Source organism: Saccostrea cucullata, unplaced genomic scaffold, assembly GCF_032062105.1.
Source record: "Saccostrea cucullata isolate Sc308-1 unplaced genomic scaffold, CSIRO_AGI_Scuc_v1 ctg3404, whole genome shotgun sequence".
NCBI lineage: Eukaryota > Metazoa > Mollusca > Bivalvia > Ostreida > Ostreidae > Saccostrea > Saccostrea cuccullata.
Window position 1 is genome coordinate 1 of NW_026925996.1, and position 106,848 is coordinate 106,848.

The window sequence follows — 106,848 nt, forward strand, 5'->3', positions numbered from 1 at the left end:
GTGCTTGAAAGAGCGCGCACGTGGAATATGAGAAATGTCCAATATAATTGATATAGACGTAACTATTTAATTTTTTTATGAAATGCTTTGAAACTCATAATATAAGGATACATTAGAAGCTTAAACAAGAGGACATGGACAAAATGGCAAGATCTCATGCGCATGCACGTGCGCTTCGCTCTGATTGTTTGAAACTAAAGTCTCAATATCTTTCTTGTTTTTCTACAAAATCCTTTGAAATTTTGCACATGGTTATAAATTATAAAGATCTACAGCATGGTATATAAGAATTATCATGAAAAGCATGCGCATGCATGTGTGCTGCAATCTGATTGGCTGAAACTTTACATGTCTATAACTTTCTTAGTTTTCAACGACACGGGATAAAATTTAGAATACGAATAGCTATAATGGATTCCTTCTTTATGAAACTATTATAATAAATGCACGAACATGCATGCATGCATGTGCGTGCACGAAAGACGCAAAATGACCAATTTCTCTAAAATAAATGGTAACATTAATTTTTTTATGATTTTTTATTGATTCTCACGATATAAAGTTATGTTAATGGTTAAGACAACGTGCCTTTATCATCTTGCATGTTCATACACGTGCGTGCGTGTACAATGCGTTAAATGACATATAGTTGATAGCATTGTAGTTTTATAATTCTTTGATGAAATCCTTCGATACTGATCGTATTTTTAAAAATGTCTTACAGGAATAAGGCATAAAAAGCGATTTGGGCATCGTTTGGGTACATCTGTAACGGTCCCCGTTACAATTAGCACTAGTTTATTCATGAAATATCATTGGGAGAAATTTTGAATTGAATTGGAGGGTATATGACTGTTTTATGGCCATGTATAAATGAATAACGTGTAAAAACACAACCAAAAATCGGAACGTCATTGAGCGTCATGGAGCACTGCACTACGTAAAAGTTATGTATGCAGACAGTAAAATGTCTAAAAAGAGATTAAAATGTTCAAGATGCTGCCGGGAAATTCTTACACATACAAAGGACAAAAGTGTTCAAATGTTTGAAGCTTTATATAAATGGAAGGATTGACATTTTGAATCGTTAATTCCATCGATACTTCAATACCCCCTCATCGCATGAACGTTGTGCCTAATATGGATTTGCATAGTATCCATACCTAATCAATTTACTGTATAGGCATTTTTAAAGATCTCAATAATATCCAAATCCGAACAGTTCTAATTAGTACAAAGGACATTTTAGAAGAAAAGTAACATGTCTTGATATAAATATTCAATTTTAAAGTAGAAAAAAAGATAAGAAAAAATCTGATGAAAGGAAATATTTATAGAACTGCAACAAAGTTTAGTAGGTTGAAATCTGGTTGTCACGTCACCTTACGTCAAATAAGTCCTCCATGAATCTTATTACCTCATAGTAAAAGTCGTTGTTAATTTTCAAGATTTTAGAAATGGACCTGATTTTTAACATAAAAATAATAAAAAAAAAATGTAGGAATTTATCCAGACAAAGGTCATATTTCACAGTACACAATAGATTTTCCGTAATTCAATGTATCCGCGAACTTTTCTAACAACCCATCTGTTTTTTTCTTTTCTGCAAAAATAAAATGTGATATTTTCTGGCATTGAAAAGAAAAATAAGAAAATAATTTCAATTCACAATATTTTTTTCTGAAGGAGATAGGTCAAAGTTGTCTTAATTACTCAAAAAAGAACATCAACAGAAGGGGTATATGGTCCATTTTTTTTAAATATATATATTACTAAAAAAGGTGTAAATCTTAATTTTAAAATGGTTCACCTTTTTTCCCTGGATTTTCAAAATATATTTACAATATGTGTCATACTTTGTTGAAAGAATGCATGAAAAAAGTTAAATACGAAAAATTTTAGAACTTGCTTGTCAATAATTTAAGTGTTTTAGAAATTGTTCATACGTAAAGCTAGCTCTTGCGTATCAAATCAGCTGAGATGAATACACTCCATATGCAGGTGGAGAGGATATTTTTGTTGAAAGTATGCAATCAAATACCTGAATGTATTCTTATGTTTTTCTCATCTGATGACGAAACAAGATGCTTAGACAAAAACAAGAATTTTTATACCTCTTCTGTAATTACTCTATATAAAATTAATGCCATAAAACTGTCTATTTCCCCGTGAAGAGAAAATTTTCCTCATCTGAGGACTACTCCCTGAGAAAGGGCTACTCACTGGAACTCCTCCCTCATGAATATCTTTTAGTAATTTTAACCAATCAAAGTGTTCAGTGGGCGGAGTGTTCAAGGAATCTCGAATCTGTGACGTCATGTTATTAGCAATGTAACTATGACGTCAAAACATTTCGACATGCGATGTCAAAATCATACTTTAATTCTAGCAAATTGAAGACAACGAAATGTCTGTGAAAACACTTTTTTAAAAAAATTAATTGTTTTAGGACACAATGCATTACTAGTCATACAATCTGTAAAACCGCAGGTATTTGTGATTATGCCTCTATAGTGTTTTTTTAATGTCGGGTTAAAAAAAATATTTGCCTATGATTGTTTCGGTATAATAAAACAGTTATGGAATGTGAACTCGGGAAATAGCAAATTTATGGTTCCCCTCGACAGTTTCCTTCCTCGGGGAACCATAAATTCGCTATTTCCCTTGTACCCATTCCATAACTGTATACCATGTATGTTTAAATTGAAAATATATGATTAAGTTTGTCCTCTATGATATTTCTTCTCGTTTATTTCATTATTATATGATTCATATTTGTTTGGGTATTCTTTTTTCTTCCTCTTCCTTTTCATATTCTGATTACGTTAACTTTATCATATACTTGTTCCTCTGACCTGAATTTTTATGTTGTAAATATTCTTCATTGCCCTCATGTATAATGAATTTAAAATGGTTTTGAGTGAGTAAATAAACTTGAACTTGAACGAGTCCAGTGTCTTTAACAAAATATCAAATGTATATTTTGCAAAAAAAAATCTGTCATTCTTGATAAATAAAAAAATGGTAATATTTTAAGAATTAATGATTAATTGATTGATAAATTAAAAAAAAAGGTAATATTTTAAGAATTAATGATTGATTGATTTATTGTATATTGTTTAACGTCCCGCTCGAGAATTTTCACTCATATAGAGACGCCACCATTTGCCGGTGGAGGGCTGCAAATTTTGTCCTTTACTCGGCACTGAGGGCCATTGAGCAAAGAGGGATCTTTTTCGTGCCAGCACCTACTGCGACACAAGGCCTCAGTTTAAACGGTCTCATCCAAAGGACCGGTCTCTACGTCCCGCAGTGGGATTCGGACCCGAAACGTAAGGATTGCCACCTAACTTTGCGACTCCAGAGCAGACGCTCTAACCACTGCGCCACGCAAGAATTAATGAGACATCACTCAATTCTGATCATATCCAATCACTTCTTGATTAATATCTAAGTTCCCAAAAGGTTTTTTCATTGCTTCTCGTCTAATGAAACCGTCTTTCTATCCGTTCATTATAACGCATACTTTTACCTTGTCTTAATACAGAAACAGATCAGTTCATGTAACATCTGTATTTTCTGAACATTAATATAACACTTAGGCGTAAGAGGAGAGATGTATTTCTCATCTGTTCGAGTGCGTTTCATGTAAAAAGAGGTGGCGTTTCAGGTTAACTTCCTGAACTCTAGAAACCATGAAATACCTTCAATAGCAAAATTTCAGAGTTTCACGCCATAGTTGTAAATGAATTTTCTTTTTGATATTAAGAACTTACTTGAAAGATAAACAATACTTTATTATCCTATTCTTTATGTGCTTTTGTCATTTTTCGGCACCGAATTTCGACAGAACCAAGACAAGTATGGAAGATGTACAAACTACCTCGGAAATACTAATCTTTATCAAGTTAATTTGAACATTTCACCAAAAAAGTGTCAAAGAATGTTCCATAATAATTTTGTAAAAAACCTATGATAGAAACATACACATTTAATATCGTACCATTTACATGTATAAACAAATTTCCTTTTAGAACGTTGACTGTTAAAACTCAACATAATGATTTTAGGGAATATGCACCTGTAACAAGAAACAATTTAATAGACACATTGTACACACAAGTACTCTGAAGTTGACATCATAGAGATGCTTGAATTTCTGATTGACAATATCTATGTGGTGTAATTACTTATGTATCTATTATGTATTGCAATTATCTATTGGTATTCCCATGGGTACAAATTGCACTCCGTTATTTTCAGACATATTTTTATATTGATCTAAAGAAGAGAATTTGTGAAAAATCTTATCGTTAAAAGAAGACTACATTTGCTATGGCCCTCAACACGACATTTAGATCCATCTTTTACGTGAAAAGAAGAAAACACTTGCTGTGGCCTTCAACTCGACATTTAGATATATCGTCGACGTATTGTCAATTAACAATGGTGATTCCCATTCCTACGTCGAAACGATATATCCTAGTGAGCTTGAAAAAAAAGATACCACAGAGTCTGACACATATGACTTGAAAGATACGTTAATGGTAATGTAACCACAAGCTTTATGATAAACTTTTCAATTGTCAACTGTTCTTATTTATGCAGCAATACATCATCATCACCTTCTTGCGGAGTATATATATCAGTTGATTCTTTACGCAAAGGCATGCTCTTCGTATGAATCTTTTCTAAAACGAGGTAAATTATTGACAAGAAAGTTGATGAAACAAGAATACAATCAGTCTCGTATAAAGTCAGCATTTCGTGAGTACTATGGTCGTTAGAATGAACTTGTCAGCAAATACAATTTATCATTTCGTCAACGTAATTCATACCAATTGGTAAACCATTATTTATACACTAAATTGACGACCGATTTTTTTTTTGTTATTTACCGATCAAGACAAGGAGCACATGTCGGGTGTGACCGGTCAGCAGGGGAAGCTCACTGCTTCATGGCACAAGACCCCACCTCTGATGTTTCGGAGGTCCACGTTTGCTCTGCTCCTATATTGTATTGTTTTATGGACTTCGAGATTGAACATTGTTTGCTATATCCACATCCTTAACACTATTTATATTTAACGGGTTAGGTGTCGTACTGAAACTCGATATTTTTAATCTTTATCACAAGAAATATGTGACGTTTAATTTGTGAGAAAAACCATATGAGATTAAATGTATATTAAGCTGTACATGGCATGTATACTTTTTATAAGTAATAAATATATAAATTAGAACTCTAATTTCTTGAATCTGAAAGTGTTTAATTATAAAACTTATATTACATTGCATTTTTTTTATTGATTGAATGTTTAGAAAAGCTAAACCAACACATTCTACGACAATAGTAACCCGAGGTGGTAGTACCCCTTTGTGGAACAACGTTTTATTGATCGGCGCTGGGATAGTCGTTCTTGTTATCCTTGTTGGAGTAATAATCTTTCTTATGAAAAAAAATTCAGGTAGGGAAATGTCCTCTCTCTCTTTCTCTCTCTCTCTCTCTCCCTGAAAATATATATTACAATAAAATAATAATATGCGTTATATATGTAAGTTTTTTCTTATAACGTTTCTTCTTTTTATTTACAGTTTGTTGTTTTTCTGCGGGAGGCAAATATGAGCAGCAAGACTTGTGTTTGGGTAACTAGCTCTTCTTCAACTCATTAACATTATACTTATTTATTAATTAAATCCAATAATACCATGACAATACATGGAACTTTGTACTTAAAATGTCCTGTTAAAAACGCAGCACTGTTAAAGTTTACTGTGAGGAAATCAACACGTGATACGTGGACAAAAAACTTATTTCATTTTTAAAAAGGTGTTTTATCATCACATATCAAATCTCTTTAAAACACTTCAAGATGAAATTATTTATAATTTCAAACTATGTTAGAGAATAAAACAACTGTAAAACATTTAATAACATTATGTTTTGTCGTTAGTTGAATATTTCCATTCTATTTTTTTTCTCTGTGATAATTCTTTGAAAGAGGAGTTGATTTTTTATTAATCTACCGGAATGTAAACTAGGCAAGTCGATAGGTCAGGAGCTAAGAAGGTCTGATATGCATGTGAATCTCATATGCACCTGTCTCTGTCGATAAGGAGGCCAATTATGCATGTAAATCTCGGCGACTGTCTTTGTGTTCGATGTCAATAGGCGAGGACTATTGAAATTAACACGGGAGTCTTCGTGTAATGTTAACCTATGTTTACATTTTGAACAGTAGGAGATATCGCTGTCATACTTCACATAATGGTATACTTGTGAGAAGACCCTTCATTAGATATTCGGAACTATGACCCTTTAACCTTGACTTTAGAGCTTGACCTACTTTAAAAAAAATAAGACCTTTCGTTTGATAGCAAAATCTTTGACCCTATGACCTTGACCTTGAAGTTTGATCCACTTCTTATTTTTTTAGCCATAACTTCTTAATGATTGTGCTTAGGTTTCCATACTTAAAATACGTAATCCTATACGTAATACCTAAACCTTAGATATTTCTCTCTGCATCTTCTGACGTCCAATTAACATTTTCCCCGTCAATTTTTACATTATCTTTTCTGAGTTACAATATATGTGTTTGACGCTAATGTGACGTCTGTTGACGTCTGTTATCAGACTCCTGTTCAATAAATAAATGTGAACAACATATTATTTTGGCATGCGAAAGGGGCTTATAATTTAAATGTGTCCTGGTAGGATACGTAAAATGGGTATATTAACAAAGTATTGTTTGGGTAAGCAGTATAACATTTTAAAATGCCAGGTGTGTTTCCTTTCTGTTCCTCAAAGATACATTTTTTTCCAATAATTTGACGTTAAACAAATGTCTTCAAAAATGTTCGGCACTACCGATGGGTGAAATACATGTACGTTTTTCATCGGAAATTACTACTCTCCTTTTTATTGGGTAAACCGAACCACGAAAACCACGATCAACCTGAAGTTTCCTGAGTATCCATATAGTTTTCCGTCATGAAGATTCTACTTGTTTCTATAATTAAGAAACATGGAATGAAGGCGTAGTTAGTTTTCCTATAAATAGAATGTTAGAGAAACCACCTGATTCCTAGGGGTTTTTAATTCGCAAAATTTTATTGAATTATATGCTGTCCCATGAAGGGGATTTTCGGGAAACATCAAGTTACCCTTCCTTTTCCAAGGAAAGCAATGTATATTTCTAATGCAAATTTCCATATCATGGAACGTACAATGTGAGTCAAGCTACTCAATTTTGGGAAATGATTGAGAAGCAACTGGAAACTTGAGGATCCCTGTAATTTTTATCGATTGGTAAATCTTTCATTCTAAGATTGAGAAAAAAAAAACCGCAGTTTAAATGAAAACAAATATACATTTTATATCTTCTTCATTTACTTATAAAATTTGGGATTCTTTTCAAAATTCCTCAATTATGTATAAAGCGGAAATAAATACTATATAATATGTTTTATAATTCTTTGATTTACAAAATAGTATTTGTATATCAAAATAAAATAAATTCATAAAGTCACATACATGTATTTCAGATAAACAACGGAGCAGTCTTTCACACCTTAAGTTCGTTTAAAAAGTCATTATGGGCAGATGATACAAATATTTTTATACATGATGCTCTAAAAGGGGATATACTGTTTTACACTTGTGTGTCTAGCTGTCCGTGTATCTGTGTGTCTGTCCGTAACAAAATAAAAATGGAATAAAAACCTATTTTACAATTTCGCTTTGTCCTTGCACTTTTTTGATTAAAGATTGAAATCTTTGAAGAGCTCGGGTCAATCTAATTATAATTTTCAAACGCATCATTGACAGAGCATAGGAGATATAACACATAAGTACCTAAAGATTTTACAATGACTTTCAATCAAATCTCCTACTATTAAAGGATTTAAACTAAGTTATAAGTTTTAGGAACGAATTGGAAAGGATTGGAGTACAAATGAAATGAACACTAACTGATTTAAGAACTTTATTAAACGCATTCCAAAATCAAAACAGAAAATCTTTTTTTCTGTTTTAAGCATTTTGCCCTTAGGTATAGACAAAACTCAACAAATAACAAAGTATACAAGATATTTATTGGTGCATATACTAAAAGTTAAAAGAACGCAAGTCATCGTTTACATAGCTAGTTTTATGGAGTAAATTTCCTCCCAAAAACTATCACTGAAACAGTTTTCACTACCACATTACAATTTGAAAAAGACAAACATCTACAGGGTAAATTTCCTCTCAAAAATGACTGTGATCCAGTTAACATTCAGTAGTCAATTCAAAAGCGACTATCCATGATTGAACAAAATTTTACGGAGTAAATTTCCTCCCAAAGAATATCACTGATAAAGTATTCACTACAACAATTACAATTTTAAAATAGCAAAAATTTACAGAGTAAATTTCCTCTCTAAATGCACATTGGTGCATTGTACATTCAGTATGTCAATGCCAAATTAACTTTCGTTTACATTGCTAGATTTTACGGAGTACATTTCCTCCCAAAGCTTTTCACTGATACAGTGTTCACTACTTTCATTACAGTTTGTTATAAACAAAAATTTAGAGAGTAAATTTCCTCTCTAAATTCACGTCGGTGTATTGTACATTCAGTATTTCAATGCCAAATCAACCAAAGTTTACACAGCTAGATTTTACAGAGTAAATTTCCTCCCAAAGAATTTCACTGATACAGTGTTCACTACTAAAATTGCAAATTAATTCTAACAAAAATCTACAGAGTAAATTTCCTCTCTAAATTCACGTCGGTGCATTGTACATTCAGTATTTCAAAGCCAAAGAAACCATCGTTTACATAGCTACACTTTACGGAGTAAATTTCCTCCCAAAGAATATCACTGATACATTGTTCACCACTACATTTCAAAAAAGAAAAAAAAGTCTACGGAGTAAATTTCCTCTCAAAATGCACGTCGCTGCATTGTACATTCAGTATTTCAAATCAACCATCGTTTACACAGCTAGATTTTACGGAGTAAATTTCCTCCCGAAGACTAGCAATGATATGGTGTACACAACTACATTACAATTTGAAAATAGCAAAAATCTAGAGAGGAAATTTCCTCTCAAAAAGACTTTCATACAGTAAACATACAGTAGTCAATTCAAAAGCGACAATCATTTATAAAACAAGACTTTACGGAGTAAATTTCCTCCCAAAGAATTTCACTGATACAGTGTTCACTACTATCATTATAGTGTGTTTATAACAAAAATCTACAGAGTAAATTTCCTCTCTAAATTCATGTCGGTACGTTGTACATACTGTATTTCAAAGTCAAAGAACCCATCGTTTACACAGCTAGATTTTACGGAGTAAATTTCCTCCCAAAGAATATAACTGATATAGTGTACACAACTACATTAAAATTTTGAAATAGCAATAATCTAGAGAGAAAATTTCCTCTCAAAAAGACATTCATACAGTAAACATACAGTAGTCAATTCAGATGCGACTATCCTTTATATAACAAGACTTTACGGAGTAAATTTCCTCCCCAAGAATTTCACTGATTGAGTGTTATCTACTTATATTACAGTTTGTTATTAACAAAAATCCAGAGAGTAAATTTCCTCTGTAAATTCACGTCAGTGCATTGTACATTCAGTATTGAAAAGCCAAATCAACCATCGTTTATGCAGCCAGATTTTACGGAGTAAATTTCTTCCCAAAGACTGTCACTGATATAATGTTCACTACCACATTACAATTTGAAAAAAGGCAAAAATATACAGGGTAAATTTCCTCTCAAAATGACACTGATACAGTTAGCATACAGTAGTCAATTCAAAAGCGACTATCTTTGATATAACAATATTTTACGGAGTAAATTTCCTCCCAAAGAATATCACTGATACAGTATTCACCACAACAATTACAATTTGAAAATAGCAAAAATTTACAGAGTAAATTTCCTCTCTAAACTCACATTGGTGCATTGTACGTTCAGTATTTCAAAGCCAAAGCAACCATCATTAACATTCTAGATTTTACATTCATTATTCGCCGATAGAAAATAAACATTTTATATAGAAAACAGCAGAATATCAGAGGGTTAATTTCCTCTAAAAAACTTTTTACAGGAAAAAAAACATACATTTTACATCTTATTCAAAAAAAGACTTTCAAGGGACATTTTTATCTCAATAATCTAATGATGAAATACATTATTATTTAATCTATAAATAAACAACAAATAATCTATACAAACACATACAGTTTTTTTGACTGATTTCAAGGCGTATTCAACGAGGGAAGGGGGTTCAGTGCGCATGCAGTAGCATGGTGATGTCACAAATAATATCTCAAAGTACGTTGAAAACTGTATTGTCCAGTCTATATCCGCGAAGAAAAAAAGGTGAGGTAGGCAAGTCCCTCTCTTGATTATTGTCGAACAGTTTGATTTCAAACACATCTATCACATTTACTTTCTTTGACCGAAGCGATACTTCTATGCCTTCCTTATGGCTGATGCCATTGAACACTTGCAGAGTGCATTCCCAACATGTCCAAAGGAAATATGGCCGCCATATTTTGAACAAATCCATAGTTGACCTATTGATAAAATTTTTAAACTCGTAAATCATCTCATATAATTGTTTTCAAACTTTCAATTTTTCAAAACTCATGGGCATTTATTTCTTCAGGCATGCCGGATAACATTATGTGCACCACAGTCGAGTAGTGTTGCTTGCACAATTTTTGTAAAATCGAAAAATAGTTTTTCCGTTGGTTTTCCGTATTAAAATTTCATTCATCTAAAGAACGCGTACATATACCCTCAGTCTACACACACGTTTAGACAAACTAAGACAAGATAGATTTTATTTGAGAATGATGTGCCTTTATCATATAAATCCAGATCATATACATGTACTATTGCATGAAACACGATTTTGTATTCAGATGAGTTCAGACAGGACATATGCAATTAAAACACGTATTACTACCGCCATTATTTTTAAAAGGTTCAGAGAGGTTAATGATAACATGTACATGTATGCGGGTAGTTTTACTCCAAATAAAATGATAGCTAAAGTGTTTAGCATTGCACACAATAAAGAAAGCAACCACCTTGACCAAGGATCGAAATCCTCATGAACTGTAGTTAAGGGTAGAATTCATCTGAAGACACTACCTTAATTACACTTTATCGTAACATACACATAATTATATAATTGCAAATTTACCTTTATTGTTCAATGTTTGGTCTTGGTTTCCTTATTTCTCCATTCATCAGAAAACAGTCACTTTTACACCCAGTCGTCACTTAAACCACTCCTGAAATAATTGTGTTCACAAAATGTGGGGCAGTGTAACTTGGATTTCTTTCTCTAACTTGTTTCGTGTTCTCTGTGACTTTGAAGTAGATGAACCACTGGGCAGAATGCAAATATCCGATGCCGCCAATTTCAAAACTGCCATACACACAAATCTAATATATGTAGGATATGAAACGGGAAACGGAAAAATAAGCCGTTTTAACACAGAACTTAAAAACAAATCCATCGTTTTCAAGATAAATGAATTTGGTTGTTGTGAGAGAAAATTGTGATAGTCTAATGGCTTCTCATCACTTAACCATTTTCATTTCCGCTGTGAATCCCCGCTGTTACACTTGTAATCAACCTTTTGTATTGGATAGAGCTGCGGCCATGTCATAATAAACTGGCCTAAATTAAACTGGAATTTCAACATTTTCTCACCTCCAAAATCTAAGCCTGTGAAACGCACTAGTTGCCACATTATTACTTACAATTTGTTGATATTTAACATTATACTCTGCTGTGAGTACATTAACCTTATCTACTCGTGTCGTAGTATTTATTATTTTTTGTAAATACATATGAGATATGCCATTCCATAGATCATGAAGATGTGAAAAAAATCACGGACAATTATTCCTTTTTGATGATATATCTACACTTACACAATGAGATTAAAAAAGAGTAAATAAGCTTATAAAAACACTTATTTTTGACAATAGAACTCTAACATTGTAAATGATTTGCTATCTTTATGCCTGTGTCTTTCGATCCTATTGTAATTTATTATTTACAGTTAATTGGATGTCAGACTGCAAAAATTGTAAAGAATAATTGTAAAGATTTAATAAGATATATATTATTTTATGTAGCGTAATTACAGTTACACAATCTGTCTATTTCATGTATTTCTTCTTTTTAAATTTAAACGTGCCTTTTTTAAACTTTTAACACTAACACTGTACATTTTGTATATTCACAAATTTAAAGAAATAAAAATGTATTATGTAATCACTTCACCATGTAATCCCTACACTATGTAATCACAGGGGAACCTGAATAAGGCCGAGATTATCTTTTCTTTTTCACAGGCTGAAATCGATTATTTTTATTTCCCGAGTGTTTAAGAATTACTCTCTTTGAAATATTTAATAATTAAAAAATGTACAGATAGACTAAATTATTTTTGAAAAATTTGAAAGAAAAAACTGTTCTTAGCAAAACTTTTCGACAACAGATCTTGCATGTCTTGTCGAAAGGGTTCTAGAGAATTGCTATTATTAGGTACATGAAGTTGCCCCAAAAATGGACATTCTGTCTTAGTTCAAAATATAGTGTCTACAAAATTACTTTCTTTATTCCATGTTATGCAAAACAATCCCACACAGTTAAGTACATATGGTTATCAGATCCTCCATCCATTAATTCTCGATTAGGAGCAATATGTGCTCAGCATGTATTCTTTAGGTCTAATGAGGTATCACATTGCCTATCCTGCCGAAGTCACAATTACTTTCAGTCACTCAATTAAGTGAAAAAAAACTTTATTGCCTAGATATCAAGAAAAATGATGCTTAAATAAAAGAATGCATTTTTTCTAATTCTAAAAATGATGTACATATAAATTTGAATTTTTAAGTCAGCAACAAAATTTTATCAGTATTGCTTTTTCCTTATTAATTTTTTTATTATATATTTTTAAAAGTTGTTTTTAGAAGTATAGATAGATATCCTTTCAAAGAAAGGAAACATGCCAAGAAAACATATTTGGAGAGCGAACTCAATAAAAGCTGAATTAACGTTAATCTGTAAAACTTCCCCGAGAGATTTTTGCACGGCAATTAATGTCTACAGTTAATTGGGTTTAAAACAAAGGTACAAAACTAATTATTTAGAATCCTTTGTACCCATTCTTTTTTTTTTTTTTTTTTTTTTTGGGGGGGGGGTTCATATTAATCAATTACTGTAAAAAAAAGTAAATTAAAGAAAAAAACAGTTATAAAAATTATTAATTTTACAATGCTGTGGGAAACTAAATCGTTAGTAGAAATAAGCTATCTTTCAATTTTTGTTTTACGTATTTCCATATTATTCTATTTCCCTTTGTATGAATTAATTTCGGGTACGATATAACTTGGTAAATCTGGAAGTTCTGCGAGTTGAATTATTGGGAAAAGGGTACGAAATTCCCGGAAGTTGGTATCATTTCCTGGTTAAACAAGAGGGAGGAGGAGTACTAAATGGGTAGAGGTATCACACAGGTAATTGACCGATCAAAATAAACTTAGTCAAATATCAAATTGATTTTCCTTTCTTTTGAAAGGTTTTTCTATTCTCTTCCAATCCTTTTTTACAACTTTTGTACCTGTGCCTAGTAAATTTTATGTACTTTTTGAACATTAATAAAGGTTTTTTTAATGAGCTTTATTCGGGCATGGGGGGGGGGGGGGCTACAACCTGTGATGCACTAGGAATGTTTATAAAGACATTAAAAAACGCGTGAATTTGAAGTAGCCCTGTTTGCAAATGGAAAAAGTCAGAAAATGCCGCGTAGGTACCGTTTTGTGTGTGAGGATGTTTTAGCTAGTGTGACAGGTAATGTTTAACATCTCCTGTTAAATATTTTTTTTTCAAGTAAACAATTACCAGGTTCTTTTTTTACGATTTCTTTGGTGTAAACATTTACCGTTGTGATACCTAGACACATCCTGATTGGCTATGTTAATATTTTCATTTTAATGTAAAAATTTCAATGATAGAAATAAATGAAAGAATGTATCAAGTATTTTTCTTTAACCAAAAAAAGCTGAAAACCTAGGATCCACCCTCCTGAAATCAAAATCTACTGCCGTAAACTGTCTTGCTAGCGTTTGGGGAATACGGGTGATTTGCATCAATTACACTTTTATTGACTTCATTGGGCGCGTCAATTGCACAAGATTTCTTTTAATGTACATGTTTACTGTTCATATTTTTGTTACATCTTGAAAAATAAATATTTTTATTAATGTATTAATTAATATACTGTCACTCCAAATAAATATACATATGCGATACATGTAGTAGTAGAGTATACCGGTATGTTAAACTTGTAACTTAGTAAAATGCAATAAACTTCAATGGATTTTCTTAATTAACAATTTCTCAGATGTAAGTTTGCGCTTTCAGGTTTGAAAGATAATATATTAAGATGCTTACAAAATTTTGATATAACGGTTTTATAGTAATTAAGATCAGATGTTATAACACCAAAAACACCATTATCGAATACAAGTCGTAAATAATAAATTACAGTTAGGATTATAGAAAATATAGGCATATAAAAAGGAAGGCGATATACTAGTAAATATTTTTTGTAATTTAATTTTTAAATGATTATATTATTTGAGTTTATAAAATTAAAAGCTTAAAACAAGTTTTAGAAGTTTTGCTTTTGCGTTAGCTTTTTCTAAAGTCTATTTTTCTCTTTTTTGACCCCATGATGTTAGTGTCGATAGGTCAACTAAAACGAATAACAGTCAATGATTTTCAATCACATTTTTGAAACCTAAATAGCGGTAATTGCTGCATGAAAGATAATGTCTATGCAATTGCAGCAGAGTACACATATCAACAAAATGTAAATAGCTAAGGCGACTTATGATTTTTTAGGGCTTAGATTTTGATGGTGAAAAAGTATGGAACTTACAGCTTGATTTAGGTCAGAATATTATGATATGGCCGCAGCTCTATCCAATACAAGGGTTTGATTACAAATGTAACAGCGGGGATTCACGCAACGGAAAAGAAAATGATGAAATGATAAGAAACAGACCATCTCAATTTTCTCTTACTACAACCTATTAACGCTAAATCATTCATTTATCTTGAAAACAATGAATTTGTTTCCAGGTTCTGTGTGAAAACAGTTTATTTTTCCGTTTCCGGTTACATGTGTATTATCCCCACATGAGGATTTGTGTGTAAGGCAGTTTTGAAATTGGCGGTATCGGATATTTGCATTGTGCCCAGTGGCTTCTCCACTTAAAAGTTGCAAGGAACACGAAGCAAGTTAGAGAAAGAAAACCAAGTTAGACCGCCCTTCAATAGGTGAATAAAATTATTTCAGGAGTGGTTTAAGTGACGACTGGATATATAAAAGTGACTGTTTTCTGATGAATGGAGAAATAAGGAAACCATGCAAGACCAAACTTTGAATAATAAAGGTAAATTTATAATTATATATGTATATATGTTACGAAAAATGTAATTGAGGTAGTGTCTGGCATATGAATTCTATCCTTAACTACAGTACTAGTTCCATGAGGATTTCGATCCTTGGTCAAGGTGGATGTTTTCTTTATTGTGTGAAATACTAAACACTTTAGCGATCAATTATTTGCAGTAAAACTACCTGCATGTACATATTATCATTTAACTCTCTGAACTCCCCTTTTGGCGTTAGTAATTAGTGTTTTAGTAGCAAATGTCCTGTCTGAACTAATCTGCATTCAAAATCGTGTTTCATGCAAACTTATATGATCTGATTTATATGAGAAAATTTACATCATCCTCGAAAAAAATTAATCTTGTCTTAGTTTGTCTAAATGTGTGTGTAGACGGGGGGTATATATACGTGTTCTTTAGATGAATGAATTTTCCATACGAAAGACCAACGGAAAAATTATTTTTTGATTTTACAAAAATTGTACAAGCAATACTGCTCGACTGTGGTGCGCAACATGTATTCTGGCGTGCCTGAAGAAATAAATGCCCATGGGATTTGAAAAATTGAGAGTTTAAAAATAATTTTATGAGATGATTTACGAGTTTAAAAATTTTATCAATAGGTCAACAATGGATTTGTTAAAAATATGGCGGCCAAATTTCCTTTGGACATGTTTGAAATGCATTCAGCAAGTGTTCAATGGCATCAGCCTTAAGGAAAGCAAAGAAGTGGAGCTTCGGTCAAAGAAAGTAAATGTGATAGATGTGTTTGAAATCAAACTGTTCGACAATAATCAAGAGAGGGACTTGCCTCCTTCACCTTTTTTCTTCGCGGATATAGACTGGTCAATACAGTTTTCAACGTACCTTGAGATATTGTTTGTGACGTCACCATGCTACTGTATGCGCATTGAACCCCCTCCCCTCGTTGAATACGCCTTGAAATCAGTAAAAAAAACTGCATGTGTTTGTATAGATTCTTCGTTGTTTATTTATAGATTAAATAATAATGTATTTCATCATTAGAATATTGAGATAAAAATGTCCCTTGAAAGTCTTTTTTTAATAAGATGTAAAATGTATGTTTTTTTTCCCTGTAAAAAGTGATCAATTTATTTTTAGATGTTTATTTTCTATCTGCGAATAATGAATGTAAAATCTAGTATGTTAAAGATGGTTGCTTTGGCTTTGAAATACTAAATGTACAAAGCACCAATGTGAGTTTAGAGAGGAAATTTACTCTGTAAATTTTTGCTATTTTCAAATTGTAATTGTTGTGGTGAAAACTGTATCAGTGATATCTTTGGGAGGAAATTTACTCCGTAAAATATTGTTATATCAAGGATAGTCGCTTTGGAATTGACTACTGTATGTTAACTGTATCAGTGTCATTTTTGAGAGGAAATTTACCCTGTAGATTTTTTTCCTTTTTCAATTTGTAATATGGTAGTGAACACTATATCTGTGAAATTCTTTGGGAGGAAATTTACTCTGTAAAATCTAGCTGCGTAAAAGATGGTTGATTTGGCATTGAAATACTGAATGTACAATGCACCGACGTGAATTTAGAAAGGAAATTTACTCTCTAGATTTTTGTTAATAACAAACTGTAATGTAAGTAGTGAACACTCTATCAGTGAAATTCTTCGGGAGGAAATTTACTCCGTAAAGCCTTGTTATCTAAAGGATAGTCGCTTCTGAATTGACTACTGTATTTTTACTGTGTGAATGTCATTTTGAGAGGAAATTTCCTCTCCAGATTTTTGCTATTTTCAAATTGTAATGTAGTTGTGTACACTATATCAGTGATATTTTTGGGAGGAAATTTACTCCGTAAAATCTAGCTGTGTAAACGATGGTTGATTTGGCTTTGAAATACTGAATGTACAATGCACCGACGCGCATTTTGAGAGGAAATTTACTCCGTAGACTTTTTTTCTATGTTGAAATGTAGAAGTGAACAATGTATCAGTGATATTATTTGGGAGAAAATTTACTCCGTAAAATCCAGCTATGTTAACGATAGTTGATTTGGCATTGAAATACCGAATGTACAATACACCGACGTGAATTTAGAGAGGAAATTTACTCTCTAGATTTTTGTTAATAACAAACTGTAATGTAAGTATTGAACACTCTATCAGTGAAATCTTTGGGGGGAAATTTACTCCGTAAAGTCTTGTCATATAAAGGATAGTCGCTTCTGAATTTACTACTGTATGTTTACCGTATATGTCATTTTGAGAGGAAGTTTCCTCTCTAGATGAAATGTAGTTGTGTACACTATATCAGTGATCGTCTTTGGGAGGTAATTTACTCCGTAAAATCTAGCTGTGAAAAGATGGTTGATTTGGCTTTGAAATACTGAATGTACAATGCACCAAGTGCATTTTGAGAGGAAATTTACTCTGTAGAGTTTTTTTTTCTATTTTGAAATATAGTGGTGAACAATGTATCAGTGATATTCTTTGGGAGGAAATTTACTCCGTAAAATGTAGCTATGTAAACGATGGTTTCTTTGGCTTTGAAATACTGAATTTACAATGCACCGACGTGAATTTAGAGAGGAAATTTACTCTGTAGATTTTTGTTAGTACTAATTTGTAATGTTAGTAGAGAAAACTGTATCAGTGAAATTCTTTGGGAGGAAATTTACTCCGTAAAATCTAGCAATGTAAACGATGGTTGATTTGGCATTGAAAAACTGAATGTATAATCCACCGACGTGAAATTAGAGAGGAAATTTACTCTCTGGATTTTTGTTAGTAACAAACTGTTATTAAAGTAGCGAACACTGTATCGGTATAATTCTATTGGAGGAAATTTACTCCGTAAAATCTAGCTATGTAAACGGTGGTTGATTTGGCATTGACATACTGAATGTAGAATGCACCAATGTGAATTTAGAGAGGAAATTTACTCTCTAGATTTTTGCTATTTTCAATTTGTAATTGTTTGTAGTGAATACTGTATCAGTGATAATTTTCGGGAGGAAATTTACTCCGTAAAATCTTTTTATATCATGGATAGTTTTGAATTGACTACTGTATGTTAACTGTATAGTGTCATTTTTGAGAGGAAATTTACTCTGTAGATTTTTGCCTTTTTCAAATTGTAATGTGGTAGTGAAAACTGTTTCAGTGATAGGTTTTGGGAGGAAATTTAAAATCTAGCTATGTAAACGATGGTTTCTGTTCTTTAAACTTTTAAGATTCGCACCAATAAATATCTTGTAAACTGTGTTATTTGTTGAGTTTTGTCAATACCTAAGGGCAATATGCTTAAAACAGAAAAAAAGATTTTCTGTTTTGATTTTGGAATGCGTTATTAATTTAACAGGTATAATTTTATGACAACGTGGTGTATTTTGCATGTTTTATATTGGTACAGCGTTATAAATATATACGGTACTTTTGATAGTCAAAACACGCTAACTTATTTATTGTATTGATTGCGACGTCATAGGTATTTGATAGACTCTTACGTCATCATAACAACTTTTGTCTATATAATCTGTTTTGGGCTTAGACTTCCGTCGGCTGTGGGGAGCGACTCGGAGCTCACAACCTTCCCCGGTAAGGATAAAGTTACTTGGGGGACGACTTTGTATACTTCGGTTACAATCTGATTGCGAAATTCGATGAAAATTTATGAGACGAGAAATATTGATAACGGCAAATATCAGGAATTAGGCTTGGTGTCCATCAGCAAAATGTCTTTAATGTATTTGATAACTGTGTACATTTTATTTTGAAACTTTGGAACATGTCTAATTTCACTAATTTGATTTGCAAAAATCTCCGCTAGGGCCCCCGGGTGTTTTCACAATTATCTAATCATATCCCAGACCTGCAGCAATAGCTTGTGACTGTATATAGCCACCGTCTAAAAGCAATTTTAGGATGACCAAATGATAGAGTAAAGAGCCTTGAAGCAAGGCATTGACCTACCAAAAAAATGGCACGTTTTTTCCTTGCTAAAACAGCAAAGTAACAATCAATCTCAATTCTACCAAGATTATTGCAAATATCAAAGAAAAGCCGCAGACTTTTTTTCCAATAAATCACAACCATCATCAAGAAATATCATATTAAGAACACCTATCAAACCCGTATATTTGAAATACATATTTGACTCTAAAACGAAATACTTGTTTACACCACATCGATGTGTCGTCGTTTGCAGTCTGAATAGTGTAATTTGCATCAAATTGCTGATGAATGTCGGTTTTTATATCCATGCGTTATTCCACGGACCTACCTATTTAAACAATATGATTTTAGTAAAAGCAGGATGATTTTGTTATTGTATCTTCATTAAAATTAATCAATGAATGTATAAATTTCAAATTTAAAAAGGCGATTATTAATGAAACGAAAGCTCAAACTGTGTGCATTACATACAGAGGAAAGCAAACAAATTTTCCCTCTGGTGCTGAATGGAACAGCGAAATCAAGACATGGTGACCTAATTCGTTTCTCCATAAAGGGGACGATCAGCCGTAATTTAGCGATCTCTCATGAACTTTGTAGAATAGAAATGAAGTCTTTGTTGTCGTGAATGCTGCAGGATAACCTCCTCGTTAGCGAAATGCTGTTTGGAATATATAACACCTCTTCTTTTATCTTTCAAACAACATTTCTCGACCTCGGAGGTTATCCTTCAATATTCACTTAAATGCAGACTTCATTTCTTAATTTATCATTTTGTGATGGTGTTTGAATGTCCCAGTGATGCATATTTTCCTGTTTTTCCTTTTTTGCTTGGTTACACTGTGTTTTGATCATAAGATTTTTTGAAAGAATAATATTGACTATACATATGTATACGTACTAATGTATATGATTGATAAAAAAATTTTCAGTGCTTTTTAGGGGGTTTGAACATTTGGACTTATCTTGAATACTGTTCTTTATTTCCAAATGTTTCATCACTAGGGCTTAAATGAAGATACTTTAATTCGAAATTGGCCAAGTTCAAATTACCAAAATTTTAAGCTTATTCATGTTTTTTTTCAGTCTCATTGAAATATGTATGACAAAAAATTCAAGGCATAAATATAGATAGCATATACTTTCATAATAATCATAAATTAATGTAACGATATATTGTAATGTAAGGCTAAAATGGATAGCCAAAACGATTTTAAATTATGTACTTAATGCAGTCATTCTTTATTTGATATATCATTCCGTTGTCGAGTTCTGAGAATAACAAAGTATTAATGATAACAGACAATTGCTCTTAATAATATATGTCACACGTGGTGCAAAGTCAAGTCTCAAGCGGGACTCGAACCCAAGGCCTCTGGCATGCTTTGCCAACTAAGCTATTGAGACCCGATATATTGACCGACTTTCATGCACCTGTGAACCCGGTGACATATACCATAAAGGGTTTTTTACGAGTTTTTTTAAATCCGATAAATTTAAATGCTTAAATATCACAAAAATTGAAAAGGTCTCGCCTTAATTTTAAATTGATGAGAAAATTGCAGTGTTATCACTGTCATTCAGCTACTATGTGAGTACCTGTAGGGTATAGAATAAGTACTGACAATCCTTGGTATTTTGGAAACTTTTTCATTGATTATCAATTAGGATCAAACAAGTAAATCTTAATTAATACAAAAATTATACAAACATCGTCAATTACCTGGTTCCTCTGAAGGGACCTATTTTCTGTTAATAGCTTAATCATTACAGACTGAAGTCTTCAAATTATATCAGCTTTTTTTTTAGACTTTTAACTTTTTTTCATTTTAATTTGCTTGCAGTAAAAACGTCGATATTTTAATATGCTGCAATCTGGACCCGTTGTAACTATGTTAACTTCAGTCTAATCATGATGGCTTGAGTTGTCTCTTTTTGTTTCCATTGAAATGAAGACGGACATTAGGGGCCCGACAATAATGATTCGTGGACATGTGTATAAATTGTAAAATGGCAATCAATTCAGGGCATGTGATATATAAAGGTACTTACCGGGTAGATGTATAAACATGTCATCGTTTAATGAATCGACTCTGGATATCACGGTCATTGTTATTTTTGAAACAGTTTGTTCAGACATGAAATTGTGTGTTAACCCATTAAAAAAAACTAAAAACAATGATCGAGGAATTCACCATTGTAATATTGTAATTTTTACAGACATGCTCATTTCGTAAAAAATTGACGCGTTAAAAATTAAATCAAATTATTTCAACCGAAACTCGTAAACATTCACAGCAGTGAAAAATTACCGTTTATATGGTAGAATTGCCAATAAATATTTTTCTATAAAATTTGAAGAGAAGTTTTCCTCATTAAAATAATATCATTGTTAAAAGTATTGCAAACTCTACTTTCCTTAAAAAAATATCTGTACATAAAGCATCTTAGATAATAAGTTTTTGTTTTATTTTATAGATGAAATACAGAACAATTCAAAGGAAATCCGGAGTTTCTTGCTCTGTTGTCTGCTTCTAGATGATTTCCGATTCGAAAGGAATAAACAAATTGATTGGGAAGAAAAACTTAAACTTTCCTGGAATTATTGTAATGGAAAGTTTCAAAAAAACACCATAGAGAATATCCTCAAAACTCTTAACAATGGACAATCTGATTGCATTCTAACTGAATCTCAAGGCTATCAATTAAAATTCCCTGATAAAGTTTTTGAGTCTTTTCAACAGGAAGATGGCTTTTTAGCTTTCTTCCTCGAACATGCTTGTTCTCAAAACATAAGCATTTATTGCCGATCTCCGGGATACAGAAAAGACAAAGATGAAGTATGCTGCACTGTCAATTCCGAGCAATTTAAAGTTGTGGTGCAACGACTACAATTCGACATCATGACCAATAAGTCAATCGAAGACAAAACGTGTCACAAAATCATCGAAGACGTTTGTAAGTTTTATCCCACATAAGTAAGAAACTGTGTTGCTTAAACTGTATATCTTTAGAAAAATATATTTAAATCTTTGTGTGCTTAGGTAATAAAATAAATCGTGTTTATTTAACCATATGTTTACATTGCATAGAAATCTCAATTCATAAAAAATACTATTTTGACTAACCAAGCTGAGCTAATGTTCTGCCTCAAGTGTTTTATCATGAACCTCTTCATTCTTTACTTGTTGAAATAGAAACACGAATAATTCGGTTTGCAAGCAAAACTGTATCGAAAACCAATGATGTGTTTTCCTGTTTTTTCTACCAAAAATTAAACAGTTGTATTTAAATTACTTTTTAAAGAGAAGGGTTTAAATCTCAGGCATTTGAATCATTTAGAGACGTTCAAGGTCACTGGAAGAAAATTGTCTTAATTTCTCTCTGGTCCATATCTTTCTTATGGATAAACATGGTAGGTTCTCATTTCACACAAAGATTTTCCATGGCCAAGGAGTGTGTCATGACCTTGACCCAAGGTCATTTACTGAAGTTCAAGGTCACTGAAAGAAACATTTCATTATTCATGTGTGATACATTTCTTTATTATGCAAAAACTTAATTCTGAAAAACCCAGAGGGGGGTATTTTGTCCCGTTTGGACAGCTCTATTTTTTTTATTTCTAAAATTTCCAATTCCGTTTCCCATAGAGTATAGAATGCTAAACGTTTTTTATACATCTTATTGATGGTTATACATATACGACTAGTACAGACAAATTTTAAATTTGCTAAGCAAAGATGATGTAGATTTTTACCTAATTCTAAAATGTATTATTTTCAGTGGAAATTCCTAAAGGTATTCTCAGTTTAGGAAGAAATGGTATTTCCCAATTTCTCAAAGATCTTAAGCAGGGCCAGCATCTTGTCTACATTGCACGGGGGATGCTTGTTGGGTATGAGGGAGCTGGAAAATCAAGCCTTCTCTGTAGACTTCGGGGGGAAAGAATGCCAAATCCTCCATCAACACGAGGAATAGATGTTAATGTCAATATGTTTACAATGAATGAGGAAGGACTTGAGGGTCAGTTGAAATTAAAGATTTGTTTCTTAAACGAGTTAAATTTTTGACAAATAAGTTGTACAAACGAATACCAAGATATCAGCAGTCTCGTTTAAAGTCATCATTTCGTAAGTTTTATGGTCGATACAATGACCTTGTCAGCAAATACACTTTATCATTGAGTAAAATGTTGATCGACGCTTATCAACCTTAGTGTTAGGTTATTATTTGCATACTGAACCATTGACGGAATGTTTCGTTATATATCATTCATGAAAAGGAGAACAATGAGGGTGTGACTGGTCGGTAACGGATGCTAAATACTCCATGGCACCTTATCCAATTTCTTATGTTTCAGAGGTCCGCCCTGGTCCTATTTTGAATTGTTAAATGGACTTTCAAGGTTAGGGATAGAGTTAGGGTTAGGTTTCAATTTACTTTTTTTCCATTATATTCAGATATAATATGAATATACTAATAAAAGAAAAAAATCTATCATTTGACTTTTTTCTTACATTTTTTAGTCACAGCTAACCAAAACAAAGCATGCCTTCGTTCAAATATAAAGAAGCAAACTGATCCAACTGCTGTCAAAATTCAAATTGAAGAGGATCCTAAAAGCCAGCAATCTGAGGATTGTTATGTCAGGGATGGAAACATTAGGGATGTTCACAATTCAACTCAAATTACTCCAGAAACCAATACTTCTCAAGTCACAGAACTAACCTATCCAAATGAAATTACACCAAATGAAAATGCTAACACGGAAGAAACAAATCTAAACGAGACCTTGACGAAGGAACCGACTGAGGATATGTTTCAAATGAATATCAATAGCACAAGGTCTGATGACAAAGATGACTCAACAAAAGTTTCAATAACGCAGGCAGTATTAGAATCTTTTTCCGAAAAGGGTGAAAAAATAATAACATTCTTTGACTTTGCTGGACAATTTGCTTACTATGCCTGTCATCACATTTACTTTTCCTCAAGTGATTTTTACTTGTTGGTTTTTGACATGTCAAAAGATTTGAGTGATGTTGTAGCTTATGACAAAACGAATGCAATGTTCAACCAAGGGCATACCCATGATGATATAAGTGATGGACGGAAGAAGATGGAAAGATCTATTTATGACAATTGGACTTACCTAGGTAATATATTTCGATATTCATATTTTTAAAAGAACAAAACATCAAATGCATCCATTGATAAGTGCATGTAATCTAAGGTAAGGCAATTATGCATGTCTTAGAGTCTCAACTGGATTGAAATGAAAGACATAGGTTCACTTTTGTTTAACATTTAAATATCATGTCTTTGTGTCCTATATAGTTCTATACCTAAAAAAATCAAACTTTCCCACGGTTAACTTAGCAGACATAAAAAAACGATGTTTCACCGCAGAGTATGTTTTGTCGATGAGTTGTTGGACAGCCAAGGCCTTACGGTGGGGGTCATTATATGCATTCATGCAGCAGTTCCACAGAACTGTAATGAGGGTAAGAGAAATATACATCAAGATATATATACAGTGAAAAGTATAACAAAACATTTTGGACCGTGTATTCGGGCAAAACACATTTTTCGACGCTCGAAACAAGCTGTTTTCCTTCAAGCTTACAACCTCAGGTAAATAGTTTCGTTCTTGTGTCCGTTAAACCTGCCCTCAAACCCAGTCAATAAATGTATATCAAAGTGGTCTTCAATTTCATTTCGTTTTGAAATGTTATCTTCTACATATTGTTAATTTTAGAATATATAGAGTATTGGCTTCAATCAATTCTCACTCATTCTGCCGGGGCTAAGGCTGCAGAGAAGAAAGGTGACAAGATATCTCCTAGTGCTGCTCCAGTAATTCTCATAGGCACTCATGCAGAAGGAAAAACTAAACAGGTATACCAAATGTGTTTCAAAGACACATCACAAAAAAACACAACAAGATGATTATTTAAAAAAAAGTCTAAATAATTGTATGGGTAGAGTCCTCTAATTGTTTTCCATAGGTAACAATGTTAACATTTCTTTTCATAGCGATGTCCCTAATTTTCGTTCAGAAAAGAGTGACCCCTCAAATCAAAGCACACCATCTTGTCTTTCCCTGGTTCAACTTTCGAGGTGGCAGGTCAGATTTGTTTTCCGTCAAAATGCGTCTGTCAGCGGGAACCTGTAAAAATGAAAGTGAAAGTAGGGGAATTTCAGAATTCTCACTGGCGTTATAATACACGAAATAATTCAGCCTATCTTCTTGATAAATTACATTTGGCAAGCTTTTGGTAGGAAAGATACTCCTCATCAACAAATGTGAGGCTCAGTTTAGTACATCTGCCCAATTTTTTTATGCAAGTCTGCAAATTTGGGAATTGTAATTTTTTCTGCACTACTTTCTTGTCCTTCCAATTCTAAAAATAATTAGTGGGATGTACCCAATATAAAAAAGCATTTTTTGGATTTGACAATATTTCAGACTGTTTTTCAATCTAGAGCAAAAGTAGAGACATCATGCCAAGTTTCATGAAAATTCAACCATTAATTAAAATTTAACAGCATTTACAGTTCTATGTGTAATATGCTTAAAAAGAGCTCCTATGTAGCCAAAACTGCATCCAAGTTTTAAGTCAAATTATAGCCTATTTACATATTTATACCATTGTTATTCACCTTCATAACTTTAAATACACATAGTCAAATCATAATAAAGCATTTAATTGGATCAAGTTCACTTATTTTTAAAAAGTAATCTACTTCCGCATAAAATATGACCATTTTTCACCCTATAATTCATAGTTTTTCCAGAAATGACAACAAAAAATAAATAAATTACCAAATACCCCAAAAGTAGTAAAATAAGAAAGTGCTGATTATTTCCTGTCCACTGATGTATCACTCATGAATTTGGTCTATGAATAAAAAAAAAATATAAGCCTTTATACTCCTATATACAATCATTTGTTTCAAAGCAATTTTTAGGCCAATGCAAATTTACTCATCTATGGCATCACAATTACATCATAATAATGGATAGCTTAATACATGTGTATCATCACTTTTCCCTTACTTTTCATTTAAGACAAAAACAGTGCTAAGATATTTATATTAAGGACAGATGATACAAATTTGTTCTTTGAAAAAGGTTTAATATCATGTCACAAGTTTAGAAATTTGGATGGTTCTTAGATTTTTTTCTTCTAGGAACTGGAATACGAAAAAAGAATTGGAAAATATTAGTAATATTTGAATTAAAAAAAAAATATAGACAAATCACATTCAGTAAAGGTTTACAGGTGAAGATAAATTCCAGAATATGTTATCTTGGCGCTAAAAGTGTAATATAAACTTAAGAAAAATATACCGAGCCAAGTCAATTTTATTAGGAAAAGCCAAATGACAAAAATCAGCCTCTGTGATATTGCCAGTTTTTTGTCATTTCTATCTTCCTCTTAAAATTCACCTGGCTTGGTATATTTTTCTAAGGTTTATATTACACTTTTAGCGCCAAGATAACATATTCTGAAATTTATTTTCACCTGTAAACCTTTACTGAATGTGATTTGTCTATATTCGTTTTTTTTTATTGAAATATTACTAATGTTTTCCAAATGTACTTCATTTTCCAGTTCTTCGGAGAAAAAATTCTAAGAACCATCCACTTTTCTAAACTTGTGAAATGAAATTTCTTTATTCTGATAAAAGTCATTCTCGCTCCAAAATTTTGACCGTGAAAAAGCTCATATATACAGTGTATTTTTTTTTTTTAGAAAATGTCCGGTAAATATTTATCACGACCTTTTAATGTGTAACTACCGTACTATAAATGAAATCTAAATATATCAGATGTACAAAAGGTTACATGTAATTTATAGATGCGATATCATAATTCGCTTGTTTAGTGAACATTCAAACTACGATTTAGCAAAACGTAAGGAATAACAAATGTATTTTTAAACTATATAAAGCATGAATTTTAAAGGTATTTAGTTTAAATTTCTTTCGTCAGTTTCACTTGTACACGATACACTGAAAATCAATTAGACACTCTTTTCTTCCTCTTATTTTTTGTTTTCTCGTTATAACTTAAGAAAAAAATAATTAAATGCCTTAAAACTCGCTGTTAAATTAGTTTGAATTTCTCGGGATAGAGAAATCAATGAAATGAATTATTAATGTACGTGTAAATCTACGTCGAATAAATAGTTTAATTTAAAAAAATTATCAATGTTCTCCATAATGTCACTGTTTACATGTACAGTGTACATGTCCGCATCGTCGCATAAACAACAATGATCGATCCACAATACCATTACTGTATTGGAATATACAAGGGGCGGGGCTTACTGGCGGTGAGATTAGAGCGGGGTCTGCTTCACGCATCAGTGCGTAAAGCGGTCCCAGGAAGCGAACACCTGGTTCGCTCTAGCGGACCCAGAGCTGACCCTGAGCGAACGCGGAGTGAACCCGGAGCGCACCCAAAGCGCACCCGGAGCGGTCCCAAAATTTCTGAAAGCGAACCCGAAGCGGACCCCGCGCGAACCCGTGAAGCCAACCCGGGGTCTGCTCCGGTTCGCTCTGGTGTTAGTTTGTGTCCGGTCGGTACTGTATTTGAGCTGTAAAATGTATATAGCACTGCATGTACAGTAAGTTATAGATAAATACTTTTACATTCTTATCACCTATTTAATACGTAAATTTACTCACCCCGAACCCAACCCCCACCCATCCCCTACTTCAATGAATTTTTTTTAGAAAAAAAATTTAATTTACACATTTTGCCAACTGTCTCATTTTGCTTGTGATGTTTCAAGATGTATTCAAATGGGTGTGCATTTGCTGGCAAATAATTTAAAACACCATCTGGATGAACCTCATGGTTTTCCTGTACTAATCACCATGAATCTAAAAAAAAAAATTAATACAATAAAGCCAATACAATAAATGACACAATATAACATTTGCAGACAGACAGACACATAGACATACAGACATTCAACACATACTATTTTACCCTATTTCTTTTTTGCCCATAACTTGAAATTAAGTAAAAATGATGAATTTGCTCTCACTCGAAATCACACTGTTAACATTGGTATTTAAGTTAATTCAACAGAATAGGTAAAAAGCATGTTTTACTAGTACTGACAATAATGGTGCATTCAACAAATTCATGTAATGCAATAGCTAAAAAATGAGAAATAATCAGTTAATGTGCATGTTAACACAATCAATTTAACTACCAGACAGCTTTTCCCAGCTTGATCGCGAAACTGATCTGAAATGATGTATGACACATATGTGACGTGTTGATCATCATGTTCCAAAAACATTAAATTGCTTACTTAAAAATACTAAGGTATACCTCTTGCCTCATGTGTATAAATACAAATGCCCTACACTTATGTACTGCTAAACACTGCACTGAACAGTTTTGATAACTTTCTGCTAAATTTACTTTCACTTTGACCTTGACTTTGATCGAATACCGATCCCGACCTCATTTGTGAATTTTTGTGTATTGAAAATAAACCACAGTGGATCATGTACGTCTACATAATTGCTTTTTTATCAATTTATATAATTATGATTCTGAAAATAAATGATATAAATCGATACATCTAATCTACATGACACATGTGTAAACAATGGATGATACATTATGAGCATGTTGACTGTTGGGGGGGGGGGGGGGCTATAGACACTTTATTACTGTATCAAATTGTTTGAAAATGTGTATCAACAATATCAGAATTGTTTTGTCAATAAATATGAAGAATTGAAAATAATGGAAAGCACCAAATTTGTAATAAATTTAAGATCCATGACATCTTTCACTTAGTTAAAGGCTTCCAAATATGGGTACAGTCCACAAATTCCTTTCCTACGGCGACAATGTTAACGTTTCTTCTCATAGCGATGTCCCTTATTTTCGTTCAGAAATGAGTGATCCCTTAAATCATAGCACATCAACTTGTCTTTCCTTGGTTTAGCTTTCGAGGTGGCATCTCAGATTCGTTCACGGCAAAATGCATTTGTCTGCGGAAACCTGTAAAAATGAAAATGAAATTGGGGAAATTCAGAGTTCTCACTGGCGTTATAATACACAAAATAATTCGGCCGATCTTCTTGATAAATTGCATTTGCCAAGGTGTTTGGTAGAAAAAATACTCCTTATCAACAAGTGTGAGGCTCAGTTTACATGTTGTACATCTGCCCAATTTTTTTCATGCAAGTCAAATTAAAATGTAAAATTCTAGCATATCATCTAGGACTCCATGTGTTACCTCTCGTAAACTCAACTTCAGAAGTACTTTCCTGTGTACATAACAGTTTTTATTTTCATTTTATTTTGACTTGTCTACGTTAACCAATTTCATCTTACTACCATGTTTTATTTAAGGTCCTTTTTGTTTTATCGATTATTACTTTCCATAATAGATTTATAGGTTTTATTGATATATTGTTTTTAAATGTTAGCAAAACCATTGTACAGCGCATAGAAACTATGTGTGATTTTGCGCTTTGTAAATTGATAATAATAATAATAATGATAATAAAGTGTGCAAATTAAGGGACATGTAATTTTTTCCGTACTACTTTCTTCTACCGATTCTAAAATTATTCAGTGGGATGTACCCAATATAATTACATTCAAGGTTTTATGCTTAACCTGTTAATAACCTGTTAATTAAGTGTTATTTAAAAAAGACTCTTGCTATTCAGTTTTAATTAACAATATTTTTTTATTTTTGACTTTAAAGTGCAATTTTTTGGCAGAAATATTATGTGTTCAATTTGTTCTAAAAACGTACATTTAAAATCCTATAATAATTTATCGAAGCTTTTCCATAAGAAACTATGGGAAATAAAATTTCTAGCATTATAAATGATAAATGGAGTATGGATTCTGAACAAATTTACTAAAGTCCTTTTCATACCAAGATATATTTCCTCAATAAACTTATTCCTTGTCAATTCTTTTAGCAAAACGTTTATAACTTTTTTCAAATGCTTTTATTTCTAATTCAACTATATTTATGTAACGAATGCTCAGGTGTAATTCGTAATTGTCGAGCCGAGCTATTGACTATAATTAAGAAATAAGGTATAATTCATAAATTATACTTTATTTCTTTATTATAAACATATATTGGGATATAAATACGGGTTGGTCACGAGATTAAATTCCGAAGGGCTTTATGATAAATTTAATCTCGTACCTACCTGTATTTATAGCCCGATAGATGCTTAAAAACGATACTTTATTATTTATATTTACATTTGTGACTTATTCATACTTTTGCCTGATTGTGACTTTCAACGTATGATATGCGTAACTTTTCAAACCAAACGGAATGCATGTATCCAATGAACGCGCGTCGACCCTTTATGACGTCACAGAGAAATTACGTCAAAAGTTTATAGATACGCACATATATGACCTCTTGACCCTGTACCTGTATTTATACAGTTATAGATACGCATTGCTTTCAGTAGTGTTATATAAAGGAAAAAAATTGCAAATGTAAATATTTTATCATAGAGCTGAAGGATGACATGATTTTATATCGTTTTAATTATTAATGTTTACTTATTTGTCTTGTTATATAAAAAAAATCCACGGAAATTTGGAAACTCTGATAACAAAATTTATCAATGTACTATATGTAATCAAATTATTTTTTTCAGGAAGCTGAAGCCTATTGGAAGGACCTCCGCGAGAAGTTAAACATGTTTAATAAAAACATAGATTATTCAAATGCATTTTGCACTGGATTTGGGGGACCAAATGAAAACCTTCAAGAAATTAAGAACTGCATAATGAAAGTTGTGAAGACACTACCGAACTGGGGAAAGACAATTCCATTGTCCTGGTTCCATATTGAAAATCAGATAAGAAAGCTCAAGAGTTCGAAAATAATCATGTTAGATGAATTACTACAGAAGTGTATTAAAAGTAGAGTTGGCGTTCGAAACAAAAATGATCTAATATCACCACTGCGTTTTTTGCATAATATAGGGGTCATTCTATTCTTTGACGAGGAACGTCTCAGAAACTTCGTAATTTTAGATGTTCAATGGTTTGTTGACGCATTTAAACATGTAATCACAGATGAGTATCACGCAAAACTGGATATACCCCAAGACCTTTATGAAGATTGGAAATCGTTTAATAACAATGGACTGTTATCCAGTTCTCTTTTATTTTCAATCTGGAAAAGGTGTGAACAAGATAACCGTTACAATGCAATGAAAACAGAAATAATTTCTTTAATGGTAAAACTAAATCTTCTCACGACGATTACTCCCCATGTGGATACTACAGGGCACGGTATTTGGTACTGTCCTTGTATGAACAAACAAAAATTTCCAACAACAGAGTTTGAAAATTTGCAGAATTCCTCCCTTCTGTGTTTCAAGTTTCGTTACGTACCAAAAGATCTCTTTCATCGCTTAATTGCTGCTTGTGGCAATCAGTTGAAATGGAGAATTGTTGATATGAAATTTTTGTGCATTTACCAAACTGCAACTGTTTTCTTTGTTGAACAAAGCAAGGTTCTAGTAGGAATGCACAGTACAGATATGATACTTGTCCAGTACCTTGACCTACACAATTCAAAAATGCCTGATTATTTAGGTATTCGTGGAAAAATTGCTAAGCTATTAGATGAACTGACCGAAAAGTTCGTGCATTGTAATTACGAGGTTGGATATTTGTGTCAGAAAACAGTTTTTGGAAAATCAAACATCTCTCTCTCCCATTTCATACCAGAGTCCAAAATGGAAGAAGAAGTCATTAATTGTGCTGAGTGCGGCTTTAACAGAAAACTTGCTGTTAAAGATATTATCTGGGATACACTTAAAAAGGTGACGAAGTCACTATGGGAAATGTTTACTTTTTTAAAAAAATGTATTCAGCTCTAACATAAACGTCATATGTAAATGCATACAATGTAATAAACATATACCTTTACAATTATTACAGAATTTCAATGAAGACGATGATATAATGTGTGCTGTACCAAACACAGGTAACTGTATATATAAAACTGAATAGATTGATTTTTATTATATTTTTGACATAATTTGATAATTTGATTATTTGATTGATTGTTGTTTCGGCACGTTCAAAAAATTTCAATTATATAGAAAGGGGCACCATATACCGATAAATTGTTTACAAGTTTAGAAATTTATCTAGTACTCCGGACATTGGCGCAGTAAGTGTTTTTATCGTTCCAAAGTCCCCAGTGACAAGTGCCCTCAGTTTTTAAAAAGCAGTCTTCCAAAAATCCACATATTTCACTTAAAATGCCGATAGTTTCGAAAAAGTGATGGCACTCTTCAGTTTATTTTCCTGAAAGCGAAAAAAGATATTTATACAAGCTAAAAACAGACGTTGTAATCGTACCCGCCCAGTTCATCTTCTATCTTTGTATGTTTTGTTTGTAACAGACAGAAACGATGTAATCTGCATATTTAGAATCTTGCCAATTACTTTTCTGCGGTCTTAAACATATCAAATAAGATTTAACAAAAAACACCCATATTCTGTTTATATTTATAAAACAACGTTACCAAAACATGGAATTCGCGTTACGATGATCAATATGCTCATTCTAGAAACGGATATTCTTGTCAACCCATTATTTGGTCGAGATTTCGCCATTTCTGACAAATGGGCTGTTTTTAGTATTAAAAAAATAACCGTGCAAAATACCAGAGTCCGAAAAATCATTTAGCTTCTGTATCAAAAAGCTACGGATCATATTAGGTGACAGCCTACATCACGTGATTTGCACAACGGCATAACGATAGCAATTGTCCGTTGAAATCGGAGAGGACTTTCAAGCAAAATCTCCCTTAACGAAGAATTTTGACATTTTCAGTTTTTAGCTTACCTGAGCCGAAGGCTCGAATGAGCTTTTCTGATCACATTTTGTCTGTATTCCGTCTGTCCGTCTGTCCGTCCGTCTGTATGTCTGTCTGTAAACTTTTCAAATTTTCGACTTTTTTTCAAGAACCGTTGGGCCAATTTCAACCAAACTTGCTAAAAAGCATCCTTGGGTAAAGGGGATTCAAGTTTGTTCAAGGGAAGGGCCAAATCCTCATTCAAGTGGAGATAATTGGGAATTGATAAAAATTTAGTGGCATTCTTTAAAAATCTTCTTCTCAAGAACCACTGTGCCAGGAAAGATGAAACTTATGGGAAAACATTCTCAGCTAGATTAAATTCAAGTTTGTTCAAATCATGACCCACAGGGTAAGGGTGGGGGCACTAGGGCCGACCAAAATTTTATATAGAATTATATGGGACAATTCTTTAAAAATCTCCTTCTCAAGAACCACTGTGCAAGGAAAGATGAAACTTATATGGAAGCATCCCTAGGTTGTTTAAATTCAAGTTTGTTCAAATCAGGACCCCCGGGGGTAGGGCGGTGCCAATATGGCCGACCAAAATTTTACATAGAAATAATATAGGATTTTAAAAAAAATCTTCTCAAAACTTGCAAAGCCATAGTTGATCATATTTATTTGGAAGTATCCCTGGGTTATGTACATTCAAGTTTGTTCAAATCACGACCCCAAGGGGTAGGGGTGGGTCAAAAATGGCTGATTAAAGTTTAACATAGATATATATAGGAAAATTCTTCTCTCAAGAATAGTAAAGCCATAATTGATCATATTTATATAGAAGGATCTTCAGGTTTTGTGATTCGTGTTTAATCAAATCATGACCCCTTGGGGTAGGGCGAGGTCAAAATGGCCATCAAAGTTTGACATATAAATATATAGAAAATTCTTTAAAAATCTTCTTCTCAAGAATAGTAAAGTCATGATTGATCACATTTATATGGAAGCATCCTCAGGTAGTGTATATTCAAATTTGTTCAAATTATTGCCGCCAGGAGTAGGGCGGGGCCAAAATGGACGACCAAAGTTTTACATAGTAATATATATATATATATAACATTCTTTAAAGATCTTCTTCTCAAAAATAACAAAGCCATGATTGGTCATGGGACTTCTTTAAGATTTAAAGTTTTCAATTACAAAACAATTTCTACATTTTCCTAAATGTAACCACAGTGATCAGATGATCGATGTGGTCAATGGGCCTCTTGTTTATTGATTCTTATAGAGTTGTTCCTTGTCTCTCATTTGACGTATAACGTGACATATGTTTCTGTGAATAAATGTTTAACATATAGTATTTTCTTTGGACTGGACTGGACTGGAAAGCCAGAGGTCTTGGGTCAGCCCCAATTAAGCAATGGCACTTACCTGTCTCTGTTACACTATCAAAGTAGTTATCTTATAAAAAGGTTTGAAACAGCTCGCTTTGATAATTTTTTTCTTCATATTTTGTGCAGATTTGAACCGTACTAGTACTAGTTTTTATAATTTTGCACAAAACTCCCCATAGATGTACATGTAAGTACATGTAGGCATGTACAATGCGACTTTGGAGGAAAAAAAATATAGAAATGGTTTTTGTTTGTAACATGTATATATATAATTACGTGTAATTGGTAGCAAACTTTAATAATTTGAAATATATGAACATATTTATTTTATATTGCAATTCAACAGATGGAAACAAGATTACTTTCCAAGGAAGATGTAAAATCATAAAATGTTGGCAGTAATTTTTTTTTGGGGGGGGAAATAACCATTATAGCTGAAATAATTCCTTAATATTGAAGGTTAAAATAAAATCATTTAAATGAAAATTTATAGCTATAAAATGTTTAATGTAAACTTACATTCTGTTCTCAGTTCAAAGGGCTGAAGAAGCTCCGGAAACTGCGTAACAGCATGCGACTGCCCAATTCAAAGATTTTATAACTAGCCGACAATATGTTGTTTCAGGAATCCAAAACTTTAAATTCACCTCTTTTCCTTATTTTCTCTTCTCTTGTAGAAAAATCATTCACAAAATAATGGTTTGAATGTTTTTAAAGTGTTCAAACATTATAATAAGTTTTATTACTTATAACATTTTTATCGATGTATCATGATTGCCAGTTTCACCTTTCCCCCGAAAATGTCCATAATCATATGTCCAATATGTTTTATTCTCAATCATAAAATATCTTAGAAAGTGGGACTGTAACGTACAATGAATGCAAACATCCGTTCTGTATATATTAACGACAAAATGTGCACTAAGTATCCAAAGAGCAGACACAGGGAAAGTATGGCGGGGGGGGGGGGGGCAATATTTCCTACATTTTTTAGTGCAACATGAGAAGGTGTTAAACAATAACAAATGATCTGAGAAGCTCAAAAGCCCTTCCTTGAAATATTCATTTTAAATCAACAGCTAAAACCAAATTCCGGAAGAAGTGGCAAAGTCAAATATTCTGTGTCGTAACTATAGATAATTTACTTTTTTTTAATTAAACTTCTCTATTTATCAATATCCTTCGCAAGCTATCAAATATTATGCTTTTACATCTTGCACAGAAAAGTGCAACAAAGAGCAATTAATTTTTTTAACTTACATCATCTACGCAAGTGAAAAAAAATGAATTATATTCTACGGAAGGAAAAAGATTGCATTATATACTTATTTTATTTAATTATGGTTATAATGTGGTATTTTATTGGATAAAGAACTTACTTTTTATTGCATAGAAAATTGGGTTACGTATGTCACAATCACTTGCATAAAAACACATTGATCCGCCTGACGTAACATTTCAATATTGTACAATTGGAACCGTTGAAGTGATTTTTAATGAAGATCAATTTTGTTCATAAATTAAATGAATCAAAACATTTAAATTATAAGGACTGAATAAAGCTATCCAATTTATATGTTCGGTGTAAACTGGGTCTGGACAACGTACATTTTTTTTTAAATATACTCAACACAAAAAGAAATGCATATTCAGATTAAGGATTTCAATCCCTAATGGGACCAAATTCTCTACCCTTAAATATCCGTCAAGTATACAATACTCTGATATTTTATTAAAGCTTCTGTTATTATGTTCCCCAAACGAAGATATAAATATCTTGCAATCTTGGTACAGTTTACGGAAGTTTCGTGGGGTCTAATTTTCGAATTGCCTATTTATGACAACAACGAGTAACTAAGCAGTTTCTTAAAAAATTCCCCCCTTAAAACTTGTAATCTGTTATGCATAACTATACATGTATCACTTGTCAGTGTTGTATCAGGAATATTTTACACTATAAGTTGTGAAGGATGTATAAAAAGCTTTTGCATGCACTGGGCAATGATCTTTTAAACACCATTTACATAAATATGCTGAAAATTGAAAATATTGTATTTTTTTCAGGACTAGATGTTACTGAAAGAAAGGAAGACGACAAAGAAAAGACATACAAGTAAATTCTTGAAATTTAAAATGTAACATAATAGCTAGTAATTAAAAATCCCCCTACATATCATAGTTATTTAGTAGCATGGACTCCGTTATCTTGATATTCTGAAAGAGGAACAAAATCAATAAAAGACGGAGAAGCAAGCATTTCCTGTACACTGTTCACTTCCGCAATTTGCGCCTTGAACTAAAAAATCCGTTGAAATTTCAGAATGTAAATAATGTCCTAACAAGTAATTTAAAAATTGTAATTCAGCATCTTACCTATTAAAATATTGCATTTGCTTATAAAGCCTGAATAGATAATACAACCTGCCACATGGAATCTTTTAAAAGGAGACTGTTGATATCCTTGTTTTATCATTTTTTTTGGTTAATAACCTGGGTAGAGCAATATACCCTTATTTCTACATATGGGATTTATATCTCTAAGTTGATTCGATACGCAAGAGTATGTTCTACGTTCGATCAATTTTTAAATTCACTGGCAGGCAAGCTTTGGGTGTGTCTCAGATGTTCCTGAGCACACGGCAGGTGTGACCGGTCGGCATGGGATGCTCACTCATCAATGGCACCTGATCCCACCTCTGATGTTTCGGAGGTCCGTGTTTGCTCTGGTCTTATTTTGTATATTGTTTAATGTACTTTGAGATTGAATAGTGTTCGTTATCTCCATAACCTTATATTAAAACGCCGCAGTCGCAACCTTTAATGATTAAAAAAATCACCCACACCCAAACCGGGATTTTGACGTCATATCCAGTTAATTTGACTTTTTTTCTGTATAATATTCAATATTTGTTAATCATTCTTTTTATTCATATTTTTTTTTAATCTAGCATATTTGTTTTCTAGGAGATCTTAATTGGTGAGATATTTTGCCGGTGTTATATGAGAGCTGTTCAATAAATAATGTCATCAGCTCGATGGCATACAACATAGAAATCATATAACATTAAACTAGATTTTCTCTTATTATTGAATCTTTAATGAATTCATTACACCTTATGTGACCAGTTTTCATAAAAAATAGTTTCAAAGTGGGTGGGAAGCTGGAAAACAAGGTCTATTCAAGACATTGCATTAAAATGAATAGTAAAGAATAAGTTAGCTGGGGTGAAATTTAAGAATCAAAACTTGACCTTATCAACGTTTGTATGAAATTAAAACAGATACTGAGACTTGAATCCTTTGTTTTAAACCCTCAAATCATATTAACAATAATTTTATAGATGCAATTGACAATAGAGCAAAGACATAAGAAGAACAAAGAATAGCAAGAGCATAAATCCTCTTATAACACAGGTTCAGAATCTCTAATTGTTCCCATTACGCATCATTGTGCTAGGGTTTTAAGAATTACATGCTTTCTTTTGCTTTTTGCATGTGCTTAATTTTTTGATAGAAATTTGAACAAATGTTTTCGTTGCAAATGAGAATTAAAAGAACTTCAAATTTGATGTCAATTAAGGGTTAAATACAAATAAGTATAAAAAGATCAAGAGAGGAAAAGTCAAAATGAGTCAATTTGTTATTTTTACCTAAAATAATTACTAAAGTGTACCAACAGTCTAAAATCTTATTGTAAAGGAGGGAGGGCTGCGGGTAGGGTAGGCAAACTTCTTAAAGTTTTTATATACATATGCATTCCTTCCTTTTTTTAGTACTTATTTGACTATGCTAGAACTAAAAGGTTCGGGGGCCAGCCTTTCAATGAACGTTTCTTTTGTAGAAAGTTATCTGTGCTGAAGAAAGGGCACGCATGCACATTCCTCTCCTTGTGCTACTTATCCATAAGTACATAAAACAGCGTTAGCCGTTTAATTTCTTTTAAGTTTCATATTTTGTGAATAATGCACGAATTAAAAATTATATTAATGGAATACTTCATTGGGGAATAAAGACAAAGAAATTGTACCTATTTGTTTTTAGAAAATATATTGAGAAATAAAAACGCCACCGTGTGTCCTTTGTCACCCCAGCAGTGTCTGTCGTGTGATTTTAAACTCTTTTGACAACCATATAAATTAGGTTTCATGAAAATAAGTCCCCGTGATACTGATAAATAAGTAACTTTAACTGGCATAATGCACCGATGCTTTATTTAGTATTATTATTTTTTTATATAGAGAGTTGCACGGATTACCCGATTTCATGGATACAAATATACCCTTATATCGTGTATTATACGCGATTTCACGTGTACATATAATATCCGATTTCCAGTATTCTCTCCAACCTGATTAATGCAATAATGTATGACATTAAGGGTTGTAATTGCACTATTTAATTTTTTAAATTAGAGAAATGCAGACTGATTTGGGATATTTAAATTTAATAAGAGGGGTTGTCAAAACGTTCGTGGACTGGGGCTATAAAATTAATACTATGTAGTCCGAGCTTACAGGATTTTTAAGGAACATAAAACAACAAAAACAAGAAAACTTTGATGTATTCATCAATTGTCGCCCGGGAAATATATATAAAGTAAACAATGAAATTGAGTCTTGATCATCAAACTGCTTCCATGTGTGTAAAAAGGCATGCGTCTTATTGATGGAGACGATGGTCGAGAATATTTAAAAAAACTTATATAGTCAGATAGAAATCAAACAAAAACGATTCCATTTTAAACGTGATCAAATCCTCAAGTAAATGTTGGCTGCATGAAATAAAAATTGAAGTTAGACACATGCATCACCTATATTCAAAAATGTATTAATTTTCAATTTTACAATATAAAACACGAACTGTGCAGAATACGTTTTTATGCGAGAAGTAAAATTCGATTTTCTAAAAAAAGGACCTGTCGTTTTTTTTTCGAAAGTAAATGATAAGCAATTTATTTATTAAATATGAAAGCATATAAATTTTTACAGATTCACTTTTTGACAGTAAATATATTGAGTATCTATTACTTTATTAACAGAAAAAAACTTCTGATTAACGATCTTTTCAATGTTCAGAAAACCTTTAATTCTAAATAACTACTCCCACCCAAATTCCCATACTACACAAAGACTTAAACTTATATGTATAGAGCAGCCCGGTCCTCCGGGCGGCAATAAAGAAATGCTGAAAATTATAGCTTGATATGTTCATTATTTCCCAAATCCTAATAAAATAAAAAAGACATTATAAAATCTCCCGGCGCCGTCGCTGTTTTGTTTTATGAAGTCCGACAACGACTCAGCTTTTTCTACCTCATACACTTATTTTGATGAGATTCCCTGGAGCTGACGGGGACTTCAGTCCGTCTTGTTTATATGACTTTATAATGTCATGAACAGCGGCTTTCAATGCATACACTATTGCAAATAGATTCATACAATAGTAGAGATTCTCGCTTGATGGGCCAGCATATTTTGGTTTTTGGAGTTCAATATCTACATTACATGATCAACGTCATTTTTTAACGTGATTGATTTTTCACACCTTGACTACAAATCGACATTAACTGTACATTACTTTTCTCTCTTAATCTTTTTTGGCATTAAAAACAAGCAATCTGCATGCATATAATTTCTCCGTAGCCAGTTTAAACATTTTCTAGGTGTTTACCAGTTTTTCTAGGAGCACAACTTTATAGAATGTTGGAAAAGGAAACCCCTCTCACTTTTGTCGTCATTTTCAAGGCAATATTTGTTTGGAAACTCCATGTGAAATGTACGATAAAATTTCTTAGAACTTCCTAAATAGGGTAAAAATTTATTATTTTATGGAACAATAGTGTCCCATCAAATGCATGTACCTGAATAAACGGGATATTTGGATATCAAATGTTCATATCAGAATAGTTTTCTTAAATACACTTAGGTCGAAAAAACGTCGTTTTCTGGGTTGCGCCGTATGGACATACCATTGCTTACAAAAACATTGCTAATTTATTAAAACATAAAATTAATGATTTGTGATTTATTCTATAGATAGAAAAGACGATGATTACTATATATTTTAGAATTCATTCATGTACCTAAAGGTTTTAATTTTATGGCGCTAGTCCACAAACTTTTGATAGCCCCTCGTACCTTACAAAAATCGAAAGTTTGAAAGTTCTGAACAGATTGAATTTTCCAAAATACAATTTTTGTATTTTAAACTTTTCAGATTTAAAAATACCATTTGTTAATAAAGATTACACGAAACAATTCATAGTTCAGAAACATTTTTCGTCCTTTGATTATCTAAAATTAATTTTAAAACGTTTTAGATTCTTCAATCTTGATTGATTAGTATGTGGAAAACAAAAAGACATGGTTATTCATAGAAAAAAAAATTATGAAATTAAATTTTAAAAAAATCATCAATTTGTTCCACAATTAAAGTGTATTGAAACAGTGCATTATAAATTGTTTAAATGCAATTAAGAAAGGAAGATTCATGAGGAAATAAACTGCGAAGCTTCAGGGCGGCATATTTCATGAAGCTGTAACGCGCTTCATGATAAATATGTCGGCTAGAAGCATTGTAGTTCATGCATCTCATGAATTATCCGTTATTTATCTTAACATTGTAATCTGAGGAGCTACTACATATAAGGTCATTCAACTGTCATTTTTAAAGCAAACAGTTTGCACTGTAATTTTACGCCAAATACGGTATTATGACCTAACTCATGCTCATCCATGTTAGTTCATAGGAAAATGAACACTATACTTATTTGTAGAGATTTCAAAGACAAAAAAATATGGAAACGTTAATTTGCTTTTATGAAAAAAAAATATCGAAATCAACGTTCACATTACACATTATTTATGCATATCACTGTGCAATTTGCAAATTAATCCTATAAGAACAACTACTGAAAAAAAATTATTTAGCAATTATGACATGTAGAGGTAACTAATCAAATACGTCATTTAAAATATTTAAATTTTAAATAAAATGTCAATGGAGTATACTATACCAACATGATTTCTCTCAAACGTATTTTTAGAATCAGTGCTGATAATGATGGCAAACAGATGGATGTTATGAATGGAAATACAGAACGACTTGTACGGGAGGAGTGTGATGAAATTACCTCCCAATCTGGAAAAAATGATACATGGAGAATGAGTTGCAACCACTTTATAGGTAATCATTCATTTTGAGTCATTCATTATTTAACATTGAATTTAATATAAAAAAAAATTCTCTCATATTTATTAATTATCATTGAATTTCATATCAAAAACAAAATTCTCTCATACGAAATACTATGGACATTTCATACTACTAAGCATTAGTTTCTAAGGCTCTATTAAAAAAAATCATACTTTCTTTTAAACTGTATTTATTTTTTTCATCCTTTTATGGAGTACCGTTCACGGTAGCCTAGTCGTAGAGCGTTCGCTTCGCGATTGGGAGGCCAAAATTCGATTCTCGTTCGCGGCACCGCGTCAAACCTAAGATGTTAAAAATAGGTAGTGACTGTTCCTTCGCCAAGCGCTCGGTATCAGAAGTGAACATCACGGGTCTTTCGGATATGACCTTAAAAACGTATGTCCCGTGTAACGGTAGGCGCTGGCACGAAGAAGAACATTCACTGCTCAATGGACCTGAGTGCCGAGCATAGGTCTAAATTTTAAGCCCTTCACCGCATACGGTGACGTCTCCTTATGAGTTAAAAATTCTCGAGAGGGGACGTTAAACAATATACAATCAATCAATCATTGGAATACAATTGTCATCTTTTTCTAAGACTTCCGTTAACCTCGAATCATATGAAGATGAATAAGATGAACATTACAGCATGGAAAGTTTTCATTTTCTGGCCTCATATTCATGCTTTTATATCCTTCCAAGTTGAAGGTCGGGTATCCTTAATGTACGAATTAGGGCTACCAAACGTTTATCTTAAGAAGTTTTTCATAGAAAATTTGCATGGAGTGAGAGTAAATCTCAAAAACCGATATCTATTATATAACTCCTCACTGACTTTCCCATGCATTGGTACGACATCCATTTTGAAATACACATGTACCGGTATTTATCATATGTCAGCTTTTTTCCTTAAAAAAACCCTCTAAATCTTCACTGAAAATACAAGCTATTGATATCTGATATCTAGAAATTAACACCCTTCCCCGCAGTCACGCATTTTAACGCATATACCATTTCCTATTTCTAACGCAAAATCACGCATTTACCGTTTCCCCGCAATCACGCATTTTCACGCACTTTAAAAAGTTCATTTAATCTTCAATTTATTACCAAATTCCAACTATTTTATACTTGCTTGAATCTAAAAAAATAAGAAAAGTTTTTTTGTCTAATTAAAATATTATTTCAGAATATTATTTATGCTAAACTTTAGAGAAATTCGTACCCCGCTATAAAGTGCTTGCGGGGAAATGGTAAAGTTATATTTCTATGACGCGAGGATTCAATGTATGTTGCATAGCAATTCTGTAAGTTGTAAAGAGTTAACTCAACTTATTTCTGCACAATAGATTATATTAGCAATTACGGCAAAAGCAAAAGGTGGGATCAGGTGCCATGGAGGAGTAAAAAAAAATCGTTTCACTAGCATTGTGAAAGCATTTCTATGGCAACTTAATGCAACTGCAATCCCTTCACACTTGTTGATCAATACGAGGGCCGTTCAAAAATTACGCGGACTGTGCTATTATTTACTCTTACAGACGTCATATAGTTATGAAATGTCTCAGAAATATGTATCTTAAAGATTCTAATAAATTTTTGGCAAAATTTATGTATTTTAAAAAGATTTTGCGAAAATTATCGGTATGTTGATATCTCCGCTGGAGAGGTACGGCGCACGACAGAAAAATTGAAGCACAAGCATGCGGAATCCAAAATTTAACTCATTAATTTTCTATAATTCGCGATATTTTTCGACAATTTTCTCAAATGTATCTTTAAATTGTTCTATTATTATCCATTTAGATTTCTGACGTGATATCTGAAGTACTAACAGAGATACAATGATTTTTCTCTGATGCGATTCCCGTGAAAACGACTGTGAAAATGATGTCTACTGAATGGACGGCGCACCACACTTTTGTTAAAATATGTGTAATGCTCGAGATATCGGCAACATAGATCCAAAATATGCATTATAAAACATGTAGTAAAATATGGTATTCGTGACATTCGTCCACAAATAGTAAAATGAAATTCTAGACCGTTAGACCTCTGTAAAAAGGCTATACGGGAGGACAGGAAGAAGATTATTGACGAAAACTTGACCCGGACTGTAAAGAACGTGATTGAGAGTCACCAATATCACACTATATCTCATAAATACCTGCAATTTTTGTTTCTAAAACAAAAAAAAAGAATATTCTTTACTTGTTAAATAGATTTTTAGCTCGACAAGAAACGGTGTTTGGATGTAAAATAGGTAAGGTTACTCAAACTGTACAGGTTTTCTTGGGAAAATGTTGAGAAAATGAAAGCTAAATCACATATTTTTTTATAATGCCTGTGACGTCGAAGATTTTGCTGCTCCGTAACTCAATGATATGTCCTGATAAATCACTCAAAATTGATACTAATTCACAACATTTTGATCTGAAATTTTGAAGATCATATAAGTAAAGATTCTTTTATATTATGTGCGACATTTTGGTCGATTATGTCGTCAAATATTTTTTCTGTGCAACAAGTCCGCGTAATTTTTGAACGGCCCTCGTACATTTAATTTGATTTATTTACTAAGTTCTTTATCAAATTAAACATAAAAAGAAATATTTGCAAATCACTGAATTTAAAGCACTGGGATAAAGATATGAATTTTTTTGGGTCAAATAACGTTTGTCTTATGCATAATAAATATTGTCCGATCCGTGATAAACTCTGATTTTTTTCACCAAAAACAATTTTAGCGATAACTTATCCGTGAATATAAAAAAAATTGTACCGAGTTTTAATCACAAATTACATAGTGAGCTTTATTTTGATAATTTTTGGTCGGTAGCCATATTGCTTGAACTTGTTGAAGTACATTTGTGAGGTTGTCTGAATATGAATTGATACTGTTGATTAGAATTAAACAAGTGTTATTAAATGCAAATTATTTTTTCAGATCTAGATAATCGTTTTGAATACACCAACGATAAAATCTGTAAAGGAAGTGCGGAGATCAAATGTCCTCAATGTGGTACATCGTGTGACAAAAGCGAACTTGTTCAGAAATTTTCTATCTCAAATAGTGAAAAGAAAGCAAAGCCCAACATGAACAAGGAATCCCGGTTTAAAGAGAAAGAGGACTTTAAAAACGAAAGAAAAAGTAATACCTGGAAAAAACAGTCACACTCGGAACTGGGACAGGTGTATCCTTATAAGCAAGAAACGTGCAGCTTCTAACGGAGGCGACTGGTGGTATAACTCCTGTACCAACGCTTTTCTTAACGGTCGCTGGTCCCCGGGATTCTGCAATGACTAATAGTAAAAAGATGAAAGAGACTCTTACGATGATCAAATCTTATATCCTATATCCATAGTTGTTCACACATGTACAAGCAAAGTTAATCATAATAATAATTATCATGAATTATAATAAATGATAATTACTTTATCTTGACATAATGATGGTTTGATGTTTTTTTCTATTAACTTATACATTTGTAGATATGATATTATTATGTGTAATGAATTTATTGTTAATTCGAACTACTGTAGATTCCTTATTTTTCGCGAGTACTCATTATCGCGAATGGTTTCTTCAGCGTCAAATCGCGAGAATAATAATTTTCGAATGGAAGGTTGGTCAAGAGATTTTACATAAATTTCAGCACCATAAAAATAAAGGCGAGTAATTTTAATTCGCGTGTGGTGCTTTTCGCGAAATTACGCGATAATTTTTTCCACGCGTATAATTAGGAATTTACAGCATGTATTGTATGTTCTAAAAATAGTGTTATACATGTTACCTTACATCCAAAAACTAGAAAATCCCATTTAACCTTTCTACGTAATCAAATGTTTGTTTTTATTTTATTAATCGTCTTTTTGTTGATAATCATATGATATAATAAAGTATATAAATAACAATATTATTTTAAATCATCCCAGCGAAAGGTCAGATAACTGGAGAGAAGTAGTACAGAATTCTATCAGTCTCTCATCTCTGTACACGTGTGTAATCTAAGGTTTATTTTATATACAAATACTTCTCTCTACTTACACGTGTAATGTTTTTTTTGAATTGTGTGAAAATGCTGCATTTAAACGACAAATCAATGGATGGGAGAACAAAGGATTATACGAGTTATTTTGATGACATTTAGGTTGACAGAGCAACGTCATAAGCGAAAATTAAATTTCACGCTCTTCTTGAGCAGTTTGAAGTTTCATAAGCTTGCTTCAGAAACCTTAACTTTATACATGTATTGATAAATACGTTTGTCTTTTAGTCAAAAATGCTACATTTCACATTATGCAAATGCAAATGTTGGAATTTACGACCCACAATTACGGATATATTACTCTACACTTTTGCATTGGTCTAGAAACCAATTGTCCATTGCTGATTTGAGAAATACTCTTTAACCAACATGTATATATTATCCGCCACCTGCTTCTTTATAATCGTCCATTAAACCTAATCAAATCTTTTTTTTTTTTAATTTGATAAAACTATTGTTGGGGGGGGGGGGGTGGTCACAAGAGAAGCCTATAACGGGAAAGGGAGGCTGATCAAATATACAGGCTGATAAAAGAATATATTTCACATTAGGGAATAAAAGGTATTTCATATATCAATGCTGAAATGAAGAAAAATATACACCCAAAGATTGCCAAAAATAAAATTTGTGAACTGCTCATTATTTACTTTACGAGACCGGTTTCGTTTTCCTCAATGATTAAAATATAAAGCCATAACGCTGGAGTTTCTGTAGTTAGAAGTTGATACCTGTTGCAAAGGCTATTAAATCATAAATGTATCGTAGACAAAAATGTTAAGAGGGATCTCGAAAGAAAAAAGCACATCTGTACATAAGATGGGGGGGGGGGGGGGTTATAAAAATAAAAATATTTGCATTTGATTTATTTTTTCATGAAAACTATAAATTCATAACTTTACCTTATCTTGATGGCAAAAATTGTTTGGTTGTATATTGTTTAACGTCCCTCACGAGAATTTGTCGATAAAGAAACCGAGCATATATCGTTGCAGTTATGAGACAATATATTTCAAAAAAATTGCTTAATTATAAACCATCATAAACTATTTAATGCCCACACAACCCCTCCAAAGGAAATATTATCTTTAAAGAGCGTGGATATTTGCAAACAGTTTCTTGTGTTCAATGGACTGGTTCTATTTAAGTGAATTCTAGTCATGTCATATCTAAAGTCTATTAGTTCTAGTCAATTGATAAGTAAAACCAAGCTCGTGTATTAAGGAATACCATTTCACATGTATGTTCTTATCTTTCTGAAATAAACGTTAGTTTGGGTTGGAATTTTATAAGGCTTTATTCATGGCCTGTGTATGTCGTGTTTATCATGAAGTTGGCATGATTATATGTTCGAAGAATTTTTAAAAGTTTGCCATTTCAACATGTTAGTAATTTTCTCCTTTCAATTCTACAGGTAATACTTTAACAGATAAGATATATTAAGTTACTGTATATCACTTTTTTCGCGAGAACTTATTTTCGCATAATACGCGAGAAGGTATGCTCGCGAAAATTTCATTCTTGCGTATAATAGAATTCCTTAAGATTATATAGAGCAATGACCACGATTCGTGAAAATTTTGTCTCTCGTATAAAGAGTCAATGACTATCTCGCGAAAATAAGGTGTCGCGAAAATTAAGTGATCTACAGTATTAGTACACAATACAATCACGATTTCAAAAAAAATAATAAATTTATACTGCTTTCCCCCAAAATTAAAAATTAACCCCTTCTGATTCGTACATTTATATTGTAACTCTAATCAATAAAATTAAATCTAAAAAAAATGCTGAAGCAATTGTAAAAAGACACGTTCAATTATTTTTTTTCCAGAAGTTAGATATATGAAGCAGAAAATATTATTTTTAAGTTTTTGTAGGCTAAAGACAATTAACAGAATCCATTGACAACATCACTCATATCTTATTATAAAATAATATTTTTTTTACTATTTAAAGCTATAAAATTATAAATGAATGTATCCAAAGAAAATTGTTTTGTTTAAAAAAAAAAACCTATGATACTGTTTATTTTGCACCAAACGTGTTTTTCTGTTCAAATTGACAAAGATGCATATTTTCGATAATGACCCAGAGACCAAGAAATATGCATGAAGTAGAAAACAGGAAGTTTCCCCTTTAACAGAATAATGTACTTACTTATTATTATTATAGTCTATGATTTTAGAACAGAAAAGGGGAAACAGATTTACAAATTTAATATCGTTTTCGTGTAAAAGTATAATGTTATCCATTTGTGAAAAAAAGTACGAAAATTATATTGTCTTGCTTCTTATCACATCAAGAGTGGAAAGTTGTTAAGGTATGCTTTTCGTATTGTAAGTGAGTTATTGCTGTCTGTAATTGAAGTGCGGATCAGATAATGCTATTGTGTGATCTCTTGATACGTACGTATGAAATATTTTGTGTATTTAAGTATTTATACATATATTTTAAGTGAGTGAAAAATCGTGTCTTGTGTTATAAAAATAAGAACATAGCATTTGTATATTGAAAAGTGTTTTGTAGAAAATTATATTTGTATGACTCCAAAGACATATGATGAGGCAAAAGTTTGAAGGTCTTGCCAACCCCGATGGTTTTAAATGTTCTTGGAAATTTAATTTAATATTACAGCTCAAGTAAAATAAACATTTGAAATTTCAAACAAAATTTTAGGAATGTTCATGCTATATTTATGAAGAAAGAAAAGGAAAAATCCACATTTTTTGTAATATAAAATTTACAGTTACCCCAGAAAGTTTCAAAGTAATGATTTTTTGAGTGATTTTATATTGTTTAAAGCCAAATCGGCAATATTGCAGCCATATTTTGGCGGGTCCAGGTAATGTTCGTTCAAAATTACATGTCGGATAAACTAATGTAACCAGTTTTCAAAGGATATAAAAATACAAATGGTGAACTTTATTTATAATATGGCTCCTTGCAGGATAAACACTAAATACAAATAAGTGTCAGCACATGGCAATACTAATAAAAGAAAAACAAATTAACATGCAACAAAATCAACTTTTATTGTGACAATAGTATAGAACCGTAGTAACTATTTTAAGTAATGTTCTTAATAAATCACTAGTGATATCGAGGAAAGTAGAGTCTGGTGATGACAGTTATTTTATCACTGTCCTGTTTTCATTATATGTTTTATTTGTCAAAGACTGATGCTTAAGAAGAAAAGGTGGAATGTTGTAAGTTGGAATATGTAACAAACCTATCAATGTAGTGAATACCGGGGTATACATTAAACGTCGATATTAGACCTAAGCGTGGCATCGAAGATCCTTATGGGAGACCTTCTTTTGAGTAGCAATTTCAATCTATGTTTTATGTGGGTTTAAGGGTGATATTTTACCTTTCCTGAACGTTTTGTGTGTCTCGATGTATACTACTATTCCATGTGGTCAGGAGTAGGTTACATGAATAACAATATCGTATGTTGTTTTTGATTATTTCCACAGATTAGTTATATCTCAGGATTTGATTTTTGATTCTCTGATTTATGAACAAGTGACAAAAATAATGTAAAAAATAAAGTGGCATTTCAGGTTTTAAATCAAAAAAATAAACTCATCTAATATTTCCGAGAGTAAAAATAATAAAATACCCAATTGAAGAGATAATATTTGTTATCTATTAAAATATATCATTTCTAATTGAGAGTGAAACTAGCAAGTTTAATTTTCTATGTAAAGATTTCATATACATGGGATCATATTTAAAATTGTGAATACTAATGTAACATAGATTTATGGATTAGAATTTTTAAAATTCTACCTTTTATCGACAAAAAAAAATGGGATGTCTGGGTAATGGACTTAAATAGCAAATCTAATTAGATGCGTTTATGATAATTGTATCTTACTACGTATTTTTTTCAATAATGATTATGCTTTGTCTTTTATTTTCCACGGTTTTTCCATATAGTAGACTCTCATCATGACAAAACTTCACTCATACTGATGTACGATGTTTTGAAGTGTATCCTTTTTCTCATAATTGGTAATGTTAAGGGGATATAGGAAACACATGATAATAAAGTGTGTTCAAGGGTGCTTGTAATCTGTTATGATTGCTCATCTCAAAGAGGAGAATCCTCGTGATTGTCATGTCTTAGGAATGAGGAGTTTTTTTAACAATGTGAAATGCGATATATTATGAAACAGAATGTTATTTACAGGTGTTAAATAGGCTTTTGATACCAAGGTAAATAATTTTGTCGTGTTTTCATGTTCAGGTTAGGCATATTTTACATCGAGGTGCTTCATTAAATCGTTCTTTTGCAAGGATATATACTAAGTAAATCTTAACCATTGTTGATGACCTACATTCAGTACACGTACTATGCATTCATCACCTGACTGTCCATCGATGGGACCAAACTTCATACAGTACAGAGTGGGTTATACTATGCTTTTTACATAAGTATTTAAGTTCTGTGAGAATAAGGCAGCTGAATAAAAATAAATTCAGTTTGAAAACAGTACCCATTTCTGCATTTTCCGTTGATTGCTCATTGTAAGCATTAACAGTGCTGCAGAAACACTTATGATGATAGACTGTGTTAAAGGGTGCTTGTGATTAGCAATAATAAACCAATATATACAAAATAATGTTTTATGATGCTATCCACTACCAGCATTACTATGAATTTGACCTATGACCCAAGTATCCTGAATATTTTATTATTTTCTGACTGTTCGTTAAAGTTCACTGCTGAGCGGTAAGTGTTGCGGTCGGGAAATATTTAGGGCTATTTTTAACTTCCCATTTAAGGATATATAAACTGCGGATCTTTAAAGAGACGCTTATTTTCAGAGAGTGCGCAAGTAAAAACCATGGCAGGAGTTTTGGCGGCTTCCTTCGTGTACGTCTTGTTCGTTTGTACGGCTAGTTGTCAGCAAATTTATTTAAATGACAAAAATGACTGCGTCTGTAATGATCAGATGATAAAGACATTGAATGAAAAGATTGACTACTTAAAACAAGAAAACGTGAGAAAAATTGAATCCTTAAAACGAGAAAACACGAAAAAGATTGATTCCTTAATAGGAGAAAACGCAAGACAAAATGAGTCCTTCAGACATGAGATTGCTAGACAAATTGATTCCTTAAGACGAGAAAACGCGAGACAAAATGATTCCTTGAGACGAGAAAACGCTAGACAAATTGATTCCTTAAGAAACGCGAGACAAAATGATTCCTTGAGACGACAAAACGCTAGACAAATTGATTCCTTAAGATGAGAAAACGCGAAACAAATTAATTCCTTAAGACGAGAAAATAGGCGGATTACCGCTAATCAAAAGAAAATTCAAGAAGAATTAGATGAGATGGTTAATATTCTAAAGAAAAATGAAAGCAACATCCACGGTTTGAAGAGTAGTATACTGCAAACCATCAAGTCAGGTAACTCTCTTTCTCCCTCTATCTCTCTCTCTCTCACTCTTTCTCTCAGAGTATATTTTACATTACGATTATTATCATATTATGCATTTAAGTTGTTTTTTTTCTTTCAGAGTTCAACATATATAAAGATTGCAAGGACCTCTATAATAATATTAATACAGAATCTGGTGTGTATGAGATCTATCCATTTGGTAATAACAGCAAGGTCAGCGTCTTCTGTGACATGGTGACAGAAGGGGGAGGGTGGACAGTAAGATCTCTCTCTCTCTCTCTCTCTCTCTGTCTCTCTCTCTCTCTCTCTCAACGATCAATTTTAGGTTCTATTTCTTGTAAGTGGAGAGTGGACAGTAAGATTTCTCTCTCTCTCTTTTCTCTTTCTAAATTTCAGTCTATCTCTTTTTCTTTATTCTCTTTCTCTCTCCCCTCTCTCAGTCTCTCTTTTCCCCTCTTTTTCATTCTCTCTCACCATCCCACTTTCTCTTTTTCTATATAATGCCCAACGATAAATTTAAGCTTATATTTCTTTAAAGAATTATAAATGTTTGATTTTAAAATTGATATTAAATCTCTTTTGTGAAGACAGCAAAAAATGGCAATGAATGAACATTGAATAATTCTTTTCTAATCTAATTTACATGAAGGTAATAAAAATCTGACAGTAAATATTATTATATACAAAGTAGAATAACATGTTTAAAATATCATAAATATGAAAACAATATTGAGCAGTTAAAAAATTATAGGAATTTAATATAATTTACGTATATTTTTGTATGTTTATTTTTCATAGTGAAACGTCGCCAAAAAAAAAAAAAAAACTCCACTGCTTTCTTTGATAACCCCCTCATAATTTCTAAATCCTTAGGTTATCCAGAAACGTGTGAGTGGTTCAGTGAGATTCAACTGAACGTTGGCGGAATATAAGGATGGATTTGGTATTACTAACGGATCCTACTGGATCGGTAAACTATAAACAGTTATGGAATGACTCCTACTGGATAGGTAAATTATATACAGTTATGGAATGACTACATAGGACAAGCAAATTATGGTTCCCCGAGGGTTAGGGTTCCAGATGCAGAAAATATTTTCCTACCTCGGGGAACTATGAATTAGCTATTTACATTGTACCCATTCTATAACTGTGTAATACAATACTGTGTGTACAAAACGTTATCTTGTTTTAAGGGATGATAGTTCTTCTTATTATTAACTATTTCAATTAGTATTTTATTTATATCAGTTTAAATGAAATATTTAATTAATGTTGTATACACTAAAATGATTTTCTGTACTTTAATTTTGAAACAGGTACATTTATTGCTGCAAATTTCTGCATACATATACAACTGTGGTTTGCATTCTATGACAACAATCCTGATCATATTTTGCTTTATAAATGCTTATATATAACACGAAAATATCATATTTAAGGGAATGACGTGATACATCAACTTACCAAGGGAGGGAACTCCTCCCTCTACGTCTCCATCACACTGACCAATGGGACAAAGCTCTATGAATTATACAACCAGTTCTCTGTTGCTGACGAAATCAACAAATACATACTTTTTCTTGGCGGACCAGCTGCCGGGGCACTGGGTAGGTAATAGAAAAAGAATGTACGAATGGCGACCGATAAGGAGAGAGTTTAATTTCTTGTGATAGATAGACTAATGCCAACTAATTCGCTGAGAATCAGTCCTACTGTTACGTAATTCATGTAGGGGGTAATGTGTGGATATCAATAATTCGAAAGTATATTTTTCATTGTACATAGAAAATCAAGAGTCCATACTAGGAGAATGTTAGCCAATCAGTAATGAATTGCTAAAAGATTGAACATTTTCACGTCATAAACACTACATGCGTACTTGTACGTAATGTTGTCAGATACATAACTCATACAGAGAAATCAATGAAGGTGTTAAACGATTATTGAATTAAAAAAAAACAACTTGCATTGGAAATGTAAGTACTTAAAGTCGATAACGAGAACTTGTTGTAATTATCCCGATTTTGTGTTGAAGATATGCATAGTAGACTTAACAAAAGCAATACAACAATAAAGAAGAAGTTAATTACGCAAATTCTATCTACGTGTAGTCGTACAAATTTGAAGAATTCTAATGATTAATGTGTTGATAAAATGGAAGAAAAGCTATTGTTTCCTGTACTGTTAACTTAAAGAGATGCAACCCCCCCCCCCAAAAAAAAAAAAAATCAAACCGTTATTTTCTATTGTTATATCAATTTATTGGTTCATGAAATAATTGTTTTGAATATCCCTTCTTTATATGTACGTATACAGGCTTACCAATTTCAAAGTTTAAAAAAGGCTTCACTTGAATGAAATAATAATTAGATTTATTGACGTCACCCGCGTGGCGCGGTGGTTAGAGCCGTGAAGTAAGGAATCTTTACGTCGCGGGTTCCAATCCCACTGTAGGGCGTGCAGACTGGTCCTTCGGATGAGACCGTATAAATCAAGGTCCAGTGTCGTAGTAGATGCTGGCACAAAAAACATAGCGAACTGCTCAATTGCCGTGTAGAACATGTATTATAAAACAAAATTTCTAGTTCTCAACTGGCAAGTGATAGCGTCACCATATGAGTGAAAAATACTCGAGAAGGACGCTTAACTACATACATTCAATCAATCAATCAATCAATCAATCTTTTATTTCTGTTGAGACTCATCATCATGTTTGTATACAGTCAAAAAAGAAATCAAATGACAACTGAAAAACAACGTGAAATATTAAATGAAAACAGTGTTCATCTAATGTAATTGAAAGCAAAGCAATTTAAAGTAATTCAAAAAAAAGTTTTTATTGCTGAATACTATAGATGCTTTAAGCTTTAAATGTTTAGTAAATAATAATGATCTAATCCGAAATAGGTGTTCATGCTATATATTTCTTTGATAATTTTACAGGTGACAGTATGTTAAACAGCGGTTCTTCTTCCAAAGATCTGTCTGGGATGTCCTTCTCCAGACAGAGATAACGACAGGTCTAGTTTTAAAATTCTGCCACTGCCACATGTGTATCATCTTCTCCCTTCAGTTCTTCCGGTAATACTTCAACCGGATAAGACATATTGACTTATTGCGACACAACACAATCAAGATTGATGACTTAGATATGGTTTTCCCTACGATGAAATTATAATAAATGGGTATAAACATAGATCATCAATGCTGTAGTTATTCTTTCTAACTAAAAGGTTTAATTCTGCTCGACAGATATTGAATTGCATAGCAAAATAACCTAACTTGACCCTAACTCACGTGTACACAATAGGTGCAGCCATTATGCTTGAGGCATGCTGGGATGCACAAATCAGGTCAAAATTACTCAGTACTCAAATAGATATCAACATGTTCTTATCTCTAAATCACTTAATACTATCAATTAAAACTATATTCTCTTTAGCATTATAGCTAAAGAAATATTCGTCCTAAGACAATATATACATGTAAAATTACATATGCATCTATAGAACATGACAAAATGTTAGCAACCACATGTTAATTACTGTTAACCTGCTTACTTTGCAGCCTTTTCCACTTATTCATACATTTAGTATTCTTATATCGAGTCACAACATATTCCTTACATAAACTTCATTTTTTTTTCTTGGATAACAGACATAATAAACTGAGAAGTATAGAATATCATCTGAAGAAGAAAGAAGAAGACACACATGTGGCAAAGAAGATTTATCAAAATTGGGGATTCACCGCTTCTGGTCAGAGGAGTCGAAAAATATTAACAGAGTTATCCCGCTTTCTCCAAAAATTAAAATACAACTCCTACTAATTTGTACATATACTGCACTTAACCTGTTATGCAAATTAACACATGTTTCCCACTCTTGCTGATGCCCTGGCATAGTCTCCTACCCAGACAGTGATTCCTTAAATAATGGAAACCAAGGAACACACAGGCAGTAGAAAACCGAAACTTTGCTCTTTAATGAATTATGTATTCACCATGATTTTAGAGCAGATGAAAACGAAAAATTGCACATTTATATATTTTCAATATAAAAATGAAATATAAACCCTTTGGGGAAAAATTGTAGGGAAATGATATTGTGTCTTTTTGTTTAGTTTCCTTTCAGATCAAAAGTGGGAAGTTTTCAGATACGTTTTTCGTAATATGAGTCACTGCTACATTTGTATCTGGATTTATAGTACAGAATCTATAATGCTGTTGTGTGATCTCTTGATAATATCAATTTATTCTATGTAATTACTTTTTTGTACAATTTGTAAGAAACAATGAGAAATATTTAAATATGGGATCAGGTGCAATGGAGGAGTAAGCATCGCCTGTCAACCACTCACATCATCAGTGCTCCTTGTCATGTTTGGGAAAAATCCCGGAAAATCCGTCGACAACTCAGTGCGTAAATGATGACCTAAATATTAAGACATTGTGGCTTTCGGTTTATTTCTGTTTTCATGTGGAAATTAAGTTCATAAAGTACGTGTATATTATCAATATTCTATAACTTTTCAATATCCAAAACATATTTATGTATTCCGACGCAGAGTAAATAGGGAGAGCCAGTTTTAGTTCACATCATTTCCCATACGAAAAAAAAACACTATTATAATTCAATTGGAGTATAAACTGACCCTCAATTTCAATTAACCACTAGTTGAATTTTTGCCATGCAAATGAGGGAGATTTCAGCTCATTTGCATAGAGTGGACTACTTTTGAATGCTCCTGTATATTCGTTGCAGTTGACTGCTAGTGGAATACTCCTCTATTTTCTTTGCCGTTGATCAATAGTTGAATACTCCTTTATTTCTTATTTCTGTGATTGACAGGGGAAGCCCTCCCTCTTGGCACCTGATCCTACCTCTGATGTCCGTGATTGACAGGGGAAGCTCACTCTCTTTTGGCACCTGATCCTACCTCTGATGTCTGAGATTGACAGGGGAAGCCCTCCCTCTTGGCACCTGATCCTACCTCTGATGTCCGAGATTGACAGGGGATACTCACTCCCTCTTGGCACCTGATCTAATCTCTGATGTCCGAGATTGACAGGGGATGCTCTCACCCTCTGCACCTGATTCTACCTCTGATGTCTGAGATAGACAGGGGAAGCTCACTCCCTCTTGGCACTTGATCCTACCTCTGATGTCTGAGATTGACAGGGGATGCTCACTTCCTCTTGGCACTTGATCCTACCTCTGATGTCCGTGATTGACAAGGGATGCTCACTCCCTATTGGCACCTGATCCTACCTCTGATGTTTGTTTAGGTCCGCGTTTGTCCTGTTTCCTGTGTCCTGATTGGTGTTGCGTTTAAATAGATTTTTTGAGCATTATTACTACAGAGGAATATTGATGCTCTCAACATGCAAGAAATATTTTTGGTGGCGTTTAACATAATGATGTAGACGTGCGACTTTTTTTTTATATAAACATGCAATATGATTATTGTGTTGACGAGCGGGTTATCAATATTTTTTCAAGAAAATAAATTGGATTCTAAAATTACTGACAAACGCCTTTATGTGATATTATAAAAGAAATATCTAGCAAATTATGGTGACATTCAACGTATTGATTGTACCATGCAAGATACATTTGAAGATATGCAACCTATTCCCGTAAACAAGCTATATAATTATATGATATGCGAATTGATCTTGATGACATGAGAGATATGTATTTTAACATTCTTATCTTGCATGTCTACGTGAATATCATTAATGTCAAAAAATTAACTGGCATATAGACATAAAAGTTGCATGTTGATAAATATAAGTTGCAGGTTTACATAATTTCTTGCATGCTAATTTAAATATGTCACATGTCAACAAAATGTGATATCTCTTGCATGTATGATGTCAGATACTGGGGTGAGTAAGAAAATAAAAATTCCATTGGTAATTTGCATTTTTACATACCGGTAATTCTCTTACACGCAGAAAAAAATATTGCTTAGTGGCCAATATTTCTTGCATATTTACGTATTTGGTATCTTCATTATCTAAAATCAGTTGAGAAAAGTTTATTCATTAAGTCAATGTACGTGAAAATTAGCTAAACGAAAATAGTGCGTTTGCCTGCTCAGCAACTTAAGCATGTTAAGTGCCCTCAATATTCACACTAAACATTAGAAAACTGATCGTTAGCACAGATGTACAGTTTCCTGTCCAAGTTGATTATATACATCTCTATTAAAACCACTTAAATGTCGTACTTATTTAATGCACATATTATTCACATTTTCTAATATAAAGTAATATAATGTAAAAGCATAAAATTAAAATAGACGACAAGGAAGAAGAAATATGAATGGACTTCCTGTTCTCTACATCTTTATCATAAATAAGTGTATATACACTTATTTATGATAAAGATGTAGAGAACAGGAAGTCCATTCTTCAGTAGATCAAAGAATGATTACTAAGGGTGAAGTAGATTTCCGAAACAAAATTTGAAAGATAATTTTTACACATGTAATGTATTTCCAAGTAAAAGATAATGCAACCCGTCAGTGATTAAACAAACTAATTATATTAATTATTAAATATTAAATGAAAACAGTGTTCATCTACTGTAATTGAAAGCAATGCAATTTTAAGTAATTAAAAAAAAACATTTTTTTGTTGTTGAATACTATAGATGCTTTAAGCTTTAAATGTTTAGTAAATAATAATGATCTAATCTGAAATAGGTATTCATGTTATATTTGTCTTTGATAATTTTACAGGAGACTCTATGTTACACACTGGTAATTATGACTTCGATCTGTCTGGGATGTCATTCAGTACCCCGGACAGAGATAACGACGGGTCTAGAGGTGGTAACTGTGCTGCTGCCAGTAACCATAGAGGAGGCTGGTGGTTCAATGCCTGTCACCGAGCCTTCCTTAACGGTCCATGGTCCCCGGAGTTCTGGAACTACCCATGGTATCCTACAGTGACTGATGGTAACAAGATAAAAGAAACCCTCATGATGATCAAACATAACTGACTTTTTACATCTTTATAGCCATACTTGTTCACGCATGATATGAAAAGTTATATACTTTTATTATAGATGATAAAAACTTTATTTTTAGACATAATAGTGGTCTCTACAGTATATACAATGTAATGAATATATAATGTTATTATGCGTAATGAATTTATTGAAAAGTCCTTATGTGTATTATGTTTAAGTTAGTGTTGTACATGTAACATTCATTACTAAAAACAAGAAAATCGCATTTAGTATTGTTACATAATAAAAGTTTTGTTTTTATTTTATCAATTGTAGTTTTATAATTAATAGTCTAATGATATAAAGTATGTTAACAACAAAGACAATGTTTTTTTTTAAATACATTCCTTGAATTTCAACTGATCCCCGTGAAAGGTCACATAACTGGGTAGAAGTAGTATCCATCAGTCTATCATCTCTGTACATGTGTGTTGATAATTAGAATTTCATTCTGTTACAGTTTATAAATGATGTAGAGATTATAATTACGTAAATTTTATTTTCAAACACCAATATTTCTCGTTACTTGTACTGTATTCTGTATAAACACCAATATTACTCGTTACTTGTTCGTGTATTTTATATATACAGTGTGTGGAAATGGCTGCATGTAATGCCAAACCAATGAATGGGAAAACAAAGTATTATATGATGACTTTTTATGACATTAAAGTTGAAGGCCTTCACAGAGTAACGTCATAAGCGAAAATCAAATTTCCCGCTCTTCTTGAGCAGTTTGAAGTTTTATAAGCCACCTTTAGAAACCTTAACGTCACACTGAAATATATTTGAGTCTTTTAGACAAAAATGCTACAGATCCCTTGAAGCAAATGTTGTTCATTTTACGGCGCTAAATTTTGCGCACGGATAGGGATATATAAAATGCATTATTACTGTCTTGAAATGTAGGCGATATTTGGGCGAGGGTAAGAAAACGTGATAGAGGGCGAGGCTTGCGTTTTCGACACTAATCCCAAATATCGCTTATATTTCAAGACAGTTATCATGTATTTTGTTTATCCTGCAACAAAATTTTACATTTGAACGTCCAAAACAAGCTTTTTCCGACTGATTTAGGCACATCTCTGCAGTTGAAACTACGAAGCCATGGCGTAAACATTGCAATAAATGTAACATAACAATGCTTTTAGAACGTCGGAAAACATGCGCGATGCTTTATTAGGGCAGTGACCGGATAAAGCTTTGGTTTATTAGGATAGCTTTATTAGGTCAGTGCAAGGGGTAGTTGCAGGATAGTTTTTTTTTCTACTTCCCTGCATTATTTTGTTAACCACCTGTCCTTTCCTTATTTGAGAAATACTCTTTAACAACCTGTATGTTATATCTACCCTCTGACCCTTTATAATCGTCCATTAAACCTTATTAAATTGTTTTTTATTGATAAAAACATTTTTTTGGGGGGGGGGGATGGGGGTCACAAGAGAAGCCTATAAAGGGGTTGGAGGCGGATACAAAATACAGGTTGATAAAAGAATATAGCTTACATTTGGGAATGAAAGGTAATTGATCGTTTAATGCTGAAATGAAGAAAAATATGTCCCTAAAGTTGGCAAAAAACGTCGTTAAATGCTCAATACTTACTTTAGGAGATCGGTTGCGTTTTCATCAATAGCTACATTGTAAAATATAAAACTTAACGCTACGGTTTCTGTAGCTAGAAGTAGATACATGTTGCAAGGCTCTTAAATTATAAATGTATTGTAGACAAAATTGATCAGAGAATTCAGAAAGAAAAAAAGGTACAGTTTGAATGCTGGAGGTATAAAAATAGAAATATTAGCATTTATTTTTTTTTATATCTTTCAAAAATATCCTTAATTATAACTGATCTTATAAATTTTTAATGCCCCCACCCCCATCCTCCCAAGGATTTTTTTTTAAAGCGTAAATATTTACAAACTGTTACCTGCGTTCAATGGAATGGCTGTATTGTACTGAATTCTAGTCATGTCATATCTAATGTCTATTAGTTGTAGTCAACTGATAAGTAAAACAAGCTCGTGTATTAAGGAAATAATGCCATTTTGTGTTCTAATGTTACTGATATAAATGTTAATATTGGAGTATTATAAGACTTTATTCATAGTCTGAGTACGTCTTGCTTAACATTAAGTTAGCATGATTACAAAAAAAAGTATATGTCTGACGAAGTGTTAACATACTGCCATTGCCACATGTGTATCATCTTCTCCCTTCAGTTCTTCAGGTAATACTTTAACCGGATAATACATATTGACTTATTGCGACACAATGCAATTAAGATTGATGAATTAGATATGGTTTTCCTTAGAACGAAATTATTATACATGGACATACACATAGATCATCAATGCTGTAGTTATTCTTTCTAACTAATAGGTTTAATCTTGCTTGACAGAAATTGAATGACATACCGGTAATAAAATAACCTAACTTGACCCGAACTCACGTGTAAACATTGGGTGCAACCATTACGCGTGAGGCATGCTGGGATGCACAAATTAGGTCAAAATTACTCAGTAATCAAATAAATATCAACATGTTCTTGTCTCTAAATCACTTTATACTATTAAATAAAACTATATTCTCTATAGCATTATAACTAAAGAAATATTCGTCCTAAGACAATATATACATGTAAAAACACATGCATCTTCTATAAAGCATGACAGCACCTGAGCACCCACATGGTAGCTACTGTTGACCTGCTCACTATACACACACATGTAAGCAACTGTTTATTTGCTCACTTTACAGCCTGTAACATTAATTTATACATTTAACATTCTCATATCGAGTCACAACATATTCCTAACATAAACTTTAATCTCGTTCCATAGATAAAATAATCTGTAAGGAAGAATGTGGAGATAACGAACGTATTCAATATCAAAGTCCATAAAACAAAACAAAAGAAGTGCAGATCAAATACAGAAACATCAGAGTCGATATAGGTTTAATCTTGCTCAAAAAAAAAAAATGAATTACATCATAAAATAACCTAATTGTAATACTTTTCTTATGTAAATACTGGGCGCAGCCATTGCGCTTGAGGTTAGGGTGCACAATTAAGGTCAAAATTACTCAGTTATCAAATAAATATCAACACTTTTTTTAAATTCCAAATCACTTAATACAATCAATTAAATCTATATTCTCTGTCACTTTATACCTAAAGAGCTATTCGTCCTAAGAGAATATATACATGTAAATACATATGAATCTATAAAAAATGACAATACTTGTTTACCCACATGTTAGCAACTGTTTATTTGCTCACTTTACAGCCTGTAACACTAATTCACACATTTAGCATTCTCATATCGAGTCAAAACATGTTCCTAACATAAAGAATTCAATCCACAAAATGCCTTATTTGGCCTAGCACATATGTAAATTTTGAAAAGGGCATTAGAAAATATGTTTTGGGTTATTATCAACCTAAAACATTGACAAATTTCACATGTGCAACAATTTCGTCAAAACCAGATGTTTCGATGTCAAACTAAATTCCAAAACGCAGCATGGTTCGAGGTTTTGCGGAAAATGGCTCAAATTTTACACAATAAATCGTGAATTTCACATACAGCACTGTCGTTACCGCAAAATATTGAAACAGAAAAATAATCATAACTGTTCGACAAATAATTTCCAATGAAAATATTTTGCGGTAACGAGTGTGCTCATGTTGAAAAAAAATAAAATAAAATGTCAACGCGTGTAAAAAAGCTATGATCAAGAACCACCACATTTGTCTTTGTCTATTAGGCAAACTTTAAAGGATCAATTAGAAAGGTGTATAATATTGATTATGTAAGTGGATTGACACTCATATCACACAAATAAGAAAATGTCTGGAATATGATGGCTTCAGTCTAAAAACATATCCGTTTAAAATGCCGATTTATCGACAATTCTTTTTCCGAAATTAGATTGATTTACAGACACGTACATCTTTCAACTTACTATATGTATGACTATAGCAAATATAAACTTTCATGTCAATTATTATGCTTGTTTATGACTGTGACGAGTATAAGAAATTATAGTTAAATCTAAACTTTGTTATCAAGAAGCGGTAATTTTTTAGAGTGATTCATTGGTAGGTCAAAGGACATCAAATAAATGGATAACACAAATGGTGATAGAAAAAAGCAGTCAATTGTTCATTGAAGGCAATAAATGTGGTAAAGAATCTAAAAATTACATTTCCGAAATCAAAGAAAAACAAACTTATGAGTTCACAGTTGTACATGACGTTACTAGGTGTACGTCATTTGTGACGTCATAATAGATGCAGTCATTGGAAATCAGTGGCAGTAGCTTTCTGTCGCTTTGTTAAATTCATTTAATTGAAACGGGAAATTATCTATTATTAAAAAATTTAACAACTCTGTAAACTGGATTCAACGTATCTTCTAATTCGTGTGTGTGTTAACATAAAATGCACATGTTCGCTTTAACAAATCCGCACGTCGATGCATACAATACGTATAAGAATCACATGTAGCAGCAATATATATTAATCAGGGTTTTTTTTATTTCAAATACTAAAACATTTATTTCACTACATAAAACCCGCATATATAATTTTTTATGCACTTGTATAAAGTGAAAAATAATTTTTAGCTTTCTTCAAAAGTATTATGAAGAAGTGGTTTCAATTTTGTTTTTAGAAACAAGAGCTGAACTTAAAATATATGCCCCTAGATAGTGTTTATCATTATATATAAAAGAACATCAAATCAAAAATCCTTCTTTGACCACTATATAGTGTTTCTCATATCAAATATTGATTATTCTGTATTTTATTTTTTTTGCATGTAGATTAACATTCAAAATTGCCCCTGCATTGTTATTTATGGCTTAAGATGGGGGGGGGGGGGAGGTGGAGTAGGGGGACTATGTCTTCCTGTGCATTTAATATCTGAAAATCGCTGGATCCGCTACTACGAAGATTAGTAGTTTATCACTATACTATTAGAAAAGATCACGGGGGGGGGGGGTTTCATGTTTTGACATAAATTATACGTTAATTACATACAATTATATGAGCATTATTGTGAACTACAGGACTTGTCTAAAATATACTTCAAAATTATATAATTTACTGTAACATTTTCTTAAAAAAATTATTTTTAAAAGATAGAACTTTGTATATGTTCGTCCTTTGTATAACACCCCCCCCCCCTTTCTTTTCTGAAATTGCTTTCTACGACCATAAATGTGTTTTCTATTTCAAGAAAAACTAAGACCATTTTACACTTTCCTCTTATAAATGCTGTCTATAATAACGTCTTATTAAGGAGCCTTTTTCGGGTAAAATCAATCTTTCCCTGTAAGTAATAAATGTAGTAAAATTAATGTTATTGTCTGTACTTGTATTTCACATTTTATTTTGACACGTATTTATAAGAATTACATACGCATGGAAATCATAATGTGAAAATGAAATGGAAAGTTATAAACGATAAGCTAGCAATGCATAATTAAAAAAAAAAAACAAGAGGCCCAGGGGCCACAGCGCTCACTTGAGCACATCAGACTTGAATTTACTCCCACCCCCAACCCCCCTCCAGGCGTTCATCATTTGAACAAACTAGAATCTACACTACCCGAGAATGATTCCATATAAATATCACTAATCATAGCTTTGAAGTACTTGTAAAGAAGATTTTAAAAGGTTTCCCTATATATCCCTAAGTAAAATTTGGGTCGGCCATTTTGGCCCCACCCTAGCCCCAGGGGTCATGATTTGAACAAACTTAAATCTGCACTACCTGAGGGTGATTCCACATGAGTTTTATCTTTCCTGGCCCAGTGGTTCTGGAGAAGATAATTTTTAAAGATTTTTACGATATATTCCTATGTAAAACTTGGGTCGGCCATTTTGGCCCCACCCTTGCCCCGGGGGTCATGATTTGAACAAACTTGAATCTACACTACCTGAGGATGATTCCACATTAGTTTCATCTTTCCTGGCCCAGCGGTTCTGGAGAAGAAGATTTTTTAAAAATGCCATTTATTTTTAACAAATTCAACAACAACAACGACAACGACGACAGACAACGGACAAATTTGGATCAGAAAAGCTCACTTGAGCCTTCGGCTCAGGTGAGCTAAAAAACATAATAAAATTATTACATGTAAGTCAATCTATAACAATGTATTAACAACACACTACAAGTATCGTACTCCATACATAATTTTTTTTTACTGGATTAAACATGACCCAGCGATTGGCTGGTTCGCGAAGATGAGAAAAAATATCTGTGAGATTGAGGTGTGCGCGAATCTCGCGGATATTTCTCGCTTGCCTGTGAAAATTTATTAACAGCTGAGGCCTAATATTCGCGAGTGCTCGCCAAGTTATTAAAAATGTATGGAAAAAAGGTCCTTTCAACTGTTGTGTACATGCACTTCTTTTCAAGTAATGTACTGGTATTTAGATATAGATTTTTATCGCAAATCTCGCTTCAAATTATACACTCCGGCCGAAATAGCGTTGCGTCGTGTGATGATACTGTTGGATCTGACAATTGAACAATTTGAATCATGGATTTCGTTTTGTAAAACAAGCGTTTTAATTGGTTGATTAGGACCCGCCCACTCTCGCGCCGAAAGCGTTGTTGACTTTCTGAAAAAAAAAAAAAAAAAAAACTATAAAATTTTTTTTTAGCATGTGATACATGTATATTCCTTACGCAGACGATACATGGATATCATTCGATGGCAAACACTATTTCATTTCATCCTAAATGTATTTCTGCCGATTTCCTATTGACGACATTTTACACATTAGGTGTTTTTTCTGTGCGACTTTTCAGTGCATTAAAAATATTTTCTCTATGTTTTAGTCATAAGTGAGCTATTTCATTGCGTTGGCAAACACAAATTTAAAACGGGGTATTATTGGAAATCATGTAATTACCCAGCTGATAGCGGACAACTTGTTATTCAGTGGACAAAAAATAAATTCATAATCATAGGTGGTAAAACGCGTAAAACATCGGATTTATTCAAAAGTTTACTGTTTTATTGTCAATACTGTCAAAAATACCATGATATGTTTTAAATGCATCTGTGCTACTACGTTCCCTTTTCAACGGTCGCCATGGCAATAAACAAGCGACCAGAAAAATCTAGATCTTTGTTCTTTTTTGCGGGAAGTGAAATTTTTACTGTTATTCATTAAAAATATGAAATATTACTTATAATTTATGTTAAAAATAATCAATGTAACAACATTTACCAAATCTAAGTACGTTTTGTTTACATTGGTGCACTGAAGAAAAAACAAGAGGCCCGTGGGCCTTATAGGTCACCTGAGCATTATGCAACAACTTTCCAGTGGTTGAATTTAATTAATGTTTTAAGCCAGATGCTATAGCATTTACAATTTTGATCATCATAACTATACACTTAGCAGTTGCTTAGGTTGGTTAATTAATACCCATAGGAAAAGTAAGGGAACAAAATATGCATTTCAACAAATCAATAATATTTAAGAAATGAATTTAATTTTTTTAAGATTCATGAGGTTATGAACAACGACGCTTCACGCCGGCATATTTCATGAAGCGCGTTAGTTAAAAAAATATTTTTTTTTTCTAATTCTATTCATTCAGAATTATCATCTCTATTCAGTATGAAGTTGATAAGATAAATATAACATTGATTCTAATTATTGCATTTTAAAAGTCCTATATTCCTTTATATCTGTGCATTGTAATAGCAAGGTCATTCTATCGCTAATTGACGTGACGTTACATTACAAAAAATGACGTTCGTATTGCATTTTTCTTTTCAAACATTGCCATATTGCAAGACCTCGTTTTTAAAAAGTATAATAGATATTGAAAAAAGAAAAACGGTTATGAAAAGCTTTAAGTCTATACTATCTATGATAAAAATCGCGTTAATATCTTGCAAGAGGCATTTTTTAATGGTTCGTGGACTTTCCTCTTTCACTCTCGTTCCAAAGATAAAAGACTATCACCTGAAGAAAATGACATATATATGACAATTGGAGATTTATTTAACTTGGGGATTCACCGTTTCTGGTCAGAGGAGTCGAAAAATATTAATAGAGTTATCCCACTTTCTCCAAGTATTAAAACCAGTCCCCTTCTAATTCGTACATTAAACTCTAATCAAATAAAAGGAGTTTTCTCTGAAAACTGGCTAAATAAATTAGTATAGAGAAATGATAACAGGCTAAATAAAGTTGTAGAGCGAAATGAAGAAAAATTTTACTGAAACAATTGTAGAAAGACACATTCTATTATATATTCTAAAAGTAAGATATATGAATTAGAAAATATTATTTCTAATATTATTTTTAAGTCGTTGTAGGGTAATTAAGAAATAAGATATCATTTTAGAGTTTCATTGGGATGTGACATGAAGTCGGTCACGTGATGAAATTCTATAACGCCCGAAGGGCGTTATAGTAAATTTGATCACGTACCGACTTCATGCCACATCCCAATGAAACTCTAAAAAAATGATATTTTATTTCTTATATTTATATTTTATTTTTATTCGTGTTACAAGGAAAAATAGGCGCTATTTGGACATTGTTATAGAAATGCAACATAACGTAACTACGGCGTCATATGACGTCACAGTCCAGACTTTCCAATAGACTCGTGCGGTTTGCCCAACTGAATGTCATTGAAAATTGAACGTCAATTTAATTTATATTGTCATGTAAGGGAAGACATTAGCAAATGTAAATATAGACAATTGACATAATCCATTGACAGCATGAAGTCAGTTATATCTTATTATAAAATAATATTTTTTTTTACTTTTAGCAATAACATTATAAGTTAATGTATTCAGAGAATAAAGTTTTGATTTTTTAAAGCCTTATGAGATATATTTTTGCCTCAAACATGTTTTTCTGGTTAAATTGACACAGATGCGAAAGAGTGCATATTTTCGATAATGACCCAGAAACCAAGAAATAGAATGTAATCCATTCGTGAAAAAAAGTACGAAAATAATATTGTGTTTTGTTTCCAATAACATCAAGAGTGAAAAGTTTTCAAGGTACGTCTTTCGTATTGTAAGTGAGTTATTCCTATCTGGATTTGTAGTACTGATCAGATAATGCTATTGTATGATCTCTTGATACTTTGGTATGAAATATTAATGTATTCTGTGTTATTAAGTATTTATACAATTTGTAAGAAACAATGAAAAGATTAGTATATAAATATATGTATATTTTTCTTTGATTCTTTTTATGTTTTTTATCAATGATTTAAAAAGAAGATTTTAATTTTGCAGACGTAATTATTATTTATTTGTTATCTGTAAATTATGTTAATTTTAAAGAAAGCCATTATAAACATGTAACACATTTACTTCAGTTCTTGTACTTTATAATAGAACATTCTTGAGAATGTTTAAGTAATGAGTGATTCACGCAATGGAGCACGTTGATTGATTAATTGATCGTATACTGTTTAACGTCCAGAAAAATTCACTGATATGGAGACGTCACCATTGCCGGTGAAGAGCTGCAAAATTAGGCCATGCTCAACACTTACGGCCTTTGAGCAGGGAGGGATTTTTATCGTGCCACATCTGCTGTGAAACGGAGCCTCGGTTTATACGGTCTCATCCGAAGGAACGCCCCATTTAGTCGCCTTTTAAGACATCCAAGGGAGTACTGAGGATCTATTCTAACCCGTATCCCCACGGGACTGGAGCATGTGGAGAATTATAAAATAGAGGAAAATCGGCGACAAATAATATATGTAAAAAGTGGAACGTTTAAGATAAAAAAGTAGAGAAAGCAAAATGACAGTTATATCAAACTTTTACCCCTGGTTATATTATTTTCCTTTTTCAATGCATGCTATCAGCAAGTTTTCATAGACCATGCAGTTAAATAAATGAGACATTGATGGGATGTCGGTGTTTTTGCGTCTGTAAACCATTTATAAGTTTTATTCATTTTTTACTCATTCGCCCGCGTGCCGCAGTGGTTAGAGTCTAGCGTCGCGAAGTAAAAAGTCCCACTGTGTGACATGGAGACCGGTCCTTCGGACGAGACTGTATAAACCGAGGTCCCGTGTCGCCGTAGGTGCTTGCACGAAAAAGATCCCTCCCTGCATAATTGCCCTTAGTACCGAGTTTAGGACAAAATTTGCAGCTCTCAACCGGCCAGTTGTGGCGTCTCCATATGAGTGGAAAATTCTAAAGAGGGACGTTAAACAATTTGAAATCAATCATATTTAAATAAAACGTTTATACAGGCAAAATCAATTCTGTATATCAATTTTATAATGCTGCCATGGTTACTCTATAGTTTTTTATTCCTTCAAATTGTTTCTACAGTCTTGGGATTTTGTTATCTAGTACTTTGTAACGAAAATACAATCCTTTTCTATCATGTTCATTCTTATTTAGAGAAAAGTAGAGTCTCGTGATGATAGAGGTTTTACAATTGTCCCGTTTCCTGTTTATCAAATAAAAGTAATATGTTTGATTTTAAAGCAACAGGACATCAGCGATAGGGCATTGTATAAAAAGCATTGAACATTGCTCTATTTTATCTCGAAAACCTGCAAAAAAATAAATTCTTATGAATCAATGCCTCTGCTTTTTAGACATAATTTGTTTTCCCGAATTTTGCCGTAAACTTCTGGCTCTTCCTCTCAATTCATAACACTTGGAAGAAGTGGATTACCAATAAGGTTCCTTTTGTTATCAATTTTATAATTTCTAATTTGACATTAATAAATCTAAAGGATAAAGAATGTTGAAAAAAAGCATACTAGGGTTGATCAAAAATGTTTTTAAAGTAGATTTTTTAAATCGTCGTTGGAGGAAAAAAAATTTATTAAAAAGTAAAACGTCGATATTGTATCTAATTTAAGGAGATTACAATAAGAGACCTCTTTTTGAGTAGTAATTTTAATATCTGTTTTATGTGGTTTTGAGGGTGATGTTTTACCTTTCCTGTACGTTTTGTGTGTTGATTTATACAACTCTTCCATGTGGTCGGGAGTAAGACACATGTGTGACAATAGTGTATTCAATTCAGAGTTTTAAACAATAACTATTTGTTGTTTTTTATTATTTCCGCAGATTGGTGATATCTCCGGGTTTGATGTTTCATTCTTTGATTTATGAAACAGTTCACAAAACTAATGTTTAAATAATAATGTGGCGTTTCAGGTTTTAAATAAAAAACTTAAATCATCCCATACTTCCGACAGTAAAAATAATAAAATGCTCCATTAAAAAGATAATATTTGTTATCTGTTAAAAAGATTTCATTTCCATTTGAGAGTGGAGATAGAAAATTTTATTTTCATATACATGTGATCAGAATTAAAGTTGCAAATTTTAAGTAAAATTGATTTATGAATTACAAATTTATAAAATCCTGCTTTCAATTGACAGATAACTGGGGATGTTTGGGTAATAAACTTTAATAGCAAATCTAATTAAATGCATTTATGATTATTGTATCTCACTGCGTATTTTATATTAATTATTATGCTTAGTCCTTGATATTCCACGGTTTTTCCATATAGTAGACTGATTATGACAAAGCTTCACTCATAATTATGTAAGATATTTTGAAGTGTTTTATTCTTCCTCATTATTAGAAAAGGGAGAAGTTAAACACTTATGATGATAAAGTGTGTTAAAGGGTGCTTGTATTTTGTTATGATGACTCATCTCAAAGAGGAGACTCCTCGTGATTGGCACGTCTTCTTAAGAGTGTTTTATGTCCTTTATTTTTTGTTCAACAATTTATAAAACGTTTGTAGCTTATTAACTATATCTTAGCGTTTATTTCAAATTCTTATGATTTATATAATAATATCAAAAACAAGTAAAATAATGTGACATTTTGGTTTAAACTTTAGAAAAAGGCACATCAATCATGCAGAATATATACCGACAGGAAAAATAATGCCCTGTGCTATAAAAATAAAACATGTCATTTGTATATTGAAAGTTTTTTCGAAGCAAATTATATTTGTATGACTCCAAGGTCCAGTGACGCAAAAATTTGATTGTCTCGCCAAACCCCGATGAAATACAGGAAAATTTGTGGATATAAATTATATTTGTATGACGTTTAAATAAGAAATTTAATTTGATATTATAGCTGAAGTGAAATAATTCTTAGATTTTTTTTTATTTGTAAGATAAAATTCACATTTATACCAGGAAGTTTCGTAAAATGTACATTAAGAATTACATTTCGGATAAACTGATTTAGCCAGTTTTCAAAGGATAAAATTCGTGTACACCATTGAAAAAATAATAGAAAGGCCGGACATTGCACTTCAAGTTTTCATTTCTAATGAAGTAGACATCACTGCAATATGTCCTTGAACGCTTTATATAGAGGGTTTAATAGGAGACAGGAAAATTTTCTTACTTTCAAAAGGAAAGAGGGAGAGAGAAACTATTAGAACATGGTATGCATCAGCTTTTGTGATTCATTCTCATGAAGTGTCTTTAAGGTGGGATGTGGTGGAAAATCTGTCTTTATATAATGTGTCTCTACTTATTACAATAATCTTTTGTTCTCAGACTTAGGGAAATACTAAAGACCTGATCTACTAAAGACCTGACTGGGGCAGATTCACTTGTTGAGGCACCGCAGGCAGCCCACCGACCTGACCAACATATATTTCGTCAAAAATCACTATTTTAAGACCAATTATCATATTTTTAAGAATATTTTCTTGATAATAATATAAAATTCAGTTAAATAAATATTTATATACACAATTTTACGAAATTTATTGTTATTTATTTATTCCTTTCATGGAAATGTAATGACCTGACCAAATTTGAATTGACCTGACCAAAACCAAAATCATCAATAATAGTTATGTATTTTTTTTAAATATTTGATATGTTTAAAAATTTTCTTTATTATAATGTTTAATACTTTAGATTAAATTGTTTTAGAAACATTTTTTACCTCAATTGTCACTTTAGATCATGGAATTTTAATGACCTGACCTAATATGAAATGACCTGACTGAATAAAAATCACTTAAAATCTTTATCTTTTTTTAAAATCTTTCATACTTTATGTTCTATCACAATCAATAGTATGATAAATGATATTATATTAGGCATAATACTTAATAAATTAAACACTTCAGACATGAAAACACACATTTATGAACTGTAATATGAACTTGTACATAAAAAATTGCATTGACCTGACCAAGCAAATTGTCTAATTTTATATAAATCTGTGAATTTTCACAAACTATAATTTCAAGAATTTATTGCTCATACAATTGAAAAATTATATTAAATCTTTTTTTAATCATTTGAAAAAATATTGATGACATAAACAATATATTTTAATGACCTGACTGCATGGCCATGTCCAATACTTAAGAAGGGACCGACTCTACCTACTAAAGACCCGACCAACCATGTGTCTATATGAATGACCTGAATTCGGCGAATTACGACTTTTTTATAATTATGTATCACTAAAACATCGGAAAAGTCAAGCATAAAACTTTTGTTATAATTATGCATTCTATACACTTCAATAGGACTTATACTACATGAAGCACATCACCACGACGTCACCACGTGACGTCTATAATTAGAAAATATGCCTTAATTAAAAAGTGAAAAGTTCAACACTACCCCGGGTATAATTAATTTCAATTTGTAATAATAATTATGTAAAAACATCTCTGTACCATGAAAAATGCTGCTAGAATCCTACTGTCCTATTACAGAAATAATTATTTAGCACTTTCTGACGAAACCTTCCCAAAAGTTTTACATTTTGTTCATACATGTAACATTGAAAAAAATGCATTAATTCCCGTAAACCATACGATTCTAGCAGCACTTTCCAAAAACAAAAGAATAAGAACTTTAGATAGAAACAAAAATTAAGTTTCAAAGTGTGCGGCGTAGTGTTGAACTTTTGCATATTATTTGTTACGAACGACAGAGGAAAGGCTGATCGGCAAGTTAACACCCTCCCAGCTTTAATTTTACAAAGAAATTGTTGAAGTATATTACCATACCTTATTCATAAGCTTTATTCCCACATGAATCACACATGATATATTCAAACTCCGATTTCTTGTGTTTGTTTACATGAATTCTCGTTACGTTTTACTTTCACTCTGCTACTGCATGATCAACAGTTATGACGTCACGGGTTTGGTATTTAACCCCTGTGATAACTTCAGAGACCCAGAAACGACAAAATTTTGTTTGCATTATGCCTCTGCATATTTTGATTAATTTTTACGACCTCAAATCAATCTTAGATATCGATTATAAGAAATTGTTATCTCTAAACTTCACGTCATTCAGCTTACTATGACGTCATATCATATGGGCAAGTAGAATTTTTGGTTGTAACCTTAACCTACCTGCGAAGATCTGTCCAACCATATACATGTACTGAAGACCTGACACTAAAACTTTATTCAAATAATATATATTTAAATTTTAGTTTTGCATTTATGGGTGCAATAATCGAGGTTTTTTAGTAAAAGATTCAGTATATGTATAATATAATATAATTAAAGCAGCTACATGTATTTAATATTTAGATACATGTATTTTATATACTAGACTTTACTTGTAAACATTATGTTCATTTTTGTTCACATGTTCCAATGTTTTAAATATTTGATTATTAAGATTAAATCTATCACATCTAAAGATTAATTGGATACAACTGTACTTGTAACACTTGTGCAGACAAACGTATTAATTATAAAAAAATGATTATTTAATTTAAACATGTTACATGTAATAGTCCGTGATACCTGTGTATTAATGTTTTTTTTATAATTTCTGAAAGAAACAAAAATAATATTTTTTTTTTTTTCAAAATTCAGTTTAAAAATGATAAACTTGAAATTGTTAGATTTTAATATTTCTATGGTAAATGTATTTTAATTTAATCCTTCTTTCTCTAACAATTCTTGGGTATTTTATTTTAATTCAATTACATTTAAATATAATATCCATGCAAAAATCTGTTTTTTTCTTAAATTGAAATGGATTAACTACTGTTTCCTGATTACATTGTTGATTCCAATGTTACTGTGATAGAAGTGTCAAAAGGGGCACTGACTTATGTTGTTTGTTTAACCATTACCTTTTAATATCCCTTGTGTATACTGCTTGTATAATACCAGTTAACATTAAACTTCATTATACTGATTAAAATAGGGTCATTAAAATTCAATTATCTTTCGAAATATATATATTTTTTTCGTAAAAGTATGTCTAATGATGGATTTCTGATCTGAACATCTTATGATTTTTTTTTTAGTTAAACAAAGATATGATTTTTTTTAAGATCAATTTTTTAAATCAATATTCTTTAATCTACTATTATATAGATCTCTGATCATGAAATTTTTATTTTAATAAGCTTTTTAAAAGCTTGATCTATAATCATGATAATTGTTTAACATGTATACATTTAACACTTTTAACAATGAAGACTTGTTTAAATCCACAATTTCTTTATAAACTTAGTCAAGTTTTATTTTTTTATTCTGTTTTATCTGTTTGATTTAATTAATAACTTTGCTTATTTTTTCCTCAAGCCATGTGGCTTTTCAAATCACATTATCTACATTGATCAGGTCTTTATGTTGCCCCCAATAAAAAATAATCAATCAATAAATTTCGGCACAACTGGTTAAGCTAATGAATTTTTTCCTTAGGCTAGTTTGTTACATCAGTCAGATCAAGATCTTTGTTAAATATTCAATATTTAAAGATTCTTGTTAAACTGGTCAGGACTTACCGCCGTTCAGGCCATGCTTTATAGACTAGAATTTAAAATATAATTATAAATTTATACATTTTTATTAATATAACCTTTTAAATATCTTATCATAAATGTACTGATTCAAATATGAAACATGATCAGTCAGGACATCAAACAGTAAATCTACGTTAATTCAGGAAAATTGGTTTTAACACCTCTATAAAAAAGACTAAGTTCATTTCAGGTGATAACAATTTACGCTTTTAGTTTAGAGAAAAATATAAAGCTATTTTAAAAAATAGTTGAGCCTTTAGCTGTTTAGTAGAAATAATCGGTCGAGTCTGAAGTATAGACATGGTTGGTCAGGTCTTTAGTATAGAAATGATAGGCGAGGTCTTTGGTAGAAATGGTCAGTCAGGTCAATGAGGTCATTCACATCAAGACAATCATATGGTTGGTCAGGTTTATAGTAGCGATATAGACAGTCAGGTCTCAATATACAATTTTTGTAAGATCATTTATATTTTATAAATGCTATAACATATTAGATTAATCATAATTTTATATTTTGTGTCATAGACATACTTTTAATTATGATTTATCAATTAAATATTTCTGTTTTTAAAAGCATTTTTATCTCAAATATGAAATATTCCAATGAAAAATATCTTCTATACTGTATCTAATATTCAGAAGAAGATAGCTATCATTAATGATTTGTATTTGGTCAGTTCATTTCATATTTGGTCAGGTCATTTCTTTAGTTATATATGGTTAGCTGGTCATTAAATTAAAATTTCATGATCATGATGATCGATATACTGATAACATTTGTAAAACTGTTTCTAAAAGCATTTAAATTTTACCAAAAGTATTAAACATCATAATGAAGAATATTTTCTAAAATGTATCGAATATCTGAAAAAAGATAGCTACTATCAATGATTTTTCATTGATCGGTCAGGTCATTTCATTTTGGTCAGATCATTTCATATTAGGTCAGGTCATTAGAATTCTATGATATAAACTAAATTCAAACAATTGAGGTAAAAAAAATGTTTCTAAACCATTTTATCTAAGTTATTAACCATTATAATGAAGAATTTTTTTTTAAAACATAACAGATATTTAAAAAATATAACTTTTGTTGATGATTTTGGTTTTGGTCAGGTCAATTCATATTTGGTCAGGTCATTACATTTCTACGAAATGAATAGATAAATAACAATAAATTTGGTAAAAATGTAAATATAAATAATTATATAACTTAGTTTCATATTATTATCAAGAAAATATCCTAAAAAATATGATATGATGAAATTTATGTTGGTCAGGTCAGCCAGGTCTTTAGTAGGTCAGGGTTTTACTATCTCCCTCAGACTACTGTTTTAGTCCTTCTGCTAATACAGATGATTCTGGAAGCTATGCATTTATATTTTGATATAACCTCACTTTATACGGTACATAATATTTTTGGCGTTTCTCTGATATCCTTAGAATTCTGATGAAAGAGAGAAAAAGAAGTGTTGGAATCTGCCTGTTTTTATTATGTTTATTATGCTTATTTTTCACACAAGAATTCGAAATGATTATGATATTAAGAAGGCCCTCAAAATGAAAAGGTCTGTGTCTGGTGGGGGGTAATTATGTCTTGTCTCCGATTTAATACAGACAATGAAGTTTAGAATACAGAAACCATGTATGTGTTTCAAGTGATGTACTTAATGAATCACCACAGTACTGTTATCGAGAAAAGTAGTCTTCTGATGATAGAGGCTTTATAAATGTAATGTTTTTATAAATTGTTTATCGTAAATTAAGAGAGAGAAGAAAACTTTTTACGGATTTTTGACTCAAATCTCTACTAAAACTAGAAGCTTATGAACGCTTACATGCGAGGGTTGACCAAAAAAGTCATAGACAATGTTTATAACTTTTTAAACATGCACCAAAAACTAACCAAATTTTGCATAGGCATAATATATTCAATTTTATTTTAACATTGTGAATTCTTTAATAGATAACTTTCATATTTACAAAATTCGGAATGTTTTAATAATATAACTACCTTATAAGTAGTATTTTAGCGAGTATATAATTTTTGCATTATTAGCGAAGTTTCTGACATCGCTAAAATTGAATATCGCTAAAAATTAATTGCGTATTATTTGTAAATAACTTCTTAAATTAGCATTTTAAAATTGTTAAAATTACTTCTAGCTAAAAATAAAATACCAGATTTTAAGTAGAAATCGCTAAATTTGCGTCTCGCTAAAATGTCCACTTATGCAGTATTACATTTGCCTTTGTTTCTTTAGTACTGCGTGAAACATTGAACACAAATTTAAATCAGTGAAACCTAGATCAGTGAAATTCAAATCAAGATCTGAATAATATGTCAAAATTTCATATAAACAGCATCAGAAACAGAAGATTGGTGTTATGATTTCCAAAGTGTTGTTGGAATAGAGTTTGATGAAAAAGACGTCGTCAAACGCGTAACCGGCGCACGGAGAAGTAACAAATTGTTTTGGATAAGGTTTAGATACATCAAAGACGGGAAAAAAGAGTACATAAATGACATTACACACTACATTTTAATAGAGTAGATATTTTTAAATGGCATGAAATTCATTAACATTTATACCGAAAGTAGTTTCAGCATGTATGAAGTAGAGTACTTTTGTTAAACGCAGACGACGGGGAACAATCTGTGCCACGAACGACGTCAAACAGTCTGCTTTTTCTGCCGCCTATAGTATAAGACGTTCTTTCGACTGAAGTTCCAATGAAATTTGAAACTGCTTTTAAAACAACAAACAATTACAAGAAACGGATCATAGTATATTCAAATAAGTCCCTTATTCAAGAGTGGTCTTTCACTTAAAATAAATATGGAATATTAACAGATGTGTGTGAAGCTGAAAAAAGAAATAATGACGACATACAAGTTATAAGGGGTCTAAATTATGTTTGCTTGCAAGTGCCAATGCACACTTACATGTTTTCTTTATTTTTTCATAATTTTTTCATTAAAGATGATATCATTATATCATTTGAAATGCATGATCATAAAATGTTACTTTTTGCGGGAAATTAAATGTAGCAAAGAGAAACAAAAATGTTTTCCATGTCTACGTCTTTTTGGGATAACCCTCGTAGTTCTAATTTGTTTGAAAAATAATACTTATCTGATATATTTAGGAACTGTAGTTTTCAAACGCGATTGATAATGTGAAAACTGAACTCAAGGTGTGATAGATTCTTTAAATTTGTCTTTAATAACGAAAACAAATAATATTTTGGAAGACTTTCTGTTTACCAAGAAACAACAGGATTGATAAAATGTTAACAATTGATCTATCTACAAATGTACAATGAACATCAAAATGGCCAAAAGTTCAATCATGGTTATCATTGAATATTTTAACACCACGTCCGAACTTCACCCACGGTCCATCATATTGTACATATTGTCCCCGCCGGTTCACCATATCGCTAGATTAAGCCTGTTCGCAATACAGTTAAGGTGCGCAATGGAAATATCGACTAAACTTTGTATTTAAAAATGTGTTCGTAATCGGGATGGCGATTATTTTTAGTAAATCATTTATATCGGATAATTGTAATTATGATTAATAACTACATATCGAGGACGATTATATTTTATATTTAGACTAGTCACGTGATGCGGCAGTCACGCGATTTTGGCATATTAACTTGAAGTATTGATGTTACATATAAATATCACTAGTGAAAGGGCATAACCAAGTTAAATTTCAAAGTTTAGTATATAAATATTTTTAACACGCACTGTAGTTTATAAAAAGTGCTGCGATCCTGTCTAAATTCTACAATTTCATTGCTAAAATTATACTTGTATGACCGAATGCAATATTTTTTGCTGGTCAGCGGCATCAAATATTGATAAAAAAAATTGTTTTTAAGATTTCATCAGGATCGCAGCACTTTTCAGATACCTTAATGGTTCTTTAGTTGAAATGTAAAAGCTTACTTTGATCCATAGAGTGTATGTCCTTGCACTAGTTCGATTTATTAAGACCCGCCACATTACCCTCCCATGTACTTGCATACAATTATACGGCAGTGTCAATTAAATATTACGTAATGTACAGAAAATATATTAATAAAATAGTGAAGAAGACATTAAATTAAAGTTATTGGCCCATAGAAAATATGTTAACAATATTTTATTTAATAAGAGAATACATATTTTGTTGAGAAAATATTACTCTATCTGTCTTTCACTGCATACAAACTACGTCACGTTGTAAGAAATGACGTCATATTGACAAGTGTATTGCGATCAGTGACTTGTTTATAACTTGTTATGTGGGATTTAACTAACGACGAAACAACACGCTGTAGTAAGTTTTTATGTAGTTTGATGATTTCTTACTAGTTAAATTAGCAGATAAACTCATTTTCTGGTATTTTAAAGAAATGTTGTATGACGTATATTGTGATTGATGTCATAGTCAAGTTTTCCCGTACAAATTAGGTTCCGCCTCCTTTCTGTAACCTTAACTGTGCTGCGTTTCAACTACGCAAATACTCCTGTCTAAATCAAAAGATTTATTTACAATTTTGGTCACATACTTTTTTATAGATTTTTCTATAAACTGTCAAAATACTAGATATGACAAACAAATTACAAAAGAAAACATATAATTTACGTTTAAAAAGTAAATGAAATAGAGCGTAAATTTAAGCGGGTTATGTAATTGTTTTCTGCAATAGCTGCTTCCATTAATTCCAGTAATAACTAACGAAGAAAGACATTTTATTGTTTATATTTATATCTGTTAAAATAATCATTTAATGTAGGATTAAAAAGATTAATTATTGTATTAATGATGAGAACGTCTTTATACGTTTCATTGATTGAACAGCCACTGATGAAAAAATCTGTACCGGCAACATGCCAATTGTCGTTCATGCAGTGATTAACGCAATGGGTTTTCTAAAGAAATAAAGGAGAAAATATTCAGTGGATGTAAATATATATACATTCTCGCTAAATTGCTATCAGTTTTACATAGAATATACATACATCCTTGCTAAATTGCTAACAGTTGAACATGCACGGAAGAATATTGCTCTTTAAAGCTAAAAACAAAAATATTGTATATTGCTGCATAAGAAAGGGAAGATGACACTTAGAAAAGTTTAATTTCATCATGTATATATTTATGTTCAGCTATTAAGGAATTAATTTACATCAACGTGATTCTTTCAATGTGTTTAAATATCCTTGTAATATATACAGAAGTAAATATGTATTTAATTTTTAGTATGCTGACTTCATTTAAAAAAGGAAAAAAAAATGAAATATTTTCTTTTAAAATGTTGTATAATTTTAATATATTTTATATACTTGTCTTTACATTTTACATATACAATTATTGTTTTGATTTTTTTTGACTATTCCTGTTCTCTTCTAATTAGATAGGAGTTTCTTCAGAAGAGAAAATGCTTACAAAAATCACAAGACACACTTAATACACGATGACAAGTATTTATGTTTTCAAGATCCTTAAAGTGTATTAAGTAATTATTTTTAAAGTTTTTATTTATTTTATTAAGTAATTACCCGAGACAACGAGAGAGAGAGAAGAGAGATTTAATTCTTTGTGTATAAAACAAAAAAATATTCTCATTCTACGTTTTATTTAGAGAGTCACAATTAATGAGTCTAATGCTATTTAATCAACCCATTTACCCGTTGTGCAATTAACGTTTGTACCTGCATGCTGCCGCATGTTACACCAATAACAAAAAAGTATTGTTATACGCACATATGTTTAACAAAGCGGTTTCTGACCACATAAAAAAAATCCAGCAAAACAGGTTTCACCACAACACTGATTACAAATTTACTTCCCCCTTTTCAGACAAAAATAAATAAGCGCTGTCCCTGAATTGAATTATAATTTTCTTTTTGTTATACGTAAATATAAATAAGTTGAAATAAGCATTTTTTTTTATTCCTTCAGACACTTATAAAAATAATTTGATTTCAGTGCAAACAATGAGACAATGTTTTCCTAAGAATAAGACTTCCCATTTGATTAAATCTGCTTTTTTTAAATGTAACTTCAAGCGAATGAGAAATAGTTAGTTTTTTGCAACGTAACTCATTGTGATTTTAGGCAAGTTATGTAATGTAAAATGGATAAAATCTTTAAGCAATCAAATTGTTAAGTAAGTAAAATTAAATTAATTGAGAATAATACGATCTTTCTTAATGACAGTTTATATATGTTTTAAAATTCTTACAAAATAATTCATAAGTAAAATCACGCATCTGATATGTACTACGTATTTATGCATACAAAAACGATCTTGTATCCGAAAAAAATTAAATTAATAATTTATGACAAATATATTAATCAAAAATAGAATTAATTCATGTGTTTATCTTACTTATTATTGTATTGAATTTTTTTTATGTCAAATACAAAAATATTAATGTACATATTTTACCATTTTCGGGCACGAGCACAATTTTTGAATTTGTGATCTTATAAAATTAGTTTAAATATCTGTATTGTAAAATTACGAATATTTAAATACAGATAATATTTCAACAAAAAAAATGATTTAATTTGCTAAAACTTGTAGTATGAAAATGAGACTTCAAAGAAACATTGTTCGAGGTCCAATTGTACGTGTTCTGCGGGAAAAATTCTGTTTGACCACAAACACAACCAGTTTTTAATTAGCAAATACCAATCGTCTCACATTTTGTCTTTGTTTTGCATTGTATTTGTTCTGAGTAGTTTATTATTTTTACATAAATCCAGACGCATATATTGATACATGTAATGGTGTTTTAAACAATTTAAATATACAACGCCGTATTAAATAAACCAAAATGAATTGGTCATTATAAGATTCAAAAATCATTGGGGGCGTGGACATAAACCAAAGAACGGTACGGTTCGTTTCATGCACGTAACGGTACTCTTTGTGGACGGTATTTAATATAAATAATTTTTGTGCACGGAACGGTACGCTTACGGTACGCTTTGTGCACGGTACGGTACGCTTTCTGCACGGAACGGTACGGTTCGTTTCTGAGGTGTAGTAGCACGGTTTAGGGTCTGTACATACATCCTTGCTAAATTGCTAACAGTTGAACATAGAATATTGCTCTTTAAAGCTAAAAACAAAAATATTGTATATTGCTGCATAAGAAAGGGAAGATGACACTAGAAAAGTTTAATTCATCATGATTATCATAGCGCTTGGTTGTTAGATTTACATCAACGTCTTCTTTCAAGTAAATATCCTTGTAGGAAACTGTACAGATGAGTCAGACTCTGGTGTCTTTTCCTGGTATAAGTTAAATTCTTTTTCACTTGTCTCATTTTACAACCGATTGTTTTCATTTTTTTTCTTTGTTCTCTTCTACGATAGGAGTTTCTTAGAAAATGCTTTAAATCAGAATGACTTTGACACGATGACTTCGCAATACTTAAATTTTCGAGTAATTACCCGAGACAACGAGCTTGCAAAAATTTAATTCTCGTGTATAAAAGTATTCCTTACGATTATAGAGAAACCCCCACCCGTTTGTTTACTTTGTTACACCAATAACAAAAAAGTATTGTTATATGCACATATACAAAGCGGTTTATAAAAAAAAAAACGTAAACTGACCTAAGTTTAGTTATACCGTATAAAATAAGTTAAAATAAGCATTATTCCTTATAATTTGATTTCAGTGCAAACAATGAGACAATGTTTTCCCAAGAATAAGACTTCCCATTGATTAAATCTTAAATGTAACTTCAAGCGGAGAAATAGGTTTTTTGACGTAACTCATTGTGACGTAGGCAAGTTATGTAATGTAAAATGGATAAAATCTTTTAGCCAATTTGTTACAAGTAAAATTAAATTATTTCAGAATAATATCTCGATATCGGATATCCTTAATTCAGAACTACGTATTAATATCGATTCTCCTTAATTAACAAAATATTAATTTTATTAGTACTGTGTTATTACTTATCTATTGTATAAGATGATGTTCATAGCAAAAATATAATCAACTGTTATCACCAACCATTTTCACTTTTTTCATTTGTGATTTATTATGACATAAATTGTATGTGCGTCTTCAGAATTGACGTGAATGGGGGGGGGGGGGGTTCAGGGAATTGGATTCTGTTTTTCTTGGACATGGTAATCGTTTTATTTGAACTATAATAATTATTGGTAAATTTAAGCTTTTTTTTTTTATTTAAAAATACAAGCCAATTAAATAAGAAAGATTCATTCAAAATCAAACGAAAAAAAAAACTGCATAACGGACCTATAGATTTAATATAAATAATTTTAATTCATCATTTATATATAGTAAACGATTAGAATTTCTCAATCCTGATGAAATTTTTTCTTAGTTCTAACATGTTCAATTCATCCGGGTTCCCTTCTAGGATGTGACCTTACTCGTCTCTTATCTCAGTTTAAAACCCACTGTTTTTTCATTTTTTTCAGTTCACAAACAACTGAATTTCATAGTTATATTACCCACTGTTTTCATATTTATCTCAGTTTACAACCCACTGTTTTCATAATTTTCTCAGATAATAACCAAATGTTTTTATATCTATGTCAGTAAACAACCCAATGTTTTCAAATTTATCTCAGATTACAACCCCCTGTTACATATTTATTTAACAACCAATGATTTCATATTTATCTCAGTTTACAACCCACTGTTTCCATATCGATCTCATTTTATAACCCACTGTTATCATATTTATCTCAGTTTCAATCCATTCGTTTCATATTAATCTTAGTTTACAACCCACTAATTTCATTTATATCTCAGTTTACAACCAACTGTTTTTATAATTATATCAGTTCAAAATATTTATTTCAGTTCACAACCCACTGTTTTTATTTTAATCTCAGTTTACATCGCACTGTTTTCATATTTATCTCAGTTTACAACCCACTGTTTTCATATTAATCTCAGTTTACAACCCACTGTTTTCATATTTATCTCAGTTTACAACCCATTGTTTTCATATCTATCTCAGTTAACAACCCACTGTTTTTTTTTTCATATTTATCTCAGTTTACAACCCTCTGTTTTCCTACTAGTATTTATCTATATTGGATTTTTTCAACGATGGGACTGCAAAAACTAACGCAAAAAATGAAGATATTGGCCAATTGACTACGAAAATTTTTTCTTTTTTTCTCTATTTTTTTTTTTTTTTTTTTTTTTTGCAATTTTCTCTGTCGTTTTAATTTAAAGCTTTAATTTTTAACATTTCTTAGGTCTTTTTCTGAGCATCTGTAACCCCTGTTTTGAAGTAACCATCCCTTTAAGTTGTTTTTTTTTCTATTAATGAAGTTGTTCTTTTTTTCGTTATGGAATTTCTTCCTTATTCCTTTAAACAATATAAATCCTATATTACGTTACTGCTACTTATTTATAATTATTACAATTGAAAGTACAACCATTACTTAACAAAAATAGATTTAACAACTATTTCTTTCTTTTTTTTTTTGCAGGACTAAATGCAAAGAATTTAATATTAAATATTAAACAACATATTTTTCTTGTAATTTTTACTTTCTCCTCTTTCTAATCTATTTATAAGAAATATGGTCACCTTTGCATCTCGTTTTTGAAATAAAATCTTCGATAGTGTGACCAAACACTCAACAGAAAATATAATATGCTTTGACAATGGTATTTTTAAAAAATGCCTTTTTAAAACAATAAGAACGATAAGAGACTTTGCAAACATTTATGCAAGCATGCATCCAAACCCTTCAAAAATAAACAAGACGAATTGTAATTTAGATATTCGTGCAAGTAAAGTACATTGTATTTTTTTCACTTAAAATATCTTCTTTCACTTTTTATATTAAAATAAAAATTTCACTTGTCAATAAGATAAAACATGCCTAATAGACATATTTTTGCGTCATTTGATGTCATAAAGCAATTTAAATTAATTGGGACACTTAACACCTCTCAAAACTATCAAAAATTAAAAAAAGAATTTTCATATCCAATACCTTATGAAAATTAATCTCAACGCAAAGATAGATTTGTTCTCTAAAGAGAATTGATTGACGTAGAATAGTGTCTGTACCTTTTCTTTTGATAAAAGCTCTATTAAGATAAATTGAATTAAGTTGCTGTTTCAAAAACACATATAAGAGAAAGAGAGAGAGAGACTGGGTTTGAAATGTTATTTTTGAAACGATTGTCGATTATTGAATAATAAGGAGCAAACGTTAATGTGACCAGGCGGATAGAGATTCTAACTTCTTCATGGTACCTGGTCCCATCGCTGATGTTTTTCCGGTCCTTGTTTGTCTTGCTCTTTTTGTTTTGTTTAATGGATTTTTAAGCTCCAATACTATTCGTTATCTCCATATATCCCATACCTTATAGAGTTGAGGTTGGTATTCTATACAAAAAGTGGCATTGATACCTTTTGAATAAATATCAATTATCAATTCACAACGTAATTTATTTGTGAACCTCATACACAAATTGCTTTTGGGAATTAAAAAAAAACGCTTTTGATTTCTAAAGAAGAACTAATATTGAGAAAGTATTAGAAATTTTAAACGTGTGATAATTGTACATTCAACAGATTAATGTAAAGAATATAAATAAATTTGAAAGTCTCATTATACATATTATATACTGGGCAAAATAAGTTAGGAATCATATTTTTACACAGAAATTATTTTTTCATACCCATGAATTTATAGGACAACTAGGCTTAAGTAGTTTTAAAAACATGTCATGAACATGATTCGATACTTAAATCACACGTGTTTACTGAGTTTTGGGAAATATTAATCAAGAAAGTACGTGGCGTTAAAAAAGTAAGTTGAACGATGATGATTTGGGCAGGCATAAGTATTGACTACAAAACCGATCTGCACATTATTGAACGCAACCTGACAGGTTTAAAATACCGAAATGATATTCTTCAATCTATAGGTTGACGTATTACATGCATAATCGGGGATGATTTCATCTTAATGGACGATAATGATAGATCTCATAGTACAGCATTGCAGGAGGAATGGTAACAGATCCCTCAGGCTAGCCTTGGATGGCTGACAGGCATCATGAGTCTGCGCTGCAGGGTTTTGCGGGGAGGTCATACAAAATACTGGCAATCGCTCTAGTGAAGAAATTTGACTCTTCGGAAAAAATTTAATTTTCAGGTCTACCCCCAACATGCCGAATTCTAAAGTGACCTTAATGAACAGTTCGTATCGTGTGTTCAAACAAATTTATCACATCTAATGTTTAATTTTCACTTTTTAAATATGAAATCTGATACTTAAATTAAAAATGCATTCTGTTTTCTATGATCCAGTAATTGTAAAACATATTTAATTTGATGATCCTTAACTTTTTTTGTCCAGTATATTTTGATTTATATATCTATTGAAAACTAAATATCTGTTTGTTAAAGATGTATTGCTTTTCATGGTTAAAAACAATATGTCCAATAAGTTTTAAAACTGGTATATACAATGTATATAATGCCATCCATAAATTTACCAGCATTTCTGAACTTCTCTCTATGATCATGCATCCTGAATATTTTATTTTTTTCTTGACTGACGTATAAAATTCGCTGCTGAACGTTTAAGTGTTTCGGTAGAGTAATATTTTAGGGAAACTTTTAACTTCCCAATTTTAGGGTATAAAAACTACGGATTGTTTTAGGGAAGCTTATTTTCAGACAGCGCGCAAGTAAAACCATGACAGGAGTTTATGTAGCTATCTTCGTGTACGTCTTGTTCGTTTGTACGGCTAGTTGTCAGCAGATTTATTCCGATAGCAAAAAAAATAAACACGATTTTTTCATACCCATGAATGATCAACGATTAAAATATTAAAAACATGAAAAGATTGATACTTACGACAGGTGAACTGGGTTTTGCGAAACAGATAGATTCCTTAAAAAAGAAAACGATGGAATTAAAGAAAAATGAAACTAACATCCACGAGGATTTGAAGAATATACTGGAAACCATCAAGTCAGGTTAAAATCTCTCACATTCTCTCCCTTCTTCTCTCTCTCTCTCTCTCTCTCTCTCTCTCTCTCTCTTAGAGTATATTACGGGTATTACCATGTCAAGTTTCTATGTTGTTTTTTCTTTCAGAGTTGTATAAAGATTGTAAGGACTTGCCGAACTCTATATCCGTGCCGCAGAAATAATAGTGGGTAACAGAACACAAAAATTTGGCAATAATCTGGTGTGTGTATATAGTATCAACTTTGTTTTGACTTCCATGATGAATAAAGACTTGATTGAAGCAATTGTGGCGATATTCTGATTGACATCATTTCTGAGCAATACAGAGTAAATGGAGGTTTGATGATGATTTGGGCAGGCATAAGTATTGACTACAAAACCAATGTGCACATTATTGAACGCAACCTGACAGGTTTAAAATACCGAAATGATATTCTTCATCCTATAGGTTGACGTATTACATGCATAATCTCTCTCTGGACGATAATGATTGATCTCATAGTACAGCATTGCAGGAGGAATGGTAACAGATCCCTCAGGCTAGCTTTGAACAGCTCTCTGCGCTGCAGGGTCTTGCGGGGAGGTCATACAAAATAACAATCGCTCTAGTGAAGTAATATTGACTTTCGGAAAAAATTTATTTTCAGGTCTGATGCTGAATTCTAAAGTGACCTTAATGAACAATTTGTATCGTGTGTTCAAACAAATTTATCACATCTAATGTTTAATTTTCACTTTTGAAATATAAAATATGATCTTAAATTAAAAATGCATTCTGTTTTCTATGATCCAGTAATTGTAAAACATATTTAATTTGATGATCCTTAACTTTTTTTGTCCAGTATATATTGATTTATATATTATTTCTGTTTGTTAAAGATGTAGTGGTTAAAAACAATATGTCCATTTTAAGTTTTAAAACTGGTATATACAATGTATATAATGCCATCCACTACCAGCATTAGTCTGAACTTGACCTATGATCATGCATCCTGAATATTTTATTTTTTTCTTGACTGTCGTATATAATTCGCTGCTGAACGTTAAGTGTTTCGGTAGAGTAATATTTTAGGGAAACTTTTAACTTCCCAATTTTAGGGTATATAAACTACAGATTGTTTTAGGGAAGCTTATTTTCAGACATAAAGTAAAACCCAGGAGTTTGGATGGCTATCTTCGTGTACGTGGTTCAGATTTGTTCTTTTGTGCGGCTAGTTGTCAGCAAATTTATTCCGATGACAAAAATTACTGCGACCGTAATGATCAGACGATTGAAATATTGAACGAAAAGATTGAGTACTTACGACAGGAGAACGCGAAACAAATAGATTCCTTAAAACAAGAAATCGCGCGGATTAAGAAAAATGAAACTAACATCCACGAAGATTTGAAGAGTAGTATACTGGAAACCATCAAGTCAGGTAACTTTCTCTCTCTCTCTCTCTCTCTCTCTCTCTCTCTCTCTCTCAGAGTATATTACGGTTATTACCATATCATGTATTTATGTTGTTGTTTTTTTCTTTCAGAGTTATATAAAGATTGTAAGAACCTCTATATCCATGGTAATACAGAATCTGGTGTGTATGAGATATATCCATTTGGTAATAACAGCAAGGTCAGCGTCTTCTGTGACATGATGACAGAAGGTGGAGGGTGGACAGTAAGATCTCTCTATCCTTCTATCCCTCCTCAATTTCTCTCTCTCTAATCTCTCTCATCTCTAATCTCTCTTTTAGCTCAACCATAAATTTAAACTACTATTTCTTTAATAAATTAAACTTTGATTTTAAAACTGCAATCATTTTTTTAGCTGAATTAACATTGATTTATTTTAAGCCTTGTTTACAGGGGGATGATACAATTCCGAAATAAATATATCAATTACAAAGTAGAAAAAAAAATATATATCATAATTTTGATAACAAAGTTTTTTTTTCAACTTTAAATAGTTGTTGGTATTAATATATTTAAAGAAGACTTATATATGAATCTTTTGTGTTTAAATCATAACTTTAAAAAATTTAACTTCACGCTTTCGTTCAGTAAACCCGACATAAATCATAAATCCTTAGGCTATCCAGAAACGTGTGAGTGGTTCGGTGTCATTCGACAGAACCTGGACAGACTACAAGACGGGATTCGGGAATCCTAACGGATCCTACTGGATAGGTAAACTATATACAGTTATGGAATGACTACAGAGGACATAGCAAATTTATAGCTCCCCAAAGGGTTAGGTTCCAGAAGAAATATTCCCCTCCCTCGGGGAACCAATTTGCTATTGTAATTGTACCCATTCTATAACTGTGTAATATTTTATATTGTTTTAGGGGATGATAATGCTTCTGATTATTAACAGTTTAAATTAGCATTTAATTTTTTAGCATTTAAAATGAAGTTGATAACAATTTATGTAAAATACAATATATAACGATTTCCCTACTTTGATTTCAAAACATGTATGTTCATTGCTGCATGCACTACAAAATTAGAAATTTCTGCATACCTTCATAATCATATGTTGAATTATATGACAACTTGAAATAAATATTTTTTGCTTTTTTAATTCTTTATATATTACACGACGATAAAATATTTAAGGAAATGACGTTATACATCAACTTACTAAAAGAAGGAACTCCTCCCTCTACGTATCTATCACACTGACTAATGGGACAAGGCTCTATGAATTATACAACCAGTTCTCTGTTGCTGACGAAACCAACAACTACCGACTTTTTCTTGGCGGACCAGCTACCGGGACCCTGGGTAGGTAAACGGAAAAAAGAATGTACGAATGACGACCTATATTATGGAGAGAGAGGGAGAAAGAGTTTAATTTCTTGTGACAGATAGACAAATACCAATTCTTTCTGTGAGAATCAACCCTAGAGTTACGTAATTAATGGAGGGGGATGCGTTGATATCAATATTTTGAAAGTAAAATTATCCTTGTATATTGAAAATGAAGAGTCCATACTATATGAGCCAATCAGTAATAAATTGCTAAAAGATTGAACATTTCCACGTCATAACACTACATGCATACTTGTACGTAATGTTGTCAGATACATAACTCATACAGAAAAATCAATTAAGGTGTTAAACGATTATTGAATTAAAAAAAAACAACTTGCATTGGAAATGTAATTATTACATTCGATAACGAGGACTTAATTATCCCGCTTTTGTGTTGAAGATAAACATAGCAGACTTAACAAAAGGTATACAACACTAAAGAAAGAAGTTAACTACACAAATTTTATCAACTTGTAGTCGCACAAATTTGAAGAATTCTAATGATTAATGTGTTGATAAAATAAATAAGAAAAGCTATTGTTTCCTGTACTGTTAACTTAAAGAGATGCACCCCCCCCCCCTCCAAAAAAAGGAAAAAATCATACCGTTATTTTCTAATGTTATATCAATTTATTGGTTCATGAAATAATTATTTTGAATATCCCTTCTTTATATGTACGTATATAGGCTTACCAATTTCAATGTTTAAAAAAAGGCTTCACACGCATGAAATAATAATTAAATTTGTTGATGTCACCCGCGTTGCGCAGTGGTTAGAGCCGTGAAGTAAGGAATCTTTACGTCGCGAGTTCCAATCCCAATATAGGGCGGGCAGACTGATCCTTCGGATGAGATCGTATAAATCAAGTCCAGTGTCGTAGTAGATGCTGGCACAAAAAACATAGCGAACTGCTCAATTGCCGTGAATAACATGTATTATAAAACAAAACTCCTAGTTCTCAACCGGCAAATGATATAGTCACCATATGAGTGAAAAATTCTCGAGAGGGACGCTAAACTACAATCAATCAATCAATCAATCAATCAGTCTTTTATTTCTGTTGAGACTTATCAACATGTTCGTATACAGTCAAAAAAGAAATCAAATGACAACAGAAAAACAACGTTAAATATTAAATGAAAACAGTGTTCATCTATTGTAATTGAAAGCAATGCAATTTAAAGTAATTCAAAAAAAGTTTTTATTGTTGAATACTATAGATGCTTTAAGCTTTAAATGTTTAGTAAATAATAATGATCTAATCTGAAATAGGTGTTCATGTTATATTTTTCTCTGATAATTTTATAGGAGACGCTATGCTAGACACTGGTTATTCTTACGGTAATCTGTATGGGGTTTCATTCTCTACCCCGGACAGAGACAATGACAGAGTGACTGGAGATGACTGTTGTGTCTATTTATATTGTTATAATATTGTACTTCAGGAGACGGCATGAATAGCGGCCATGATCTGTCTGGGATGTCCTTCAGTACCCCAGACAGAGATAACGACGGGTATAGTAGAGGTAACTGTGCTGGTTTCAGTAACACTAGAGGAGGCTGGTGGTTTAACTATTGTCACCGAGCCTTCCTTAACGGTCAATGGTCCCCGGGGTCCTGGGTCTGGCCATGGTATCCTACAGTGACTGATAGTACACAGATAAAAGAGACTCTCATGATGCTGAAACCTACCTGACTTTTTATATCTTTATATCCATACTTGTTCACGCATGATATGGAAAGTTATATATTTCTATTATAGATGATGAAAACTTTATTGTTAGACATAAATGTTGGTATAGATGTTATATTACATAACAAATTTATAAATATTATATCATTTTGTGTAATGAATTTAATGAAAAATCCCAATATGCATTATGTTTAAAAATAGTTTTATACATGTAACATTAATTCCTAAAAACAAGAAAATTGCATTCAAGTATTGTTACATAATAAAAGTTTTGTTTTTATATAAGTGTTTTATTATCAATAGTCTAATGATATAAAGTATATGAACAACAAAGAAATGTTTTTTTTACATTCCATGAATTTTAACTGATCCCCGTGAAAGGTCATATGACTGGGTGAGAAGTAGTATCCATAACTCTATCATGTGTGTTGATAATTAGAATTTCATTCTGTTGCAATTTATAAACGTGTGTAGAGATGTTAAGATTTATTTTCATATACAAACACTTTTCTTTATTAGCAGGTGCAATGTGTTTATAAAGTGTTTATAAAGTGTGCAGAAAAAGCTGCATTTAAACGTCAAATCAATGAGTGGGAGAACAAAAGATTATATGATTTAATTTGATGATATTTAGGCTGAAGGCCTTGACAGAACAACGTCATACGAAAAAATTAAATTTTGCGCTCTTTTTGAGCAGTTTGAAATTTAAAAGTTTCCTTCAGAATCCTTAACTTTATATTGATATATACGTTTGTCTTTTAGACATAAATGCTACAGATTCCATTATGCAAATGCAAATGTTGCAGAAGTTAAGGCGCACGATTAGGGATATATTGCTCTACTTTCCTGCATTGATCAATAAACCACTTGTTCTTTTCTGATTTGAGAAATACTTTTAACAACCTGTATATATTATCTGCCACCTGATCCTTTCTAATCGTCCATTAAACCTAATCAAATCTATTTTCTTTTAATTTGATAAAGCTATTCTTAAGATGGGGGAGAGAATAGAAGCCTATATAGGGTAAGGGATGCGGATAAAATATACAGGTTAATAAAAAACATATCTAACATTTAAGAATTAAAGGGTCATAAAAAATTCAATGCTCAAATGAAGAAAAAAATACACCCTAAGTTGGCAAAAAAAAAAACGTCGTGAACTGCTCAATATTTACTGGACGAGATCGGTTCGTTTTCAAAATTGAATTACATGTGCACAATAGAACAGCAATTGCGCTTATGCATTCGGGTGCAAAATTAAGATCAAAATTACTTAGTAATTAAAAAATATCAACAGAGTTATCCCGCTTTCCCTAAAAATTAAAATCCACTCCTTCTAATTTGTACATTAAACACTTGTCTGAAAACAGGCTAAATAAATATGAAAACTTTTTTTTATCTCCAAATCACTTAATACTATCAATTAAATCTATATTTTCTGTCTCGTTATAACTAAAGAAATATTCGTCATAAGGTATTGGATACATGTAAATACACATGCATCTATAAAAAATAACAACATGTGCGTACCCACATCTAAGCTACTGTTAACCTGCTCACTTTACAGCCTGCAACACAAATTCACAACATGTTACCTAACATAAACATCAGTCTCGTTATAACATAAGTCCATTAAACAATTCAAAATACGAGCAGAGCAAACAGATAAAAGACGTTATAAACAGTTAAATAATAAAATATCACCTGAAGAAGAAGAACATATATGTGGCAATGGCAATTTGAATAACTCGGGGATTCACCGCTTCTGGTCAGAGGAGTCGAAAAATATTAATAGAGTTATCCCGCTTTCTCCAAATATTAAAACCAGTCTCCCCTTCTAATTCGTACATTAAACTCTAATCAAATAAACGGAGTCCTCTATGAAAACTGGCTTGATAAATTAGTAGAGAGAACTGATAACAGGCTAAATAAGTTGTAGAGGGAAATGAAAAAAAAATATTGCTGAAACATTTGTAGAAAGACACATTCTATTTTTTTCCAGAAGTTAGATATCTGAATCAGAAAATATCCTTTTTAAGTTGTTGTAGGCTAAAGTCAATTGAAAGAATCCAGTGACAACATGAAGTCATTCATATATTATTTTTAAATAATGTATCCTTTTATTACTTAAAGCAATAAAATTATAAATGAATGTATTCAAAGAAAATTGTTTTGTTTTGAAAAACCCTATGATACTGTTTATTTTGCATCAAACATGGTTCCGTTCAAATTGACACAGATGCGAAAGTGTGCATATTTTCGAAAATGACCCAGAGACCAAGAATTATACAGGAAGAAGAAAACCGGAAGTTTCCTCTTTAATAGATTAATGTTTTCACCGTTATTTGAGAGCAGGAAAGAAGATTTACACATTTAATATCTTTTTCGTGTAAAAATAGAATGTAATCCATTTGTGAGAAAAAAAAGATAGTGTGTCTTGTTTCTTATCACATCAAGAGTAGACAGTTTCAATGTACGCTTTAAGTGAGTGATTGCTATCTGGATTTGTAGTACAGATTATGTATATGCTATTGTGTGATATCTTGATAAGTAGGTATAAAATATTAATTTATTCTACGTTATCAAGTGTTTATACAATTTGTAAGAAACAATGAGAAATAATTGAATATATTTTACTTTGATTCTTTTTTTTATGTTTTATCAATGATTTAAAAAGAAAGTTTTGATTTTTTAGACGTATTCCAATTTATCTTTTTCCTGTTTTTTATAATTTTTAATTTTTTACTATAATTAGTATGCAACACACTTACTTCAGTACAGTGGAGCCTCATTTATTCGGACGCTTTGGTTCCTAATCAATTTTTCCGGATATGTGAAGCGTCCGGATATCTGAATCACCATTTAAAGAAGAAAAAATTATATTTAAAGAATTAAAAATTCTGTTCCGATGAAAAGGCTTCTGGATACTGAAGCATCCGGATATCTGAAGGTCCACTGTACTTGTACTTTAGAATAGAATTTTTAAGTAAAGATTAAACCGCATGAATGAACAATGTATCGTAAGGCTGTGATACATACTTCAGTATAATTTGCAATACCGTATTTGAGCTCAAAAGTCGAAAACTCAAAATTAGATAATATAAAATAGAAGCAGAGAAAATATACTGACCTCCAAAACATCGGAGGTGGGATTGGGTGCCATTGAGGAGTATGCGTCGCCTGCTCAGCGCTCCTTGTCATGTTCGGGAAAACACCTGGAAAATCCGACGACAACTCAGTGCGTACATGATGACCTACCTATATTTGGACATTGTGGCTTTCGGTTTATTTCTGTTTTCTTGTGGAAATGAAATTAACAAAGTGCTTGTATTTTATTGATATTCCATAACTCTATATCCCAAACATATGATCATAGAAGAGCCAAAAGATGATGTCACATTGACAATTGTTAAAAGAAATGAAAACGTAGAACAAGAAGAATACGACGTTTTGAGACAACAAAGACAGACAACTCATAACGATGATCTCTATGTCTACGCAAAGAGACAGAGCAGTGGAATTTATGACGTCACAATCAGGGACCAGTCATTAATACATGATAACACGATAACGGACATTCTCAATGATAGTAGTATAAAGACAGCAGTAAAACAGGATATAAATTTATATGACCATCCAAAAAGGGCAGGACAGGACACCTATGATAATCCGACAAAACTTTCTACTGTAACAAAACTCACCGACAATGTGTATGGACACGTGAATGAGAATTAAAATACGATGTAATGATGGTCCGATCCTGAAAAATCTTTTATATTCATTTTGCAAAATGTCAGTCTCTTACCGGAAACAACAAAGCGTAAGTTTCTTTGTCAAAATAAAGTGCCGGATTGATTGCAAAAAAAAATAAGCATACCTTGTACCCATCTTCAAAGGATCATATCCCTGATAGGGTTTATAGCAATGATGTTTTTGAGAAATGAAAAAAACCTACTCATATAACCTAACTATAAAAAAAATAGGAACGAGTATTCATTTTTCTTGTGAAAAGTACATGTAACTTTACTGTTTTGAAGTTAAGTCATAACTTTAATGTTAAGACTTAAACCTTATTCATATTTATTAAGAATTTATCAATCTGGAAATGATTTCATTTATTTATTTATTTATTTTCTTTTTTTTAAAGCACTTAAAAAAATAAAATTCATTTTTGAATGAAATAACTTTAAATTACTGTGTAATTATCATTGAGAAATTGTTTTGCAAACATATAATCTTATATCCAGTAAAACGAACGGATATTGTCTTATATAAAAGATGGTCATGGGAGAAGATGCTTAGGAGGAGTACTCTGTGTTAATTTTATCTTAAACTCATTGATTTTAATCTAGTCTATATAAAATTGGAAGTAATAAATGTCTATTTGACAATATATCCTCTAAATATTCAAATATCGAGTTGAATGAAAAGATATGGAGATAACGAACATTACTCAAGATCAAAAGTCAATTAAACATTACGAAATAGGAGCAGAGCAAACATTGACCTCCAAAACATCAAAGGTGGTCCATAGAACATAACGAAATAGGAACAGAGTAAACACTGACCTCCAAAACATCAGAAGTAGTGGTGAATGGTGTCAAAATTTAATTAATCTTTTTTATTACATGTTGATGAATGTAAACCTATTGAGTTTGAGAAAATTATTTAAATCAAGAAAAAATAAAGATAGGTAAATTAAAATGTGCCCAAGATAGAGCACACTGTTGAAATATGTTACTCACCTTAATACTGTATGTACATCATAAAGATCCGGTAACTGTCAGATTTCGTGACAAGAGTCTGAATGGATTTATTCATTCTCAAAATGGAGTTAATATAAGTAAATTCCTCAAAAGAAAAGCCATCCTAAAATTGAATACCCCTGTACATATTTATTTAATAAAGTTTGCAGGTGGATATAACTGTAAATATCACATATAAATAAACAAAATAACTGTTGATATGATGTTTTCAAATTAATTACTTATGCAGCAATATATATTGTACCTTCGTCACCTGCTTACGGGGATTATATTTTCTAGCTATATTCCTTTTCTCCATATATTTTATTTCAATAAATACAACACAATATCATCAATATCTTTTTCATCGTCTATTCTTATCTGATGCAATATTTATTCTGAAAATTAAATGAAAGTTTCTAAGTGCCAAACACTCAATGATACATAATTGCGTACGTGTATCATAGCTATGTTTAATAGAAAACGTATATATTGCATTCCATTATTATACAGGAAGCTTAGATCATTAAGATAGGAATAAAACCAGACGTACAAAAATTTAACCATCACTGAACAAAATGGACGTTGAAATTTGGACGTTTGTGATCTTGGTGATAGTTTCTGTTTGGTCTATCCCGATCCAGAATCCCAGAAAGACGTATCAACTGTAATTAAACCTTAATATGAAATAAATGAACAAATAAAAAACGCCACTATCTGTAACTGAAAATAGATTCAAAATAAGTGCAATATATTCAAAAGAGTTTCCATCTGCAAGCAAACACGAAGTATAGATATGTAATTTCATGGGTCGGTCGGGTTACAGGAAACAAACATAATTTGTTTAAGATCTTTAAATATTATGAAGCAAATAATTTGTGAAGGACTCATTTAATATCATTTGGTTGTAATAGGGGAGATGCGGATATAGAGACGACGAACAGTATTCAATATCAAAGCCCAAATACAAATTTGGAGCAGAGCAAACACAAACACAAACACGGACCCCAGATACATCAGAGGTGGAATCAGGTGCCATGGAGGATTTTTTTTTTACATTTTTGTTATAAATTGTAATTCATAATCAAGTAATTGAAGTATGCACGTTCATATGCATAATATTTCTATAAATGTAATGACAATAAGATAGCTATAATCAACAATAAAATTTTAAAATATGTCGATCCTTATGAAAGTTAAATTCTTTTTCTCTTATTTGCTGACAAGGTCATTGTATCGTACGACCACAGAACTTACGAAATGATGACTTTAAACGAGACTGTTGATGTTCTTGTTTCATCAACTTGCCTGTCAATATTTTACCATGTTTTTGAAATTATTCATACGTAAATTTCATAGTAATTGTTAGTCCAACTGAAATTCCGTTATTTCCCAGTTATGATAAGGCATGTGTGACCGGTCGACAGGAGATGCACACTCCTCCAAGGCACCTGATCCCATCTTTGATGTTTTTGAGGTCAGTGTTTGCTCTGCTCCCAATTTTGTATTGTTTTAAGGACTTGATTTTGAATATTGTTCGTTATCTTCATAAACATTGTGAAAATAAATAAAGTATCTTTTGAAAAATTAATTCAGTTTTCAAAAATTATTTTGTTTGCGCATGTATACTCTGTTGTTTTTCTCATAGTAAGCTGATCCATTTTAGTGAATAGATTTTTATTGTAAAAACAAATACATTAGAGATGGAAATGTTTTTTTTTAATTACTGAAAGATAATTTAGCTATAATTTTGCAAACTTGTTTAGAATATTTTGATTTTTTACTGCATAATGTTATATGTATATATGTGTATCAATGGTGTAACGATATTAGTTTGTCACACCACTGACCGTTACACCACTGATGTATATGTAGTAAATATGGCAATATGAGCCAAGCATGTACACAATTCCTCATGACCGATATTAGATGTGAAAAAAAAACATTCATCAATTTTGATAAGATTTTATTTTTTCTTCTATAATAGAAAACCTTTAGTAGCATATTATCTGATCGACACATATCATTGCTTTTATTTCGCTAACCAAAAGATTATATTTTTCTCACAATAATGTCATCATATAATCAAGAATTGAAGTCACTCTAGTCTTGGGAATTCCAACTTTAATATATCATTTATATGATGTAATTTTAAAAAGTTTGTTTTGCTACATCCATGTCCATTTTTTATTTGCAAATATATCTCATCATTTTTATTTTATTATTATTATCTTTTTTTGGAAACGGCTGTTTGTTAGAAAGTATGTTAAAACGTTAAATATGAATGTTGATTTGAATATTATTTTTATGTTTTGTCATTAAAACATCAATAATAAACTAGTATTTAGGTAGTCTCTTCAATTCAGAATTATATCTCTTTACCCCGTATTCTTAATTCAGAATTACGTATATATGGTCTATTCTCCTATATTAAGTATGCATTAATTCAAATAGTACCGTTTTGTTGCCTTTTATATATTATATAGCATGATGTTCATAGCAATAGCATAAAAAATTAACCAAATATTTTGCACTTTTTTCATTTGAATATATAATACATTGTCATTTATTATCACATAAATGGAATATGCGTCACTTAACGCGAAGAGAAGCTCAAGATTCTGTTTTTATTTAGACATATGAATCATTTTATGTTAAGTGTCAAAGTTCTGGGTATATTTTGTCTGCCTAAAAAATGTTTGCTTATTAAGTAAAAGAATCATTCAAATTAAAAAAAAAAAACATTGATGCATTATGTTTCTATAAATTCAATAAGGATATGTTAAATTTAGTAATGATCAATTGTAAAAGTTTAAAATATGTCGATACTTTTCCTTATCTTAGCTTACAATCGATTGTTTGTATTGTTATCTATCTCTGTTATCTATTACGATGGGACTGACTTAGGATAATAAAGATATTGTCGATGTTTTTCCCTATTTTTCTATCTTTGCAATTTTTTTCCCGTTATATATATTTTGAATTGAATTTATCTTAAGTATTTTTATGCGCCTCTTCAATCCTTCTTTTTCGAGAAATCAATCCTTAAAGATAACGTTTTATTTTTCTATTTATGTAGTTTTTTTTTTTTTTTTTGAATTTCTTCCTTATTACGTAAAACAGCATTAATTTAAAACAAAATAACTTACTGCAACTTATATATGATAATAAAAAATTAAAGTACTGCCATAACCTTAGAATGAAATATGATTGCAGGAATGGAATTTTGTATCAGGATTCAATGCAAAAACTTCAATATTCAATAAAAAAACAAAGAACCCACAGAATTCTCTAAGTTATTGTTTTTTGTCTTCTTTCTAATTTTATTGTACCTCAATAGCGTCTTCAATGATGCGTTCAATCATTTGGATCAAGGTAATGATGTCACTCTAATCTACACAGGGAAGAGTTGCTTACGTAAAATTCATGTGATTATCTTTCTATTTGAAAAATACGTGAAAACCATATGAAAATTATATAAATATATTTTCATGTGGAAATTTAGGTTTATATAATGTTCACACACTTTTTTGAAACGTACATGTGAAGTTTTCTTTGAATGATATTTATGCCTTGTGTTCTTTATGTAAAATACTTGTGAATTTTTGTCAAAATCACATGAAGTTATCAAATAAATTTCACAGGTCTTGTTTTTCTTGTCTTTTTCATATAAAGAATCCACATGAAATTTAAGTGAGCCTCCTTTGCCTGCGTATAATAGAGAAATGGGAGAGAGAGGGGCGGGGGGTAGATAGAGAAAAGAGAGAGCTTTAAACCTTTGACCCCTTTCTATGTTATAATGTTTTGAGGTCATAGAATTCAAATACGAAATATATGTGTCTTGAGGATGTCTATACCAAGTCCTCTTGGTTCAGAATTACGAATCTATGAAGATTCTCCTTAAATAAGACAATATTAATTAAGGAATGTTTTTAAGTTTTGTGCGAGTTATTGGTGTGTGAATCACACAGACTTGTCACGTAGGCATATTTCATGAAGCGCGCTAGCGTGCCTACGTGCAAGTCTGTGTGATTCTCACACAAATAATTCACACTTAACTTAAAAACATTCCTTATATTAACATTTTACATGTTTGGAATCATCGAAAATATACTCAATATTTGAATTTCTCGCTGCCCTATATTGTTATACTTTTACTAACGTCGCTGTAGCTCTATTGTGAAGTCACAGTAACGCACGTTTCTCCGTGTATTTTTCTACGCGTGAGTATACACGAAAATGATTTTCAAATCAATTTCACAGTTGGCTTAGTAGAAAAACACAGCGAATGTAAGTATTCAAAATTGAACTGTTTTATTGCATATAGATATTCTATACAATTATGTTAATAGCAAAAGAAAAATCACCAAATATTTTGCTTTTTTACATTTGTGCTATAAATTGTCATTTATTATCAAGTAATTGAAATATGCACGTTCAGAATTAAACGCATAAGAGAGTTTGGGATTCTGTTTTTGGTGGACAAAGTTATTATTTATGTTAAATATCAGAGTTCTGGGTATAATTTAGCTGCCTCAAAAATGGAAGCTAATTAAAAAAAAACAAACTTAAAGGTAATGAAAATAAGATAGCTAATAGCTACTATAAGATAGTATAATCAAAGTAAAAGTTTTAAAATATGTCGATCTTTATGATCTTCTTTTTCTCTTATTCACTTTACAATCGACTGTTATCATTTTTATCTCTCTTAGTTCTCTTCCACGATGGGACTGACTTAGATTGATTGTTTTATTGATTGTATACTGTTTAACGTCCCTCTCCAGAATATTTCACTGATAAGGAGACGTCACCATTGCCGGTGATGGGCTGCAGATTTAGGCCAATACTCGGCACTTACGACCTTTAACAGGGAGGGATCTTTATCGTGCCACACCTGCTGTGACACGGGGCTTCGGTTTATACCGTTTCATCCGAAGGTCCGCCCCATTTAGTCGCCTTTTACGACAAGCAAGGGGCTACTGAGGACCTACTCTAACCTGGATTCCCACAGGGCTGGACTGACTAAGAAAATAAAGATATTATAGTTATTTTTTTTTTCTATTTTTGCAACTATCACTTCCCTTTTTAAATATTTTCAATTTTTTTTATTGCTAATTATTTTCCTGTAGATATTAAACACTTATTTCAAAGATACTAATCCTTTAACATGCATTTTTGTTAAATGCATTTTTTTTCGTTTTTGACTTTCTTTCTTCTTCTTTAAAACAATATTAATTTATAATTAATCCTAGTATTGCTATTTATCTATGATAATTGCAAATTCAAATACAATCCAAACTTAAGAAAGAGAACAAGTGCAAGAAAAGAAATCTTTTGCATAACTAAATGCATAAAATTTAAGATTTATTGTAAGAAACACAACTTATTCTCCAATTTTTTGCCATTTCCCCAATATATCTGTACTAAATATAGTTACCTTTGCATTATTATGCATTCATTTAAATCAAAACTTCGTTAGTGTAATCAAACACAGTACAAAAAATATAATATACTCTGCCAAAAGTATAGAATATGTATTTTTTTTTTCATTCTCTACTCATATTATTGTTTTATATTGCTTCATAAACCTCTGTCAAGACTGAATTGCGATAAACTCGTATATTATACTAATAAAATCAATTAGATCAAAACAATAAAAAAGAGATTAAATTAAAGAATAGTTACATTAATTATACACTATATTTTACATCAAGTAACATAAGTTAATATGTCATTGAATAATGTTTTAATCGATATTTTAATCAAATAACGCTATATTTTTAGTTATTCCCCAGCCATGGACTCAAATTGGCCACCATAACAGGTTGACGAGGAACTCAAAAACTTCCAAAATGTTGAAAATTCAATTTTGACCACGTTCAGGTAACATTATTATTTAATATTCTTTATCATTAACATGTTTTAATTAGAAAAAGGGAAAATTAACTTTAAAAAAATTAAATATCATAACATTTTAAAACTATATATATATATATATATATATATATATATATATATATATATATATATATATATATATATATATATATATATATATATATATATATATATATATATATATATATATATAAGCATCATCTCTAATTTTGGAAATCTGTTTATTGTAGAAGAAAATATCCCCAGAAATATCAAAAATTAGAAAAAAGGATTAAGGAGCCATCAGTGGTTCAAAACTTCGAAGAACAATTCAAACTCGTGAGAAACTTGGGAGAACGAATGGCGAATGATGTGAAGCAAATGACAATCATTATAAATTATTTGGAAGATAAGCTGGCTCCGGAGCCACCCCCAAAAAAAAGTCAGGTTTACGACTTTGTAATTTACTACTTGATCAGTGTAAATATACATGTACAGTACAAATATAATGTCAACGTGAATTGCTGTGAATAACATTTACACAACTTGTATTCTATTATTCAGAATGTTTTAGCTATTTGCATATTGAATTCACATGTGTTCCTTTTAAATGAGTTTTATAGACAGAATGTTTTTTTTTTACTCTTTGCAATATTCAATCCTTAGAAAAAAGGATTAAGGAGCCATCAGTGGTTTCAAACTTTGAAGAACAATTCAAACTCCTGAGAAACTTGGGAGAACGAATGGCGAATGATGTGAAGCAAATGACAATCATTATAAATTATTTGGAAGATAAGCTGGCTCCGGAGCCACCCCAAAAAAAGTCAGGTTTACGACTTTGTAATTTACTACTTGATCAGTGTACATATACATGTACAGTATAAATATAATGTCAACGTGAATTGCTGTGAGTAACATTTACACAACTTGTATTCTCTTATTCAGAATGTTTTAGCTCTTTGCATATTGAATTCACATGTGTTCCTTTTAAATGAATTTTATAGACAGAATGTTTTTTTTTTTTTGCTCTTTGCAATATTCAATTCACATGTGTTCCTTTTTAATTAGTTTTAATTATGTCTTGTTGTGTATAATACTGAAATCTTATTACACAATAAAATTGACAAGAAGTAAAATATTAGTTATCTTTTAAGAACAGTTTGCAAAAAATGCTTTCTTCTAATATCTTTACTTACTATTTGCTGGATCTTCAGATACCATACAAATGATGATTAGATATGGAAAACAGGGGTCATTTATACGAAATCACAAGACAGCTCTATAATTAGATCGGAATGGTGGTTGTTGATATGGGTACAAAAATTTATATGTACTCAATCATTTAAGAAAGCCCTATAATTAGATCGGATTTGTGGCTGATGATATGAGAACAAAAGTTTAGATGTTCCTAAATTAAAGGAATACATAGACTGTTGCTAAGCAGAGGATGACTTCAGATGTTCTTAAATTAGACTAATTAAGAGACTGTTGCTGAGCGGACTCTCCCTTAAAGAGTCAACCCGTGACGTCAGTGACTGTAGACTCCTTGACTGTAGACTCACTCTTTGCACTAAGGTAACCCAATGACGTCATTGACTGTGGACTGCACCCTTGACCTCTATGACCTTTATGGGAAAAACCCATGACGTCATCCTGACTGTAAAGTGACTGTTCTTTGTCTCCCTTACTACTTATATGATTTATTTTGACGACATTGAAGGCCTTGACAGAGTAACGTCATAATCGAAAATCAAATTTCCCGCTCTTCTTGAGCAGTTTGAAGTTTTATAAGCTACCTTTAGAAACCTTAGCGTCACATTGACATATATTGGAGTCTTTTAGACAAAAATGCTACAGATCCTGTGATGTAAATGTTGTTTATTTTATGGCGCTAAATTTTTGCGCACGGATAGGGATATTATTGTTCTACTTTCCTGCATTGTTTAATAAACCACCTGCCCTTTCCTAGTTTGAGAAATAATCCTAACAACCTGTATATTTTATCCCCTGACCCTTTATAATCGTCCATTGAACCTTTTTAAATGTTTTATTTAAACGATAAAAAAACACTTTTCTTCGGGAGGGGGGGGGGGTCTCAAGAGAAGTCTATAAAGAGTTTGGAGGAGGATACAATATACAGGTTAAAAACATATATCCCCAAAATTAGCAAAAAAAACGTCGTTAACTGCTCAATACTTACATTACGAGATCGGTTGCTTTTTCATCAATAACTAAAATATAAAACATAACGCTACTGTTTTTGTAAGTAGAAGTAGATACATGTTGAAAGGCTCTTTAATTATAAATGTATTGAAGACAAAATTGATAAGAGGATTGAGAAAGAAAAAAGGTACAGTTTCAATGCTGAAGGTATAAAAATATTCGCATTTATTTTTTTTTATATCTTTCAAAAATATGCTAAACTAGAAACGATCTCGTTGCGAGCAACGAGAGGTCTTCCGTCCGATTCTGAAAAAAAAAACCAGTAAAATCGAGCTGAAAAAGTATTTTGAAAAATTCGTACAAATGGGTGATTGAACCAGGGTTACCAGCAAGTATTTCCAACGCGCTTACCTTTAATGTATTGGGACTGATTATTGGGACTACTCTTCTAATTTGTTTTGTAAATATTTCTGTAACAGTATATCTGTCTTGAAATTGTGAAAGGCTGATAAGTATTCATAATTTCGCGCCAAAAGGCCCGTATAAATCTTCACTTCTTTTTTTTTGGAAAGTTCTATTAAAAAGGTGTGGTAGCTTCAATAGAATTAATATAAGAACGTTCTTCTAGCTTGAATTGAGTTTTAAAAGTCATTTAATACGTTCAATGTACGAGACATAAACATATCGTTTATACGCAAGTAATACGAAAGCAGTGGAGTATGGCTATGATTCTTTAACATATTTCAATTTCCCAATCAGTTACACATTCATTAAAGTACTGAAACTGAAAAACGTGCCTCACCCAACGACGGTTAAGAATTAAGATATCATTTATGTTCAATAACTTGAATTAGATCTATTAGAAAAGAAATGTTTACTTCATTAAACGATGTTTTGAAAAAATGGTTTACTCATTTAGTTTGTATGGGCTAACAGTGGCCGCGTTTTATACTCACTGAATATATTGTTTCTTGATAAAGTTATGCTTACATGTATATTAATCGTGATTCAAAATCTGTTGTTCCATGATGCAAAACAAAAGGTTGTAGATATAGTATTTCATTTGTACATGTAGTCTCGTCTTTTTCTACTTTGAGAACCAGATAAAACTACTTTGAGAAGACCTCGCATTAAAACTCTAGTTAAAACAGAATTGCAACGTAATTACGATGTGACAATCAAAATACTCTTTTACATTTCATTTATCCTTATGTTAGTTTCGTTCAACCAAACGCTCAGCTGACTCCATAACCCCCTACGCGCTAAATGTCGGAGTTGACAGAGACAGACGCCATTTTGGATACGCTTCGCATTTTTAAATGTTAATATCTAGAGTTTGGATCTATCAATTTATAAACAAATGATATATTTAGCCTAATTAGAAGGTTTTCTATTAAACATATTAAAATAATTCAAAGATTTTGAAAAACAAAAAAGTTAGAAATTTCGACTTTTTAATTTTTCATCTGTAAACAACAGGAAGTACTGACGACGAACGAAAGGTCGCGTCCTGGATAGAGAATATCACGATCTATAATCCCTGAAAGTTTCACATTAATATCTTTTACGGTTCTTGAGATTAACCGCAGACAAAATGTCATTTTAAATTCAAGAAAAGGTCTGTAACTTGGAACCGGAAGCGAATTTCCAAAAAGTCTCTCCGATAAAATAACTTCAGATCACAACATATTGTTTCTGAGAATTTCGTGAAAATCCACCCAGTAGTCTTCGAGAAATCGCGTGCACAAAATTAGATGGTCAGAAAAAAATAATAATAAGAAACAATAGAATCGCTATAAGGTCTTCCGTGAAGACGGAAGACCTTAATTATAAATCATCTTATAAATATTAATGACCCCTCCCCCCTCCGCACAAGGATTTTTTTCTTAAAGAGCGTAAATATTTACAAACTGTTCAAAGAAATGACTCTATTGTACTGAATTTAAGTCATGTCATATCTAAAGTCTATTAGTTCTAGTCAATTGATAAGTAAAACAAGCTCGTGTATTAAGGAAATAATGCCATTTTGTGTCTTATGTTACTGATGTAAACGTTAATATTGCCTGGTGTATTACATTTTGTGTTCTTATGTTACTGATCTAAATGTTAATATTGCCTGGTGTATTACATTTTGTGCTCTTATGTTACTGATATAAATGTTAATATTTCCTGGTGTATTATAACACTTTATTCACAGTCTGAGTACGTCTTGCTTACCATTAATTTGGCATGATTACAAAAAAGTATATGTTTGACGAAGTTTTAAAATTCTGCCATTGTCACATGTGTATCATCTTCTCCCTTTAGTTCAGGTAATACTTTAACAGGATAAGACATATTGACTTATTAAGACACAATGCAATCATTATTTATGATTATTCCTTATAACAGAATTATAATAGTCAAAGGCGTACATTATCAATGCTGTATTTATTCTTTCTTACTAATAGGTTTAATCTTGCTCAACAAAAAAATGAATTACATAATAAAATAACCTAATTGTAATACTTTAAGCGGACAAGACGTATTGACTTATTAGGACATAATACAATCAAGATTTATGACTAGATATGGTTTTCATCAAAACAAAATTACAATAAATAGGAATATACAGACCCTGAGACGTGCTACTACCCCACACGCTCGCTGCACGAACGGAACACGAACGCTACACGGTTTGCACGAATCGCTGCACGGTTTACTCGAAACGCTATACGGTTTGCACGAAACGCTACACGGTTTACACGAAACGCTTTGCACGAAAGGCTGCACGGTTTACAAGAAAAGCTGCACGAAACGCTTTGTACACGTTTCTCACACGCTTCGTACATGATTCTCGCACGTTTTGGCCTCGGTTTAGTTTTCCTACTCGGAATATCTCGGACATTATTACGGTTTTATCATTAATTAAATGGAAATCTACTTTCACAAAGCCACATTTAGCAGCTGTTTAAATTAAATACCAGTACACTAGTATCATATAAACCATAAGAAATATTTAATACCTTGACAGTTGTAATTCATTAATAAATAATTGTCATTTTGTATTTATTTATTTATCCAAATGTTTAAAAACGAAATGCCATGAGTGACTGCTTGATGAAATACAATTTTTATATATTAGCCATTCATTACAATGTATCTCCTGCAATTAAATATTTTTACGAGTATAGTTTAATGAATTAAACAAAAATGCGATTTCTTACAGCAGGAATATGAACTCATTGAATTAAAATAATATAGATGATATTGTGTTTGATTTCCGTAGGCGGATTATTTTCTTGCTTTTGATTTAGTAATAAAATTTGCCTATATACTCTACAAACCATTATTGATACGTACATTCAAAAGAATTTTTATTATTTTAATTAAGCA

At 31.5% G+C, this 106,848-nt stretch overlaps 3 protein-coding genes across 7 annotated transcripts; all 3 read left to right on the forward strand.

Annotated features, from left to right (window-relative positions):
- Positions 1–32,184: 32,184 nt before the first annotated feature.
- Positions 32,185–45,250, forward strand: LOC134270305 (uncharacterized). Its single transcript, XM_062752523.1, has 4 exons — positions 32,185–32,298; positions 32,417–32,462; positions 36,744–36,792; positions 44,948–45,250. The coding sequence occupies exons 1-4, from the start codon at positions 32,212–32,214 to the stop codon at positions 45,099–45,101; spliced, it is 336 nt and encodes a 111-aa protein (XP_062608507.1). The 5' UTR covers positions 32,185–32,211; the 3' UTR covers positions 45,102–45,250.
- A 6,005-nt stretch (positions 45,251–51,255) lies between these two features.
- Positions 51,256–90,865, forward strand: LOC134270306 (fibroleukin-like). 4 transcript variants are annotated; one of them, XM_062752525.1, is made up of 6 exons: positions 85,902–85,965; positions 87,404–87,616; positions 87,722–87,855; positions 88,268–88,364; positions 88,797–88,964; positions 90,444–90,865. In XM_062752525.1, the coding sequence occupies exons 1-6, from the start codon at positions 85,917–85,919 to the stop codon at positions 90,689–90,691; spliced, it is 909 nt and encodes a 302-aa protein (XP_062608509.1). In that variant the 5' UTR covers positions 85,902–85,916; the 3' UTR covers positions 90,692–90,865. The 4 variants fall into 4 exon arrangements, with proteins under 4 accessions (XP_062608510.1, XP_062608509.1, XP_062608508.1 ...); XM_062752524.1 differs by having other exon boundaries at positions 90,441–90,863; XM_062752526.1 differs by lacking the exons at positions 85,902–85,965; positions 87,404–87,616 and adding an exon at positions 51,256–51,346 and having other exon boundaries at positions 90,441–90,860.
- LOC134270307 (uncharacterized) lies at positions 51,464–59,001 on the forward strand. 2 transcript variants are annotated; one of them, XR_009992776.1, is made up of 4 exons: positions 51,464–51,596; positions 52,212–52,308; positions 52,781–52,948; positions 58,089–59,001. XR_009992776.1 is itself a non-coding variant. In XM_062752528.1 (3 exons), the coding sequence occupies exons 2-3, from the start codon at positions 52,850–52,852 to the stop codon at positions 58,299–58,301; spliced, it is 312 nt and encodes a 103-aa protein (XP_062608512.1). In that variant the 5' UTR covers positions 52,330–52,348; positions 52,781–52,849; the 3' UTR covers positions 58,302–59,001. The 2 variants fall into 2 exon arrangements, 1 of the variants encoding a protein (XP_062608512.1); XM_062752528.1 differs by lacking the exons at positions 51,464–51,596; positions 52,212–52,308 and adding an exon at positions 52,330–52,348.
- Positions 90,866–106,848: the final 15,983 nt, after the last annotated feature.

What these genes read in the sequence shown, in the direction of transcription:
- LOC134270307 (XM_062752528.1), top strand. Translation starts at nt 52,850, where the DNA reads ATGGGACAAAGCTCTATGAATTATACAACCAGTTCTCTGTTGCTGACG. An exon ending in ACCAGCTGCCGGGGCACTGG is followed by an intron (nt 52,949 to 58,088) that starts GTAGGTAATAGA and finishes ATAATTTTACAG; the next exon opens with GAGACTCTATGTTACACACT.
- LOC134270306 (XM_062752524.1), top strand. Translation starts at nt 85,917, where the DNA reads ATGACAGGAGTTTATGTAGCTATCTTCGTGTACGTCTTGTTCGTTTGT. An exon ending in ACTGGAAACCATCAAGTCAG is followed by an intron (nt 87,617 to 87,721) that starts GTAACTTTCTCT and finishes TTTTTCTTTCAG; the next exon opens with AGTTATATAAAGATTGTAAG. An exon ending in ACCAGCTACCGGGACCCTGG is followed by an intron (nt 88,965 to 90,440) that starts GTAGGTAAACGG and finishes ATTGTACTTCAG; the next exon opens with GAGACGGCATGAATAGCGGC.
- LOC134270305 (XM_062752523.1), top strand. Translation starts at nt 32,212, where the DNA reads ATGGAAGAAGAAGTCATTAATTGTGCTGAGTGCGGCTTTAACAGAAAA. An exon ending in TCTGGGATACACTTAAAAAG is followed by an intron (nt 32,299 to 32,416) that starts GTGACGAAGTCA and finishes CAATTATTACAG; the next exon opens with AATTTCAATGAAGACGATGA. An exon ending in GACAAAGAAAAGACATACAA is followed by an intron (nt 36,793 to 44,947) that starts GTAAATTCTTGA and finishes TATCTCAAATAG; the next exon opens with TGAAAAGAAAGCAAAGCCCA.